The 142,954-nt window shown below is 42.7% G+C and overlaps 3 protein-coding genes across 9 annotated transcripts; all 3 read left to right on the forward strand.

Moving 5' to 3' along the window:
• The first annotated feature begins 899 nt into the window (after positions 1 to 899).
• SLC33A1 (solute carrier family 33 member 1) lies at positions 900 to 13,744 on the forward strand. Of its 6 annotated transcripts, XR_012043476.1 has the most exons (8): positions 900 to 1,799; positions 5,491 to 5,681; positions 6,357 to 6,541; positions 7,492 to 7,609; positions 8,474 to 8,689; positions 10,387 to 12,342; positions 12,987 to 13,066; positions 13,476 to 13,744. XR_012043476.1 is itself a non-coding variant. In XM_072868168.1 (7 exons), exons 1-6 carry the CDS (start codon positions 1,046 to 1,048, stop codon positions 10,552 to 10,554), a joined length of 1,632 nt encoding a protein of 543 aa, XP_072724269.1. In that variant the 5' UTR covers positions 900 to 1,045; the 3' UTR covers positions 10,555 to 10,584; positions 10,928 to 13,744. The 6 variants fall into 6 exon arrangements, 2 of the variants coding, with proteins under 2 accessions (XP_072724269.1, XP_072724268.1); XR_012043475.1 differs by having other exon boundaries at positions 10,387 to 13,066; XR_012043474.1 differs by having other exon boundaries at positions 12,987 to 13,744.
• A 1,168-nt stretch (positions 13,745 to 14,912) lies between these two features.
• C7H3orf33 (chromosome 7 C3orf33 homolog) lies at positions 14,913 to 20,537 on the forward strand. 2 transcript variants are annotated; one of them, XM_072868169.1, is made up of 5 exons: positions 14,913 to 15,067; positions 15,150 to 15,209; positions 17,057 to 17,210; positions 17,943 to 18,103; positions 18,597 to 20,537. In XM_072868169.1, exons 1-5 carry the CDS (start codon positions 14,987 to 14,989, stop codon positions 18,861 to 18,863), a joined length of 723 nt encoding a protein of 240 aa, XP_072724270.1. In that variant the 5' UTR covers positions 14,913 to 14,986; the 3' UTR covers positions 18,864 to 20,537. The 2 variants fall into 2 exon arrangements, with proteins under 2 accessions (XP_072724270.1, XP_072724271.1); XM_072868170.1 differs by having other exon boundaries at positions 14,967 to 15,063.
• Positions 20,538 to 23,322: 2,785 nt separating this feature from the next.
• PLCH1 (phospholipase C eta 1) lies at positions 23,323 to 108,184 on the forward strand. Its single transcript, XM_072867068.1, has 24 exons — positions 23,323 to 23,433; positions 37,429 to 37,546; positions 62,417 to 62,563; positions 63,659 to 63,902; positions 66,320 to 66,449; positions 69,278 to 69,448; positions 76,097 to 76,190; positions 78,942 to 79,145; positions 80,736 to 80,856; positions 82,406 to 82,577; positions 85,433 to 85,540; positions 87,782 to 87,943; positions 90,709 to 90,780; positions 93,615 to 93,709; positions 94,412 to 94,512; positions 95,969 to 96,148; positions 96,231 to 96,338; positions 97,363 to 97,487; positions 97,946 to 98,030; positions 98,823 to 98,969; positions 99,358 to 99,437; positions 101,161 to 101,220; positions 101,698 to 102,058; positions 104,896 to 108,184. The coding sequence occupies exons 2-24, from the start codon at positions 37,468 to 37,470 to the stop codon at positions 106,998 to 107,000; spliced, it is 5,151 nt and encodes a 1,716-aa protein (XP_072723169.1). The 5' UTR covers positions 23,323 to 23,433; positions 37,429 to 37,467; the 3' UTR covers positions 107,001 to 108,184.
• Positions 108,185 to 142,954: the final 34,770 nt, after the last annotated feature.

A 142,954-nucleotide genomic window follows, 5' to 3' on the forward strand; every position in this document is an offset into this window, starting at 1 on the left:
CATAAACCGAGACTTAACGAGAAGCGTTTTTCTGTGTCGGTGTTGTACGGTATAAAGCGCACCTGCTACGTCTGCTCGGGTGGGATTCCTTAAAAGACACCGAGGAAGGTGACTGCGTCAATTAAAATCTCCCGGTAACGTTCCCGAAATATTTTGGAAACCCTTCTCTGCGCTTTTAGAATCATTAGTCTCCTCACGCAAAGAGGGAAATGAGGAAGGGTGCGGCTGTAAGAATCCAAGTTACACACGGAATTACAGACCGGTACCTGGTTCCACCCTCAGATCCCGAGCAATTTTGTCGTAAGGTTGATAATATGCGTGCAATTTTTGTTCTAAATGTTTTAATTGCATTATGGCGGTGATGGGCCTTTCAAAAATTAAAAGAAAAAAGGCAAGAATACTTCAAGCATTAAAAACGGAGGAAAAGTGAGGCGCACAAAATGTGTTTCTGGTGGCCTAATTACCACGTAACTGTATAAATAGCTCTTCCCGGCAGAGCCCGGCCGGAGCGGGGCGGCTCCCCTCCCCACCCCCAGGCCGCTGCTTCGCCGCCCCACCGCCAGCGTGCTCCCTGCTCACCGGCGAGCCCTAACACCGCCTCCCGCAGCACCCCGGACGGCCCCGCCGCGGGCCCGGCCCGGCTCTGGGGGTCCTGCCGCCCCCCGGGGGACCCAGCGCCCAGCGCGGGCTACCCGGCTGGGGCCCCGCTCGCCGCCGCGGTGACCCGGCCGCTCCCGCCCGGGGCCGGCCTCAGCGGGCAGCGCGGCCGGAGCGGCACCGCCTCAGCGGCGGGGCGGGGCCGGTCAGTCAGGGCTGAGCGGCACGGGGCGGGGCGGCCGCCTGACGTCGCTCTGCGGCGCACCAATGAGGCGCAGCCACGCCTGCCGCCGGCTCCCGCGTGCCCGGAAGGGGCGGGGCGGCTGCGCTTGGCGGCGGCCGGGCCGGTGCGCGGCGTCTCCTCAGCGGCGGGCGGCGGTGTCCGGTCCCGCCTCGCCTCGGCCCCGGGGGCGCAGCACGGCCCCGGGCTGCCGCCGCCGGCGGAGACATGTCGCCCACCATCGCGGTCAAGGAGGGCGGCCGGCAGCGCCGGGCCGGGAGCCACCACCACTGCCTGGACGTGAGGAGCGAGGCGCCGCCCGCCCTGGCGCTCTGTGAGGACGGGCTGCCGGGCGGCGAGGCCGAGGCGCTGCTGCCGCCGGCGCCGGACTCGCGGGGGGCGCGGGGGTGCCGGGCGGAGCTGGGGAGCATCCTGCTGCTGCTGGTGCTGTACGTGCTGCAGGGCATCCCGCTGGGGCTGGCGGGCAGCGTCCCCCTCATCCTGCAGAGCAAGAGCGCCAGCTACACCGACCAGGCCTTCTTCAGCTTCGTCTTCTGGCCCTTCAGCCTCAAGCTGCTCTGGGCCCCCTTGGTGGACGCTGTCTACCTGCGGGGCTTTGGCCGCCGCAAGTCCTGGCTGGTGCCCACGCAGTACATCCTGGGGCTCTTCATGATCTACATGTCCACCCAGGTGGACATGCTGCTGGGCGACAGGGAGGGCCGGGGCCCCGACGTGGTGGCCCTCACTGTGACTTTCTTCCTCTTCGAGTTCCTGGCGGCGACACAGGACATTGCGGTGGATGGCTGGGCCCTGACCATGTTGTCCAGGGAGAACGTGGGCTACGCCTCCACCTGCAACTCTGTGGGCCAGACGGCCGGCTACTTCCTGGGCAACGTCCTCTTCCTGGCCCTCGAGTCGGCCTCCTTCTGCAACAAGTACCTGCGGTTCCAGCCCCAGCCCCAAGGGATTGTTACCCTCTCAGGTACTGCCTGGGTACCGCCAGCCTGTGCGTGCTGATGCTAGGATGCGGATGCTTCTTCCCTGAGCCCGGACCAAAGCTCCATTGAGAGCGAGCGGTGGTTTGGCACTGTGAACCAAGCAGGCTTGGTTTGTCCCCTGCCCATGAGCAAGCACAGCCTGCCGGGAGGCTGGCAGAGTCCACTGCTTCTCTGGGCTTAAGAGTGTGGAAAACCTGCCTTGTCATTATCTTGGCTGAACCTGAGCACTTTGGAGACAATTTTTTTTTTCCCCCCCCTTAGTTTAATGACCGTCGAATAGATTCTTGTTTAAAAAAACCCAAACAAACCAAAAGCTCTGCCTTTTTTTAAGGAAGCCTTATAAGAACATCTCCTTCTGGGAGGAAGGAAAGGGGAAATTAAAAAAAAAATTGACTCTTCCCAGATGGTATTGTTCACAGAAGTAGAAATGACGAGTGTTCAGGGTTGACTGTGTAGCCAATTTCTGAAGGAAGGGTTTATTGTAGTAAATTAAGGGGGATTTTGTTTTCTCTTTGGTGAATTAAATGGAGTCTGGTAATCCAGCGCTAACTAGGTGTTAGTGTAGGGATGTCTTCTGTTTGGTGGGTTTTGGGTTGTTTGGTTTTGTGGAGTTGTTTTTTCAGAAAGGTTATATGCGGTGGTTGATGTTAGGCATATTACCTTGAAGATGCTTAAAATGCACAAGTTTTGGTTGCAAGGTTGAGTTTAGCTAGCTCAGCTTATGGGAGGACAGGAAAAACTGGCACCGCTTCTCGCTGCAGTCTCAAAGTGACCGTGGCTAGCAATAAAGAGTACATTCTCATAGTTTGTTTCTTTTCCCTCTCTTACAATGATTGCTCTGCTTGCATCATGTAAGAGAAAAGGTATGCCAAAACTGAGTTGAATTGTTGTTTAAAGGCTAGTTTTCAATTTCCGTCCTGTACCGATCTTATTGATAAATCAGGATATCAGTTTCCAAGACTGCTGTACTTATTTTATCTATGCAGCTATCACTATTGCCGACTAGTCTTCCTCTTTCCTTCCCATTGACAACCCTGGTCTATATGCCAACAAGCTTAGCGTAGTCCTCAAAGTAACCCTGCTGGTTTATTGCTTTCCTTTGTTTTCCCTTACTGTATAGTTCATCAGTGCTGGCGTGTCTCTTCCCTCTTGCTCCAGCGGCAGACTGACGTCTTTTACTGCTGATGCAACTTGCAAATCACTAGTGTAGTTAAGAGAGCTTGGTTTCCCTGTACTTACCTCCACTGTCCAGGTTTTTTTGTCTGGCTTTTTTCTCAGTACTGCTTGTATAAATGGGTTTGTTGCCATTACAAGAGTGCTGTCTTTGGGGAAAAAAAACCACCAAACTATCCCAAACCCAAAAAACACCAACGCAACCTGTTTAACTTGTCCTGGAGTACTAACCTGGGTGGAGTAAGAAAAGTAAATAGTTCTGACACTGTAGTTGCAGGATACGGGTTTTTTTGGGTGGTAAAAACAGCTGCAAGAAACTTCTCTTCCCTTGTTCATGTGACTGTATGCCACAATTTGCTGTGTCCATGTTTCTTCTGAAGCAGCTGTAGAGTAGTACTGTAAACCTGCTCACTGAAATGAGGAGAGTGGCTCTCTGGTCCTAGCGCTCATTGTAACGGGGCTCGTGGTGAGCCGGTTTGGACAGTTAAAGCAGCAGAAAACTTTACAGTTTGAAAAGGTGAATAGTTTTCTGCCAGTTCAGGTCTTTGAACACTTTTGTCATAGGCTGAGTGCCGATGCTAGGGAAAAAACAAGTCAACGCTTCATGATGCCAAGTCAACTTCAGGTTGTTTAGAAGCAACAGCATTAGCTGTTTGCCGTGCAGTTGCATGTATGCCTGTCCCAGCGTGAAGGAAGAGAGATAAAGCGCGAGGGCAGGAAGAATGCGCCCCTTCAAGGCAGCCCAGACTTATCTGGGCCAGTGTCTGTGGAGCCCTTTTTCCTGGGAAGAGATGTGTAGCTTTAGAATTACTTAAAGCTGTTGCAATGAAACACCTGCGCTCCCCGCACACCTTGTTGATGGTTATTTTCCAGCCTGGTCTGTCCCTGATCTAGTTCAAAAGTTTGCTTTGCCCCAACACAGTGGTTTATTTTGCTAGGAAAAATATAGAGGCAGAGACAAAATAGGGATGGGGCCAGGCAGCATGGGTGGCACCAGAAACTTTATGCTAGAAATTCCCTGGGTAAACTATAATTTTAAAGTTATTTTGCTTGTAGCCTGTTAGTGGACTGTATGGCTGCTTTCCCCCCACCCAGTCCAGCCATTGCTGTATTGCAGCTGGCAGGGCTGACCTGATCGGGAGTATTCATGCGATGATGCTCAAAGCTATTTCTATTCCCGTCCTTGCACTGTAGGTCTCACTGCAGTGATAATGCTTAGTGCTATTATTAGAGTACTGCTCCTTCATGTCTTTTGTAGACAGTAGCTGTGATTAGCATGAAAACTCATCTTTTATTTAAAAATGTATGTTCAGGGTACCTTTTTTTAACAGAGGAGAGAGCAATCTGACAGCATGGGTTATGAGATCTTCTTTTCTTTAGAAAAGGGAAAAGTAACTGATGTGGAAGCAGCAGAAAATGGTTTGAAATGCCTTTTTTCTTTTACACTGAGAATGCTAGGATATAGCTAAAGTAGTCTTTCCATGTTTTCTTCCATGCTTGTTGTGCTTGTTCTCTTCCTGTGCATAAGAAGCAGCTAATAATTGCCTAAACCTTTGCACTGTCTTTGCCCTTTCACCAGCCCTTGCTGCATACTTTCAAGTCACCGTGAGGCTTCTGGAGTTGCTCGTGACCAGGAAGATAAAAGGCTACTTCTGTCTTACCCTCTGCACGTTACTGAGTTCTTTCTTGCCTCTTTCATAAAGGTAGAGGATAGGATTGTCTTGGATTAATTTGTTCACGAACTCAAAAAGTACTTTCATAAAACATTGGTGTGTTTTTACTGTTGCTGCCTTCAAAGCCACAATTTAGCAAATATTCTATCTGCTTAAAATAGAGCACTTAAGAGTTAGCAAGTATAATAGCCACTTAAACCAGACATATTTGAGTGACTCTTTACTTGACAACTGCGTGAGAACTTTCATCAGGACATCTTTACACTCGTAAGTCTAAATCTTTGTTTCCTTCAGATGGTAGATAGATATTATATAGGGAGTATAGAATTGAGGCACAGAAAAGTTACATGACTACACAGTAAATCAACTGGCGAGTTGTGAATGACTTCTTCCTCTGCAGTTTTTTCCCCATCTTGTAACTATTAAATGTGGGTTTTTTTCCTCCTTGATCAGCTTTTGGTGATTGTATGTGTAATCCTTCCACGCTTTTATTTCCGTTTCTCCTCCAACGTGCTCATTGTGGTAATAATACACAGAACACCAGGGAAGCGGCCTGGTTTGCTGCTGCTCTTCTGTCTCAGATCTCAAGCAAACGTGGTTGTAGAGTGAGGGGCAGGGAAGAGCTATGTCAGCTGCTGTGTTTGTGGTTTGCTTTTGTTGCTTGTTTTTAAGAGGGTCAATAAGTGATGTCTTTATTCCATTTTTGATTATTAGGTTTATATTGTTGCAAAATAACTGCATTTTAGATACCCAGTGAGTTGTTAATGAAGTGTTGATGGTGGCTGCTAGAAAGATTTTTTTTTTAATTTTAATTTTTTTTCCCCTCCAGATTTCCTGTTTTTCTGGGGAGCTGTCTTTTTAATTACCACTACACTGGTTGCCCTTTTGAAAAAGGAAAACAAGGAATTAACACCGACAAAAGAAGAAACAAAAGGCATTACTGATACATACAGGCTGCTATTCTCAATAATCAAGATGCCAGCAGTTCTTACTTTCTGCCTCTTGATTCTCACAGCAAAAGTAAGTAAATACATGTATGAATTGTTAGATGCTGATGGTACAAGTGTCTGAAAGGTTGCTGAGTCCCTGTGGTGTAATTTATTTCTTCGTTTTGCTAGCGGTTGTCATCAGAGTTCCAAATTTTCACATGAAATTTGAAAGAAAATTGCTTATATCCTTCTGCTAAGTAAGGTTGTACAAGACAAGACATTTGTTTGAGCTTCTGTAAGTGTTTACACAAGCGTTAAAGAGAAGTTTGATTGCAATCTAGTATTAAAGTAATTTGTTTTTAAACATTTTTAAACAGGCTGTTTGTGTAGTCTGCAGATAAAAGTACAGAAAATGTTTCTTTTAACCTAAATGCTATTCCCAGAATCGGCAACTCTGTACAAACCAGGTTTCCACGGCTGCTTCTTGGCCATCGTGGATACCGACGGCAATTAAGGCACAGGCATGAATGTCATTGCTGTGTTTAATGTTCTTGGTATAGTTTTGGCACTGATGACAAAAGAGTGTGCAAGTGTAGAACATGTTTCAGAATGGATTAGGAAATCAAATGAGACACGAGAGTGAATTGTACTCTATCATGTTTCTCAATTTACTTAATACTGAGTAAACTGAATTTCTGAGTAAACTGAATTTCTAGCCAAGCTGTCACTGCTTTCCCCAGTTTATTTTGTCTGACTTATGTTGCAGGTTGGATTTTCAGCAGCAGATGCTGTAACAGGACTCAAATTGGTGGAAGAGGGCGTCCCAAAAGAGCACTTAGCTCTGCTAGCAGTTCCAATGGTTCCTTTACAGATAATATTGCCTCTGATTATCAGCAAATACACAGCAGGCCCCCAGCCATTGAACACATTTTACAAAGCTATGCCTTTTAGGTAAAAACAAACAAATCTTGTTTGACAGAAATGTAGTAATTTGCATGTTCAGATCAAGTATAGGATTTCTTGTGTAACTCTTAAACTTCCAGATACAAGAAGGTATGTCAGAATTCTCACTGTGAGTTGAACTGTGTCTTGTGCTGCGAAGACGATTCATGCAGTAACACATGTAAGAAAGCGGAACGTGAGGTGTTTTTAAGATGCGTATACAACAGCATTAGAGCAGTACTTCCCTGCTCCAGCGTTGAATCATTCTGACTAGATCCAGGACTGTATCCGTAAAATTACACGTGCTTCCCAATGTAAGAGAGGCAGAACGCATTGACAAGTCATTTGGGGCATCTGCTGGATATATGCTTTACTGAGGTAACTGAGAGGAAAAGAAGCTGAATTCTTTTGATACAGACAAGGAGACATTTCATTTCTGTGTTGGGTGTTTTATATAGGAGTTTGCTTATGGAATTCTAAAACCAGTGAATCCAGCAAATTACCTAATGCTGTCAGTCAGTAAATCGTGTAACATGTCTGTCAGAGGTAGCAGTTCCTTTAACGTGTTCTTATGCAACTATGTATGTTTTTGCCAAAAGAAAAGAAGAGAAAAGAGTAGATCTTGCTCCGGCTGAATTGGGTTAAATATCTTGTGTGTTGCTGTCTACAAAAAATAAATTCCCGTGTGAATGGGCAGGGGAGAAAGCTAGTATAGGAGATCTGGTAGTGAATTATGTTTATAAGGAAGACAGAATTGTTTAGGTATAAAATGTTCACAATTTCAGTGCTTGTCAAATATTTAATATCTAATTCTATCTCAGGTATCTAAATAGTTAAAACTATTTCTATAAACTATTTTAATGTATTCTGTATGTTTAAATGTTTGATAGTTGCTTTGTATCAAGGAAACACTTGGGGAGAATTACTTGAATTACAAATTATTTTTCTTATTCCTCCAGATTACTGCTTGGTCTGGAATTTGCTTTTTTGGTATGGTGGACTCCTAAAGTAAAACACGAAGGAGGATTTCCTGTCTACTACTATGTTGTAGTATTGTTGAGTTATGCTTTACATCAGGTAACATACACTGTGCGTGGGAAGGGGAGGGGGACAGGAGGGTATTTCATACCGATCCACGAGAGGACTATAAATGCCGTTATCTGCTTCTGTCCTTGGTTACACTAGAATTCCTCAAAGTCTGACCGTTTGTGCTGTATGGCTATATTTACTTTTGATACTCTTGCCAATGTGATTTATCCCTCTTCCATGTGCTCCATTGAACATCTTCTATGAAGTTACTTTTAGTTGACCAGATCTGCTTTTGGTTCCCAGTTGTGGGTTTGGTTTTTTTTCCCCCTAAAACCAGAAGCTCAAAAGCATGGTGGAGTGGGAGAAATCCCAGCATTCTGACTGAGCGTCATAGACATGATGATTTTCGTGTCTGTTGTGCAGATCCATAAAGTTATGTGATCCTAGAAAAAATACTTTATTGGTTTTGGAGGAACATCGTAATGGATCTGATCCAAAGACCTGGAAAGCAAATGCCTGATACAAACTGAGCTTTGGATCAGAACTAAAATGTGTGTCAGGGCAATGCCTTGAGAGTTGATTTTAAATGCAAAAGTGTTATTTTTATATACCTCTTTATCTGGCCTTATACTTCAGTTTGATAACCTGAGTTATTCCAGCGCATGTGAGGCTGGGTCCGTTTCAGTGTGACTTGAGACAAGCGGCAAGGCTACTTCTTGGCAATAGTAGAGAGACAGACTGCAGAAGTGATTTTGCTCTTGTGCGATTTTAACCTGTTGGGATTATTTTTCAGTCGATGTTGCTAACTTAAAGTAATCTCTTGGAACAGTTTTTATGTTAGGGTTTTTAGTTGTCATTGTCTGTAACTGGGGAGACCTTACTGTCCCGTGGGTTTTCTTACCTCTTCTATAGATCACGCTGTACAGCATGTATGTTGCAATAATGGCTTTCAACGCCAAAGTCAGCGATCCGCTGATTGGAGGAACCTACATGACGCTCCTAAATACCGTGTCGAATCTGGGCGGGAACTGGCCTTCCACCGTTGCGCTCTGGCTGGTGGACCCACTCACGGTGAAAGAGTGTGCAGGGGCCCAGGAACAGACCTGTGGAACTGCAGTTGCTGCAGAAGTAAGTTTTGGAGGCTGTGAAGGTCTCTGTTCAATTATTTATTGATTAAATGGCTTCTCTTAGTATTTTTTTTTCCCCTGTTGAAAACCTTCATAGTGCATAGCTTATGCTTAAAATTTCCCACTAATTGAGCTAATTTTCCTGTCTGATAAGATTAAGTCCATTTTTACGTTAGCAACTAACATCTTTACCAAAGATTTGCAGTTGCAGAGTAGTTGTCCGTTTCTTTCTAGGCTGGGATGAAAAGCTGGTGGTAGAAGCACTAGATTGGTGCCACGTTCTCTGCGGTGTAAGGAGTCTGTAGTTGCATTTTTGAGAGTAAACCTTGCTAAGCTCAGAGTTGTGTAATCAGGCGCTCTGTTCTTGGCAGGCTGTCTGTTCCCCAGGTCCCGTAGGTTTTGTGGTAGGTTTTTGTTCCTTCTGTCTTTCTGGAGGCTTCCTGTCTGGATACCTTGATTCCTTCTCCCGTGATGTTACTTTGCTCTCTGTCTTTTATCTTCGCTTTCCACGTGAAATTGAGTGGTGTGACTGGCTGCCTTCCCGGTTCTGGGGAGCCCTGTGGAAGAGAACAAAGAACATGCTGTGCTACTATACACAGATCAAACAGGACGCAGAACTGCCTGGAAAGCAAGGTTTCAAATTCACCTCCTCATGAGCAAATGAGAAATTTTAACATGACTGTTTGGAAGGGTGGAAACGTTTTGGGGGGGTTTTATTGGGGGTTTTTTTCCATACTCATGGCTGAGACTTGTTTCACTTCTTGAATGCCAGGACTCTTTGGGATGTGGAAGTTCTCTAAATAGACAAAGCATTCTAGGAGTCAGACATGACTTGTTTGAACTGGAGTTGCAGTTTTTACTAGTTGCAGAGGGGAAACTGTTTCCGCAGCGTCTGCTTTTTCAGGCTGTCTCTCGTTGGCTTGCCACTAATTAGGTTCCCTGTGCCTGGGCCTCTACTGAACTTAAGTCCTTCCTCCTTCACCTCACTCCTCTGATCTTTTTTCACATCCCCCCAGCTGGTAATGTTCCACCGCCACCACCACTCCCTTCTTATTCCTAATCTGATCTTGACATGTCTCAGAATAATGAAAATGCTGGCAGAACCACAACTCAGAGGATTGATTTATCTTGGGATAATAGCAGTATTGAAAGCTGAACAAGAGCAGAAATGATCGTGTGCTATACGCTTACCCTTTAAATGCTGGAGTTCTTGTCTTCCAGTTCTGCAATTAAAAAACATCCTGGGCATGTTTTTCCCAGAAATACGCAGCATTTTGTACTGTCCATTTGCAGATTCAGTGTGGTGAGATGCAAGGATATAATTTCTAAAGAAGCAGTTTGGATCGCTAGGAAAAAAAAAAAAAAAATTTTTCTTCATGGGATTAAGAGCAGTGATTGCACCTCCAGGCCAGCATGAGACAGCTGGACAGTTTCTGTTTCTAGAGTTAGCCCCTTGGGCCAATATGCTCCGTTTCCCAAACGTTTTATAACAGTTTTGTTACTTTTCATACTGATGGTAAGCTCGAAAGCCTCTCCTACTAACTGCGTAAGAAACAAGGAAGAGTAAACAAATATATTTAGTCATAACCAAGAGCAAGTAAAAAACCAGTGGATATCTAATGCCTACTTCCTAAAAGTCTGTGTTTCTGTATCTCCCAGAGAATACTTAATGCATCAACTTCCGCTTCTCTGTTTCAGCTCTGCACAAAAGCTGGTGGTTCCTGTGTTACTACCTTGGACGGTTACTATGTGGAATCCATCATCTGTGTGATGCTGGGGTTTGGCTGGTGGTTCCTACTTGGGCCAAAACTTAAAAAGCTGCAGGACGAAGGACAGTCTTCGTGGAAGTGCAAGAGGACCAACTGATGCAGTTTAAATATTGGATGGACTAGCAAGGTCATTTTAGTTTTATTACAAAGACATATCCCATAATCAATAAACAGGAATATAGGTATTTTTAAATGCCACATCACTGAAAAAATGGGTGGCCAAGTCGGTGGTATGTTTGTATGTGATACCACTTGCCCTCCCAATATGAAAATGTAAGTCCAGAAAGTAATTGTTAAAAAGTGGCACCGAGGTACTGCAGACATAACTCCGAGCTCTGGCTTCAGAGTGATGGCTGCTAGTATAACCGACGCCCCAATTTCCATATAGTAGCTATGGCAAAGCTAACTGTGCCGTGTCTATCTAAACAGCAGCATTGCCAGCTAAGTTCCAACTCTTTCTTTTCAAACAGAAATGATCTGACCTGGGGAGCTGAGCCGGGGAAGGCTGTCAAAGGCATTTTGACTTGTAGGTTAAGCATGTGGTACTTCGGCATTCCTTGTGGGAAGATACACGTAAAGTGTCGGTGAGCTCTGTATCTTCTCACTTTCTGAACTGTAACCACACCTCAAAGGATGAAACGTTTCAGAGGTTCTTTTAAATGTATTTTCTGGCTTTTATAAGCTTTAAAGATTTATAAGAAAATATTTTTATAAACAAATTACATTTGTTTAATTTATTTCCGCTGTTTCAAAGCATTTTGATTTACATTCAGAGTACTTTCTTGACAAAAAATTGCTGTAAGGTAGGACTTAAGAGTAACGCACAATACTCTAAGCCTTGACTCCTGAAGATGTAAACTGGACAGTGCAGCAGCTAGCACACAGAGACAGGTTTCAGAAGGAGAGGGCATGCAGGCCTTCAGAAAGCGGTTGTTATTTTGAGGGAATGAATTCATAGTGTTGGTTCCTCTAAGTCACTAAAATTTGAACATTCAATTTCAAAATCAGCGGAAAAAATGTGACTATTCCCAGCTAGGGGTAAGAAAAGATGATCAGTGCCTTTGAAAGTGATTTGGTGATGATGAACTTGCCAAATTGCCAGTGAGTTGGTGTACGACTTGCTGTCACATGAATCGAACAAGGTAAATCCTGTGGTAGAGCTGCTACAGAGATGTATTACTGATGCTGTGTAGTGGAAACATTCCCGCTGCATTTCTAAAAAATTACTTCCCTCCGGAGTGGCTTAGTGATGTACAGCAAGCGTACTGTACGCTGAGAGAGAGGGCCCTTGGCCATTGTTGGATGTATATGCTACATCATTATTGAAAAAGAAAACTATTAAAATACCTTTGAAAGGTACATGATTTTCTTTTCCATTCTGTGTTTCTTGCCTTGTCAATATTGGAAGTATTGCATCCCGAGCTTTGTGTTCCAGGCTGCCGGAAGGGGCCGTGGATCTTTTGTTACTGTATGTTTCAGGAAAAAAGTAAATCAATACCAACTGTTGACTGACTGGAGGGGACATACGGGTGTGTACGAAGTGTCTGCATGACATAAGGAGTAAGAAGGTGTCCAGAAGAGGACAGTGTGACCAAGTGCTTCCTTGGGCACCGAAGCCAGTTCCTCTGTCTCTTCCCCTCTCCCTTCTCAGAGCAAAACCCCTGACGGTCGGTGGTGGAAAGCCAAACCCCAAGCTGTAGATTTCCCCGGCTGTGATCTGCTGTCCAGCAACAGCACGTACTCACCGTTTGTTTCAAGTACAACAAAATCAGTCAAGCCAAATCAAATCGCATTGGTTTTACTCCCCAAACTAAAAGTCTTCCAATTTCACCTCTTCATAAGCACAAAAAGAATACCAGAATAGATCAGAGATTTGTAGTCAAAGGTGAGTACATCTTTCAGTCCCAGCCAGATCATCTCTGCTGGATTACCTGTCTATGAGGCGCTTCAGTTCTGGTTCTTTACTGGAACAATGGGCCGCTTACTTTAATTGCATCTTGTCCATACCAGGAGATTTTTTTTTTTAAACTTTTCTGACTTTGAGGAAAAACTTCTGAAGTGCAGAATATGGGACATGGCATTCATAGACCTTTTAGAGTTGGCTTTGCAATTTTGTTTCACTATTTCTGAAGGTGTCAGTGAAACTCGTTATTAATGAAGATGGGTTGAGGATTGCTTATCAGTACACTAGATGATGTTGACAACATAAAAATTAAATATAAACTCCAAATCAGTAGTAACATATACGAAATGTGACCTAAAGTAAATAACTGTCTCCTCTTTCAAACTGGAGAAACGGCTGATGGGTCCGGTTTTTTAATCTTTGTTGCTCTTTTGTAACACAAGCCAGCAATGTTACTGCTCTACCAGCTGGTTAGCAGGGTGCTGAAAAGAACCAGTGAACTTTTGGTCTTGCTACTTTTTTTCTCCCAACCCTATTTTAAGGTGAAATAATTTATTTTTTTTAAATATTAGAATTATTGTAGACTTAAACATCTTTAACATAACCCCCCCCCCCTTTTTTAAAAGACAAGAAGAAAGGAGCAACCCAACCTCTCTGCTGAGAGTCTGTTACTAAAATGGGGACTGGAGAAGGTGAAGGGTACCAGGTACGGCTGCAGATCCCTTAGTTACTGCAGGGCCTGTGTGGTCTTGTGTGGCCTGAGCGGGCCCGGGAGGAGTCGGATGTGTGTTATCTCTAGCAAAAGGGAAATGGCAGAAACTGGATTTTTGTAGGTGAAGGGTTTGTCCTGGTTTAAATTCCTGAGCAGGGTCACTGTGAAGTGAGACAGGTCCCCGGGGAGAGCGTGGAGTGAAGGGTCGGTGCAGCAGGACACGGGGGGAAGGTAGAGAGCAGCTCTCCCCTTCGGTGCCCCTTAGACACGGCTGTGTCGTTACGGGTACTTACCACGCAGGAAAGTCATCGTCGCCTGCGCTCGCGAGTGTAACTTGTTGTTGTTTCCCCAAATCCTTAAGAGGCGAATACGAGTGCTCCAAAATCCAGTTCTGTAATTCCAGTGCCCAGAAAGAGCGTGTGTAAGGCAAAGGTGAAGGTCTGACAAGCTGTGTAAAACGGGATTGCGCACCCGCTGCTGCTGCCGCCCTGCGAGGAAACGGCTGAGGATCGAAGGTGCCAGCGAGCTTTGGTGCTGCCGGCACGCCATCCATCGCAACAACCAACAGTTCTTATTTTAAAATACCAGCTCTGCGTTTTGCCTTTGTTACCGACGCTGGTGCCGATTGTCAACAGTTCTTCATTTTCTGTAAAGCTGGTTCGTTTCATTGTCTTCTGGGTGTCCTCAGCGTAGTTTCACACGATAAATGCTGTTCTAAACTGGCTGATAAGAGAGGCTGCTCAGATTATTTTTGATCTGATTAAAAGGGAAAGAGAGTTCTGTCCCCGAGTAAGCACTGCCGAGTCCGCGGTGGGAAAGCAGAGCATCTCCCCACAGCGGGGAACAGAGCAACTGAGATCTTGCAGGCAGCAATATTGTCTGACTCTCTTGACCCCCCCACGAGGCAATGCCATTTATTTTGTGATTTATTGATGACACAAGTCGTAGCAGTCAGCAGTATGCTTCCAAATTGTTGTTTGGATACAAGTTATGTTTCTCCTGAAAACAAGAGTTTGCACTATTTCTATATTTACAACTTAATCTTAAGATGTTCACACTCAGTAAATAAAGTAAAATTAGCAACTATACTGCTTTCTTTGAAAAAAATTTACTTGTCCAACTTACAGTAATTTAAGAATGGTTTTAGTTTAGAATGTTTTGATTCAAGTATGGGTTTTGCTGCCTTGGATTATAAATTCCCAACTAAATCTGTGCTGTTCCTGAAACCCTGAGTTGTGACCATTATCGGTATCGTCTCAGGTGCTGCCTGTTTGTGTAGAAACCCAGAACTGGGTTGAAATGGAAGACTTGTGTAAGCATAAATCCAGTTTTAGATCGTTGTCAGATTATTTTCCTCCAAAGCATGTGTATCTTTAAAGACCATATAGGTGCGTTGCACAGGTGGGCGTTTGATTCAGCAGAGGGAAACGGTTGGCTTGAGCCGTTCGGTAATGAATTACAAATACGTGTTAGTTTTGAACTAAGGGAAAGGAATGAACCACCACGATGAATACGGGAAGGAATTTTCTCTGAAGTAGCACCCCGAGGTGCAACAAGGGAGCCGCACGGCAGCACAGTGCGCAGGATCGGGCGTGCATCCCAGGTTTGCAGGGTTGCGGTCATCGCCGGTTCTGTTTCAATGCAAACCCGGCCGAGGCCGGCACTGGGAACGTCTGCGTCCTCGGAGGCGGTGAAGCTGCCCGAGCGTGGGGGCTTTACCGCGCCCGGCTTCGAGCGCCCGTAGCAGCCCGCTGCGGGGCCCGGCCCTCAAATCCGCTCCCCGAGGCCCGGCTGTCCCTCCCCGGCGGGCCCGTCCCCTCCGGGCCCGTCCCCGCCCCGGCTCCCCTCCGGGCCCGCCCCGGCTCCAGGCCGGCGGGCGGCGCTGCGGGCCCGGCGGGGAAGCAGCGGGCGGCCATGGCGGAGCGGCGGAGCGGGGCGGCGGAGGGCCTGGCCCGCCTCTCCGAGTGGGCGGACGCGCACCTCAGCCTCCTGCGGGTAACGGGGGCCGGCGGGGCGGGTGAGGGGCCGGGGGCTGCGCGGCGCGGCCCGGCTGAGCCCCGCTCTCCTCTGCCCGCAGAGCCTGAGCACCGGGATGGCGGTGGCCGGGGTGCTGGTGCTGGCCCGGAGCGTCCGCCTGGTGAGTGCGGCGGGGCCGGCGGCTCCGCGGGGCTCCCTCCCGGGCCGGCGGCGGGGAGCCCTGGGGAGCCCAGCGCAGCCTGCGGCGGGCCGGGCCCTGCGGCGGGGCCGCTCTGGGCCGGCGGGAGGGGAAGGGAAGGGGAAGGGGAAGGGGCAGCGGCCGGCGCGGGCCCGCGGCAGGGCGGGGACGCCGGCTTCGGGCGCGTCTCCTCTCAAGCGGCGTCTCCGCGGCCAGGGCCGAGAGGCCTTCTCGCCGTTCCGGTTTCTCTAACCCACGGTCTTGTTTTCCTCGGTGCTGCAGCTGCCTGCAGTCCTGCGCACAGATAACGGGCCCTCCGTCCCTCTGCTGTACGGCCCAAACTGTCCCGTACCTCTAGTCCAAGTCAAGCTGCAATAGAGGTGGTTTCCTCGCATCCCTTCTCCGTACTGCCGTGAACAGAACTGCTTTTTGAATATTTTTAAATATGACGCTAAATCTTCCTTCACTTCTTGAAGCGATCGGTTCACGGCACGTACTAATGCTACACCGTTAGCTCCAGCCCAGGCCGCGTCTTCCCAGGTAGGGAGCGACCCGTTCTCCCGGGTTCTTCCAGCGGTTTGAAAAAGAATAGTCACTCTGATCTTCCCTCTGCGCAATTGCAAATGCACTTTGCTATGGGAGAACATCTGTATAAAGTTTTTACTTTAAAGTCTTACCAGAAAGCCTACATTTGAACCACAAATGTTGCCAGAATTCCTTTTTTTGTTGTTTTTTGTTTTAAACCAAGGCTTTGTACATGTGTTAACCAGGCTGTTGGAGCTTCCAGTGCAAATGAGATCAGGCTTGAACAACTCCTGTTCATAAAAACCTTCAGGCTTGCTGCCCGCGAGGTCCTGAATTTCTGTATTCCTAGTGGGAGACCTTACGGACCACGAAGGGGAAGGTTTACTGAATAAATAACATACAGGAGAAGGAGCTTAGGGTTTAGTTGTGGTGTTTGGGGTTTTTTATTTCCCCCAGGGCCGGTGTGTCACAGCAGCTGTACACGAGCCGGTTGGTATTGTCACAGCTGTATAGGAGTAGGTCAGTGTTCTACAAAAGGCTTCTTACAGGGAGACCTCCAGACCTTAGTGTCTTAAATTCTGGGTGCTACCCCATCCCCGGTGCCTACCCTTCTCCCTCCACCCCCTAATCCAGGTGCTGCTTCACTCCTGCGCTGCTGCTGCTGGCCAAATCTTTGCTGCGGCTAAGCTTAGTTTTCCTGTGTGATCATGTAACTGTCCCTTTGAATCCTCCCATTAATCAACGGCTATGGTATCAAATTTAATCTTCTTGTGATCTTTCAAAGGTGTACGCCTGCTTTTGTCCTCTCCTCTTTTACTCCTGTACCAGAGCCGCTGCTGTTTCTGTCCTCCCTGCTCTGCCTTTGTTTTCAGCCTGTCTGTTCTTTGCTAGCGTCTTTAAACGCGTCTTGGCTTCCTTTCACCCCTGTTCTAGCTCCGCTCAGGCCACTTCTAAAACACTCTAAAACACGGTGAATTAAGTGAACTTCAGTATGCATTGCTCAACAAATGGCAGTTTCTGTTCTTTCTCTAAACCTTGCTTTCATGCCCACCCATAATATTGCAAGTCCTGTGAAACAGGGAACATCCCTAAGTGTCTGGAAGGGCTGGCAGGTAATGGCTTCTGCAGCTGATTCCTCTTAAAATATATATATATATATATAGACACACACTTGTCCATGCTGTCTAATAACAGATCTGTGATTTGCCAAACTACTTTAAGAAGAAGTTGGATTCAATGTGATTGTAACTGCTCTACTTTTTTTTTTTTTTTAAACTTTGTCTTGCTCTTCTTTCCATCAATAGACAGCAAAGTTTACAAGTGCTATGGATATACCTGCGAAGTTTGTAGAAAAGAATGTGAAATTGCGGGGAAAATTACATCACATAACTGAGAAAGGCCTGGAAGTTGAACACATTCCCATTAGCATTCCTTTCATTACAGCGATACAGAGAAAATGTAAGTGAAAGTATGTGAAGAACAAGGGTAGGAATGAAATGTTGCTGTTCTTGACGTGTCTACACAGAGAGCGAGCATAGAGGGGGGGGTAAGGCACAATTCTGGCTCTGCCTTTTGGTCTTTCCATACTTTACAGGTGTGAAACTGGAGAAGAAAAGACTGTGAGGAGACCTGTTATATCTCTATTAATTAGCATCATTATTGTAATATTTTTCTGGCAGCAAAAGCTAGCGCACGGGCAGTTCCTTGGCGTGCAGAGCTCATCTCCTTCCTGGCAAAAAGGCTCTGTTGGGATTGCGCTTTTACGTACAGGTGAAGACCTGACGGCCGCTATACAAACCCGTTCTTGGGGCGGAAGCTGTCCGTATGTCTGTGAGTCACACGCTTGCTTTGCAGGTACCTGCAGGCGCTGATGCTTCTTGCCTGTTGCTTCTGCCCCTTCAGATAAAATAATAGTGACTGATAATGAAAGCAGTTCTTTCTATCTGTATGCAAAATAAACCAAACTAGCTAAAACCACTTATGCAATCTTGAATTAATTTTTTTACTGAAGGAGAGATGAGACCAGATTCTTATTTGTGAATAAGCAGTGCTTTGGGGAACTAAAATGGATTCTTTTTCTTTTTTTTTAAGTCCATGGGAATAAATTCATTCCCAACAGCTGCGGGTCTGTGCAGAGCATGAAATTTCCTTCGCTGCATTCAGTAACAAAGCTCGCTCTTCCTTAATCAGGGCAATCAAAAGGTCTGCTGCTGGTAAGACTTGCTGGAGTGGAGCTGGCTCCGAGCGGCATGGCCTGGTTACAGCGAGAGTTAAAACCCAAACAAATGATATGGTTCCAACTTCTCGGAAGGGAGGATGTGGCACTCGAGTGCCTTGTTTGGGTAAATAAGGTAAATGTCGTGACAAAAATTGACTTTTATCTGCAGTTTTGAGTTTGGCTGTAGTTACACCGTTCAGTTATCTCAGTACATTTAAGGAATGTTGTTGTTTGTGATTTATCTATCTTGATATTAATTTTAAACATTGTATTTGTAAATCCAATTTTAAGACCAGTATTTTTGCAGACTGATTCATGATACAGGTGTATTTCTCTGTCAGACAGTGCTAGGCTGTATTGTGTAGTTCTGATTACCCTGATGTTTAGTCCACCAAATGTTCTCTCACAAATGCCTTGCATTAGTGTCATGTTTTAACAGTCAGCTGGATTCCTCTTAACTCTTTCTGCCAGAGAATAGATTTAGCCGGAAGTAAAGCTTGTATCTCAGAGGGAGTTAATACAAAAAAACAAACCAAAAAAAAAAACCAAAACCACCCAAAAAAACACCTCTCCCCCCTCTGTTTTAAAGGTGAAGTGAATATCATATTTATTGTGCCTTTCTATAGGGTCGATTTCTCAGCGTGTGCTTAAATGAAGAGATCTTGAGACAGGGGCTTGGCAGAACAGCACGTATTGAAGGACTACATCATGATTCCCGCCTGTACTGGAAACTTCACAAAAGACTGCTTCAAGCAGAGTTAAAGGCCTTGAAGAAAAATAAAGGAATATGGAAAGAAGAAAGCCACTCTGAAAGAATTAGAGACCGTATAAGCAACAATAAATTTGTACAGACATTGAAACAATTTGCGAGCTGGTTCAGAAGCTCTGTTTAAAGGTAAAAAGGGAGACTTGCTTGGAGGAATAGCAGTTACCTATGTTAGGGGCTTTATGTAAAGTAGAAGTTTATGATAAAAAACAGTGCCATAATTTTGAGGGTCCCTATCTTGAACAGAAAACCCATGAAGTTACCTCATGCCGTACTATAAACCACGTGGGGTTGAACTTTAGTAGCAGTAGGCAGGCCACAAATTAAAATCTTCTGAAGCCAAACTTTTCCACAATAACATCCTCAATTAGTTGTCCAGTTTTCCACCTGCTAAGTGCCTACACGGCTGTGTTAACCAGCTAGCGAAAGCAGTCAACAGTCCAGTTTTTAAGAGGTGCGGAGCGTTAGTTCACAATGTATGGCCTTAAATGCTTCTCCGTTACATGCCATTGCTACGTAGCCCACGTTGGTTAGAAAACTCCATTTCAGACCTTTACAAAGCTTGTGGTATGTGTTTACACACGGGCATTTTGTTTGAATTCTATTCTGATACTACTTTTGTGTGTAATTTGTGTTTTAAAAATCTTTCATCTTGAATAATGGGTTGCATTGTTACCAATACAAAAGGTAATTTGTTATGGCTGATCTTAAAAAGCTGATAAGGTCATAACAACTAGAGTTTCTTGGGAAAAAAAAATCACTTGGTATATCAAAGAATATTAATTAGTATGTCAGTAATCCAAATTTTTAGAAGACAACATTCAGTTGAAGAGGAAAAACTTACGCTGTTTTTTCTGATGGGTCTATACATTTCTGAAATTAGATGAAAATAAAACTTTAACATGAAATTTGAAAAGGTGGACCATACTGTGCTAAGAACTTAAATTCTTGTTCGTTTCATTTTTGAAATACATTAAGTATATGAGAGTGTATTATTATTTATTTTGTAAATATTCTCAGAATAGATTGAATTTCTTATGTTCATTGTTACATGTTTTATATACCAAGCACTTGACCTTTGTTTAACCTCTCACAGTCCCAATATTTATTTAAAGTGAAGTGTTTTACAGATTTTCTTTCTTTCTGTGTGATTCCTTGCTAATGAAATACTAGGGCGAAGAGTGTGGTACAAAAAAGTCTTAATAGCTGAGCACTGCTTGTCTGACAATTAGTTGCTATGTCATCACTTTCTCTGCTGACTTCAGGGCAAAACTGTGGATCCTGAGATCCTAAAAAAAAGCAGCTTTTCCTCGGGTAAGAACAGATGTTAGTGCTTCTTTACTACTTTTGTTCCTGGGTCCTCTCAGGGGTGAGGCTGGTGTTTGCAAAGCACAGTGAGCAGCTAGCCATGAAGTACCTGCAGCGCAGATCTTGGCATTGGAAACCGATGTGGGGGACGGGAAGCAGCTCTGTGGGCAGAGGCAGACCTCGACGGGAGCTGGAAACCGGGTGTCTGTGCCTGTTTAAAAAAAAAAAATTAAAAAAAAAGTGAGGCATCTGGTTCTATGCATTACACAGTGAAGGGCTAGGCCAACCACTGCTGTGGTACTTGGACATAAAAGTCATACAGATGGTCGGGGATTCGGAATTGGCTGTAGCATCCTCCAAAGCAAAACTCAAAGTTGACTTTTAACCCCAAACTACAGATTCAGTCTCAGCAATAATCCACTCCTCATGGGGGTTTATAAGTGTTCCTGTTCCTACATCTGGTCAGTAGAAAGAGCTTTTCCAAACTGGGCATAATTATACAGTTATGATTTTTTTTTTCTGTAATAATTAAATATAATGCTACCTGGACTTTGCACTTCTGTTTTGTAAATGAGTCATAGGAGGATTTATCACAAAAATCCACTGTAAAGCTAAGAAAAAAATCTCAGGAAACCACATGCTACATTTCTAGCAAGCAGCAGTGAGGCGTGGGTGAATATGAACCAAGTTTGTTCCCTCACAGTCTTGTCTCTCAGCCCTTTTTACCCTTGATGAAGTTCAGAAAAGCCCTAGAGATTTTTCTAAATTACAGCAAATTGTTGTATCCTTTCCATTAGGTCGTAGCTTGTGAAGGATTTTTAAAAGGTGGCAAACCAGCTGCTTTATCACTTATTTAGCCTCCTGTAAGTTTGAATGAAATCTTGGAAGTTTCCTTCCCCATATTTGTGGCCATGAGGTAGTCTAACATAATTTCAGAAGGAACTACAGAGGGGGATATCTAAAATCTTTGAATTCAGGCCCCTGATCTCTTTTCACGTTTGTTGCACAGGACAAGAAGTTTTGGTGATGTGCTCTTACTATAGGTCAGAATACAAACCCAGGGAAGCAGCTTAGCATCAGGGATCAGTGCTGTAAGGGACAACACTAGTCGCACAGAGAGTAACCAAGTGGTGCAGGATTTAAGAGTGCAGTGACAACTGATTTCATGAGAGTCAACTCCTATAATTGTTGGTTAATGCTGTTTTCCTTATCATCCAGGCCTTATGTCTTTAAAAAAAAAAACACCACCACACTCTCCCCCCTCAAAAAAGCACGGTTCAAAGCTGTGCTTTCCATCTGTGCAAGGCTTGAGAGGTTGCAGATCTTGTCTCCGTGGGAGGCCTGTCTATTGAAAAACCAGTAACAGGAGTAGAAACAAATAGCTCTGCAGAACCGAGTTGAGGAACTGACAGGGAGTTCAGGGGGAGAAAAAGCCCTTTTCTCCATTATATACAAACACCCCCCCCGAGGAGCGCCATCCCATTCCTTCAGCCACAGCAGCGATGCACACAAGAGTATTTCCAAGCAGCGGATGCAGTTCTTGTGTGATTAGGAATACGGACAAGAATTAAACTGTTTAGCTCTTGTGCCTTTGCCCCTGCAGCTCTGAATACTCTGTGAGCAATACAACATCTTAAAAAGATCATAGGGGGTGAAAGGAGAGGCCTCCAAATGGCCCTCTAAGAAAAATATCTTCAGCGTCGCCCAGGCTTTTTATTGCTGGTGTGGCATGTAAGGCAAATGGTTGTCATAAACATTACCAGCCTTCCTCGGAGCCCACCCGACAGCGGTGGGCACGGTGCTGTTAGCGCGCTTTCCCGACAGACGAACAAAGCGGCTTGGCCCTGCGCATGGAGCGAGGCCTCGCCGCCGCAGAGCGATGGGCGCCTGGGGGGCTTCCCCCTGCCAAGGTCCCCGGGACAGGAGGGACGGCAGTCACCTTCCTCAGGTTACGTCCCTCGGTCATTGCAGTATCCCCGCTCTTTTCCCGGTCTGTCAGAGCTCACACCTGCTGGTTCCCTATAAAACGCTCCTCCGTCAGCCACGGGACTATCAGATATAAAAAGTTCTGATTTCAAAAGCAGAGTTTTAGACTTAACCTCCTCCAGCAGACAGGCGCGTTCCCTCACGCCAGGACTTTCGGTGGCCGCCGGTACCCCGTATGTCAGGGAAGTCAGAGCTCTGTAAGCACCGGTTATCGCTTCCCTGCCGTTAGGTGCCGTTAGCCAAGGCAGGTGAACAGCCCTTGAAGTTCACCGTAGATTTTTAAAGGAAAAAAAAAGAAAAAAAGTCAGTCAAACACGATGATTTCCCTCCCCTCCCCGGGGGATCCCGGCCTGTTCCAGGGACGGTCCCTGAACGCTCTCTCCGGCCCGCGCGGACGGGCCGGGGGCGGCGGATCCCTCCGCGGCGTCCCGCCGGCGGGGGCTGTGAGGAAGGGCGGTGCCGCCCCGCGGCAGGTGCGGCGGTTGCCGCCGTCCCGCGCGTCTCCATGGCACCCGCCGCCAGCGGGGCGAAGGTGAGCCTGAGGGGCCGCCCCGAGGGGCCGCCCCGCGCCCTCAGTCCCCGCCGGACCGCGGCGCGCCTCAGCCGGGACCGCGTCCCCGCCTCGGGTCGGGGAACTCTGTGAGTCCCGCCGTGAGGAGCGGCCGCTGTGGGGAGACTCTGCCGGGACGGTGAGGGAAAGGGGCCCCTCTCCCCGCGGCCGCCGTGAGGCGGGGCGGCGCTGAGGGGCGGCGCGGCGCCCCGCCGGCTCGGAGCGGACACACAATGGAGCAGGTTGAATGGGAGCGGGCGCGGGGCCGCCGCAACACCGGGGCTGGATCGCCGGCCTCAGCCGCCGCCGCCGCTCCGTTGGCGGGCGGGAGAGCGCTCCGCTCCGGGCACGGCGTCGCTCCGGGTTTCCCCTGCGCCCCGCGCCGGAGGGCGGGCCGGGCCGGGGCGGGGCGGGCGGCAGCGCCGTGCGTTTGAACGGGAGAGCAGGTTGTGGCGGCGGCGGTGCGGGACGGGACGGGACCGGACCGGACCGAGCCCAGCCCAGCCCAGCCCAGCCCAGCGCCCCGCGGTGAGTGCGGGCGGGACGCTGCCGTGTCGGGGCAGCTCCGAGCCCCCTGCCCCTGAGGCGCGGCTGTGGTGCGGCCCCCGCGGGGCTCCCTGCGGCGGGGCTCCCTGCGGCGGGGCTCCCTGCGGCGGGGCTCCCTGCGGCGGGGCTCCCTGCGGCGGGGCTCCCTGCGGCGGGGCTCCCTGCGGCGGGGCTGGGGGCGGACGGCGGCGGGCGCGGACCTGTCCCCGGGCGGGCGCGGGCTGCCCGCCCCTCTGGGAACCTCCGCTGGGCTTTCGTTTTGGGAGTTAATGCTGGGTTTTCCCGGTGTTTGCAGCCGAAAGTTAAGGTGAGGGTTTACAAGGTGTAACTTCTTGTTGTTGTCTTTTTGGGGGATAAAGTGCTGTTCTGGTCGGTGAGACGCTGCGTATCTCACGGGACGCTGGTGTGCTCGCTTCATAAAGAAGCCGCGGCCTCTCTCCTTCCCCGGGGGCTGCGGAGGCGCAGCCGCCCCGCGGCGGGCCCAGCCCGGGGCATCCTCGGGGGCACCGTGGGGTCCCCGAGGGAAAAGGCAGCGCCCGCCAAGAAAACCGGCTTTTCCGTGGTGCTCCGAGGTGTATCTGGTGTCGGCCGGAGTCACAAGGGGCTGCTCCAGCGGTTGCGTTGGCCGTATTTGTTCTGTTGGTTAAATAATGAATCATGCCGGATAAACTCCCAGCCGTCTCTTGGGCTCTTCGCCCCCTCTCCTGGGGGTAAAACCTACTTTTGCCATGTGCTGTGGGAGGTTCTGCTTTAGGGTTGTGTCGGAACAGTTGCAGCGCCCGGTTCGGTGATGAGCTAAAACCAGAGAAAACTGGAGCCGCTTGGTATGCCTTAGGCTTAGGCCAGACCGCGTTAAATGAGGCTTAACGTAAAATCCTGACCCCACTGAGAGGAGTGGAGGACATAACCCAACGAGTGTTGCAGGACGGAGCACGCTTGGTTCAGACCCGGTGCTGAAGAGGTGGGAGTTTGTCAAGCCTTCCTTGCTTAGTCCTTCCTAAAAATACCTTGTTTGAGGGCTGATAATGTACTCTATAAACCATTTTTCAAGAAGAAAGAAAGTATAATGAGCTGGGAATTATACTCCACGCACCTTTTGTGGTAATTAAGCAACTGTGTAATTCAGGGAACTTCAACTCTAGTTGACTGAAAAGTGTTTTTAGAAGAAATGCTGTTAAATTCCAGGGAGAAAGATATAAGCCTTATCTGATGAACTAGTCATAGGCTCTTTGTTTAAAGTGTGCTTTAACACCTGAGTTATAAAGCACCGTGTTTGCCTGTTTTCAGAGGACTCTCCTGATTTACTTGTCCTTGAGACTCCTGGCCCGTATGTTACGAAACTTAGAGGAAGAAACTTAGAAGCGAAAGAAAACTTCGGGTGTCTGTTGTTTGGAAATGTGAAAGAATACCTGCACATGATGTTACTGAAAAGACAGACAGGATTCAACCCTGCAATGAGACACCCAAGTTAAAGATAACGTGATATGTGGAAAGAAAATGCAGACTTTTTGGGAGGTGAGAGACAGCAGAGTGCATGTACACTTTTAAAAATCTCCCTGTCTCTTTAAAACGTTAGCTCCCTAGAATAAGTTTGAGAACACTACTTTTTTTTTTTTAACTCTGAAGGATGCTTTTTCTAGGTTTAAAAATGCCAGTAAGCTGTTACAAAAAAAAAAAAAGTTAAGTCTTATCAGTTGAAGATGCATGATTTGTGAAAAATGATCTCACTGGTTGCAGACGCTTTCTGGTTTTATGCTACCTATTGTCTATAAAAATGGGGATCAGCTGGTGGTTTTGGATCAAGTGGTGCACAACTCATTATTTTAACAATACTGGCTCAGCTTGGGAGGTTGCCTAGGGAATTGATTTAATGCTTCTGTCCTTTCACCCTTTGAGGCGGGTGTCCCATGATGACTTTGATCAAAATCACCAGTATTTGTAAAGGAGAATAAAATTTTCACTCCATAAAAGCAAAGGAGAGGCCACCCGCTATTAACAGATCCCAGTTTTGCATGAGTGGATCTGTAATTTAAAACACCGTCAAGAAATACCTGTAGCAGTGAAACAGTTTTGAGTATCAAAACACAGAACAAAAATTAGTCCTCTATTCAATATTTAGCTTCCCCTTATTTCTGGGAAAGGCTTTAGCGGTGAAGCTGTGTATTGCTGTTGGCTCTACAAAGTAATCTTCCTATAAATAGAATGGTTTTCCTTTAAAGAAATCTGAATAAGGATTTTCCTTTTTTAAGATGTCACCCAAGATCCCATTCAATTTAAATTGATAACAAAGCCCGGGCCACAGCTACACAGGGTGGTCTGGTGGTGGTGGATTTTTTTTTGGTTTGTGGGGGTTTTTTTTTTTGTTTGTTTGCTTGGGTTTTTCAATAACTTTAAAGAAGTTTGGCTATTAAAAAAAATATCACAAACACTCCAAATTATGGAAGCAGAGATCTGTTTCCAGGTCTGTTAGAGATCTCCTGTATTATCTTCAGTAGGACAGTTTTTTCTGCCTGTGTCTTCAGAGGAGGTGAGACTGCCATGCATAATTGCCTTGAATTTCTTACAGAAACTTCTTTGATTAGTGCTTCAAATCTGCTTGAATGTGTTTAAATGAAGGTGCTTTAGAAACACAGTTATTACGGCATTTTCCTCTTGGTATAGTAGGAGGCAGAGCACCTTCTGAGCCATCATCACGGCTGTTGTACTGGAAGGGTGTTAAAGCCACTACCCAGCAAAGCGTGGTTCCCCCGGGCAATGGAGCAGGGCTGAGCAACGTGCCAGAGATTAATTGGTTTGAACCACTGGGTCTGGACTGTGCTAGGGATAAATCTGTCTTTGCTTCCAAGTCCTTAAGCAGAAGGTGTTTCCACTGGAGTGCTGCTGAGGTTGGCCAACGTTAGTGCAGACTGATCTAATTGCCAGGAGGGGGGGGTGTGTACTCTTTCTTTTTTTCTTTCTTTCTTGTTTATTTTAGAAAACTGGAATTGTTTTCTGTAACAAAGGTGATTTCCTTGTTCCTGTCTCCATGGCCACTGAGGGCATTATCATTACTTCAGAGATCTGAGCTTGCCCTCTGCTTTCCTGACTTACGGAGCCTTTTGCTGGTCGTCTGGCATTACAGAAGCACTATCTAGTTGTACCTGGGTAGCTGAGAGTGATGTGGAGCATATATTTGAGAGATAGAAAATGCAGGTTGAGAGATTCAGAAGGTGAGGAAATATCCGCTACTGTGTATAGGCACTCATTAAGGTTCCCACAAGAGCAGTGGGAGTACAGAGGAGCAGAAGGAAGAGGTGGGCAGAGCTGCTGACAGTGGTTTGGAAGTGGATGCCTGTTGCAAGGCTAGCAAAAGCCAGGGACACGATGCTGGGGATGCAACACGTGCCCCTGCAGAGGCTCAGGGCTGCAGGTGAACAATGCAAAACTGCTTCAAGGGCATCTGGCCATGTGCGTTAAAGCAGTGTGTTCTCAGCAAGAGATGTCCATGTGAGTCTCTTCAACTTGAAATAACTCAAGGTTGCTTGCAAGACACTTCAAGTGGAGACAAGCTGTTGTGTAAAACAGTCCATGCTCTTTTACAGGCTTGATTTATTGGAACTGACACAAAGTTCATGTACCCATGCACACCGAGCATGACCAAGCGTGTCGCTGAGATAGAGTTCGGGATGTGTCGACTCTAACTGCATGGGCCTAAAATGGGCATTGCTGAGCCTTGTATCAACGTGTTTCCCATATTCTTTGCTTGGTCTTAGTTCCAGCTGCAGGTGATTGACACATTGGTTGGCAGCGAACTTGGTAGCGTCCCCACAAGAAAAAATGGAAGCATATTGGCAATTACCAACTGTGTCAACTGATGACATACACAAAGGGTCTTGTTGTATGAAATGTCTGCTCTTTGGGGGACTGCATATCAATCAACAAGTAGCCAAACATCATACAAGATGCAGATCATCCATGCACATGTCTGGCTGTGTCAGCACGAGTCCTTTCCAGGCATCTTATTTTTATCTTCGTATTTTATCCCATTTTTTGAATTATTCTATGCTACAGCTGAGCAACATCCAGGGTTTCATAGGTTATAGCAATAGCTGTAAGTTCAGCAATAGCTGTTTCAGCTCCTGAAAATGGCAGTTGCCCATTACAAGGAATAGGGTCTCATTTATTAACAGTGTGTCTGAAAATGACTTGTCCAAATTATTAAATATTTACTCCTAGTGAGAGATGGATACTCTCAGGTGTGATCTGGTGTGCTGCATACCACCTGCTTTTTACAGGGTAAGTTTCTGCTGATCTGTTGAGGAAGAAAAGGTCCTTCTTAAGGCTGTGAAATGACCTATGGGAGAGAAACGTTTATTTTAACTTCTAGAAACAAAGCTATTATTATCTAAAATAATGATAGGTAAGAACAAAGTAAGCTTACACTTCACATTCATTATCACGACTTCACGTCTTTAAAGCATTGTTTTGCTCTTAGGAAAAGGTCTTCAAGTCTGTGCCAGGTATTTTCAGAAGCTCTTAAAGTTGTTATTAACAGCTGTTCAGTAAATTTCTTGATGTGTTGAATCTCTGTGAGAAGATCTACTCCCTTCACTTGCCTTTTAGGTTTCACACTCCAGGCAGAGATGCATGTGGCAAAGCGGTGCTAACTGGAGCTTCAGCTAAAAGCAGTGCTGAAGTTCTTGGGAGACCATCAGTCTCCTTTTGCTGACACTTTGAATAGTTCACCCTAGTTAGCATCAATACCACTGGACTGAATGGTGTGAATGGGAGTTTCTTTTCTTGACCGTGTGCAGCAGTGTAATTCATTGGAGTCCGTAGAAATATATCGTCTCCGGCATGGGAGGTAAAGTTGGATATTTTTTTTTTCCCCCTTGTCCCAGTTTTTACCTGGAGAATTGAGGCATGAGCTAGGACTCTCTTGGGAGTTCATGAACTGCCTCTGAGATTAATCAATTCCCCTGACTTTGGGACTGTTCATATTGGGGTGGATGACTCTTGGAGCTGACAGTTCTGGGCTTGCTGTGCATTCCTCTGCCTACTTTGAAGAGAGTGGTGGTGTTTATAGAAGAAATTGGAGAAAATATAAAAGAATCTCAAAGAGTATAATAGAATCTGAAGAAGTGTTGTTGATGATGCATAAAAAAAATAGCATTGCCAATGTGGTGAAGTGAGTTCTGTCTCTGTAGGTTAAAATCTCCAGTGTAGAAAGACTCCTGCATTCAACTTCTAGAGTTGTTTGAAAACCTTTGTGCAGCAAAACAAAAAATGATTTGGATTAGTGACTTGGTGTACAGAGAGCTGGCAAAAGCAGCAAAAAGGTGTGCAGAGTACTGGAAAGCTGTGTAAGGAAAACGTTCATGTATACTTATTCATATTCATCAGTTCCATGTCTGGTGGGATGACTGTTATGCTGAACATGGGGTGTGCAAGGTAGGTGTCTTTCGAAGCGGTGCCCGCTGAGGGATGGAGGCAGTAGCATGCTGCCCTCCTGGAAATAATTCCTTAAATAGGAGAAAAACAAATTCCATTTAGGCTTCTTGAGGAATGGGGAGCAAATGCTAATTCCCTTTCAGGGTCTGTTGCCATGGGGAGTCAGTTCAAATCCTTTCTAATGCCTTCCTCAGCAGCAAGTTGTGCTGACACATGCTTTTCATGACTTCCCAGAAAGAGCAGAGAAATGACTTGAAACAAAAGCTCCATCAGAATTAAGAGCCACAGGAAGACTAAGGTTTGCTGTTTGTTAGCTGTGGGTAGGACAGATAAATTTGTCCATTAAACAGGCTAACACAGCTTGACTGGCCTCCTGCCTGCACTGGGTGGGCTACACGGGGGGAGGAATGGGTGCCAGGTGACTTGTCGGCCAGACACTGCGTATGGTGCTGTGTGGTGAAGTCTACCTGCTCTTCTGGAAAGTGAAAGGGTAGTTTATGGAGCAAATTGTGGGCGTCAGTCCTCTAGCATGATGCAGGTTAGATGCTATTGGGGTTAGGCTGAAGCTCACAGATTGCTGGTGCCCTTAGGAGGGAGATGTGCAGCCACAGCTGCCTGCTTTCTGTACCTGCAGCGCTGGCCAAGTGAAGCTGGGTACAGTTTCCTGAGCGTCCCCGGCAGAGCGTTGGTACTGGGACAAAGGACCGAACTAGTAGGGGACAATGAAGAGAGCTGTGATCTGACGTGGCAGTAGCAATGTCGGTGATGATAATGCTAGTTCTGGCTTGCTGTGATGTAGACTGTTAGTTGCTGTAAAATGAACAAATTTTAGAAGCAGCTTTCTCAAACACTTTCTCAAGCAATCTGACATCAGAGTCTGTCTTCATCTGGTGAATGAAGTATGGCTAAGATTAGTGTTTAATGCTCTAATGGGGGAATAGCCAAAATACCAGGTTAAAAAAAAAATAATCTGCGTTTTCAGGAAACCTCATCTGTCTAAAGAGCATGTAAGTGCAACATCTGTATCCCAAATCCAAACTCCCTTGTGACCTTTTCCCTTTGAATAGTCAACTCTGACTTTGAAGAGTTTCCAACTGCTCCCAGTGAAACCCACAGGAAATTTTTCTTTGCTACCGTGCTGGCTTGCCCACTCTGACACCTTTACAGCCAGCGTTGTGCCAGCACAGCTGTTCTCATGGCCTCATGGCGCATTAGATCAGGGAACTGAGCTGGCAGAAAAATAAACCAAACAAAAACCTCTTATTTTATTCCTCCAGGCCAATTCCTAGAGAAATAAGAAAAGGATCAGATACTGGATGTTTTTCTTTTCTATTACCAAGTATTACTAATAACTTTTTTTCATGCTGGTGATATTTATGGATAAATACTTGCTGTTGAAAAGGGAGTGTAACTTTGGGAGTACTTTTAAAGATTTTTGTTTATATAAGAAGATACTTTAAATTCTAGAAAGTATCCATACACTTATGAAACAGTTTACACGGTAGGTAGGTGAAACTTTGTTTTTTAAGTTATGAGTGACACAACTTCCCAGGCAAAAATGTCTTTTTGTATCAGCAGTACGGATCTTTCATCCAATGCAGCTAACGTGCCTTGCCTATTCTGCATGGCTCCTATATGTGTAACTTTAGCAACGTTTATGCAAGTTATTTTGAGTGCATGTAGATATTTGATGCTGATTAAAGTGGAGATTTGCACAGATGATGTTTGGAACCCGTAGAGCCTGGGTTTATATGACAGTTAAATCTAAATCTGCATGAATTCAGACCAGCTTAAATGCTTAGCAATATTTGGGCGACTGTTAGGGGCTTAGTGAAATAAGAAGCCCAAGACTGCAGATGGGTGGATGCCCATGAAATATTGTCATATTAGGATTTTATAATCTCTTCAGATTTGGTTTTCAGGTCTAACTATGGCTAAGCTTTTCATCTGATGGCTACTTTGTTTTGTGGATACTGTTTAAAAAAAAAAAATACAGCCCATGTTGTGCAGCAGCTGGTCTCTGAAAGCTTGAAGGTTGTTCCACCAGAGGATTTGTTGATACTTTCTTTAGAAAGTAAAAACATCAACTGGAAACAGCAGCTCTTTTTCTACTGTATAAAGCCTGGAAAGAAGTTCCTGTTGATGGCTGCTACTAACCTAGGAGACATCCTGCAGCATATTTTAACATGCTCCAGGAAGAGAAAGTTGGTGAGAGCATAAACTTTCCCGGTTGCATATTGTGGTGTAAACAGAATCGCAAATGACTTCACTCCCTCTCTTCAGTATCTGTTATTTCATAATATTAGTACAACAAAGGACGGAGCCCTTGGACTATTGAGAGTGGGTTCTAGGATAAGTGTCTCGTCGTCTTTGATTTCCACTGCAATGTGTTTGCCAAGCTGCTGAGTGCTGCTGTTGCCTTTAGAAATGATGTAGAGCTTGATCTGGAACACATCTTTAATAGGAATATGAGGTTGTACAGAAAGACCCACGATCCTGTCTGGGCAGCCCTCATTCTGTTCCTGAGGGGTGAAAGTGAATCTTTTGCTTACTCTCAAACTTAAGGTAAATCAGTTAACCTATCTCTGTTCTAATAATACATTTAGATCTGTTGTGAAGCAAAATTGCTTAGCTTTTGAATACTACCTCAGTATTCTCCAAGGAAAGTTCAAAGTACTATACGTACTGTGATTTGGTGTTTATTTTTTCCGTTTGCATTAACTGGAAGCTAACTGGATGCACGTAGTGGCAGTCAGCAGAGATTCTGGGTGCCCCCACCATGATCACAGCTGCCAGATTAAAGACCAGGGTTTCTCTCTGGACAGTATATTCCTGCTATTTAGTGCCAGCCAGATGGTCTTTCTGCCCTCCTGTACAGATGTCTCTAATGCTTATAAGAGTGCTCTCTGGCCATATCTGGAGCTAATACAGTATTATTTCCAATCACACACTTAGTGTGTCCTTTCCTTGACTCTGTATTGCTCTTCTCATTTCTAACCTATTTATTTTTTTTCTTTATTATGCTTTTCCTTTGTCACTTGTAGCATCTGGGATCTCTGAACTATTTTTCACTGTAAAATTTATCATTAACAGGTATCTGAAATAGGTGCAAGCTTCCAAAATCTAGAGCCCTCTGAAAATTCAGTGTTTTCTGGACTTTGTTTTCTGTTGAAGGCAGAATTGCCAGGCACATGCACTTTTTTAAACTTTGGTAGAACTTTTTACAAAATATTTGTTTTTACCATACACCGTTTGCTAAGGTGCTAAGGAATACATTTTTTTAATAAAACATACTTTCAAAATGTGTTCACTGGGTAGATACTGGAACAGCAAGCTCTGAAACAGGAGATGTGGTTTTGTCAGAGGGAGGTACTGGTGAACTGCACCATCTGTCCTGTTAGTAGGAACTATTCATACTATCTGATTGACTTAATAATGTTATCTGTTGAAGTGCTTCAGAAACAAGAAGGGGAGAGGGCAGCTGAGAAAAGGTGAGATTAGCAATCTCTCCACCCTGTTACCGCTCACTTAACTACCAATTAATCTGTCTGAGCGCTCTCAAGAGAGCTGTGCACAGGACTCCAACCGAGTTCCTGTCCAGTGCTAAATGGACATGTGCTTAATACCCTCTTCACATGCAGGACCTGCACAGTGTCCAGGTTAAATATTGCAGATAAATATTTAGATTATGCTGCTACTTTCTGAAATAGTTTACTGCTAACCATAACAGTCAGCCTGAGCTGAGAACATGTTTTGCTCAAGTGCTGCTCACCCTCCAGCTGCTGGTATAATGCATTGTGGTTCCCTGGAAGGAGCGTCCTACTTCTCTGCACAGCTCGCTAAAGCATGGGGTTTTTCTGTGCAAGAGGGGAAACTGCACGATACTGTGAGACCAGGGGGTGTCGGGTGTTGTGTTCTTGGTGTTAAGTCTCTTGTAATAAAAAGCATCTGTCACAACCTAGGCAGAGCATATGCATCCTCTGCTAAGTTCAGAATTATCTTAGACATTCACCTCTACAACTTTTATAATCAAATAATTTCATAAAGCATGCATATAACAAAACTTTCCTTGTGAGGAGTTCACCCACTATCTTGAGAACAAAAAAAGTCATGTTTGTTCATCTCATCCATCTATATCTACACAGACATGTATATGCATGCACACACACATGCGTACATAAGTAACTTTTTTTTGTATCAAGTTTCTTTGAGCAAAATCAGTTTACTTCCATTAACAACTCTTTTGTGAAGTACAGTTCAGTAGAACTAATCATAGCTCTTCTCTTCTCTTTGGAAGGACACCTCTTATGGAACACTACTCAAAGTACTAAAATAAACGTAGCTGACACATGTTTAATGGAAATTAATCAGCTAAAATAGAAGATACAGTTCCTTCAAGTTCCCATGTTTCTGCAGACCATATAATGGACTCCCTTGCTCAACTTAATGTTAATACACTTTATCCAGATATAAAGTAGATGGATTCTCAACATGCTGGAGTAACATCTTTTCAGGTAGTGAAGCACTGATTGCTTTACCTCTTGGAATGAATGTGCCACACTCAGAGCTGAACCTGCAGGAATTTTACTTGTCATGAGAGGGTGATACCCCTTAGTTGAGAAACCTGCAGAGCGGAGAAGTTAGGAGGGTTTTCAACTCTTTCTGAACTGGTTGCGTTATCAAGTAACCACACAAACTAGTTTTGAACTCAGATTTATATCAGTTCAGGATTTTGGTAACTTTTTGCCAAAATAGTTTTGGTGGTACAGTCTTCTCCTATTTAAACATAATTATATCCTTAAGGGGAATTTTTACTTGTGTAGCTTATTCTACACATATAAACAGGTATAGCCTGTATAACATTCTGGTCTATGACATAAATGGGATGTTCTTTTTCTACTATGTCACCGTTGTTGAAATGGTGCAAATTTGTGTACAGTTCAGTTCCTAAGTGCACGTTCATTTGAAATGATGGTATTTGGCCCAAAGTGTGTGGTTGGTTGCTGTTTTGTTTGCTTTTTTTTGGTACAATACAGCAAGGCATGATCCTGGCTGGGCTCTCCCAGAGCTCTGTAACAGAGAAAGCAAATACCTTTGAGGGCCATCCAAGTAACTGCTGGTGTTTCTTAGGGAGGTTTTCTTGCAGGACGCTTGTGTCAGCTGATGCAGCCGCTTTGGGATTCTGCCTTCATCCCTGACGTGCCAGGGAGAACTTTTGTTCCAAGGGGCCACCGTGGCAGTGCGGGAGAACCCTGTGTGCAAGAACAAAGGAGTATTGTATCGGTATGAGCCGTCAAAGGGAGGGGAGGGGGCTGAAGGGTTTCTTTCAGAGGCACTGCATGTATGTATCAATAGCAACATTTTTCCCCATAAATCTCACGCTGTGACACGAGTTCTGTGTGGGAGCTGAGCAGGAGATAAGATACCTTTTTATTTTGTGTAAGTTCTTAGTGATGAATATTTGATACGATTTTCTTAATTAAAACATGGTGCCACTTGTGTTTTTTATAGCCTAAAGCAAAAAGCCTGGCAATAGGCTGGACCATGATGGTAGAATTATTCCTACACATTTAAAGCAACTCACAGCTTGCGCCTTACTAATTAACACTAGAGGAGTGGCCACAGTTATGGCAAGCTATAATGAAAGCTCATGGCTGGCAAGGGCAAAAGTCCAAGAAATGTAGAAGATGAAGTCTGGCAGAGGTAATGGGTATTACTGCTTAGCGTTCCAAATTTTAGTAAAATATGCCTTTAGTGTAAACAATACATGAGCCATACCCAAAACACATACTGTAATGGAGACTGTGATAGTTTTAAGAGAGAGCAAAACAGAAACAGGCATTTTTGGCTCACGCCTGCAGTGGATCGTTCAGACCATCTCGCCTCCCCACAGAGGCAACAATGGAGAGGCAAATCCCACACCTGCAACTGAACAGCCTCCTCGCAAACCTGCAACAGAAACATCATAGATACCAGATTAGTATTTGCCTATCCGTCCCTAATACTTGCACTGATACATAACCATCACTTTACACTTTTTCACCAAGCTGTTGGCTTCAGCCCCATGCTAGCTGCTTCTCTTGCAGAAGAAAACCTTACCACCTCCTAGACTGGAGCAGCCCTGGCTGGGGTGTCTGCGAGAGCCCATCTGATCCAACAGCTTGCTGGCAGGAGAGGAGGAAGCCGGCTCTCTTCTACCTTGCCTCCAGGCTGCAGGATACTGCTACCCTTCACAGTGCCAACATTGTTGAACCTTCTCTGAGCTCACTCAGCTTGCTAGCCCTCTAGGAACAGCCTACTCTTTTTCCTGGGTCTGTGAATCAATTGAGAGGTACCTGGTGACTGACAGAAGTGGCAGGGGGAGAGGAAGTCTGCTCAGCCATTGCAGGGGATCGCAATAGAGATGGGACTGGGGTTGTTTCCAGGTCGGCCAGAAACAGCAGATATTTCTGGGCTCTTCACGATCAGCTGCTTCACCTTCACCACTGCAGGAGATGGTGTTCATTGCACCAATGCATGGGGAAGGGGAGAAGTCCTCCAGGTTCTTCTTTTCCCTTATAGCTGAGTACAGCCATTGGGTCCCAGAAAATGATTGTAGCTAAATTGGTCGTTAAGGATAATACGAGTCCTGTTGGCTATGATTTCAGGTTATTGTTTTCCTTTTTGTTTTGAAATCACTTGGGCAAAATAGATCAGCATTCCTCAGCAGAGCTGCGGTCTGGGCATTTACAGCATGCTGTGGTATTTCATCTGGGGGGAGTCATTACTAGGCCTCCCCTGGAAGCAGTTTTATGAGGAGGCTTGAACGGCAGTGTCCTTACATCCTGCTAGGGGTTTGCTTGGATAAAGACTGTTGGCATTGTTTGTGCCAAGCGTAGGCGAGAAAGCAGCTGGGTTGACCAGAGTGAAGGTGGGAGTGAGATAAAATGGGAGACCAAAGCAGGCTTGTAACAGGAAGGGGTATCTGGATTGCCGCGATGGGAGTCTTGAACTTGATAAAATAGCAAAGGCAGAAGAAGGTTCCAGTGAAAGGCTTTGGTGTCGGAACAGGAGATCAAGGAGTCCATGGGGGTTTTGTTTTTTGTTTTGTTTTTTCCCAGCAGCAAATATCAAGGAAATATGAAATGCTGGTTTGTTTGGCTGTAACCATAACCGTGCATACTAAGTCCTGCTGGGTGGGATGGATTTTTGTAAGGTCCAACTTGCAAAACAAAAGGCTGAAATTCTTCGACTGGAAGTTCAATGAAATGACTCAAACAAATACAGCCTTGTCTTGAGTTATAACCACCAGCTTATTAATGAGTTAACTTCTACTGTTTAGGTCCCTGAAAATAATTGTTCCGATTGTTCCCATTGTCCCAGATCGTGGCAGTGGAACAGCGGAGTGGCTGTGATGGAAACGCTCCCAGGGCTGAAGGGGGGTTGTTTCTCACCTCATTGTCAGCGATTGGCTTCAGCCACTCGTGTTCCCCTCACTTGGCTGGTCTTTGTTTTGCACTGGCTTGCTGTGCGTTTCCATTTTAACTGGTTTATAAATATTATTGGCTGGATCCAAGAAAAATTGGCGGTCAGGGGCTTGGCCTAGCAGAGCTCTGAGGCCTGTGTCCAAAAGCACTGCACTCCACTCCCAGCACTTATTGGTGATAGCATCTGTAGCGAATTACCCGTGAGTACTTCGATGGCTTGTGTCTCATGCTGCTGGCGCTAGAGGCAAAACTCATCTTGTGGCAGTGCTGGGAGCCTCAGCCCTGGCAGGCGAGCAGGGAAGGCAGGGGCTAGTGTGGAGCCGTGCAGGGAAGGGTTGCTGCCCGGCTGCTGTGTTCTTCTGGGAAGTTCTCTGCAGTCTGCCTCTGAAAGGAGTGCAGTGGTTCAGAGGTGAATCCCTGTCTTCCTCCTGTGCAGCAATGTGGGCTTCTGCCTGCTGATAAAGACGCTTGGTTCAGGCAGTCATCGAGGCTCCCAGGTGCTCTGGGGTGTCCTCAGCTGGTGGCATTTCCCAGGGAGGGTATTGCTCCCACTTGTTCTGTTTGGTCCCATTGGTGATTAGCTGTGTAATGGGGGTGCAATGGAGGCAGGGGAAGCAGAAAAGATGGTACAGCAGATTGACAGTTTATCCTATGCTTCCGCCCAGGGTAGCGTTGACGCTCTGAGTTGAGAGCATCTCTTCCCTGTGCAAAGCTGGGATCCCTTGGGGCTGGAGGACACAAATTTTGCATGGTTGACATAACTGCACCGCCTCAAAGGTGCTGCTCAAACTGCCTGTCCCCGGGAGAGTTCATCTTGAGCTCCCATGGGTGAATGTCTGCCAAGGGCAGGGGTGTGCTGGTACAGGGGGAGTGCTGAGGGGGCTCTGCATCCACAAAATGCTACTCTGTGGTCTCAGAATCAGGAGGTAATTACCTTTGATTCACTTTTTTTTTTTTTTTGGTAGCCTTCACTGGGGAGAATGTATAGTTTTGTGGTGTTGTCTGATGTGTCTGTAGTTTGTTAAATATGGGACAGCATCATTAAATGGATTAAATTGATCTCTCCATGGTCCCACAGTAGCCTGCAGGGGCTGTGGGGGTTGACTGTAACAACAGGCGGCCGTCACGGGTGCAGCAACTGCCGGGTGGGGTGGGCTCACTTCAGCAGCCTTGCTCGTTGTAAGCATCGCTGACGGTCCGTCTCTACCTCGGTCCAAGTGATCTACCAGCACCCTTTGCCTGTACATCCTTGGAGAGCGAAGGACTATATCTGTTGTAATGCTTTGTATGAAGCTAATGAACTATTTTGCATAAAGGACACAAAGAAATACTCTTACAGTGCTTGCAGTAGTTGTGCATTTCTTGTACATTAACTCATAATCATCCATGCTGTGTTTACTTTGTAGGGTCGCTGCCTTTGATGGTGAGCAGAAAGTCATCTTACAATGAGTTACTGGAGTCTGGATAAGAAAAGCTGTCTGCAGTACTGCAGGCACTTCTTAGTGGACAACGGTGTATTTCACGGTAAGTTACAAGTTGTCCGATATTTTTGTCTCCTTGTGTTTCGGGCTGTCAGATGCAACTGAAATTTCCGAGCGGGGTGCGTGCGTCTTGCTGGTGACTCCCCTCTCGGGGCCCATCACCGCTCGGTCCTGCACAGCCTCGCTTGGGCCCTGCCTTTACCCCCTGCCTTCACCGTGCGGCGCCTCAAAGCGGGTGCAAAGGCCGGGCTGGCAGCGGCGGCTGCTCTTCGGCTGGGGGCCCGGGGCTGCCGCCGCCCCGTTACTGCGGTGGTGGCGGGGGGGGAGCACGGACGCGGGCTGGCTGCCGGCGGCGCCGCGCGGGCGCGCCAGGGGGCGCTCCGGGACCGCCGCCCCCGGTGCTGCCGGTGCTGCCGGTGCTGCCGGTGCTGCCGGTGCTGCCGGTGCTGCCGGTGCTGCCGGTGCTGCCGGTGCTCGGCCCCGGGGGTCTGCGCAGAGAGCCCTTCCCCTCCTCCCCGCCGGCTGGTTTCGGGGTGCGTTTCCCCCCCTTCCCCGTGGGGCGAGGCCGCCGAGGCGCTGGTGCTCCTGGCAGGGCAAGAGCTGAAGCGCTAAGTAAAGCAGTAAAGCCTGGAGAAGAGCAGAGCAGCAGCTGGAGCATAGGCTGTGGGCAGAGTTGCTTTGGGTGTAGGTGGTGATTGTATTTTGGGGAGAAATGGATTAGTTGTGTTCACATGGTCTGGCACTGCTTCACACTTAAACATTTCCTCCTAAGGCATTCCTAGAACTGCTCCAGTGAAATCTGCAGGTATGCATCCTTTGTGCACCTAGGGAGGAGGAATTGAAAGTGTCAGGAAGAGCTTGCCTTCCAAGAATTGATCGGACGTTTGTGCAAAATAGATGCCTAACAGTGGTCCCTAATTATCCCTAATTATCAACCCCTCACATCTTAGTCTCTTGCCGTTACGGATTACATGCTATGATCGTTCAGTTGTTGAAGTATCCTTCCAATAGCAAAGTCAGGAAATACTCTGAAGACATCTTGATATAAAATACTTTCTTTTCAGGACCTCTTTTTGTACGCTTAAAACTTGCTATATTAACTTAACTAGAGAGCGCACGCATTCCCCACACAGGTTTCTCTCCCTTTGCTGGGTAGCTTTACCCTTGGGTGTGGGGTAAGGAGCAGTGCTCCTGCAGTGGGTGAGGGACCACCAAGATTCAGGAGCCGTCCCTGCCTGGAACAGAGTCCTGCAGGTCTAGCCTAATAAGACAGCTGGACCCCTACCTGTCCTGCTGGGGGAGTGGCTTCCTAATGCTGTTCCTGAGAGGCCTAAATTTTGTATTCCTTATTCCCTTTGGGGTCAGAGATTAAAAACTGTCACTTTAGGGCAGATTTATGGCACTATTAATAACAGCAGCATGGAATGCTTATAAATTAAAAATAGAAATACTAATCTTTTTCAAAAGCAAAGGTAATTTTTTCCCTAAAGAACCTACATCTCCATTTTCACTCTATTTGTCAGGAAGCTGGGGAAGTCTGTAGCTCACAGAACTATGATTTGGTTTACTATGATGTAAAACAAACTGTATCTGCATTTTTGCCACTGTGGTTATGTCATCATTGATAAAGCTAATGGTTTAGTGGGAGAATTAATAATTTGTCAATTTGTGCATCTTCGTAACAAAAGCCGATTCAGAGAGAACACTATTTTCCCCTGTACTGCTTTCTTCTTGCCCATAGGCACTGCTAGTTCTATTTGGGACACCAGAAGAATGTTAACTTTTCTGTAAGTCAGTGTGACAGCAGCATTGTCATATTAATTAATCTGTGCGCTACATTTGGGACATACATTACAGGGAAGATGGTTCACAAGTCTGTCATTGGTGAACCTGTCATCTCCGGGCACAACTGTTCTGCTTCTCAAATGAAACTGAGATTCATTCCTGGGATTTATCAGGCCACTCATGTGGTCCTGCTGATTTTGGTGGGATCATGTTCCTTCTGAGTTCTCTCTGACATTGTGGAAGGAAAGAGTTGTCTCCCAGATGTCTTCACCCAGGTCCCCCTTTGCTGAGTCTGAGCACTCTTGCAGTGTTTTGGTAAATGCCCATTAATCACACTTCTCTCCAGGCAACAGTCTGCTCTCTAGCATGGGTGTGTAACTGGAGCAGCTACGTTTTGGATGCATATTTGCGGTTTTGCTATTCCAGATCAAATGAAAGAAAAGTCTGTTCCATACTCTGTGACTTGAGGTGGTATTTTATCATAGAGAAGCACAATGTCTTTATCCTGCTAATGGCGTGAAGGCTGGATAATGATCCATTAGCACAAAGTCCAGTAATCAATGAACAGCTATTGAGTGATGAGTTTGCAAAGTGATAATTGTCTAAAGTAGAAGACATAATTAGCAGGAATCCTAGACCAGAAAGATTCTATGGCTTAATTTATTTGTCTGTCTTTCATGACCAGACAGGATTAATTATTTTTCCCTGGCAGAATCTTTCAGGGCTTCCTATTTGTCTCTTCAACCTAAGCAAGACACTGCAGTGACAGTTACTTTCACTCTGAATATATGGAGGGAGCTGAAGTCCCCGCTGGACAGTGACAGAGGTGGCAGTTCCCAACAGCGTGACGTAAGGAGATGTGCACATGTCCCCAGGAATTAACATGTTGCTCCTGACACTTCAGGGAAGTTGGTTTCCTATGGGACTGTGCTGATATAGATACAAGGATTGATGGAGCTTTTTAAGGATTTGCTTTTTGTCAGTGAGCCTTCTGATCCTGTAGGTCCTGACAAAGGGCAGTGCGATGGGTGGGGGTGAGCAGGCTGGGTGCTCGCCCCCTGTTCCTGATGGCAGCCTTGGCGTTAAGATTGACCCATCCTCCTTGCCTCTCTGAGAGACAAATGGGACTGAGCTTTGGGCTGAACTTTGGGCTTTGCATGACTAAGCGAATGCCAAACAACTAAATTGGGACTTACGTGTGTCTGAGACCATATTTTCTCCAGCAGCCATAAGGAAATTGTACCTGTTTAAAACTTTTTTACACCATTGGGAAATTGGGAAAGAAAATCTAATGTGAACTCTACGTGGGAAGGCTACTATCTGTTAGCAGGGAAGGTACTGTGATCCAACCCCTTGTGATTTGCTGACATTTCAGTGTTTGGGTTGTATGTGTCCAGCTCTAGTGTCTATTAATTCTAATTTACACAGTGTTTTCATGATTTTTTTTTGTAGTTATTATTATAGTTTCATATTCTGACACTGAGAGCATGGCTCTTCAGGGAACAAGCACACAGAGCAGTTGATTAGTTTATTTTTCTTCATTTATGAATGCTAATATTCTGTAATGGTTAAACAGAAAGAAGCTGCACCATGTTTAGCAAATAGCTGATTTTGTCTCAGCGGTTCTGAAAGTAGCTGTTCATACTTATCTTATTAGAGTCAGTTACTTGTGCTAATTATCTTTTCTTCTTAAGTTCTCTCAGAATTACAAACCTTTTGTTTAAATTGCATTGTAATTAATTCTCTTTCTTAGTTTCTAATTTTATCTTCTGGCCTCTCCACCTCTTTCCAGACCTGTGTCAATAGGGACTTGACCACTATTGGTAGGATGTCATAATTCAGTCTTGCTCGTATTATCTAAACTGCACTCTTTCATTCAGAGCAATAGACTAATTCAGTTTTATCAGGCTTATCTGGAAGGTCACGTTACAGCGGCATGGTTAGTATCTGTAATTGAACCTGTAATCTGGAAGAACTGTTGCACCTCAGGTGCAAGCCAGCCAGATAAAAATATCCCACTGTGTCAGCTGGTGTTCTTAAAAAGCAAAGGAACGTCTTTCTCCGTAGAGACTTCAGGACCGGAAGTGTCTGCAGAGGCACACAGTATGAACTTTGCTGCTCAACTGTGTTCATCTCCTGGTGTTTTCTTCATACCCTTCTGGGACCTGCATTGCTTTAAGAACCTGAATAGATGGTATTCTATTTGTTCACCTCCAGCTGAGGTGTTTAAATGCAAGAAACTCTTGTGGACTGCATAAATAAGAATGCTGAAGCTCTGTGTTTATTGGGAGTAGTTTAAACATCTTGTTTTGTGTAAGAAAGAAAAAACCCCCAAAAAACCCCGAAACCAACCAACAAAAAACCCCCCAAAACAAACCAGAAACAATCCCCCAAAACCCCAACTTAGAGCAGAAACTCCCAAATGAGACTGTAGCACTGCAGGTATAACCTGTTGGAGAGCACGGTGCCTCTGCGTGAATGTCAAAGAACCTCACTTGGAAGACAAGCAGTGAATGCTTCTGCTCCAATGTGGGAGACCATCAGTTGCAAGCAAGGAGGTGGTGGAGGACAAAGCATACGAGATATAGCAACAGGAGGACAGTACCTTGCTTGTGTGATGCATTAGTTGAAGGCAGATGCAATTTTGAGTGTCTTGGAGTAAGATGAAGGTGTTAGTGCTGTGAGGCCCAGTCTAATGCAGTTCTGGTCAGCAGTATTTGAGCAAGGGGAGCTCAGGAACAGGCAGAGAAAAGGGCTACAGAAGTGGAGATGAGATGGGTCTGGTTTGTTTAGCTTGGAAAATCAAAGATTGAGAGGGGATGTGACTGCTGACTATAAATGCATTGCGAAGGGAAAGCTCAGGGAAGAAAAGGCTTATTTGAACTGATGGGGAAAGTTGGCACAAAAGCAAATTGAAAATTGTCCATGAGTATATAAATAGACACAGGAAAAACTAACGTACTTTGAGGTGGAGATTGGCGAGTTTTGGAAAAAATTGTTAAAGCATCCTATCTGTGCTCTTGCTCTGAAGTTGTAAATGTAATTAGTAGCGAGCAATATATTGACTAATGTGGATATAAGGCTGGAGAACTATTTAAGTGGTCCCAATTCAATTTCTGTGTACAGTGAACAGCAAATACAAACAGCAGTGTTCCCATTCCATTCTGGAAAATGCTGCCGTACACAGATCAGCCTGGTCTCTACCACATTGTAATGATGCTTTGAGACGCTTGCATGTTGCTAGGCAAGAAAAAGTATTGATACACAACTGTGTGCCTTTCCACAGGGCTTTAATGGGTTGTCTTTGAGTAATGACTGAACGTCATTGCTCAACATTCATACGTGTAATGCTGAAGGACTATATGCATCAAAATTGCCTAAGGATTTCTCATAATTTTATAATTTTATTAGGAAAAGCTGCTAATAGCTGCATTTGCAGGATATTAAAATTCTTATCTGTTTATGTCTGAAATTTTTGGTTACAGAAGTGGAGGTTGCTGCTGCGTCTTGTGGTCTAGGGAGTCTTATCTGCCTAGAAGCAAAAATGTCAGTTTTCTTCAGTAACAGCGAGATACAGCACAGTGTGTGCACACAGAGAATAACAAACGGAAGACAGATCTGGGTTTAAGCTATTTTAGCAGTTTCTGTAGAATAGAGCAGATAAGCAATTATAATGTTTGGAATAGCCTTGAGGACTTGATGAACCCACTTTCTTTTCCATCCTGTTGCAAACAGTGCCAAAATACAAAGTACATTATGCCTCTAGGCTTGGAAAAGGATTTTTTTTTTTTATTTTCTCAGGGTTTTCAAGCTGTAAATGTGGATCATATTTTGTTTGTTTGCTGGCAATAACAATGTAGGAATGGCTGTGTTGTCAGACCAAACATCCATCTACTTTGCTAGCACATGTTTGGGGCTAAAAGTATAAAGAGGGAAAAAAGCCCAGTGTGTACATAATAACCCTTCCTGTGGCACGCGCTCCCAGCGCCTGCCGGTCAGCAACCAAGTACTTCCCCAGCCAGAAGCTGCATCTAGATACTTACATTTATTAACTTTACATCTGATACGGGGTTTTTTTCTGAAGTTTTTTGGAATTCACTCATGCTTGTGACCATCTGTGGGAATTAACTCCAAAATTTATGCTGGTTGGCATAAACTTTCTGCTTGAAGGGAAACAGTAATTTCACACAACCTTGCCACGTTCAGGTTGTAATGGACGGAGCAGGTTTGGTTACTTGATTACTTCACCTTTGAAAGACCGTTGGCTGGATGTACTGAACCAAGGGCCAATCCTCTAAGGTAGATAGGTCTTAAGTTGTGTTAGGCATTTTGGTAGCTTTGAATGTCTGCCTTCTAATGTCTTACTGAGGAAATGGATGGAGAACATTGTGGTGATAATGCTTTCTTCTGCCCCTGGGAAAGGGAACGCGGCAAGAATGGGAACTTCGTTCTAGACTTCAATATTGAGATCCTGAGCCACTGCAGCGCAGCTTTGGTACAGTGCTGCCGTGGATATGAGTACTTCCACTTACTTCAAATGGCACTTTGAGATAGGCCACTCAAACATTTGTCTCACGCTGGCACTAAGCAAACAGTATTTTCAGTAATTATTTTGCCATCTGACAATATGCGGTGAGCTGTCTGTCCCAGCCACCGGCGAACTTGCAGGGGAAATTGCTGACCACTGATCTGGATTCCTGTGTGTGTTGTTAGTCTCTTGTTTCAGGAGTATCTAGCTCATCCTTCAGAAGGTTCTTCCAAATTGCCTACTTATATACACCCCAAGTTGAGGGGGGGAGAGAGAGAGAGAGACTTAGTTCAAGGCAATTGCTTATTTTGAGAGATCATCTCAAAGATTTCCCAAATGTAATGGATGCAATTGTGCACCACCTTTATTAGATGAACACCTACTGCTGTTACACAACCAGTTTTGGACAGCTTCACAAGAGATTGCTTACAGCAGGCGTTACTGCAGTGTTTTTCCATTCATTTCAGTCTGAGAAGCTGAGCTTTTGTGCAAGTTCTTGTAGGATGTTTTTTGCTTCAGTGATCTTGAACTTTTGTGCCCAATGAATGGGAATATAAAATGCATTATGTTTTACTCTGTATACAGTAAAATGATCTATTTTGGTTATTGGAGCACAAGAGTTTTGGGGGAACAATATTAAATCTTTACAGAATTGCATGTATACGTTAGGCTTGACGTTTGCTGATGGGCAATGCTTTATAATTAGCTCTGCTGAAGCCTCATGCAAGCCCTACGCTTGAGGCTACTGTGCTAAAGATGCCAGATGTAGACTGCAGAATTCAGGCTTATATCTTAATAGTCAGCTTCAATTTAGGTTTTATAAAGATGCTTGGGAAAGCAGGACAAGTTAATAGTGCAGTAATTTATATTTTGGTTTATATTCTGATTTATGTAGTGAAATATCCACAATTCATTCCTTGAGACAACCAGACGTAACTGAAAATGTATATGTGAGAAGGGCACTAAAGAATTTATTTATTAAAGTTTGCATCGATTAAAAAAGTGCCTAAAATGCCTGAAGAAACTGCCTCTTGGTGCTTTGGTGAATGTGCTTTTGGTGAACCTTTAAGAACCCTGTGTCTCTCACGAGATGCATCCTTTGGTGAAAGGAGGAGTTCATGCGTGGGATCTGTCTCGAGCCGGTGTACCAGGCGGTTGAGTTCTAACACCAAGTGTTTTTCCCCTTCCATCTTTGTATATTTGTCAGTTTTCCAAAGAACTGTGTCTTCATTTAATGACAAATGAATAGAGTTGAGAAAAGCTTTAATCTGATAAAAATGACAATTTTTTTTGCAGCTAATATAAAGTTTTATTCATTGCTAGCTGACTTTTCACGAGGAGGTTGTATTACAGTTTAGGTCTAAGATTAAATTTGGATGATGAATGTGAAGATGTTGTTATCTTCTTATTTCATTATCTATTTACTGTGAGAGGTAGAAGTTCTCTAATCAGCTTTTCTTGCTCTTTAGCAGAATTAGTCTCTGTACGAGTTTCCAGCTATTTTGACAGTGAAAAAGGAAAAACTGATGAGCCAGAAAATGAATATTATTCTGATGCTGTAATTTCAAAGCTATTAGTTAAATCATATTCTCATTTATTGAAAAATTAATATTTTGCAGTAGAACTTGCACTGTCATGTCTCTGGTAATCTAAGCCTTGTGAGGTATGGTTTTTAGTGTTCAAAAATTGGGCTTCCATTTTTGGCAATTTGGCAAAGGCTGACGCTTTTGGTAACAAATTTTCTTTAATTGTGAATGGGGATGCAGCAGCTGCCCAGTGTCACGGGCAGGTTCAGGTGCTGCCAGGCTGTGGGGAGGGAAGGCAATCTCCCGTGTCCGAGAGCACAGGCAAGGCTGCACCGCAGCCGCTTCTCCAGCAGATAGCTTGGACCACGGCCACTCAGCCCTGCCAGGCGCGGGGCTGTCGGCTCGCGAAGGGGACATCTGCGTGAGCTTGTGTGGGTACAGCCCTGCGTGGCCTCTCCGCATCCCATCCAACCTATAGCAGCAAGCAGGAGGCAGCATTTTTACCCTGGAATTACCGGTTCAGGTTTACGTGGCGTACGTGTATCTTCCGTGCTTTTCAAGGGAGTTTTTAGCTGGTTTTGTAGCCCAACAGACTTGAGCTGCCTGGGGAGGAGAGGCCTGAGCATAGCGATTCCTGCAGCTGGCTGGATGTCCTGTTGTCATCCATTTTGCTGTGGGAACATCTGCTGGTTGTCCCGTGGGCTATTCCCTTGCACGGATGAGCTGGGAGTGCCTCGGTGGCAGGTTTAATGCATCTTTTCTTCCAGGGAGCTAAAAATATTGGCATTAGTGCTGGCCTGTCTTGGGGTATAGTTGCCAAACCGTTTTGTCCCTCTGGCATTGCTTTTGGCACAAAACAGGCCACATTTCCCTCATCTCAGCCAGAAGCTGTGAGCTGAACTACAGTGTATTTTAAATGAAAACGTATCTGTAACTGTGTGCATAGAAGAGAAGAATTACAGTTTGCAGATATTACAAGAAAGCTTTAAATCCCCTTTTTTAATGAAATGACAGGGGTAGTGTTTTGACACTGTCTGCTTTGTACCTGGAGGTACTTGCTGTCTTATCTCAAAATAATTCCAGTGGTTTAATGACAGAACTTTTTTTTTGAACAGCAAATTAAGAAGACTGGAAAACAATATTCGCCTGGGGGAGATGGATTTTGAGTGAATGAACATATTTTTAATAAATTTTAGTGCTTTTGTAGCTAGGATTGTCAAAAGCTATTGGTGAGATGAGGCTTGGAGGATGGTTCATGTGTTTTCTGAAATCAGCTTAAAAAGTTGAAAAAACTAGGCTTTTAAGCATGCAAGGCATTGGCAAAGGTCTCCCAAGGAAGGGCTTATGTGGCAGAAAACATAAGTAGGAAAAACAGGTATACAAGTGAGTCTGTTACCTTTCCTGCCTAACCTTATCTTGGGATTGTGCAATAACTATGCAACAGTAGTGGCTGTTGGAAATATGTACTGTTGTCTTACAGTGATCATTGATGTTAATCAAATACAGGTAACAATAACAATTTTATATTCGGAAAGCTTGCTTGTCACTATCAGCTCTGAGACTTGGATAGAACTTTGCGTGCTGTGGCTCTGCAGAGCAGTCCCAGCAGGAGCGTTGTGATCCCCTGGGAACAGAGGATGTATGTGAAAGCAAAGCAAAGTGGAAAGATGTGAGGGTTACTCGGCCACCGCTTAAATAAGATGTAGGTGCAGTGACAGATGGTATAAAGCGAACTAGTTGCCTTTTGACTTTTCCCTTTGCAGATAGTCAAACTGTAATGTAGTGTGTCTTCAAGGCCACACCAGTTTCAGATTTGACTCTGACAGGGCTAGGGATCGGATGCAAAACCTGTCTTGTCAGTGAAGAGTTGTCATGGTGATTTTTTTTTTTTGGAAGTTGAATAAACCTACAAGTACTCTCATACCATTTGGCATATGTCTCCTGAATTACATAGAAGTCTTCATTTGTTTGCTGTAATGGTCTTGCTCATCCATATAGCATGCTCCTAATTTCTAAAGCCATATAGCATTTAAGCACTTCTGTTTTTAAAATGAACTTTATTTTGAAGACAAGACAATAAGGAATGTATTAATGACTGGGCAAGGTTTCTTACAGAGCAGCTTTGGTGTTAAAGATGCTTGTGTATAGCTCCTCTCATAATTAATAGAATGATAGTGTGGAGTAATTTGCACTTAACACATTATCAAGTGCAATCTGATATCAGTAATTAAACTATAGAGTGGTGACAGTTTATTTTTTGTTGTTGAATGCAACTATAACACATCAATTCATTTGAATGTAAATGTATTGATAACCATCTAGAGGCTTCAGGGTGATGACTTCATCCATTAATCTTGTGAACTGAGGTGTGAACCAGTGGTAGGGTAATGGCGTAGCTGTTCCATTTCCCTTGTCCTAACTGAGAACGAGTGACGCTTCTCTCTGCAGAGCATGACATCTGCCTCGTCCTGCCATCATCCGCTGAAGAAGTGTGATTAGAAGCACAAACTTTGAGTGCAGCCGAGAACAATCCTACAGTGGGCTTGGGGGGTTGTTTCATTTTATAGGTTGCTAGATATAGTCAACATTTATCTTGCAGTGTGCTGCGATCTATTGTGACATGTGGTGACTGTAGGAAGTCTTACCACTTGTGTTAGCAACAGCTAAGAAATAATGATTTCTCAGTAAGTAACATGTCAACTCCACTTGTATCTTGTCTCCCATCTCACTCAAGTTCTGCAGGCGTGTAGAACTATGAGTTTGTTTTTTTCTCCTCTCAGTCACGCTGTCTATCGTGTAACTTTTCCCTAGCATGCGCTAGACAAGTTCTGTCCTCTTTTATTGCTGTCACAATCTTTGAGAATACAGCTGGGGGTTCCTTTGGTGTGCTGATGTAAATGTCACTGTGTAAAAGCCAGCTGAAGAGTGAAACAATTAGAAAATACAGTAAATCAAAAATGCGAAGCATTATATATGGAGCCTACTTTATTCCTGCCGTGCTTTCCAGCACCGTGTCCCCTTGGGCTCTGTCATAAGTAAATGCAATTTATGCAAGTCCGAATGTTTCTGCTCATTGTTCTACACTGACTATAAACCTACTGATGTCAGTAGCATTGAGTTGGCTTAAACAAGCACAGTATTTAGCCAGTAGGATGGTAATTTTTTATAGCTACTGGGAGAGTTAGCGCTCAGCATCTCGCAGGAGACTACTTGTTCTTACGAAATCAAATGCTCAGTGATGCACAGACTAAAGCATTTGCATGCTTTGTGCTCGAACTGGCCCGATTCTGCAGAACGGCTGTTGCCCTTCAAGTTAGGGACAGAGACAGGAGGGGGCACAGAACCTGGGGAAAAGGAGTGCGGTCCACAGAGGTTCTCTCCTTCCACCTTGCAGAATCCCGCAGCTGCAGACGCTGGGAGTTACTTTGGAGCGAGGATGGTTTTTCTCTTCTGCATTCAGCCTGCGTCACTCTCCCGTTTTTTAACTGAAGTATGGTAATCCGTTCCTGACCGGCCTCCCTAGGTGCCAGCAGGATTTCCTTGCGCTTGCCTATAGAGCTGCTCTTCCCAGGCGTTATGCTCGCTTAATGCCTGGAGCATCTTAATTGCTGTGCTATGCATGCATGTCTCATACCAAAAGTAGTCGCTGCTCCTGCGTTCCCACAGCAGCAGCAGCAGCACAGAGCAGATGCTTCCAGCTTCCCTCGCAGGCTGTGCTTTTCGGTTTTGAAGAAAGTTGCCTAGTATTGCCTCTGGATTTGTGCTTTCCTGTCTCTGTGCTATGGATCACGAAGATTTCGTCGTTCCTTGTAAAGAGCAATGCTGGCAATGTTCTCCTGTACTTCTAAGGATTGCTTTCCAAATGTTTTAGCTCTGGAGACAATGAAGATTAAATTGAGGCTTTCCTGCAGTGAGAATTTCCATTCTACTTGCCAATAATGCATGAGTTACAAATTTAATGGCAGACCTTGAAGTATATAAAAATTTAAGTCCGGAAAAAGGTAAGGATGTTTGAGTTTGGAATTACTGTAGGAAGAGCTCATAACATTTCTGGAAGTGCTTATAGAAAAATCAGGTAACCTTATGATTGGTAAGTTACATACAATATTTATGTGGACGTTATTAGTACGAAAAATGTGTGTATATATTTTCCTGAATAATTTAAGAGGAAAACTTGGTATTCTTGTATTGACTTGAAAGTACTTTTCTCCATGAAAACAATTGGATTGTATGTGAGATACTGCTCCTATGATATGGACAAACTGCACTTGTGTGTTATCTTAAAGGCAAATATGTTTGTAATAATTTAAAAAAAGCATTCTTGACCTTTTCATCTATTGGCCATTTTGCTGTGGCATAGCTTTCTATGGAAAAGAGTTTGTGTTTTTTTTTTTTCTAGTAGCACTTATAAATAGTGTAACACATGCAAATGTTGTGTAAAATTCTGATTGAACAGCATTGGATGAGGAAGATGTGTCTTTTCAAGAATTGTAGGAGGATGATACAAAAAAGGAAGACATCTTGAATAACTTTCTTCAGTAACTTGTAGTTTATAATGTCTGATTTTGTTTGATTTAAGTCAATGCTGCATGGAAAGTGGTAATTAGTTTAAGCCTCTAAGTGGATATAGAGTAAATGCTGTAGAGAGAAGGAGAAATCATGGTAGATGAAGTTCACTTTTGTATTTTGTTCATCATGAATAATGTTGGGTTATGTGCTTTTAAAGAAAAGTTTACAAAATCCATTTAGCAAAGAGCTGGCTTATCAAAACTGGGTAGTTCAGACATTTTCTAACAAGATTATTCTAACAAGATTATTCTATTTATAATTTAAAAATGAACTAACTAATCTAAAATAAAGCCACCAAAAGTCATGGATCCTACTTTGAAATATCATTTTGCCCACTATGAAGCATGTTAAAAAATTTAAAGGCAGTGTTGGGGGTTGAGATATACTGATTTCTTTTTTTTTTTTCTTTGTATTTAGCATGGATAATTTTATTGATAAATATTTTTTAACTAGGGAAAGTTACTGGAAATGGACACCAGCTATTGTATAAGAAGTTGAGACTATTTTAAGAAAAAGTCAGTTATTTGTATATCCTCTGAGGGAAGGGCCTCCTGTGTTGGAGTTGGTGTGCTACATTCCAAATGCCGTATTTTTATTTTGGAGGTTTCAGTTACACAAACCTCTACATTAAGCTTTGATGCATATGATTAGGTAAAGGAGACCAGGTGTTACTCCATCTGCTTTCTGAGACGCAGAAGGTAATGGATATGTCCCCATTTAATAATTTACAAGAGCTAGCTTATTTGAAGGGTTTTTTTGGAACAATCCTAGAAGAAAAGCAGCAGGTTTAATTTTTGAAGCTCATGTAAATGTGTGTGTATGTATAGATAAACCCATTTTATACCGAAGTACTCAGTTGATGGTGAAATTCTGTTTGAGGTAATTTTGTATTCCTTTTTCCTTAGCCAGATATTAACAGAAATTTGGCAGTTGCTCTTTTTCAGTTAGTAGCGCTGCCATTTCTCTGTCTGGTGGAGGCGGTTAAAGGACGCAGAAGCAACGAGTACAACGCAGCGTCCCTTGCATTCAGGTTTGGCTGCTTTGGTGGCATTGCAGCAGTGCGTGTGGGGTCACGGCTGGGCTCCCGGGGTGCCCCCCACACGCAGGAGGGGTGACACGGCACTGCGCAGGCGCGGACTTTGGATGTCGTGTTTTGTAGGTGTGAATATATTCACATGCTCGGATTCTGGAAGAAGGCTGAGTGCCTGATCTCCCCCTTATTCAGGCTGGATCACACCCCTCGCAGAATTTATGCACACAAGAGTGCTCGTATGATAGCGCCTGGATAAAGGGATAACTGAACAGGCGGGTACCGTGTGTGCTGTCGCTGGCCGACCGTCTGACTTGGCTCCGCAATGAGAGCTTGCAGGAAGCAGCAGCTCCGTGCCTGCCAGCGGTTTGGCCGTAAGTTCGTACGCAATTGCTAACCACCGTGAGCGGGAAATGCGCTTGTGCTCAAAGAGTTATCAGCAGTGGGACGTGAATGGGCATGGCACAGGAGGAGCGGTACAGGCTTCCCTTGGATATGGGTCTGGGTCTTTGGCTGAGGGGTCGTGGTACTTTGTAGTTACCTTGTTGTTACTGCTTCAGCAGAACATGAGGGTTGCAGTCAGTACAGCTAAGCAGAGAACTACATCGTGGTTCTACCTACGGTCCAATCTATGGTTGGACTCGATGATCTTACAGTTGGACTCGATGATCTTAAAGGTCTTTTTCCAACCTATATGATTCTGTGATTCTGTGTTTTGTTCGCAGGGACTATTGCAGCAGCCTTTTTTAAGGTCATTATTAGTGCTTCTTTGGGACTTTTGTATCTCTACATCTACCCAAGCACCTGTAAAACAAGTATTAAGTATAGACTTTAGAATAGTAAGTGATACAAAAAGGAATTGGCTCAGAATGGCATAATGTTCTGAGTGGATATTGAAGGCATCAACCTCTTCCTGCGAAGAACTTGGTCTTCCACAGGTTTAATTCCAAGAATAGCTTAAATCTATCGCAGCAGTATACGCACTCGCAATAAACGAGTATATGCACATAGTTTTGAAAGGTTCAAAGCCCCTGGGTGGTTTGGTATGTTCTGAGGACATTACCCTGCGTGAGGTGAAACACCTCGCCTGCCAGCCTGAAAGGAGTGTTGCTGCGGTGTGGCACTGTGGAGTGCTGGGTCCCTTCTGTGGCACCGGTGAGGTTTCGGAGGATGCTGGAGCGGGATGCTGAAGGCTGATGGCTCCATGAGAGGTATCTAATTTGCTTCTGCAGAGCCAAGGGTGCGGTAGACCAACTAGTAACTAGGTTATACGCTTGTTAACTACTTTGTATTCTTTTTTTTTTTTGTGCTTATGAATTAAATATACACTTGTTTCAATAACTCTACAGAACACCATCATGGTGTGAAACTGAAAAGGACCTTGGAGTTTGCTGAGGAACAGTGCCTTTCTGATACTATGTGGCATAAACTTAAAACTGTTAAAGTAACTCTTTCACTGCTTTGATGAAGACTAAAATGTCCAAATGCTGTATTGGAATCAAGGTTAACAGAATCAGTGTTGTGGCATGCAGTAGCTTGGTGAAACCAGGGCTGGTGAAGGGAGCTTGCTGCAAGAAAAGTTCACAGCTTTTTCCAGCACTGAGCTTACTTGCAAGAGGAAATGCATGTGCTTATTCTTCCTCTTTACCATACGTTTTGAAGTAGTCACTTCAGAAGCTCATGTCTTAGAGGACAGCCTGTTAGTATGCAGGCAGCATTTTGTGCTGGTGTGTGTGCTTCTTGGATGACTGAAATTGAAGTTATGGGAAACCATAAGCTGGCTTTTTTTAATACAGGTGACAGGAAACCCAGCTGCAAGTGAGGAAGTTTGTGCCTGTTCTAGGTCAGGTTACTGGTGTCCTCAGCAGTATAACCAATAACTGATTTGGAGACATTTTCACATGTTACCAAGAGAAACATTGATCAGCATGAAACTCAGATGCACAAAACATCATTATTTTCGGTAATAAAATTACTTTGAGACTGTCAATTCATTGTTTGTCCACAGATGACTCACTGTTGGTGAGTTGCACCAGGGTAATTTGAGAATAGAATAAACATGTTTCTTTAGCAAAATGGCTGTTTCTGAGGAGTGTGAATAAATTAGTTTATCATCACTTGCACTGTAGTCTTCATTCACTACTTTTAAAGGTTAATTAACTTCAACTTCAGTTCTACTCTGATTTTTCCCCTCCTACTCTCTAATCGAGCCCCAGATGTGGATTTATTTGGCAGCCTGAAGGGGAAGCAATGCTCCCTCCAGTCCCAGCCGCTGTCACAGCCCAGTGTGACGAGTGCGCTCCAGGTCCTGGGGACTGGATCCCTCTTCCACCCACTTCATCCTGCAGCTGCAGCTGCTCTTGTGCCCTGTGATTTATTGCCCTCACCAGGCTGTGATGCCGTACAGGTGCCAAGATTGCTGTGACATATTGCTGTTTGCTGATAAATTTGCAGACATCAGAATTCACTGTTTGCGCTGAAGCTGGGACAGTTTATCCTCTGCATGTCTCCTGTGTGGGGACAGGAGCAAGCTTTATGAAGTGTATTCTGGTGGGGTTTTTCTACTTTTGTTTTGTTGGAGAATTTAAGGTGGGGGTAAGATATAAAGGAATGGCATATTTGGGGGATGGAGGTGAAGGGATCTGACGCAGCTCAATATGTCGTGGTGGAAATTGTATTTCACTGAAGTCCTGAGTAGTTCATAAAGGATCGAGGAACAGGGATGACATTTAATGCTGTACAACAGAGGCAGGCTTAAAACAAGACATGCTTGGTTCTCAGGCGTATGATCCTTCTTTATGTACTTATTGATTTTTTTATTTTTTTTTTTAGAGGGCAGACATGGGATTCTGGAAGAGAATCCCTCCTCTGAGTGAGTTATTGCTATCCTTTCTGGTACCTGAGCAAAAGCTTGCCTAGCAAACAGGAGGCCCTAGGGTTTCCTTTGGAGACATGGCCACAGACCCACAGAACGATGTCTCGTACGCCTTGCGAATGGTTATGGCAGTGTGAGGATGCTGCCCAAGAAGCCAAATGCCTCTCTGCCCTTCGCTTGTCCTGAAACCTGCTACTGAGGCTGTCACAGCAGCACGTACAGACCTGTCCACTCATCCTCCTTGTTGGCAAGTGCAGTGGAAACTATCCTCCTCCGTTTCTTCCTCTCTGCTGCTGCTTCCGCTTGCTCTATAGAGTCATAATCAATTGCTGTGCCCTCCCTGCTGAGGGATCCTCATGCAGTAATGAGGATTAGGATGCACAAACTTGTTAACTGTGTTTGCTTAATAAATCTGTGTTTCCTGTTCACTCTAATGTTGTGACAATGTGTTTTGGCAGTTGGCCATGCCTGTGGTTAAATGATTGTGCTTTTCAGTGCTGATAAAGAACTAATTCTGTAGTCTTAATGGAAAACTTATAGTCCTCAGTCATGCTGGGTTGCAATGGCACTAGAGCTCTCAAAATGAGCAGCTTTGCAATCTGTTTCTGAAGGAAGAAGAGATCTCAGAGTTATTTATTGTATTTCAGGAACCGGTAGCAATAACGTTCCCCGGTAAGCTGTCGCACAGTCGGTCTCTTGGCTCTGTGTCGTCAGGCAGTGGCCTGTCGAAGGTGGTGCTTTATGGACCTAGAGCTGGGGTCCCAAGGCCTTGTGACCACTCAGGCCCTCAGGATGCTTCAGCAGGACTGCAGAGAAGCTGTACCTGCTGAACAATCTGTTTATCAGCTGCTTTCCAAAGTGCTGCTTGAATGAAACCGGGGCTAATTTCTTGCAGATAATAATTAGAAGTCTGCTGAGCTAGCAGAAGGAAGGTATCCTTGAGCAGAGGTGGAAAACATGCATTATTCATTGTATCTGGGGGCTGCGCTCTCGGATTTCAGTTGCTATCCTGAAGTGTAGATCTCAAAAAGGGGATCGTAGGCCCTGTAAATAAGGCAGTGTCCTAGCAAGTCATTTTCTGCTTTGCACAGTACTCTGTAGAAGGTAGTCTCACTGTAGGAACACTTAATGAATAAGGGTGATTAAAACTCTTTTGGGATTATATTGTAGTGCCAGGTCTTTGTTTTGATGCTTCTGGTTCCTTTCTGATCTCTAAGTGCAGAAGAGGAGGGGGCCTCAGTCTGGGAGGGGACTCTGGGTGCTCCCATGGCAAGAATCACTCATTATTATCAAGGATCAGCTGTGGAGAAGGCATACAGCAAAAACTTTTCACTTGTAATATGAAAATGACTTAAATTGATCATCCTAGAAGCATTAAGATAAAAATCTCAATATGGTAGGCTGAAACAGCAGTTGCTGTGAAATACGTATTGCTCATAAACATAACTTCTGGGAGTTACTGCTCCCAAGTTGGGGGTTTTTTTGTTGGTTGTTTTTTGTTGTGGTTGGTTGGTTGTGATTTGTTTGTTTGTTTGTTTTTTTTTTTAATAAGGCAAGACAACACCAGCCTGTTCCCAGACCTACAGAGAGTTAAAACTATGCTGATAGATTCCACACCCCACACCCTTCTGGGTAGTATATTGTTTTGTTCTTAAGCTTCACCCCTTTTTATGGTTGCATATTATTTAGTGAATTTACAAGCATAAGTTGTTTTTCAGATTTAATGATTTTCTTTGATTGTGGGCTACTCAGAATTGTTTTCAGTAGTCACAGTTTTTGTTTTGCTGGTTGCTAGTTTTGATTCTCTGCCTTCTGGAGGGCTGAAAGGAAATACCTGCGCTGTTTTCAGCTGGGCCTTGCAAGGACTGGCGGCACTAGCCTTCGGTGTTTCTGCTGGTGTGGGTGACTTCCTTGAGGATTTCTTGAGATTTGCAGAAGTGCGAGAGATTGTCTATCTCAAGTCCGTGAACTTCACAGAGATTATGATTAAATCGACTGCCAAAAGCTTAATGTAAAATTCCGTGAGGGGTTGGAAGAGTTGCTGCAAAGTGAATTAAAAACTGGCATAAAATACAAGACGTGGCTATTAAAAACAGTCAGTTCCCCCAGACCTGTCTCTGCTCTCCTGGGCTTTTTGGCTGTTATGTAACAAAAGAGCAACCAACAGTTTGATTACATTAGTGGTAAGCTGTGTGGTGTGCTGGATATTAGTGCTGTTCTATGGGATTTAGATAAAATGTGCTCTCTGGGGGATGGGGTAGGGAGTAAATGGCTTTTAATGGCATTAGTGTAAAGGCAAACTTACAGCATACTCACGATGAATAAATGGCTGCCAAGTAGGATGATGAGAAGAGTTCAGACAACTGAGAATAGAATGGTTTTTTGTGATCGCATCTAGAGTATCTTCGCTATTTGGATGGTGATAGTTTAATTGCATACTGTTGTCTAGTTCAGGGGTGTGCGTGCCTTTTTCTTTGCACATTTCTTCAATGCCTGCTTCTGGGAATGTGCATCTACGTCAGTGAAAAATGGACTCCAAGCTGGATCCAGATACACGATTCCAGTGATGGGAGCATGCTGTGACTCCTCTGTCGCCCACCAACCATCTACTTCTTGTATAACAACCTCACTCAGAGTTTGGTTTCTGGAATGTTGGGGTTTTTAAATCTGAAAACTTGAGAGAATTACTACAGTGGCATTTGGGGTTTAAATAAAGCAAGATAAACCATGCTTTCTGTAGTGAAGAGCAGTTACCCTAAGGTGAGGTGTTGGATCCTGTTCTGGTTCTTGGGATACCGCAGCAGAGTGAATCCCAGGAGGTGGCTGCAGGAGCGCTGGCAGTGCAAGTGGGTGCAAACAGCACATGGTGGTCGTAGTGGGGGGTCTTTTGGCTTTTTCCTCTCTGAAGAGAGAAACAAACAACATACCTGCAAAGCATATAGTAAAACCAAAACCACCTAATGTAGGGGAGAAGAGCTGATGTTGCAATTGAAAAAGTAACTTCTGTGTTTTATGGGTCTCTTTTATCTCCTCAAGCTTAACGTTGGCTTAATGCAGCTTGCTGCATATAATTTAGAAACGCAGTTTATATCCTCTTTCATAATTATACTTCTCATTGTTTGGTAATACTCTTTATACCTTAGTTAATCTTTTTGGTTTTGCAAATGGCCATTAAGTCCATAAAAGCAAGACATGAGACTAAACCTTTTTTTCTTTTGGTTGCACTTAGACATATTAATTTCTTAACATATAGTAATGTAATGGAGAAAAAGAAAACTGTTTTTGCAGACAGCAGTAAATTTTTTTTTTTTAAAGACAATCTGTCTCACAACTTGAGTGGTATAATCTTTATACTCAGTTGTAGGACACTCTTCCTAAAACTATTAAATAGTCATATCCTATTAAGGGCCTACTGTATTAACTTACTAGGGGTTTGCTGTGAACACTTGAGCTGTTTGCATGTAGCAGTTGCACACACTGCCCTTTGCCAAGATAGGTTTTACTGGCTGTCCTGAAACTGAATTAATGACTCATTATTTAAAGACCTATGTTCCTTGTCTAATGACTTTCTTGTGCTGTCTCACAGAAGCTGAAGGAAATGGGGGTGAGATTCTGCTCAGGGTGAGCCGAGTAGCACTGTGGCAGTAGGCTGCCATGAGAAAACTTAGGACAAGCATGGAATTTATTTAGTTGAAACTTTGTGTGTGTGTGTAACTTACTGCACAGGACCCCCAGAGTAAAACCTATGGGACCTTGAGCTTTGTTGTTGTTGTTCAAATAGTTAACATCATCTCTTTGCAAGTAATGGTTCTTTGAAGGCAATGGGGAAAAGGTAAGGTTTTTTTGAAGTGAAATCCCACTGAAACTGGCTAAAGTGAAATAAACCCGTGGTCACCCAAAACCTGCGTTCCATCAAGGTTTTGCTGTAGGGTCTTGATAATAGAGAGTTTTGCCACTAAGGGTTACGTAATAGTATTATCTTGAGTAACTAAAACCCAAAATATAGCAGCAAAAAATCTCAAACCTGTTCCTGCTGTTGCTCACTTTTAGGGTTACATGACTGAAATGAAGGGTTGGGGAAGCTAATCAGGGCTGAGGGCACAGCAAGACCAAGTGTTCAGGAGTTGGGGTAACCTGGAAAACTTTGGTGCAGTGTTGGCTGTCGCGTGCGGGCGGCGGGGTAGCTGGTGCACAGCGAGCATCCCAGCCGGCGTCCTTCGGGTACGGAGCACGTCCAGGTATGGGTGCACCTATACAGGTATGTCCTCCTGCACGGTGCTTGCCTGTTGGCTCCAGTTGTGAAGTGACCAGCATATTTATTTAATTTGGGATGAACATGTTTTATGGGGAGGGGATGTTTGTTTCACTCCTGTGAAGTGCCCTGTAGATCAGTGTACTTCTATTTTACTGAAAGTGCTGCCAGGGGTAATGGTTTTTTAATTCCCTAAATATTTTCCTTCTAGTAACAACTAAAGGGTCCAGCATGCATTAAAGGCTTTGTAGTAAAGCACAACAGCAGGCAGATGTGCATGTCATGACTATCACTGTTGAGAATTAAGCCAAATTAATTGCAAACTATTGAAAAACAGGACTCGTACAGGGAACGGCTGTTAAACCTGTGAACAGAGCTGTAACTCTTTGTGAGAGATTCTCGCAGGGTGCAGTGCTAAGCTATTGCCTTGTTATTAAAGACCTGATTGCACATGGGGATAGATTAGAGCAGTTGGACGGAAGGTAGCGTTGGCTGATTTGGGGCGGATTAGAGTGCTTTTTGAACGTAAGGCCGCGTATGGTTAGTGGTCAGAGTTCCAGCTTAGTGTTCCCAGGCAGCAGCTTGATTTATTCAGCAGCGAGGAGCAGTGTTGTCAGGTAGAATAAATAGCGTCTGCCTAACGTGCAAGATTTCAAGTAACATCTGGACTTACCCGGGGCTCGGATGGCTTTCCTCCTGGCTTCAGAGGTCTACCATGTGCTGGGGAGTGTGGCCACTTCAGAAAAAGTCCAGCTGGCACAGATGGGTTTGTATCTGGTTTACCATTCGATAGAGGTGCCGCTCCTTTGGGAAGGGAGATGTGTGTACTACTAAGAATTATTATCATCGCTTGAACTGAAAAATTAAAAAAATGCTCTTAGATTTCAGGTCTGTTTTGCTTTAAATGGTTATTTTAGGAGGAAAAAATACACTGGTATTTCAATATTATTAAAGCCCGATAAACTACTGGATGTCTGTTAGGATGATAGACTGTCAAGAATAAGTTAGCATAACTCTGGAAACAGAAGTGACTTTGTAGCTTTCAGATTTTTTTCATTTGAAAGTAAAGCTTTAAATAGATAATGCATAAGCATAAGATTGTATTTGAATTTCCAGATTAATTAACTTTCTTTGTTCTTGTAACATATAAACTACATTGTATTCTAGCTTAACTTAATTCATTTTCAGACTTTGGGCAAAAAATGCACAGCTAGTCCTTGTGTTAGAAAAATACCATCTAATGGAAACCACGTCTTGCTTTTTCAAATTTTAATATATGTCTGCAATGAGGAGGTGCTTCATTTACTCAGTATTCGTGGTTTATCTAGAGGATTAAATTTTTCTGGAACCAGTTTTCCTATTCCTTAGTGAAAGCATTCTTGAATTGCTCTTCTGGAGCTTTGTTCTGAACTGCCTCTGTTCAATAACTTCACCTTATTCAGATGCTAATGTGCGGTGTCTCTCTTGTGAATGTCTGGCTAGAGACTGACATTAGCATATTAGGAACAGATTTGAAAAAGACTGTTCTTTGTGTGCTTATATTTTATAAATAGCTTAAAGGAGAGGATGGTGTATTTTGTAAATGGCTTGCAGAGTTGAAATCCAATGGGCCTATGAATGGTGTGGCATTTCTATTACCGTAGTCCACTTTAAAGTGGATTCTTTCTGTTATTAACACCTACGCAGTAGGGATGATGCAATGAACTCTTACATATTCACTATTCTTCTTTAAATGTTTGCATTCTGATGGTATTTTCTTGGAACTGGAAAAGTGCAAGCAGAAAAGATGGTGCTTACTTGGGCACTAGACTTACTGCAGATGGCATCTGAGAAATGGAGAATGTTGAGATATTTGGCAGGAACTGGTTTTCTTCCACTCTATTTGTGAAAAAAGTGTTTTAAAAACTATTCCTCATAGCTTTGATTCTGAAGTCTGTCTGAAAATGTGTATGTGAAATGCATCTGTAACAACTACAAATGTGATGTAGAAATGTTTAGGCAATTGAAACAGTGAAGAAAAAGCTGGATCACATTTTATGATAGCCCCCACCTCCCCATGGTTTTGTTAGCTGTAGTTATCGGAGTGTGGCCCATTTTCTGCTTTGCTTACATTAAAGAAATATAGTCCTCTTTCTTCTGCCTTTTGCTACAAGTCCTCAACAACATGTTAGTGAAAGCAGGTTTTTTTCTATGACAACTGAGCTGATGATAATAGAAAGACTTATGTGAGAATTAGTTAGTTTTGTAAGACTTTTATTAGTAACTGATAGGCTTAGGTGCAAAGAAGCAGATTTTCTGTGTTGAGTAGCTTGTTGCTAAATCTCCTGAGCTAAAACCCTGTTGCAATCGATCACTCTAATAGCGAAATAAAAACCTGCATGCAGTTTGTATGCCAGCCTAACGTAGCAGTTCAAATTTGTGTATCCACACACACTGGTACAAGCTTTCCTTATGGAGAGCCTTAGTTCTGTGCTGGAGAACAATTCTTGTTTGTTAGCTATGAATCCAAGGCAGACTTGATCTAAACTCAGTTCCAAAGTGAAAGGCTCAGTCTCCCAAGAGAAGGTGTGTGTGTGTATATGTGTGTGTGTGTGTGTGTAAATATATATATATGTAGTAAGTTTTAGAGACTTATTTTTGTTTCAGTTAATCTTTCTTCTTTAAGGTTCTGAGTTTTCAGTCCCTCGTGGTGTAAAGGCTTCTTTTCCTGGTGCTTTGTGCATCTTCAGACAGGTGCAAGTTAAAACTGCCACAGTCAACGTGTGGCTACTATATAACATCTATTTCTGGCTTGATTTATGTCACTTTTCTGGCACTTTTTAAAGCACTTCCAAACCCACCCATGCATTTGGTATGTGTGATGATTCAGAGAAGGCCATATATTTATGGACATAATAAAGGACAAATTTATTACGCTCTTGCACAACTGTGATGCTTTCAGAAGAGTTTGGTTCTGTTCAGCTCAACCCGAGTCCTCTCATTCCTCCAAGAAAGACGACAACTCAGCAAAAGCACCGCTTGTGATGCAGTTATTTGATGTGGAGTTTGGCTTGCCAACAAAAAGGGGTTTGTGCGAGGGAGCCAGGGAAAGGTGATCCAGCGACAACGGCTGTTTGCACTGTGTTTCACTGATGTTTAGGATGCTGCTCTGACTGCGTCTGACCCAGAGGAGCTTTGGAAGGAGCAGCAGCCTTGTTCTCCTTCATTGATGAGCTCAGGGTTGCGTGGGTCTCTGCTGGAAGACGTGTTCTGGCCACACTTCTGCTCTGGAGACAAACTGAGCAGGGCCACCACAACGTGCTTTGGCATATGGGAGCACTGTGGGGTTTCAGCTGGTGCTGAGTCCGCTGCTGCTTGTGCCGCTTGCTGTGGGAGTTAAGGAGGTGTCAGGAGCTGAGAAAATAAATCCTAGCTCTGGCCGAGAGGAGTGGGAGGGTGTATTAGTTTTTGTTGTGATACCAAGAGGAGTACTGAAGAGAGAAGTGGTGAAGAGAAGAAGTGTGATAAGAAGAAATAAAGACAGACCCAGATAGTAGTTGGGAGCCAGCCAGAGTGTAAACAAATAATCTGGGAGGTGAATTTGGAGTGATATCAAGTGAGGAGAGATTGTGCATGGATAAAAACAGAAGGTAATTTAAGAGCATGGATATATACTGAGATCAAGAGGAAATGTTATCTTGGTCCTAGTGTTTGGAAAACTGTAGGAGGGAAGATTTGAGATGAAATGGAAGAGATGGGTGTGTGTGAGTCAAAACAGAGAAACAAAACCTTACCATCCCGGATGGGATGGGTGGATAAAAGGAAGTCTCCGCAGGATGTGATTGAAATTTGGTAGCAGGATGGAGAGGGTGTAAATGTGTGTAGTAGGGAGGAGGGATTGTGTATTTATAATTCTGTTAACAGTTCTAACAGTGTCAAAAGCACAAGATATAAGCTAAAGGATTACCGAGCCCAAAGGAATGTGGAGTTTGAATGATAGTCTCACTGTTCAAAATTTGCAGAGTGCTGGTTTAAAATTACAGGACTGTGTATAACAATATAAAAATATTTAAAGGAAGCAAGCATGGAACAACTATAAAATATTTTCCTTCAATATATGGTAAAGTTTTCTTTGCCTCCTTTGTCGTGAAGGTGTTTTGACAGATGATTTTTTTATTTTACTGTGTGGAGAAGCTAGTTGTGAAGAAGAAGAAATAATATGTCTCTTACACAGCAATGACTAGTTGCTGTCATTAAAGGTGCAAATCAAAAAATTTATATGCTTGGCAGATGTTGGAAAGCCAATAGCTCATTTTATTAGTGGAATTAGATGGCCATTTAGTTGAATTTATCCTGTTCTGCTTTGCAGTTGAAAGATGCATGAGTGTTATGCAGTCTGGGACTCAGATGGTTAAGCTGAAGAGCGGAACCAAAGGGCTAGTTCGGCTCTTCTACCTGGATGAGCACAGGACCTGCATCCGATGGAGACCGTCCAGAAAAAGCGAAAAGGCAAAAAGTAAACTTTTAATATTTCTTTTAATTTCTTGGGCAGTTCAGTATTAGAATGTGAATTACAGAGGAAAAACTGAACAATATTTTTTGGATCAATTAAATGCTTTTTGATGCTTATTTTAAATGTGATGTGATACTTACATGAAGGTTTTCAAGAGTGTGAGTAGAGTTTAACCACCTACTAAAAGTGCAGGATTATGAAAGGAAGGGGAGTGTGGTTCAGTCAGATGTCAACATTTTCCATAGGTTTATATGAATTATGAGCAAACTGAAGAGTGACTTGATAGGAAATTATGCTGAAGTCTTTTCAATGTATACACCACAAATTTAAATACAGAACCTAGAAAAGTTTGGACTGAGGTTTCTTTATCTTAACTGTGATAACTTTCTTTGGGCATTATTACATCTTGAAGTTATTGTGTAGCATTATTTCTCTTTGAAACTGTTCCTGCTGCACTGTTTTAAATTGGAAATTCAAATTAGTGGTTTATTGAATAAAATAAGGACTAGAAATTCACAGAACTGTCACAGAGGCTTGAGATTAAAAACGAGCAGTTGGGAAGGCTACAGATAGTGACAGTTGATGTTTTTGGGCCAGTGTGTAGTGGCTAAGAGCTGCTGTATTGAACAGCGTAGCTGTTTGCAGCCATGGCACTGGGAGCCATGTTACCTAGCACAGCAATGGGCATCCCTGTCTTCCTGTTGTAGAATGCACAGCTGTGGTGGGTGCAGTCCCTTTGGAGCTACGCAGTGTTTCACTGATTGATGGAAGACACTTGGCATCCGTCTCCTTGTGCTCCCCTTTGAGTAGCCTACAGTCCTCTGATGTAGCAGGAAGCACTCAAAGAGCTTTGCTGTGAGCTGCCTGTACCTGCACTGGCCTGCCTTCGAGGCAGCTGTACTGTGCACATGGCATGGCCGGAGCAAGGATAAGCCTTGAAATCAAAAAGCCCTTTTGGATGTGAAGATGTAATATTAAAAAATGTTTAATGACTTTTAGCCTGAATAGCCTCCTTTTAGCCAGAATTGCTCAAAAGCAGAAAGACATTGGGTGGCTGTCTCCAAGCATGTCAATTTTTGTTTTCCCTTTTCCCCACAGTTGTCATCGATTCCATTTACAAAGTCACCGAAGGCCGGCAGTCTGAAATCTTCCACCGCCATGCAGAGGGGAACTTCGACCCAAGCTGTTGCTTTACCATTTACCATGGCAACCACATGGAGTCACTGGATCTGATTACATCTAACCCAGAGGAAGCTCGCACCTGGATCACAGGACTGAAATATTTGATGGCTGGAATAAGTGATGAGGACTCGCTTGCTAAGCGACAGAGAACACACGATCAGTATCCTTTTATGAGCCTGAGCTCCAGCTTCTGATTCAGTATTTCTGGCTTGGTTTTTAGTGACTTCAGCATAGGGTGTCCTTTCACCTCCTGTAAGTGACCAAAAGCCTTGCCACTGACTGTAGTGGAAACTTGAGTTACGCGTTTGACATGGACGCTTACCTGTGCAGTAAAACATCAGCTGTGCCTTAAGGACTGGATTAAACTCCATTGAAGTCAGGGGATGGTCTTGCATTTTGTTAGTGAAATTCTTATTGAAGGGTCAAAACAGTCATTTCTAGTTATCTCAGTAAATGCTAACCCCAGCATGATTTCAGGATTTCTGTCATGTTTGCCCAACTGTGCTTTTATCCTTCTGCTGCAAATTGCAAAGTTCATTAGAAGACACTTGTCATTAGAAAACAATATCTTGTTTTCAAGATATTACTAATTGAAAACTTGAATTTGTTAGCCTCTGCACAGGTGAAACCCTAATGTTTTGGGAGTCTTTCAGTAAACTGACTAGTAACTCCTGGCCATCACTGTTTCTCTTGGTGTATGTCAGATATCTGTGTGTACTTCTCAGCCTCTATTGATTGTCAGGAGCACAAATCTTTAAAGCTCCTTAAATGCTTGTTGTAGCCTAGTAACCAAAATTAACTTCTTGTAGAGATCATGCCCATTGAATATTTTCTTGATGTGCTTTCTTTCACAACAGTGCTAACGAGTATGTTAAATACAAAGAAACAAACAAAAAAAACCCCAACAAACCCATCTTTATTACAGTTGTAACCTGTTTCTTCTGCCATGCAGAAATCTACAGTGGTCATGTGTACATAATCCTTCTGGAGAATATATGCACTTCACATAGTTTTAATATATATTTTCAGTGTTTAATTCTGATACAAGATAGGCACAGATCCATTTGGGGGATATATTGCATGCTCTGTTGCACACATACTCAGCTTGCTATATTTATCCATGACTTTTCCAAGCTGCTGTACATTCTCTACTAGTTAAACATCACTTCAAGTCTTGTTTGTCTTATCAAATGTGGCAGCTGGGAGACTGCAGACAAAATGACCCTGTACCAGTTCCAATTAGTGTAAGAACCTAGCAAAAGCTGCAAAGGGGTATATGTGCAAAGAGGGGGTGAAAGGTACTGGTTAGAAAGTGGACAAGTTCAAGCAGAATGAAGGGAGAAGTGGGAGAAGATATTGGAGCAAGCCCAGCAGTATTTGCAAACTTAAAGTACATTCTCAGAAGAGAAGCTAGTATCAGAAATGAGAGCACAACGGGGTATTGTGAACCTAGCTGTAAGTAATTGTCATTAAACCAGTACCGGTTTTAAGCATTTGAATGAAACTGTAAGCAAGGGCAGGGGGATAAAACTGGTTCAGTGTCACCTCAAACCCATGTAAACCTGCAGAACATCCCAAAAAAGGTTATGTTAGAGATGAGCCATATGCTGTGTGAAGAATCACCTCTTGTTTTCCGAATTAGCTTTATTTGATGCTATTTTGCCCTTGAGAGGAGAAACAGCAAATGTATGAGTGCTATCCATTTTCTCTGTGCAACTTACGATTCTATGGAGTTGTTGCTGCCCTGGGGAAGGTGTGGCACAAGGTGAGGGCTGAGATATTGGAGAGAAAGTGGTGGACAAAGAAGTTTGTCCAGAGATGGAAGAGTTACAAACATATGGATGAAAGAACTGTGTGACAGTCTTGGAGGAGAGAGCATGGAAAAACAAGAATGGTTAATAACCATTAACCATTAACCAATAACCATTAACAAGCATGGAATAACAAATGGTTAATTTTCAATGAGGTTCTTATGGAAACCACAAGCTGATAATAACATATCCAGGCTGATTTCACAGAGTCTTCCTTATTCCATCCTCTTGCATTAGATTAACATCATCCCTGATATAGATGGCTATTGAGCTTGATTCTTTTGAGTCGAGTCACGAAACCAGTAGCCCTCGGATATAACTCCATGGAGGTCAACAGTCTTGGTTGCACCAGGTAGGAGGTACAATAGCAAATTGTACCAGCAGGCATACAGTAGTAAAAATGCTTTGGTTTGGCATCAGCGTGGGGAGAACCATGTAGATAGCACCAGATCTTTGCCAGCAATGACTTTATTTCATGGTGTACACCAATAGCTCTAGTGCAGGCTGTGGGAAGTCTTAATTCCAAGTGTTTTGCCCAGAGACGCTGACTTGAAAAGAGATGTTTGGGAAGGCAGGATTGAATAATGCGTAGTTCTTCTCCCTGGAAGATGTTAAGGTCCTCTGCTAAGGAGAATTATCCCCCTGCCCAGAAGAGCTGGGGCAGGGTCTTGTTCTCCTGAGTCTTGTGCCTTACCTGCCCAAGTGCTCTACCTCCCTCCTCTGTGAGGAAATCACCTTCTTGTACCTTTCCTTGACACGCTTGCAGCTGGGTCAAACAGACCTTTGAGGAGGCTGACAAGAATGGAGACGGCCTGCTGAATATTGAAGAGATCCACCAGCTGATGCATAAACTAAATGTTAATCTGCCCCGCAGGAAGGTCCGGCAGATGTTCCAGGTTGGTGGCCTCTAACACACAGCGTTGTTGTGGTAAGATAGTGCCAGTTACGGTCTATTTCTGGACAGATCCAGAATAGGATCTGCAGGTTGGGACTTAAACTCTGTCCCTTCCAACAGCTCACAGACCTTTTCCAAGTTTACCTTTTTGTAGACAGATGCATCAGAACATTGTTTTAACGACATGAACCACATAGAAGACAATTTATTAATATTACTTTTTCAGATGCATTATTGTTTTCGTCTCTGTGAATGGAATTGTTCTGTGCTGGCATTGATGGACAATGAAGTTACTCTGTTTCTATTGAAATCCTTTTTCATTTCCTTTATGGAAAATTGTGTAATAGAAACTAGCTTTATGAAAGTAATTAGTTTTTTTTTTTTTAACAACTTCCTCTTACTTAGCCAGAATCAATTTTTTACTTCTGTTGTCTGAAAACAGTTACCATTTTCCACCAGCCCTAGTGTTTACTGTAGGAAAGGAAAGATAAGCTAAGGACATAATGGAGAGCAAAATAAAATTTTCTTAACTCTTCAAAAACAGTACCAGCCAAAAGCTGGTTTGCTATAAAACATGGGGAAGTTGAAGAATCTTCTGTGCTCAAAAGTGCTTTGTTTGTCTGGCATAAAATCTGCATTAGAGGTATATCTATGGAGTATAAGTTACTCCCCAAAGACTTAAGAAGTGTGGAAATTGGTGGGGTTGTGTTGCAGAGGTGAATTTGGGTTGTACTTGTTCCCACAAATTAGAAATGTCACTTAAGATATGTAGTAGGTATAAAATGATTTAAAATCCCATTTGACACCACATAGCTGGGAATTATTTTCTTCCCAGCTTACTTGCCGTGATCCGAGTTTATAGCTCCGATGACAGTAGCACTAACAAGGTGTAATGAGATGCAGCTCCCTGAGATCCTTGGGTTTTTCTGATATTGTTGACTGCTGCAGGAGAGGCAGACAGTTGTGAAGCCATGTACTGAGAGGAAGGAAATCTAGTTCACTCTGTGCTTTTAAAGTGTCTAGTAACGAAGAGTAATGCACTCTAGCAACCATCAGCCTTTGTATAATCAGAGGCAACTTCTGGTTAAAAATAAACTGGTTTACTTATTTTTGTGTTGCTGCAGTTGCTGCCAGCCTATACTCGAGTTAACATCCTAGACCTCCCAGGCATGGTTAAAGTTATTAAGGTCGAATATAAAAGGAGTGCTGAAGGTCTGTTTACTGTTAGTCACTCAGGGCTTAATCCTAAAGGCCTTACCCCGTGAGCAATGCTTTGTGCTAGCAGTCCTATGGACTTCCAGGTCTTAATGCAGGATCAGGGGAATGGCAAAGTAACTCTGGGACAAGTCCTCGCCCCTACATCTAGCTACTCGGCACTGTTCTTGCACTTGATCTGCTCAGGTGGTACTGTTTGTGTGACTTGGGGTTACAGCTTCGGACATGGCACAAACAGCCCCCAGCCTGGGGGGGCACCTGTGGCTCCAGGGGGGTGGCCAGGCTTATGGAGCAGTCCAGGTCCTGCGTCTGGGAATAGAGGATGGGGCTGCTACTTCGGTTGTGTGTACGTACTAGGAGTCACTGGTGTAAAGATCGGTTCCTGTTCTAAGAGGTGCTTCAAAGTTAAGTGGAGTGCTTTATGTGAAAGGGAAAGTAAAACTGGATCCTTGGAAAGCAAAGCAGGCCAGAGATGTGTTCCTTGCATCTGCTGTTACTCAAGCTCCTCTTCTACAGAAGTGAGGGTGGGCACCAACTGGAAGAGCTTTCTTGAGGAGGAGGAAGGGATAGCAGATGAGGATACAACTTCTTCTCCAGATGGAGGGTATTTGGTGTACCAGTGTAGGGAGGAGCCAACAGGTTCAAAGCCGAGTCAGCGTTCAAAGGACTCTGCGCAGAAGGTGTTCTGAGCTGAACAGAAGGAAGCACCATTTTTAACAGAACATGACTTGGGAATGGCAAGGGGGTTTGTAACTATGGAGAAAAAACATGATCTACAGCTATGAACAAAGGACGTTATTCATGGGAACAATAGCACATTTCTAAACATTTATTTCACTTTGCCTCCATTATCTGCTTACAGCCTTAAACTTAGCAAGAGTTGTAGCTTCCCTGAAGTTCGTTTTTTGTGGAGACCTACGTAATGTTTGACAGCAGTTCTCCAGAATATATTCTTTGTTTTAAAAATCCAAAGCAATCCTCTTAGGCAGATGTTCGCAGTAAAAAGCTTGTATTAACATGCGTTAAGTACTGTTTTCTTCTCTTCCTACCTCTGAGGATCAAAAAAACCTGCCACCAAGACTGGGGCTATTAGGCATATATTTTGGTGTGGAGTCTTATTGCTGCTGCAGACTTATCCCCCCACAGAGTGCTGACAGGGGGCTGAGAGTGTTGCGGTTTGAATTTAAGACTGTGATATTGTCCTGAATGTTTTAAAATGTCAGACTCTGTTAGAGGAAGCCATGGGGTGAAATTATTATGTTCCTTGCTATGTTTTAATCCAGGATAACTGCAGGGCATACAGGAGAGTAACAGATATCAGAATAAAGCCCAGGGTGAGCCTCTTTACATGGGAAACAAATTCAAAACTAAAGATGGAATTGAGACTTTCATAGGGAGCCTGTGGCTTTAGTGTAGTAACTGTTTTCACCAAAAGATCCAATAGATGGTATTATAATTTTGCAGTTATTTTAGCCTACTAGGATTTGAGTCTGAACAGAAACTTGCAGACTAGAATTTATTAAATTTCCATTTGTGTACATAAATCCTCTTCTGCTTTGTTCCCTGAATTCGCCTGTGTTTAGCATGCTTACCTGAGTGTATTTTATCTCTTAGGAAGCAGACACAGATGAGAACCAAGGAACCCTAAATTTTGAAGAATTTTCAGTGTTTTACAAGATGATGTCCTTACGTCGAGATCTCTACTTACTGCTCTTAAGCTACAGTGACAAGAAGGATCACCTCACTGTGGAAGAACTTGCTCAGTTTCTAAAGGTGGAACAAAAGGTATGGGAATCCTATGCACCCATATACACGTACATATAAATAGATTCAAGTACAGGGAAAGAATTTTATGGAAAAGTTTAGCTTGGGGGAGGGGGGAAAACAGATGTAACAAAAAAGAAATCTAAATGGTTTATTGCTTTTTTAAAATGCTTCTAGAAAAAGTTTGAACTTTTTTGCACTCTGGTAGAGGAAAGGCAAGTGTAGGGCAATATGGTTAATATTTGTTAGTTCATAATGGCATTCAGGTAACATTCACACTTCTTAGTTGCAGCTGATTATCTTGCTTAGCATGGTTGCTTTCTCTTGCTTAGCTTGTCTGGATTGTTTATTGGTGTTGGGGTGGGGCATTGATATTTCCAGGAGATGCTTTTGATAAGTAAAGGTCTTGGCAGATATCATGTATCATCCTAATTCAGGGTATATGTTTTAAAACTAGAAACACATGACAAAATAAGAAGAGCAAACTATATAACACAAAGTGGGATATTGCACCAACCTGGCCGAGGGTGAGGTGTCCTGGATTCTATTTCCCCCCCCCCGCCTTCTTTCTTCTTCTTCTGCCTTCCTCCTCTTCTTCTGCCTTATTTCCCAGTTTTTCTTCAGGAAAGTTTGTTTTCCAGGCATAATTCCTCACAGATGTGTGGGACTTGCATAAAGAAAATTTCACATCTGGAGGCTGCACTTCTAGGTTCAGGGAACCACAGGAACAGGCACACTGATAAGGAATTTAAAAAAAAAAAAAGCAGCATAAGTAACTTAAGAAGCAAAGTTGGGTCAAGATTGGAGATTTTCCCCCAATGTGCTTATGAACAAACTTACTGAACAAAAAAATCTCTAGCCATTCCTAAATGGCTCCAGTGGAGATTTTCATGTCCATGTTGAAAAAGACTGAATTACTACAAAAGTTGGCTGTGGAACCCACAGAGCGAACTTGTACACTGGGCAGTGAGGAGCACAGAAGGAACCTTGTGATCTCTAGGACTCTTGTTTGCTTCTGGCAATTGGTCCTGGGTTGTTCACTTACCCTGTGCGTGCTTGCAGAGTATTGTTCTGAAACAACGTCACAAAAATAAATGCTAACTTCTAAACCTACTTGAGCTTCCTGGGTATAGATGCTGTGTTTTGCCTGCAATCATTGGATAATCTCCTGTGCCATTCTGGGATCCTGCCTGCAATGACTGCTTTTTCTGAGTTATACCTAGCATAAAATACCAACAGTCTGTGCTGCTTTGTTGCTGAATTTCCCCCTCTTGGCCATTGTGGCAATTCCCTGGTGTGTATGACTCCCTGGTTCTTCCTTCCTTCCCCCTTGAAACATGGAGCACTATCACGTCACGGATCTCGCTGTGATAGCCTCAACACACAGATTCTTGCAAGCAATCTGGTCCTGGCAGTTCTTCTAATTACAACTTTAAAGCACGGAATGTTTTTATCTTTTTTCCCTTTATGCTAATGCCCTAAGTCTTCTGAGCTAGCTGTTTCTTCCTTTGTTTCCTTTTTATTCACTGCTGCCTTCTTGGGTGTCCTTCAGTGGAGCACCCTTGGCAGCAGCAGCAGCGGGGTTGACACTGATGAGAAAGCAAAGAAATGCTCCAGGGAGGACATAGTCATGGAGATGCTGAAGTGCCCAGAACAGCTGAAGAGCAGTGGCGTGAGAGGGCACTCAGGGACCTGGAGCAGGAAGAAAAACATGTGAAAGAGGCAGAAGAGCTGTCTTTGTGGGTGCACAAGGACATTATGAAACTACTGATGCAGCAGAAGAAACAAGTTGACTGTCAAATCTGGCATACTGCATCCTCTTCTCTGTCTACACGCTACTCAAAATGCTGAATTTTGAACAGGGATATTGGCTATAAATACTCTGCTCAACATTATTCCAAAAACAAACAACAAAAAGAGTAAAAGCATGATCTCCTGTCGATGAACCTCTCGGCAGTTTAGTTTAGAAGCACCTTGCACTTTCTTTGCCTCTTCCCTTTGGTCTTTCCACTTCCCAGTATTAACAGTGTTAGAGATTTACCCCTTAATGTTTTCAGAACACAGATGTAATAACAATGTCCTTGGGTAAGGTAAGATTGCCTTCAAAAGCTAATAATGGTTCAAATCATAACGCAGCTCTCAAGTGCCTTCAACCACACAGCATTTTGTTTTTGCTCTTGTCTGGCTGCTTGGAAATCTGTGGACAGTCTGTCCAACTCCATCTGCTACTCTTTTGGCAAGACTTTTAAGTATTCTGCAGCCTGAGGATGGAACAAAAGGAGTTTGGGTTTTTTGTTCACTTGCTAAGCTGGCTTCTTTTTTTAGGAGAGCTCCTTGTTGCCTTCACCCCAGAGCTTGTGAATCAGATTATTTCCATGTAGGTGCAGTTAAACTCAGCTCATTGCTATTGAAATTGCAATTATATGGCTTCAAATGTCAGAAGAGCAGAAATTAGACTGGTTTCCTGGAATGACTCCTGGTCCTGCAGTCCTCTTAGCCCAAGTGGCTGTGAGGGAAGAACATCCCTGGATGTCTGGTCATGTCTGTCTGCCTGAGGGTTGTCCCTATGGGAGTGCCCTCTCCTAATAAACCAGTATCAGTGTCCGAGTTGGTCCTCCCCAGAAACTGATCTCCTGCCAAATGACAGATTGCTTCCACAGCAGGATCTCCAGGCTCTTTTGACTGGCAGAGCTTGTCTCATACTTGTCTTTGGGTAGTGGGGCATGGGTGAAGGTGGCTGTACAAACATAGTCTTCTGTGCTGAGGAGGAACTTTGTAGTTGCTGGCCATTCTGGACCTGCATCATGAAGTGAATGGCCGCCTCCTGCCCCTGTCTTGGGAGCCCCGTAGTGATGCTGCCCTGTGTTCAGGGGTCAGCCAGCCTGTAGCTCTTGTCTGATTGCTGTCTGTCCTTCCCTCCTCCCTTCTGCTGTGTCCATATCCCATCAAGTGCTTTTATTTCAGTCATAGCAGAGACCTTTTCAGCACTTGTGCTGATGGTTTTATGCAGTTACAAGGCTGCTTTGCTGCTACAAACCTGAAATGTTTAGTTTTGGTTTTCTGAGGGCGAGGTTTCCCATGTGCCTGCTTGCCACCTGCTGCCTTACCATGGATCAGTTACTTTGCAATACAGTTTTCATCTGTCCTGAGAAAAAGGACAGCCCGCTGAGAGCTTGCCTCCAGCAGCGTTCTCTGCATGCTCCAGGAAAGTGCTGCATATTGTATGATATGCCCTGTTGTGCTCCTGAGTGACAGGAACGAGATGGAAATGTTAATACCACGCCATCGGATCAGTACCAAACCAGTATCTTCTAAAATGGCTGCTGCCGTACGCAGCCCAAATGAAACTGGTGGCAAAAATTAATGCCCCCGCTCATTTTAATTGAACTGGAGAGAAAGTAATTTTGTAACAATTACACCCTTGGAACATGCACATATAATTACGTAAAGCTTTTCCTTAATTATTCAATATGGGCTAGTGCATTTTGAGTTAAGCCTGCTTGAGAGAATAAGTTTACTTTTATTACTTGTCTACACTAATTATACAGTATCACAGGAATAACTAGTGATGTGGTGAATAGTGAAAATATGACAAAAAGTGGTAAGAAGTGGGGATTAAGTACACTTTTAGAAAATTAATGTTTTGAAACTACTGATTGCCCTCTCTGAAGACATTTTAAAGGGATACAATGAGACAGTATATGCCAGGGCATGTCAGTATATGTTAGGCTGTGATCTGAAACTGTGGATACTGAAGGATATCAGGAACCAGTATCCCAAAGGGAATAGGAAATTATAAGAATATCAGTGTTGGTACATGGACTTTGAAACGAGGAGAGACCGTGGAGCTTGTTAATATCAGACGAGGAAGACAGTACCAGATCATCATGCCTGATCAATCCTTGCTACTTTCCACAAAAAGCCCTTATTGCAGCAACACAGACTCTCAACTGGAAAGCAAGCTGATGCCTGCCTCCCTTTCTCATGCTTACCCAAAAGGATAATCGGTATAACTGATTTATGTGGTGACTGGATATGTCATGACATCTTACATCGACATCTTGCACTGAAATTGGAAGAATATCTTTGCTTTTATTATTTATATTTTGATTTTTCTTATAGAATGATTAACTATGAACAACTAAAGCCTAAACCATTAGGGCACTGTTGACACGCTGTGGGTTGGCGTCCTGTCTAGGAACGCCTGTTATTAGCATTGCACTGCTTTTTGAACTTCTCCTTCCTGTTTTTTCTAACTTCTCTTCTACTTTACATTCCTTTCTCTTATCTCCTTTCTCATGAGAATGGGAAATGAGAACGATTCCCATTCTTAGCTTGTGGGCCTCTGACAGAAGAGGGCTCTCCCAGTGCCTGGCACTGCAGTGCGCTGCAGCTTCAGATGGCATTAGATTTTTGGCAATAGGTTGCCAATCTGACCTGCTTCCAGTGAGACTGGTGAAATCAAAAGTGATTTCCCTCTTCTTATACTTCTACACTGAAGATTAGGGATAATGTTGCTTTTTTGTAGTTTTGTATGATCTTATTTTAGGAAAATTAATTGGTAGTTCACTTACTTAAAAACCAAGGTCTTATTGGTTATTCAAAGGCTGATACTCTTTTAAAGAGCATATCTGCATCCATATTAAAGCTTTTAATCAGGAATATAAAAAGTAGCCATGTATCCAAGAGATTTTGGAAGCTCCCAGTATTGACCATCTTCAATAATCCATGTATCCAAGTATTCAGTCATCAATAATGATCATTATTATTTGATATTATTTTTAGTGTAATACTTTAAAACGTAATGAAAACCAATTTAAATGAGTAGCCTAAGTCATTGTCTCTCAAGCTGCAATTAAGAAGCACAAATCGGTGGACTTTTCCCTACCAGATGCAGCTTTGGACTAGATTAGACATTTTTGTTCCTAGAGCACACAAGTACCCTGCCACTCAGCCATCAAGGAGCCATGTGGGATAATGAAAAACTTAATTCTAGCCAGCTTGTGCTGAAGAGGGGCCTGCTTTGAATAGTGTTTGCAATCAAACAGCAACATCTACTTCAGCTAGGATAATCAGTTATTTTCTCTACTGAATTGTTCTCATTCCTATTATCCTGTGTAATTCCTGCAGGCACCTCATATTGTTGGCTTAGCTAGGAGATATGAATAAAATGTTTGGAGAAGGAAATGGGCTGAGCCATGCTTTCCCTGTGTAAGAGAGAAAACAGAGGGAAGGATGAAGGAGAGAAAGGCTGGAAAATATCTCCAAGTTTTTCAGCTTGAGTCACCATATGACTTGAACTGCTCACTTGCCTTCTGTTACTACACTTCTAACATTGACACGTCTAGTTTTTCCCCTCCTCTGGTAATTTTTCGTACTTAGGCTGTAGCCTTTTAGGTGTTACGAGATATGGTCAGTCATGGCACCCACGTTTCTTAGGAGGAACTTGGCACTTGGCAAGATCAGGCCCTTAGAGAAGACCAGATTGAGGGTCAACTTACTTTTAGAAGATTTCCATATAGCTGAATGCCAATGCTGGGAATACTGAGCTACGGGAAATAATGGAAAGCGCAAATTCATTGTAGGCTACAGGCAGAGCAGAGTCAATGGAATTGGTTTTGCCATCTGAAAGAGAATTCCATTAGTAAGAGAACAGTTCACAGAGTGACCGTTTTTGGATTTAAACAATAAATAGCGTAATCTGCAGGATGACTAGCCTCACTCCTGCCTTGCCTGAAGCAGTGATGTTAACAGAGATGACATGCTATTTAAGAGCGGGGACTGCATGTTCCTTTACTTCCAGACTGCTCCACATGCCAGGGTGTTTGAGCTGCTTTGGCAAAGGATGCAGAGTACAAACAGTAAACAGGATAATGGTACAAATAAGCTGCCAAAGGTTTTAGTGTCATCATTGCCATCCTGTGATATTATTAGTGGAGGAAATTAAATACACCCAATCTTAGTTTTCACTTTGGTTCTCTATAACTTAAGGGGGGCAGCGGTGAGAAAAGATGAGTGACAGAAGCTACTTCTTTCCTTTAATTTTAGAGAAATATAAGTGCATGGTGATACTCTGGCCCCACTAGTCAGTTAGGACTTCAGTTGTGGGCTAGTTGAAGCTGATGACAAAACTCTTGTTTGTTTCAGAAGAACTGCTGTTTTTCATTTCAGAACCTAATTATTTATCTCATGGCCTGTATATTGTAGTGAACTCTCTTGGAAGTAATGAAATCACAGAAGTGGAAAATGCATGAAAATGAAATCAAACCCTGCCAAATCTTTTTGCATGTCTAAGTAGATTATATTAAAGAATATAACTTCATAGTTCTCATTTCAGCACTATTGCCCAGTACAACTATTATTAAGTGTGCTTAACAGCTAATTTTAATCTTTAAACTAAAATGACACAGCTTTTAAGTGAGCACTACCTCTCACTCCTGTTTTTCTCCTCAAAGGTAAGAGCTGTGAGGCTTGTGCAGCACTGACAAAAATCAAATCAAAATCTTAGTCCTCTTACAGTGGTGTTACTGACTGGTCTGTTCATTTTTGACTGAACTTGATGTTTGATCATAAGGTTTTTCAACTGGACCCAGAAGCCTGAAGTTGATTTTGACGTGCTGGTGACACGGTATTAAAAATAAGTGTACCGACACTGTTGTTTTTGTGCAGATGAATAATGTGACACCGGAATATTGTCTTGACATCATACAGAAGTTTGAAGTATCAGAAGAAAACAAGAAGCAAAATGTTCTTGGGATAGAAGGTAATTTTTTTTTTTAAATTAGTTTTGTCTTGATATACTGTAGTGGAATAGAAAGCTTTAACAGCATTTTGGTGTAGTTTATAATATTTGACTGCGATAGAAAGTTACATAGATGATCAGCAGCCAGTAATGTAGGTGCATTTTTGTGAGACATGGGAGAGATGAGAGTAGGTGGGGCAAATTAGCAGCTAGTGTTATACAGCGATACATCATAGCCGTCATACACTAATGTGAATGCCTTAGGCTTGCATGAGTTTATTGCTAACTGTGTATTTGTAAAACACAAGCATAAAACATTCTATACTATATTTTATACTGTAGCCTGTTCTAACTGAAGTAATAAAAGCAAAGTTTTCATTCTGCTCTGTCTCTGTAGATCTGGAATTGCTCCTGTACAATCCATTGATTTATACTTATGTGAAATAAATTATATAAGATATAATTATATACTCTATATATATATAGTATATATATACTAAATATATAAGAAAATATATTTTCTTTGGGTTTTAAAACCTTATTCACCTTGTTTGCTGAAGCAATTGTAAATGGTATATTTATTCAGAATCCAACTTAGTATCAAATCAAAATCTGAATTGGAATGAAATAGATTAAATGCTGTAGCGTGTTAATTTGCCCAGAAGATAGCTTTCATGAAGCAACATCATTTACATGGTGATTTGGGGGGGAAGGAGAAATCTTCCTCCGCATGGTACTTAAAGCCTGGGTATGGCCTCCAAGATCTTAAACAAGCTTGTGGTGTGACCCAGGGCACTGCACTTAAACTGAAATAAGGAAAGCAAAATGAACAAGCTGTGACATTTTAAAAAAAAATTTCTGAAAGCATTTCTGTTCCTTTTAGTCTTACTGCTGCTGCTTTTATGTTTGAGTTGCTTTCAGGGTTGGTATTGTTTGCACTATCCCTTGGAAATATTTTACATTTCTCATTCTCAAAGGAGGTATTTTTAAAACAGATGGTGATCTGATTTACAGGGTTATAAACCAAGTACCATCTTCTCGCACAAACTTGCAGCATAGAGAAAGCTGTAAACTAGAGTGAGATTGGCTAGATTAGTGAATTGGCTAGCACGAGCCCCCTGCTCTCTGTGCTGCAGTGCAGCCCTTTGGGTGGCTGCTACCTTGTCTACATGGTATCTTCAGTGGCAGTACTGCTTATTTACAGCAAAGGAGCAGCATAGGGACAGAGCCTGAGTGTCAGCAATAAACTCAAAAAAAGCATTTGCTTCCAAGTCAGGATGTCAGTTTGGCTCCTGTTTCTGTCCTGTGCTCTGTATAAATTGACAGATCTTTCTTTAACTTGGGTAGGAGCGTGTTCTTTTCTTTTGTTCTTGATGCTGTTGCTACCTTCTGAAGATTGCTTCTCAACTTGGGAGCCATGGGGCGTCAACAGCAGCATGAAGTCCTGGCAGATCTGCAGAATACCAAACCTATACTCCTGCAGGTGTCATATCCTACATCTCTTCTGCTTCCCGGTATTTGAGGGATTTCCTCTGCTTCCTCTTATTCACAAGATGTCACGCTTGTGATGGAGCAGAACAGGATAGCTCTTACCTGTTACCATGACAAGGGTCCGTTGAGGGAAACATGGTGCGCATCTCAAATCCTTTGCATCTTGCTGAACGTGAGGCTGAGGTTCCCTCCCTTCCACCTACCCAGCTATATTCCTCTAAGCAGGTCACTCACCCTCCAAGGCACAATTCAGCGTCCCAGGAAATGTGGACTGATGCTGCCTAAGTATTTGACCCAATTTCTTTCTTACACTGATGCTTTAACAAGAATCAAGAGGGGGTAGGGGATACCAGTTTAAGAAGGAGGAGGAAAAGAAAGTTTTTCTAACAGTGATGACTTGTGGTTTAGCTGCCTACTGTCTGTTTGCAGGAGCATCTAGAAGAGATCATTCTTACCTCACTGAATAATTGTGAGGGAGGACACTTTCTTCCACCAATTCTAACAAAACCAATAACACCTTCTGTTCCGCCTATTAGCGGAGTGGTCTTGTCTGAACTGCAGAAAGCGGTTTGAGCACACTTGTCTTAGTCTGTGCACTGGATTTGGCGTAGGGAGCTTCTCCAGGGTTTTGGAGAATTTTTACATGTGCATTTTTGTCATCTGCCCCTTTTGAGGGTCTGAATGAAACATCAGATCTGAAAATAGGTTGGGCAGTGGCTGTATTGATCTGTGGGGTTTTTCAGACTTCTCATATAGCTACTATTCATTGCTTTTATGCTTCTCTTAGAATCCTACTTTCTTTTTTTACTATTGGTTGCTACTTAATTTCTGAAGAAGCTTAGCTCAATGTCATGTTTTGTGAATGCTTGTTGACTTTTTTTTTTGGCAGTCATAAAAGTGTCTTTCTAGATTATATTTCCTTTTCTAGTTCAAAGCTGTTTGAAAACTGCCTGGGGACAAGGGTTGGATCTTGGGAAGGTATTCTTCTCAAAGGTGTCAGAACTTCCATAGGCTTCAAAAAGAAATACCTGTGTATGTGCCAGCAGTGGACTGAGTCTGTGCAGCCTCTTCAATTTGCAGAGAACCAGGCAAGCCACAGATAGCAGTTAATATGCTGGAAACATGGGGTACCGGCAGATTAATTCCTACTATGTGATTCAGTGGTTTTGGAGACACGAGTTAGCACTGACAAGCATAAACGGAGGAAAGTGTTAGAGTGCAAATCATTCGCTTGGTAAGATATACCGCATCCATGGTAAAACTGTTTCTCTTTGTTCAAAGGCTTCACCAACTTCATGCGCAGTCCTGCTTGTGATATATTTAATCCACTGCATTGTGAAGTGCATCAGGATATGGATCAACCCCTTTGTAACTACTTTATTGCTTCATCTCACAATACATACCTGACAGGAGACCAACTGCTGTCCCAGTCCAGAGTGGAGATGTATGCGCGAGTGCTGCAAGATGGTTGTCGATGTATTGAAGGTATGTTTGTAGTGTCACTCGCTAGTTGTGAGAAGTACGTTGGGTATTTCTTTTAAGCGCAAAGTCAGTGGCAAACTCGAAGCATTAATGCTTCACTGTCTGATTAACTTCATTGGTAAACTCCTGTTTTCTAGCAGTCTAAACAGGAATTTTTCTATTGGGAATGACCTTCCCAGACCAACTTCATAGACACCACTGTTTTTTCCTGCCTGCTGCTCTGTTGTTATGCTTTTCTCACTCAGTGCAAGTTTTCTGTGGTCTCATGTTTATGTGAAGCATTTTTTTGTTGCACAAGCCCCAGTAAGGCCATGGGCAGGCATCTGTTTAGGGCCCTGCAGTTCCAGCAGAGCAGCCCTGGTTGTTCTGCTCTGCAGTTCCCCTGTGCTGGAGGTTACTGCTTCACAGGAGTGCTTCCTAATCCACACTGGTCAGAATGAGCTGAGCCAGCAAAGACCTTTTCCTTTTATAAGCGGAATGGGAAAGCAGGCGTTTGCATATGCAGTTCCTCCTCCGGATGCAAAGGGAAGATGAAAAGTGCCCGTAGGAGGAGGACAGGTGAGCAAATAGTGCCTTCTGTCAGCGCAGCTGTGCAATGAATTCTGTCACCATCTTAGAGCTGAGAAACTAGGGCTTGGTCTGCCACAAAAGGGAGGTAGGATGCCGTTTTGTTGGCTGGATGCCGGTGGAAGAAAACAAGATGCTTTTTATCTGATAGCCTGGAGATCGCATTGGATTCCTGTTTAAGTTCTGCATGATTTAAATAATAACAAAACATTAGTATTTTTCTCTTCAAGATTTGGGGTGGAATAAAGTCTTTTGTCAAATTTAAACTCAATATTAATTTTTTTATGACTAGAATTACAAAACTCATCTCTGGAAGAACAATTTGTTAATCTGAATTTAAAAATTAATTAGAGAAAGTGAACCTGAGAAAATTGGGTGGTCTATCACTGTACTTGCCCTTCTGTAGGAAAGTTCTCTAAAATGCATGGTAGCATGTTATTTTGCTTGACATCAAAACTATTGCAGATGCTGTACAGCCTAGGTAATAGCTCTGTAGCTTTCTCTTTGTGACGTTTTTAACTTTTTGTAGAGGCAACAGTAGTGACAAGTTTGGTCTAAATCCAGGGTACAGTAATTCATTAGAAAAAGTATTACTGTCCTAGTCCATTCTACATGTGATGGATTTGATGCTACTCTTACTATAGTCAGTTATGCAAGTTTAATTGGGAGTGGAAAAAGACTAAGTTGCTTTTAAATAGTTTGTCAGAAGCAGAACCTGCTTTCCCAAGAGATAGCTGTAAACATTACTTGGCCTATTACACTTTTGTAATTTCATATATATGACAAAAAAACCTCAGTTGAATATAAGGGGGAAAAACAATTTTAGGTTGTAGATTTCTCATTTGATATAAGAAAAGACCATCTTGTTCGTCTTAACTCAATTGGTAGGTCATAATAGATTGGAAGAAACTTGTTGACACCTGCATGGTTGAGTAGTGTACATGAGTCCTGCTGGCAAGCAAGATCAGCAGAAATGTATAAGATCATGGGCATCTCTTAATGCATAGCTTTTTTTTGTCTTAATAGTGGATTGCTGGGATGGTCCCGATGGAGACCCGGTAGTGCACCATGGCTATACTCTTACTTCTAAAATACTCTTCCGTGATGTGGCAGAAACTATCAATAAATACGCCTTCATCAAAAATGAGTAAGTGTAGAGTCAGTTTTGAAACTACACCTGTCTGTTTTGTGTAGTTAATCCCATGTCAAAATTGACAATCAGCGTGAGGAAGTACGTATATTCCTGTAAATGCATTGTCATTTCTCAAAGTTGATTCTGTTCCCCTGTTTATTACCTGTGTCATATTTATTGTTCAGCTGCACGAGCTCTTTCTATCAATCAAGTTAGAAAGTTCAGCCTAAGTTAGAAAGACTTTTCATGCATTGTAAACTCAGTTGGATTTTGAACAGTCTGAGACTGTTGAATATCTACAGATTTTGTTCCTTTGTTTGAACAGAACTTCACACTCATATCCACAGGGAAATGCTGCTTAAAAATCAATACTGTAATATTCTCTACCTAAGGAAAAGACTTTATTTCAGTAGGAAAATTGAAAAGCTGTCTCATGTGGTATGAGGAAATACTGAGATGTGGGGTAATGTTAAGATTCTATTTTGTTTGCCATGGTACTATATAACAGTTTGTTATGAAAATCATGCAGTTTAACTATATATATACAACAGTCTCAAATCATGAGTGGGTGTATAGAATTTTGAGTAGTTTAGAGAGAATAAAGGGAAAATGCTTACTTCTCTCTATTTAAAAAAGAAAAAAAAAAAAGACCTGACAATGGGTGTGGGGGGGGGGTGGGGGGGTGGGAAACAACAAACCACCCCCAAAAAACCTGAGCCCAAGAGTTTGGTGTTATTGATTAGAAATAAGAGCTGGTGAATTCAAAACTGAAAGATGGGGTGGTTCTTCATTTGGTGTGTAGTTGGGCTCTGGGGTTCCTTGCCAGAATCCCCAGGATTCTGGGGCTGCCAAGAGTTTAGAAAACAACTGGGCAAATTTGTGGGAGAAATAGGCTGTTATATACAGAAACAATGCCTTTAGCTCAAGAAAACCGAGCTGCAAATTCGTGGAGCCTGAGAGAGTATTCTGGAAAGTATTGCTAAATAGTTCTCCTTCTCCAGAGTCTGGGCATCTTCAGAGATTTGGTCTGACTCGCTGCAGCTGCACTTATTAAGACAAAGGCAAATTGTTCATGCAGCTATCAATCTTCGGAAGATGAACAGAGAGGAGTTAGCAATTCCTTTGAATCTGTTGATTTCAAAACACTTTTCTCCAGGAGCAGCTTCCTGATCACTTACAGCTTATGAAGACTTTGTACGTGGCTTGCAAAGGAATAGTGTAACTTCTGCTCAGCTACGTAGAACAAAAAGGCTTTGCGTTGCTGATGAGCTTTATTGCAAGTTTCTGTGCCTCGCACTCAGCGATCATCGGTTGCAAACTTTGTCGCCCTGTGCGCTAGTGGGTAGGGTTGGAGGGAGAAGGCAGAATCGCCTGCAGGGACTATCTAGGGATTCTGACAGGGCAGGGATTTGGGAGCTCATGTGCAGACTCCTCCCAAAGTGAGTTTGTTTCCAGACTACTGACAATGCAAAAGCAAACTGCTTAAATCAGTTTATGTGGTAAGCTGTGCAGGTCTTCGCTCTTAAAACACAGTTATGAAAATGTCTGGGGGTTTTGTTTCTAGGTTTCCAGTGATACTTTCTATTGAAAACCATTGCAGTATTCAACAGCAAAAGAAGATCGCTCAGTACTTGAAGGAGATATTTGGTGACAAACTCGACTTGTCATCTGTAATCACTGGAGATTCCAGACAGCTTCCTAGCCCTCAAAATTTGAAAGGGAAAATCCTAGTGAAGGTAACTTGCTACTGGCGGCGTGTTCAAAATGCAACAAAAGTCAGCATGTGATATTTATCATAGAATTTCTTTGGCTTTGGAGAACCAGTTTAGCAGTACCATGTGGAATAGTACAGATGCACTGAGTGAGTTAAAATTCTGAGTTTTTCGGGGACATTGAAACAGAGTTTACCTTGGAGTGTCCCAGAGTACTTCTGTAAGAGTTTCAACAGGGAGCTGATATCAACAGCAGTGGAAAGAAAATTCTTTCTGTTTCTTAAGCATCTTATCTGAGAGTCTTAAAGACAAAGGTGCTTATTTTTAAATCTTAGCACTGAGTCAGGAGAGCAGAAAAATGATATAAAATGCATTGTTATGAATAGAAGGAACTGTGACACAGTTACCTGAACCTGCTATTTTCTTTTTTTTTTTGAAATTTGTCTAATTTGTTATTAGTGGATATTGTTCTGTATGGTTCATATCCCTATAGTATCTAAACATTATCCTACAGTCCCTCCTTGGACACAGTATATTGGAGTAATATAGAAGTGTCTGAAAATTTCTTGCATTTCCCCCTCACCCTGCTATGAGCAGTAGTTCATGAAATGAAACTGTTTTCATGGTTCATCAGCTGTGTTTATGAAAGAAGAGCACTTCAGAAGGCGGCTATAAGGAGCAGCGAGAGAGGAGGCCCTTGAGCGCTGTAGTTAGCGTTGTATGCAAGATTAATTGTTTAAGCCTCTCAGTATAAATGGATTTGCTCTAAAAGGAATTTCAAAGACCAAGATGGATATAATAAGAAAGAAATGCAAGGCAGACCTTTGAGAGGATGATTAATAGAGTTGTGGCTTATTAGATTGTCTAATTTACTTTGGCACATGGGGACAGTTACTTCACTGTGAGCTCTTGAGATACTGGTTTTTTTCCCCCCTCTATCCTCTGTATCAAGCTGGCTACAAGCATTCAGAATTTTGGTTTAATGTTGGTTTGAACATATTTCCATGTATTGGACAGAGCTGACTCTGAATTAGAAAACGTTTGAGTGCTCAGCTGTGATTTTGAATTTCACTGAATCAGTTTTCTTGTGTAACTGCTAGTTAATGAACTATGCAAGCGTGTAGTGTTGGTGTTTTAGGGAGTCAAACAAAATAGTATGTAATGTCAGTCATGCGGCAAACCTGGCTTGAAATACTATGTCAGTGCGCAAAAGGCAAGAGAGCTTTGGTGCTGTGCTGTTCTTACATAAACTTTTAAGCTGCTCTTCCTAGCACATTGGAGTTTGTAACTTTAATTCGATTCTTCAGCTAACAGTGCTGAAACCCTGTGAGTAGTTACAGAATGGTGTGGAGCTGAGCTAACGTTTTCAGAATGAGGAATACAATTTTAAGCATCACAGTATGTTTTCACAAAGCCCTGTCTCCCATCCTCCTGCTCAATGTAGGCAGCCCTGTTGGAAAAGGTAAAATCATATTTAGGAATCAGCATCTTGTTGAGAAGTAAGCCAGTTTCTCATCTTTTTGCTGCTATTTTGCTCTGTTTTATCCATTTTCCTTTGAAATACAGTATTGATTCATTAGCCAAACAATTTCAAGTCATGGCATAATTTTCATTTTGCTAGTGTATATGAAGAGTAATTCTAATAATGCTCATGAGTTTAAGCCAGTATAAAGGTGCCAGTGTGAAGTGAATTTGACCCACTCATTAGCAGGGCAGCATTATTAACTTCAAAATGCAGTCTATAAATCAATCCTCTTCATTTCTGCAGAAATCAGAGTGCAATTCTTATCTACCTCTGTCACCGGTGAAACAGGTAGACTGCAAACATTTCTGCAGTCAGTGAGGAAGACACAGATGTAATAACACAAAAGTTGAATAGGTGATTTATTAAGTAGCAGATGGTAAAGCAAGAGGCAATGGCCATAAGTTACAGCTTGGGAGGTGCAGACTGGATGGCAGGAAAAGCTTTTCTAGCTGTGGGCACTGCAGCATTGGAAGAGGTTGCCCAGAGGGCTGGGGGAGTCTCCACCCTTGAAAGTTTGCAAGACTCGTCAAAGCAAAGCTCATCTAGAGCTGGTGACGATCCTCCTTTAGTGGCAGATTGGACCAGAGACCTTCAGAGGTCCCATAGCCAACATTTCTAAGGTTCTGTCATTGGGCGATCATATAAGCGATCATACAGGAGAATTCAAGACAAATGTTCTAAGAAGGATAATTGATCTGTTGGAGCCTTTTTTTTTTTTAACCAGAAGTAGCCAATAACCTCTGATGCTCACCACTCTAATCAGATGTTGGAAACTAGACATGGAATTAAAGTAGTTCCTTTCTAATGTAGGTATATGACATTTACAGTACTGGATTAGCGACTACTTTTGGATTGCTGACTACACCCTTGCATGAGCATGCAATATTAAAATAGGCTTTGCTGCTTCCTTCATGTTGATGGCTGCTTGCAGTGAGTTCTTTTGTGTCTGCATTTTCCATTCTGATGAAGAGGCTATAATAAAATCTCAGCTTCTGATTTTTTGAGTTTTAAGTATACAACAGTCTGCTCGCTAGGGGTAAGCCTGAAATATCAGGGAGTCAACTCAAAAAAAAATCTTTTGGACACTTGCTGGCTTGCTCCAGAGATGGGAGATGGTATGCTTTTTTTGAAAGAGCTTGCAAAGCTTTTTCAGTAACAAACTCTTCCAGAAATACTAAAATTATCACCTGTGATAATCTGGAGCTAGTTTGCATGAGACTCTCTGAAAACCAATTCTAAACTCTGGTCACAATTTACATAAGGAATAGTTGAGGAATGGGCTATTTTGGTCTTTGCACTAAATAACACTGACCATGTGTGCATTTATTGTGAATATTTTTTTTCCTCATTTTAGGGTAAAAAGTTGCCACACAGTCTTGGAGCAGATGCTGAGGAAGGAGAAGTTTCAGATGAGGATAGCGCTGATGAAATTGAAGATGACTGCAAATTAAAGCCCTGCTATGTATGTGCATATACACAGTTCCCAGAACTGTTACCTCTCTACATTTCTTACGTGCACACTCCATAATCCTACTTACAGTTGTTAGCAGATTAGAGTTTTTAACTTTGATTTCTAAGTCAGGCCTTTAAGATACAGAAGTTAAATAATTCCACATTTAGATATGGAATGACGTTGTTTGGAAATGCTCACTTTGTCATTTAAATCATATAAATAACAGATGTAAGTACTTTAGGTACACCAGACTGAAAACATTGATGCCAGCACTATAAGCATGCTAGCCTTTTTTCAGATACAAATGTGTAGTACTCAAAGCAATGGCATGATGGAATTGCTACACAATTTCTAGATGAAAATTATGAAAGGAGACATACAAATGAAAAAAAAATGTGTGAAACATTATTTTCAGTGCTCCTGTTTCTTATTTTTGGACACTGAAGATTGCTTTCTGTTCCCTTGATTTCTTAACTCCCCATTTGTTTTTCTGCTGTTAATTTTATTAACTCTTTTTTTGCTAAAAACTGAAACTGGTGTGCAATGCTAATACACGTTATCCAGCAGGTGCTTTTTTCTAGTTGGGAGGCAGCCTTGCTTCACCAGTTAAAACTTTTGAATAAGATAAATACTATCTAGGGAGACACAGAAAGAATAGATTGAATTCAAATGAATATTTAGCAAGTATAACGTTTATCTCCACTTTTGAATGTAGCCCAGTGAGTTTGCCTTGGTGCCACATGGAAACACACCTATCTGTAGTTCTCATGAACTGGTTTTGGTTTACATATTGAGCTTTTAATTTCTCTGTACCATTTATGCCTGCTATTAGCAACTGAAGATTTTTCAGAATAGCTTGGGATTTGCTTTACAGGTAACGGAAGTCCCCATCTGAACTGGTTCAGAGGAAGCGTGTGTTTATGCCGGTTCTTCCCCTACCCTGATGCTGCTAAAATGCTGATGTCAGCAACATCTTTTTGGAGATTCAAGTACACCACACAGAAGGGCTGATTTGACACACACACCCCCCCTTAGATAAACAAACCCCCTTTATGCTACTGGACAAAATAATGATTAATTCATTTCTTAATTATTTAGAGGTTAGATTGCACTTGGATTTCATTCAACCCCTATGTTCCACAAGACAGTCTCATACAGAAGTACAGCCTTGCAGGAAATGCTTGAAGCTTAGGATAAAATCAGCTTGCTCAATGACTCAGAATGTTATATTTCTGTTAGTATTTACTACGGAATTGGAAATATTTGGCATTAACGAATTTATAAGGAAGCTTGAAGACTCCCAATCCCATAAATCTTTAGGAATATGATTGTTTTAAGTGCAGGTACAAAATTCCACAGGTATAAGTTCAGGGGAGAAAGTATATATTGAATGAACATAACTCTAATTATGGGTATAGTAAGATGAGATAACATTGCTCAACCAGTTCTGAACCAAGATAACGCCTGATTCATTGTTACGTGCTGTTCAACAGGAGCAGTCTGTCATCCACACATGCTTTACTAACATGGCTTGAGCGCTGCTGATGAGATGATGCTTTCTTCAACAGAAGGACCTAAGACAAAATTTGGCAATCCTTAAAGCCAGTGCAAAACACAGTATGTCTTTGGGGCTAGAAAGGGAACATGCTAGGACAGAACAGTTGTGTTCCTCTCCTGTCTCGGGAGAGATCTCACACCCCACGGACAGAGGAATGCTAGGTGCACGCTGTTGTTTTATAAGATCCATTTTTATTTTAAGTACCTTATGTAAGAGACTAGCTTGTGTCTGTGTAGTCCAAACAACTGTTGTTAGCAGTAATTGCTTCCTTTGTCTTGCTGTTTGGAGCAGGAATCTAATGATGCTTAGGTTGTCTGATATTTTGGAGGAAGGGTGTAAGTGCATTAGCTGAGAATTCATGCCATCTTCTGAAAGAAAAGGTCAGACTTGTGATTGTTTTGAAAAAAAGAGCTAACACCAGGGCCAGGTTCAAGGGTGGACTGTGCTTTGGTGAGGCAGGCTAAATTATGCCTGGGAGGACTAAAGAGAAAAAAGGAAAACAGAAATAGCAGTAAAAGCCACCAATAGAAAAGGCAAAATCAGGCAGGATTAGCAAGAAGCTTTTTCTTGCACAGAGAAAGGAAATATTGGGAGTGCTGCATGGCCTGAAGCGTGTGTAATGCTCCCTCAGGCTGTCCCGGAAGTGATGGATGTAATAATCTACTTTAACTGGATTTCTTAATGTCTTTCAGAGTAATGGCGCAACTGAGCACCAGGTGGAATCTTTTATAAGAACAAAACTGGAATCTCTGATAAAAGAATCCCAAATCAGGGACAAAGAAGATCCTGACAGCTTCACTGTGAGAGCACTGCTAAAGGCAACTCATGAGGGTTTAAATGTTAACCTGAAACAGGTATGTGGGCTTTTCCCCTTCGCACGCTCTGTCGAATGTTAGACAATGCAATGTGTATTGCACATTTCTCAGATGACAAAGCTGATAACTTATGAACAACTTCTGAAAATTTGTTTTATCCAAAATGAAAACTTGGAACTATTTCAGGAAAATATCTAATGAGATAATTTGAATGGTCAAATGTGAAGGGTATGTTGTTTCAATATGTTCTAATCTGGTTTATTCCTTCTAAAACTTGGAAGCAGCTAATTCAGTAAGTACCAATATTGCAAGCATGTGTCAAGCAATTTTGTTTGTGTCTAGGTTGTTGGGGAAAGGTCCTTTTTCTATCGCCTTAGTCCTATCGAGACTGGCCGTGGGAACTGAAAGCGTTGTCTGCCTGTAATGCTGATGGCTGTTTTGTATAGCACTAAAACACAGGATTGTGCTTTTACTGCCCTAAGCAAGGTTCTGTTTTTTCATGCCCAGACTGTTTCATATCAAGAATGGTATGTTTCTTTTCCTTTTTGACATCAAACTATTTTTGTAAAACAGTAAAATGTGTCGGAATTTCAGGTACATCGATAGACAGTTAGTACCTTGAATCCACGGTTACCATACTTTCACCTCAACTGGATGCAAACCCCAGTTGTGTTAAATTAGAGAGTGACTTGTTCTGTGGGGGATGTGCCTACTCTGTAACCTACTCTGTAACTCTTAAAGGTCAAGTACCTGTAGCTCTGCCTTCTGCACATCTTCCCACTCTGTAGGGTTTATGTAGTTCTTATCAACCTCTTTCTCCGAGGCTGGACCTATTGAGAGTTTTTCCTGAAGCCAGGCTTGACTATGGGAAACGTACTCTGCTTGTGCTGATGCTTGAGACCTCTGGTCAGAGCTGCATGGTGGTGGGAAGCGGCTGTAAGAATGCAAAGGACGGAGCCATCTGACCCGACAGAGAAGGGTTGCTTTCAGACTGTGGCTTTGCAGTGTGAGAACAGTCAGCTTGCCTGTTCCCTTTGGCCTTCTTGAGGTCGGAAAAGTGGGATTTCAGAGAGCAAACTCCCCATGTTAGTAAATATGGTCAGATATGAGCCATTTCAATTTTTTTTTTGAGTTAGAATAATTACATTTGGTATGTTCTCTGGCATCTGGAAGAATGCTTGGCTGCTAGCTAGTGTCTGAGGGGGCAGGGAGTTTTGTTTAAAGAATGCAAATTTCCAAGGTGTTTGTGTTGGATATGATGCCTGAGATGACCCATTACATGTCATTCACATGACCAGAATACTGAAAATACTTCAGTGATGCAACTGTGTTATTCAAACATCTGTCAATTAGAAAATTCTATCACTTTATGTTATTAATAATGTAAAATAAGTCAATTGAGGGACATTTAGAGACCTCTTCCCTTGCTGCAACAGTCCTGTGTGAAGACTGATTGTAGGTGACTGTTGTTTTCAAGGGTCTTAAAGTAATACAGAGCTGAACAATTAGTAATCATAAGTTAAAACAACTGGAAAATTAATTTTTATCAACTGTTGACCTAGATAGGAGAAAACTAAATGGTTAAACATTGTGTTTTGGTAATTCTGTAACTCATTAACTAGCTTTGTTTGGTGGTGTTGTAAAGCTCTCTTCTAGTAGTGACTCTGTAATTTATGTACCAGAAACGGATCTATTGGGAAATTTTTCTACTTTTTTGCTGGTCCAATCTCACTTTCCTTTGTCACTGATGTGCCTTTCATTTTCCCAAAGACTTGCTATTATTTTAAAAAAAAAAAAAAGGCACTCGCAATGCAAGCTTACATCCTAATCTCCAGTAATTATCAAGTGGGGTTTTTTGCGGGGAGGGAGGAGGGCAGTGTATGGTACTGTCAGTCAGGCCTGATACTAGTTTGGATTTGCTATTGAAACTGTCAGCTCTCACTCTTGTCTGAGGGAGACAAGTACTTTATCTCCTAAGGTTTCCTTCTACATTTTACAGAGACTTTCAGCCTGAGCTAGGAACAAATCTTTTAACATAGATACAGAGGTTATTGACTTTCTTGGACCTGAAGAAACCATCTAGTGCCCTTAGCGTTATGATAGCCAGAAGTGAATTCCAACTCAGCACTAAACAGGGAATAACTTGAGTTCATAAGACGTGCTGAAACATTGCGGGAATATTCTTCAGCACTTTTACATATTTGTTTTGTTCTTTAGAAGATGAAGGGATGTGCTTTTCTGACAGAAAAAGCTAGATGCTGCCAGGTATTATCAAACTGATGTCTGGGGGCATGGTTATAAATGTGAAACTCAGACTTCAGGCTGCATATGAAAAGTCCAGATTTATCTGTTTGGGGAGACTTTTTTTTTTCCCCGCCTTTTCCTTTTGTGGCTGTTTTCAAGTACACTTTCCAATGTTGTTGTGTTTTGTTGTTGCTTGCCTGGTTTTGCTAGACTGTTTTTTCTACATGGTTGTTTGTTGTCTTGAGTGTTAATGTTAATATTTTCCCCTACTGTTAGAGGATTGCTAAGCTATCAAGTATATAAAGAAATTTTAAAAGTCCTGTAATGAGACTTTGGATTTCAGTTTGTGTTCACAGATCAGTATATTGTGTTTAGACTTTAATTCACTTTTATTCTCATGTGCAATCACTATACTCTTGTAATAGTGAATCAGGGTGACGTACTTATAAGTTTCAACTTATATTAGATTGGAACTATGTCTTTTAGAGACTGTAGCAGACTCCTTAAAGATACTTTTGAAGGTGTCTAGTCACAATTTTTATTGCACTCTCTCTGCACAGAGCCTGGACACAAAAGAAGGTGGAAAAAAGTCTCATAGTCGATCATTAATGAGCAACTTCGGTAAACACAAAGTAAGTAAAATGAGAGACTGTTTGATGTTCTAGATCTGACAGCATTCTAGAGACACTGGGTATGTTTTATTGCTTGAGACAAGCATGGTGTGTATGGGGGCAGTGAGGATAGACTACGTGATTATACTTGGTATATTTATTGCTGTTCAGAATATTGCTAGCAGTATGGAGAACCCTTTAAAGATGATCACTCAAACTCAGAAACAAATCTTGCCTGACCAGAAAGAGCATCTTTACTAGCGATGTGGAATTGCTGGTTTTCTGATCAAACTTGCAGCAGCAGAAGAGCAAGGTAGACAAATGCCTTGGTGTATTCTTGTTTTCCAGACCTTTGCCCGCACAGCTGATAACGTTCATTTCATTCACAGTCCAGTTTTACCGTGTTTCATAGCCTGAGCAGTGCCAGGCAGAGTGTGCTTTTACTGTCTTTCCACTTGCTTTAAGGGACTGCTGTGACTGAGTACTGGCTCTGGGCTCCTGCTTTGTAAAAATGTGTTCTTTTCTGACCTCTTCATGGGTTTGCATATGTTATTTATATGTTTGTGTAGCTGCTAGGTCAAATTGTCTGCTTCGCTGGGTCTTCACTGTGGCAGCTCTATTGAACGAAGCAAGAGCTAATATAATTCAAATGAGCGTGAGGTTTCATTTTACAGCTGGACAGATAGCAGCCACCAAAAGGGACAGTGCGCCCATGTTTCCTCCCATTCCCATATCCTGACGAATGTGTGCCTGTCATCCGCCTCCCCTATTCCCACACTCCCACGGTGCCTCGAGGCTTGGATTTATTGAACATGTAGCCTCAGCATGAGCTCATTCAACTGAAAGCTTCCTTCTTCCCAGAGTCAATTAGCAAATACCAAGTAAGTAAATCAGCAGATAGGCTTGTCGTGACAGAGGCATGTGGCAGGTCTGCAGCCGAGTCCCTGTGCCACCAGCGGCTTCCTCTGCCCCCAGCCTGCTAGACGCCTGTATTCTTCTTCAGCATTCTCCATGGTGAAAGCTGCAGCTGAGCAGGTAGCACGCTCTGTAATTGATAATCTGGGCAGTTTAGGAAAAACAGCGATTATGAAATACTTCATAGAACTTAATCAGCCACCAGCTCATCTGCCCTGAAGCCAGCTAGGAGCCATCAGAAATTCCAGGCAGACAATACCAGACTCATATTTACACTTCAATTATAAGCTTACATCAGTTTAAAGTGGTAATATTTCTTTCAGCAGCTTTAGCTAAGTGCACGTTATCCACTTGGTATGTGTTGAGATCTGCAAGTACCTGTTGTGCGTGATAGTGGCCACTTCACATTGTAATCTGTGCTCACTGATTGGGAAAACAAATGCTGTGGAATGAGATGTCACAGACAAGTCAGCCACTAAAAACTGCTGGTTACACTGAGGGCTGGAAAGTATGTCAATAATGTAATTACTTCAACTAGTTATCCTAATGGATATAGCAGGTTAGAAAGCCCATTCATTTCATCTCTGATAAAAAAATAAAGAGTATATATAGATTTTTTTTTTAATAATGATTGTATTGTAGACTGAGGCAACAGGGCTGTCCAGTAACTTCCCCTGTATGCCTTTCCAGCTAGAGGGATGCTTGGGAAGGATTGTTACTATTGATATCTTTGCAGGTACAGAATTATCCACCCAGGGATATTGACTTGTGATGTCTTCAGCCAGCTCTTCTGCCAAATGTATCCACGTATAAACTCTTTAAAAACCGCCAGTGGAGGGACAAAGACGCTAAGGCTGGCAATTCCTGCAAGTTAACTGCAGGAGCCAACCACAGTGCAGACCTGCAGATTCCAAAACTGAACCATGCAAATCATTGCCAATATAGTCAACTCTATTTCAGCACTAACCACAGCAAACTAAATTATGTACATTATTGGTGTATCACAGCAGGAGAAAAGAAATCTGTGCTCGATTAGCATCTGGCCATATGAGCAAAAGGATAAGGAGCTCTCAGTTATATTGTTAATTACCTCTTGGTGAGAAAGGAATTAAAGAAACTCTCACTTGAAGCTATAGCTAGTGTTACAAAAAATGTAACGTTGAAATGGGAAACTGTGTTAAATAATAGGTGCTTATGAAAAAAAGGTGCTTTTGAGATTTTAATCTTTTTATCATAGCTATTTTCTTTACTGTATACTGTAATAAATTGGAATAATTTGAATGCTTGTGTGGCTCAAAAGACAGCAGAAAGATGATGTTTGAAAATGCAGAAAGAAAGTGTTTGCCCAGACTCTGTTCTCAACTCCATGAATGAATTTGTTAAATTTTCTACATTGAGGGGGTCGAGCATAGGTAGGCAGAAGCAATGCACTGTACATTTAGATTCTACTGTGTGTTGCTGTTTGTTAAATACGATATGATCCACTGGAATATCAGCAGGACCAGTGCCAGTGTACTGGAGAGAGTGGAGCAATGTTGTCTGCTCACGTCAGGAGGGAGCAGGGGAGGGAAGCTGCAGAATATGCAGTGGCCTGCAATGACTGGCCAGTTTGCAGAAATAAATTCTCTTATATTTGTCTGCTAGCCAGCAGATAAACCTACTCCATGGCTGCAGGCTTGGATCCTTGGAGTCAGATGGAGTGAGATCAGGGCACGGATGCTTTGTGTTGGCTTTCCTTCTCCACGTGTATGGGAATGCTTGACGTACCACCCAGGGTTTTCTGCTGTCAACCCCCCAGGGGTCATTCTGCATCCTTGTAGGACACTGGTCCTGTGCTGTGAACCTGCTGCAGCTCACCCACCCACCTGATGGTTCATTACAGTAATGTGAATTTATAGAACCACCCCATGACGCAGCTGTGCTTGATTCTTCCCCAACAGAAAGCTGTGAAGGCAGCATCCAAATACCATAGTCCATCAGATGATGAAGAAAGCCAGCAAAACCCTTCTGGGAAGGAAACGGGGCAGCTCCACAGGTGAGCTGTGAATCACCATAGTTTTACAGCTCAGTTAAAGCTAGAGGAATGTTACTACTACCAATATTTATATGTCACTGCCTCAGGGAAGTCTGTTCTTAAGAGCAGGTCATTTATGACACTGCTATTGGGGTATATTTTGCTGTGACTGCTGTAGCCCAGTATTTTGATTGTGTAGGTTTTCATAGGTTGCAAACAGCAATTACCCTTAAACTGAAAAGAAGTGTGATAGTAATACTCTTCTAATGGAAAAATGCCAATCTACAGTTTGCATGCTGTAAATAGTGCTCAAAGAAAACTGTTTAGGCTAAATAAGAGTACATCACAGCCCAGCCAACTTTATTATATCTGAAAACGTAAAGAAAAAGCAATCAAAAAAAGTGCCATTGAGAATACATTTGTTGTCACTGAAATGCTCCATTTTCAGATACAGCTCAAAGCTGTCTGCCTTGTTTTTGTTGAGAAGAGCCATGGTGCAGCTATTTCATTATGTTTTAAATGAAAAATGTTGTTTGTGTAGTGTGACTGTAGAGGTACAAGGGGAACAGTCAGCTCAGAGCCCTCCCTAAGGAGATTTGCCACATATGGTCCCCTGTTCAGTTGTTTATTTCCTTATTGATGAAAAGAACAGAAAGGGGGATTGAAATGTGCTTTAAATATTGAAAAATTCCTGATTTGTTTTATGTATTAAATATAATTCAGCAGACTGGCTCGTCGAAGAAAAACAGTGAAGCTGTGCCGAGCTCTGTCTGACCTAGTGGTGTACACGAACTCTGTGGCAGCCCAGGATATAGTAGATGACGGTAAGGCTGTTGGCACGAGACTTACACATGCCTTTTTCACTTTTCTGTTTGAATAGGAAACATGTCTGTGTTCTCAAGGTTTCCCTTGTTTTTCAAAGATGTTTTAAAAGCAGAGTAGTTAGTTACCTGTCCCATGTACTTAAATATGGAGAAAGAGTAAATTTTCACCTTTTCCTTCCCTAAGAAATATCCTTTCTCTTGGTTTCTTATGACATCCATGTTTTAGTTTTTTTTAAAAAATTAAGGTTTTTCAGGAGAACCCTTTCCTGGTTTTGCAGTTTTATGGAATTTGTCATCATGTTTTAACGTAATTAGCATTTAGTAACATGAGAGATTTGAACTGTGATAAATAGATGTGTTACCTGTTCAGAAAGTGTGCAGTTGTTTCACTAAAAAAGTCAGAGGCAAAATGGAAATTGAGAAAGTTGCAGAGAGATTTGTGGAAAAGGTCATCAAACGTACGTGAACAAACAGTGTGTGAAATTCTGTAATTACTATAAAATTAATTCCTAATTTAATAGAATTTAATGGGAGAAATTAAGGAGTGTGAAAGCAGTGTGGAGAAACAGACTCCAAGAAATCCTACAAGAACAGAGTCTTGTAGAGTTTTGGTCTCGTCGTTCTGAGCTGAGACAGCTTTTTCCGCAGGTCCACGTGCAGTTAGGTGGTACTGCTGAACCCATCTGATGGCTCCTGGCCCTCTGGAAAGGAGGGCCTGCTCACCAGAGCACAGTACTGCAGCTGCCTTTCATCTAGATCTTGTGCTTTCCTGATCCGAACTGTAGAGATGGTACAGTTGAGTTGGTCTAACTGCTCCCTCGAAGGTGGGCACTCTTGCCTAGGAAACTCCTCTGGTCAGCCTTTTTCCCAGAGGGCAGAGATGATCAAAGGGGATCTGCCTACAGGGACAAAATGCTCAGAGGGAAGGCTTATGAATTGGAAAAGATTGCTTGGATTATTTAGAGAAAGGATGAGTTTGCAGAAACCTCTGTGAGAGAAAAATGGGTTGAGTGCAGCTATGAATGTGTTACAAGGGCAAGAGCAAAATCAGAGCCCTGCTGGGCCCGTCTTTCCCTAGCTGTAAGTTCTTCATAAGATAGTTTTGATCATGCTGCCATTAGTAGATTTCTCTATAGATTCTTCATAGCAATCGTGTCTGGGGTTCTGCAGGAGAAAAGGCCCTAGCAATTAGCGTAAGCTCTTGCTTGGCTTTCCTTGTAAGTCTGGAAACTGGAAGGTAGAACAAAAGACCCTCCTGGAAGGGGAAACTGGTCCCCTTCAGTTACACAATGTACATGATTGGCATGTGACAAGACAATCTATCGTTGTAACTTTGGACTAAATCTAATGTTCCCCTTGAGTAATACCAGTGCAACTGAGGTCTGAGTTCAGACCTGGGATTGCTGTCTCCTGGGATTGCTTTGTAACTTGTTTGTTGATTTAACAACACACACAGGATCAACAGGGAATGTGCTGTCATTCAGTGAAACAAGAGCCCACCAAGCAGTGCAGCAGAAGGCTGAACAATTTATGCTTTACAACCAGAAACAGCTTACAAGGGTCTATCCGTCAGCCTATCGGATTGACTCCAGCAATTTCAATCCTTTACCTTACTGGAATGTTGGTTGCCAGTTAGGTAGGTGTTGCATGAATAACTTAACTTCCCGCTTCTTGTGTATGTGTTAAGTATCTTACACTTGAACCTTCTCTTTCAACAGTGGCACTAAACTACCAATCTGAGGGACGCGTGATGCAATTAAATGATGCAAAATTTAGGGTAAATGGCAACTGTGGTTATGTCCTCAAGCCTCAGCAGATGTGCAAAGGTAATGTCCCACTATACATTTATTACTGTAAGTGTCAAGCCTGTTCAGAAAATGTCTTCATGGTGAAGTTGCCAACACACAAGAAAGAAAAATAAGAACATGTGTAAAATCTTTCATATTTCCATAAATTCATAAGCTTATTTTACTTCAGAATTAATATGGTTTTTGTCCTCAAAAAATGGTGTCTAACTCTCAGACTGTGTAAGTACAAGTATACAATCTCTTGCTGTTATTATAGATATATTTTGAGGGCTCCATCTTAATATATGTTTAAAAAAAGGAAAGGGTGTCCTAGGATAGCCAACTGCAAGCAAGAAGAACAAGGTATGCAGTGGCCCGGGACCAAGTATCCAGGACTTGGTCCAGCTCTCAAGCAAGTCAGTGGAATTTTATTCTCTTTAAAAGGAATTGGTTCAGTCCGCAAAACGCTGTTAGAACACAAGCCAGTGGTTTTCAGTGTTCTGCAATGACAATCCTTCCACATTCTGAGGACTTGGGATCTGATTGTGCTTCTATATCTCTAAGTAATTTTCTTAATGTGGCCATAAGAAGTAGTGGCATTGACTGAAAGGTACTTGAGAAATGGTAGAGGGAGTTCGGGTACTCGAAGCAGGCACTGCTGCTGCAGGAAGCGGCTTACTGAACCCTAGTTGCTTGTTCTTGTTAACATCTGGGCAGCTGAGCAAGAAACATGATCAGAGTGCTGATCTGGGTTATAACTATTGGGTTTTTTGAAGCTACTACTTTACAGAAGAAAAAATTTTTTTCAAAGGAGTCTTAATCTTGCAAAACCCTACTATTAGAGGGGTCCTTTCTGTCTTGTAATCATGTAAACAAGGGCTGCTCAGCTCAGTAAAGGTTGTAAGAAAGTGGAATGGAATTTTAAAATTCATTAACAGCTGCTCCATACTCTGTAAGTTACTTGCTTGTGACTGAATTTTTGGCTATATGTATGCATCTTGGGGGGTGATATTTATTCTGTGTCTGTTTTTCCTTACACTTCTCATTCCTTGCCATCTTCTAGGCACATTCAACCCCTACTCTGCTGATCCACTTCCTGCAAGTCCCAAAAAGCAGTTTATTCTGAAAATCATCAGTGGACAGCAGCTACCTAAGCCTCCTGACTCAATGTTAGGAGACAGAGGAGAGGTAAGATGCTCTGATACCAACAAATGCTTCCATGAGAGGTCCTGGAGTGACATGGCAGCGTGTGACTCAAAGAAGCTTCCTCCTTATTTAAATACACCAATAACTTCAGATATTGCCAAGCTTTTGGTCACTAAATACTAACACTTTCCCACAGAGTCTGTATCCTACACATGATGTTTAAGAACTAATTTGTTTTGTATTTTGAGGGTGACTTCACTTTGAAAATTAGTCATAGCTGGCCATAGCTCTTGAGAGTACAAACCATACATGAACTTACACTTCATGAAGCCATTTCCCATGGTTGTGCTGCTTGAAAATTCATGTGAATCAAAGGTTTTTGAATTCTCATGTGCATTTAAATTAACTCTCTGCATGAATTTCCTTAAAAATTGACCTTCACTTGTATCATTGGCTTGCTTTTAAAATGCTTTTCTTTTTTTTTTTTTTTTTTTAAATAGATAATAGATCCCTTTGTTGAGGTGGAAATTATTGGGTTACCTGTTGACTGCTGTAAAGATCAAACCAGGGTGGTTGACGACAATGGTAAGATAATCTAGATCATTTTCTCTTCGATTTCCTCTTCTATTTCCTCTTCTTAGAGTAAAATATTAAGTAATTATAAATGATTCAGTATCTGTTATTACTTTCTAAATTGCAAAGCTTCTTACCTTATGAAATCAAATGATTGTATTTTAACAAATTAATTCTGCTTTCTAGATAGAATTTCTGGTACAGGGAGACAGACAAGCAAGAGGTGAAGGACAAGAACTGTTCAACACAATAGCTTTCTCCTGGATTGTTCTTAAATCTCCTTTATGTAGAAGTTCCAAATATTTTTTTTTATTTATATAAAATACATATATAACTTCAAATGAAATGAAAACAAATCATGTCCTAGGCAGTTTAACTGCCACCTCAGCCTTCATGGGAAGGAGATGAATAACAGAGTGGGATAGTCTGTCGCAGCAGTAGAAGTGGCCATCGGTTCTCATTGGCAGTTGCAAAACCGTGGGGAAAAAAGGGAGTAGTTCCTGTTTGTTTTGGTCTATCTTTAGCCTACCATAGTTCTGCAAAACAACAGCTTGCCTTGGTATCCCTGCCAGCTGCCCTACCAGAACCATTTTGTTTGTAAAAGCAGTCCAAGAGACAGATCTCTCACTTTTAATTACTTACATAATGGAGATTGCGAGCATCTAGATCTAGATGAGCAATAAGTAATGAGTATTCATTTGTGTATTTGGTCTGCTTGTTTCTTATGCCTCTTGCTATGCATCATGAAAATTGAGGCTAGAGCTTGCTATGGACTTGTTTCTAAAATTTCTGTTTGTTTTACAGGGTTTAATCCTGTTTGGGAGGAAACACTCACTTTTACCATCCACATGCCTGAAATGGCTTTGGTGCGATTTCTTGTTTGGGACCACGACCCTATTGGGCGAGACTTTGTTGGACAAAGAACTCTGGCCTTTAGCAGTCTTGTGCCTGGTTAGTCCCACTGTTTTCCTTGACTTAGAGATCTAACTGAAGAACAAGCACCTTTGAACTTAAATTTGAAGATGAGGTTATCAACATAGGATATATGCCTGTATCTCTGAGACTTCATGTATGAGCTCGGACAATTCTCCTGGTATCTTAGGGTGGTATATTCACCGCTACTTGAAGGAGCTTGGGTGTCTGTGCTTTTGGGAAATTGCTACTGGTGTCTTATTTATAACTTGCGCTGGGGGGCTTGGAAAGCCTGTGAGAACATAAGTTTTACTAAAGGCATAAGGTGGCTTACTGTATGTATTTCACTTCTATAGACAGTCATTGCCAGTCATGCAAAAAATGCAAACTCTTGATGATTTGTGGTGCAATATTTCTGTTTTACTAGGTTATCGTCATGTGTATTTAGAAGGACTGACAGAAGCATCCATATTTGTTCATATAACCATTAATGAGATCTATGGAAAGGTAGGTATACCTGGAAATTTACATCTCATGACTTTTTTTGTTTTAATTCTTCTGATAAAAATGGATTTAAATGTACCACAGAACCTCACAGGATTTGTGTGGTTTCTAAATGATTCTTACAGCTTAGGTTCATGGCATTTTGTACACTGGATTAGCAGTACCTAGCTCTCTCTGGCACTGGTCAGTAATAAAGTTTAACAAATTATTCAGATCATACAGCAATGAAAAAGCACAATGTCTGATTCTCTATTGCCCTCAACTTGATGTCTTCATTTATACTAATATCTGCGTAGGTACCTACATACTCTGCTAAGCATCAGCATGCTGAAGGAAGTAAACTGCAATTCCTTATAGTGTTTTCTCTGAGGAGCACTGAGCCAGGGCACCCATTCACAGCACACCCATGTCCAGTAAAACACTTGGCTCTCTCCAGCTGAGATACCACAATAACAGCGCAGACACGCTTCTGTCGGAGTGCTCAGGAAGCAGAAGGATGTAGCTCATAGCATGGGGGGGGGTTCTTTGCAGGTGATCAGCAAGGAAAGTATAACATACTGTTAGCCTAGTCTTAGTACGTAGTCTTATGAATGTTCTTACTGTTAGCACCTAATAATTATCACATCTAGATACAGTAAGTATATTTCTTCAGTGTGTTTGAACTAATTTTATTTTAGTAGTAAATGTTGAAGAACTGTAACTGCACCAGAACATGGTATTTGACAAGCTATTTTTAGCAGCTAATTTAAGCTTTAAATCTTTTAGGTTTTAGTGCATACATTTTGCTTTTCTGCAAGATTGCCAAGGAAAGCTCAGTGGAACCCAAGGAAAGCTCGGTGGAACAGAGATAGAAAATAATGTAGACAAGGCCTAGGGGCCGAGATTTGGTATAGTCCAGATCCTCACTTAACTCCACTACCTTTATCCTCACTGATCCCATTATATCACTGAATGATCTAATGAAGGCTCTGTGAACTGCTTAGGTGTCTGTCTCGCTCTTGGCATCCTTGTCTCAGGACAGGGACCAGTGTTTCAATGTACTCATCTGCTCTTGCCTCCGCAAGTGTTCCTTCTGCCAGGGGGGACAGCAGTGAGGTGGTGAAGGGAACGGCACTGCCTGTGCCCAACTCATGCAAGTTCTGTGCACAAAGACAAGGCTTTAGTACTCAAGGTAGACTTCGTTACTCCTAAGTCAGTGTAAAAAGAAAAGCAGTAGTAAACATCTTGGAATGCATCTGCAATATATACCTAAATCTGTCTGCATCTGGGTACGTGTGTGAAATTGCACGCAGTTTTGGTGATAGTCTGTAGGGGAGCCTGCTTGGCTATTGCTCTTGGCTCATGTGCTCTTCAAAGAATAGTCAAGAAGAATAGTAGAGAGTAGCTTCATAGGGAAGACAAATGATGATAAAAGGAGGGGGGGGAAATAAAAGACCCATTGAGATTCGATCTCTGTATCACTTAGTCTAGTCATCTAATGCTTGCCTTAATGATGGGCTGTATTATTGTTTCTGATGTATAAACAAAGACTGAATGCCCATTTGTATCCTTATAAGTGAGGATATCTGGTCACGTTTCTGAGAGACTTGACATTAGACTAATAAATAGTTTTCAATTATTTGCTGTAGAGGGGTTCTATTTACAGCTGATGTACTATTACCTTATTTGCTTGTATCACAGTCTTGAAAACATTAGCCAAATGTATTTGCATTTTTTTGCCTTTCAGTGGAGCCCTTTAATCCTCAATCCCAGTTACACAATATTGCACTTTCTAGGAGCCACAAAGGTAGACTTCATTAGCATGCACTTTGCACTTGCTGGGCACAGATTTTTCGAATGGTTCCTAATCGCATGATCTGCAACTACCAAACTTACATCATTCTTCATTCAGACTCTGAAACATTTGAATATTGCTTTGATGAAGCCCATGCATAAAACTCCTTAATGCGTAGCCTGTCACTGCAGTACACTTCTTACAGTCTTGTCATCTCTGATTAGGAGACTTTGAGCAAACTTCGCTTGTAATTGTGGCAGGCTGCCATCCTAATGAGGAGAAATAGAGACATGCATGAATTCATGGAGACCTACGCTGATAGTTCCTTGGTCAGAGTAGATGTGAATCGCTTGGTGTGAATTTTTGCTTTGCTGCATTTTTAACTTTGTCTTCATCATTCATAAATACTCAGAAAGCAGCCCTTTTTGTTGTTCTCATTTTATAATAGTCTGAACTCACTCAAAACTGTGGTTATTCTTGTCCTTTCAGAATAAGCAGCTGATAGGACTCAGGGGGTTGTTTAACAAGAACCCTAAGCACAATTCTGCTGAAACCAGCGGGCACTATGTACGGAAGCGATCTATTGGTGATCGAATTCTCCGGCGCACAGCCAGTGCACCAGCAAAAGGTAGAAAGAAAAGTAAGATGGGTTTTCTGGAAGCTACTGAAATTAAAGACAGTGCATCTGAACCAATAGACTTGAAAGACAAAGAAGGAGTTGTAAGGCGTACAAGCCGGAGTTTGCAAGCCCGTCCTGCTTCTATGCCTGTGGACAAATATCTTCTGGTAGGACTGCCGTGCCCAGAAGATGAAACTGCCCAAGATGCCAAAGGAAAAGAAAATGCATCTGGTAAGATGCTTCCAAAATCACTTTTGAATGTAGTAGAGTCAAAATAGTCTATCAAAAGGCTTAGTTCTGCAGTCCCTATGCAAATAGTTTTATTCAACTGAAATAAGAGTTACTGGGCAAAATTACATATGCTTAAGTTTGCAGTGTTTTAACAGCTCCTTGAACTCTTTGATAGGTGACACCCTGGAAAGCTGTGTATGCTCCAAACTAGGCAAATGAATTACAATAATTTCTGGAAGTGCTCTTAGAAGGACACTTGCCAAATTTCTTTCTGTAATTTAAGAACCAACCTTCAATTACGCTTCATCAATTTCTGGTGTGCTACTGTCCATTTACTTATGAAAACAGAGCTGCTGGCATGGTGGGTTTTCTCTCCCCGTTTTCAAGGAGGAAGAACAGCATGCAGCATATGTTTTTGGAAATAGTGTGTGTAAAGACTAATGCAGACTTTCAAGTAGATGTAAAAGGGGTAAAAGTAGGTCAAACTTTGTATCCAACAGTCTTGATATTCTCCTCTTAACCTAGGTTACTTAATTTGATTGATTTATATGGAAAGCATGTGTTGAGGAGAAAACTTCCGTCTTACATTATTGATACACAATACAATTTAATTCTTAAAATAGCTTTTTTTCTAAGTGTATTCAGCAATAATAGTCCTGGTTTTGAAATCCATTTATTCCCATGACTACAGCAAAGTTAGTGCTTGACCTGCCTAATACTGGATTTACTGGAATATTTATATAAGTCAAGGAAGCTTTGAATACAACGGCTGTAATTCATTAGACCTGCTGTCGCCACTCTGAGCTTGTCCCTAGTCTAGGGCGTCTACACTGCTTTTTGGGGTTGTTTTTTGCTTGTTTGGGAAGAGTGTGTGCACTCATCCAGGCTGTCCCCACGAGGCTGCAGGGCTAGCCAGATCCTCAGCTTCTGGTCAGTTCTGACGGCGCAGCGTTTCTGCAGTTAGTCCCGCAGGGCTCTTCCTCAGCTGGCAGAGGACAGCCAGACGCACCGTCTGCCTTCCTTGGTAAGGTGCAGAGAGCACACAGAGAACCTCTCTTGGCTGGGAGGGTGATGGAAATGCTGCTCTGCTCTGGGTATTCTCAGCTGCGGAGCAGCAGCTTCCACCAACCACAGGAGCCACCCTAAAACAGGAGAAGTACCGGGCACAGATGAGAGTGTGTTGTTAAGCCACCTTTGTTCTTCTTGCCCATATTAGTGGCTTTGAAGGAACAGATAATCTGGATATCATCTTGTAAAAGTTACTTAGGAGAAACAGCAAGCAAAATCCAACCAATTATTTTTCTACCACCCTGAGAAGAAACTGTAGACAGGAAAAAGGACATTCCTAGTAAAGGAAGTTAATTCCGAAATGCTGGATTTTAAATTGAAAGCTAAGCCTGTGAAGATGATACAGCTCAGCCATTCGTTGCAACAAATTTAATCATTTCTTAGACATTTCTTCCGAAAGATGCTACAAAGACACAAAATTGTTTTAGAAGAAACTCCCACACTTTTTGGAGGTCACAGGTATTCACTTATAGCAAAATAACCTTTGCAGAAAGCACAGGCCCTGGTGAGATGACTTAAAAAGCTGTCACAGGGAATTAATCCTGCCTCTTCTCACTATGAGAGGACTAGATCCTGTCCGTCAGAGTTCTTCTGTAGGCCTTGCTCTGTAGCCCCTATGGAGGAGGACTAGCCACCTTAGACATAAAGAAATGAGACATGAAGATGACGAAATTCCAGATGGAGTCCTCTCCTGTCCCCGAGGGACCTTCTCCCTTCCCTGTGCTGCAGGGCCATCCGTGGCTTAGTGGTAGACATAAAGAAAAGTAACTCAGCCCCCCCGCCCCCCACCTTGGCTGGAATTATGCCAAGTGGACAGTGCGTGGTCCACTTTCTCCTCTGTGCTTTATAGAAAAAAAAATCTGTAAATCAAAGAAATGTACATCTCTTCCATCTTTATGTGGGAACGCTGGAAAGCTTGGGGAACTTTTCAGATTTTGGAGATCAGCCTTTAATGCCATCTTCATTAAAAATAGCTCTGACTGTACCAGGGGGGTTCAGTCACTGTTAATGAATGATCAGGGCTTCTCTTGTTTCTTCCTAGGGTACCTAATTTCTAGCAAATGTTAGAAACAGTATATATTATGCCAAGCTTACTTCTATAGTCCTTGCTTAATTAAAAGCTCTAAAGGAGTGAGTCATGGAGCTCGGATTTGGCATATAAAGACAAGTAAGAAGATTTGGTGGAGGAACTATCTAATGCATATTTTTCATGGAATTCAAAATCTTGCTCTCTTATGAATGCAGTACGCTGGTAGAAGATCAAAAATTAAATCCTTAAATTGTAACTTTTTACAGAAACTACATGTAAAAACACTGTCTGGAGTCCATCTACTTGATGCTTTTTACTCAGCTCTTTTAAGCATGCATCTTGTTTCACAGTATTATGGTTTTTAACAGAGCTGTTTTGTTCTGTCTTTATTGCCATGCTTCTTTATAGTACAAATCTGAATAGGAACACAGCTGAAGGTAATACCATGTGCAAGCTATGATATGGTACCTCATTAACATTATTTGCAACAAATATTACATCACATACTTGATGTAATAGACATTCAAAGGAAGTTTCAATGAAGTGCCTGCAGTTGTATTTTTCCATTTATTCATATCACACAGATAATTTGTACTAAACCTGCACAACCCCATAATTAAGTTCTGTCACAACTGTACCTAATTTTGCATTCTCCATTTGTCTGTCTAAGGACAAAATAGTTGTAAAAGAAACAGAACACAATATTGTGTGCAACTAATATGTTTCTTATTTAATTTAGCCAACAGTGATGACAATACAAATGAGAAGGAAACAAACTTGAAGGAATCTGTTTTTCCATGTTCTGAGAAAACAGCAAATACTTCAAATTTGGCATCTCAATTTAAGAAGGAGAATGACCAGAAGGAGACCACAATTGACTCTTTAGTACCACCTCTCCAGGAGCAACCTGAAAACTTAGTTTTTGCAAGTGTTGTAGCTGAAACAAATCACCTCATAGACTATCAGGATAACAATCTTTCTGATAAAACTGTCCCTCTAATGCAGGGCTCTGGTTTTGAGATTTCCACAGAAAAAACAAATGACAAAAACTGTGCAGACAATAAAAAGGAAGATGACACAAAGGGGTCTAAGGAGGAGAAAATAACTCTTGTGGGGACTTCCCTTTCTCAAAAAGTAGAGATGGAAAATCACAAATATGACATCATCAAGAAAAGCACAGCAGCACCTCTTTCTGTGACAGATACTTCTTCTACCATTTGCTCTGATGTTCCTGATTTGCACTCCACTTTAACCATGCAAGACAGTGACATTTCTCGCCTTATAGATGAAGTTTCTCTAGCAAATGAGAGCGAGATGGATAGCGCCGTCTCAGCTCTGATCGGACAGTTTGATGTCACAGATGACCAAACTGATCTTACCGCGGTCTCAAGCCTCCATGGTGCTAGCAGCCAGACCTTCAGTGTGATGGCTACACACCCACACGTGCTTACTGCAGATCTTAACAGTCCCTGTAAGCACAACTTTACTACCACAAAATCCATCAAGTCCCCTTTATTCTCAACTCCAGATACTACCATGTTCTCCAGTCCTGAGACTGCAGAGTATTCTGTGTACACAATTATCCATGAGGCAACTCTTACACCAGCTTCTGAATGTAAGACCCACAGTGAATTAGTTTGCAAGAAAAAGTTAAACAGTATAGAAAATAACTTGCCTAGCTGTCCCTGTCCTTCACCTCTCTCTTTGCTAAATGCAAATCCCAAAAGAAAATGTGGAACAAGCTGGGAAGCCCCTAAATCTGCCAGTTCTTTTGCTTCCAATAGCCTCATCTTTGAGGAGACACTTGTTGACCCTCCCACTGGTGAAAATTCAGAAAGCAGCAGTCTTGTAGAAGTAGATGGGGATTCTCAAGAGCTCTTGGTAACTGCATGTGAGTACAAAAGGGAAGACATGAGCCAGATGGCTTCCCCTTTGAAACTGAGGCAAAAGCAGGACACTGGGCATGGTGGTGGGAGGACCTCTGGGAATAGCGCAACTGTTGAGCTCTGTGCTCCTGCCCTGGACCGCTCGGATAACTTCAGGACTGCAGGGAGCCAGCTCCCTTTTCCAGCGTGTGAAAATGTCGGCTTTTTGTATCATCATCGTTCAGATAGGCAGGAAAATGTAATGTGTACCTCCGAGAGATCCCAGCTCAACATACACTCACCGGTGCTCAAAAATGCTTTGGCTTTCCCACCTCCTTCAGCCATCAAGCAGACTAGTCCTTGCAAATCTAAGAGTCTTGGTGACTTGACATCAGAGGATATTTCCTGCAATTTTGAAAGTAAGTATCAGTACATAAGTAGGAGCTTTATCTCATCAGGCATGAGAGACAAGAAACTTGCTGCTATGAAGAATATGAGACCACATTCTACGGACGCTCTGACGGAACAGCTGAGGAAGCTGGTGTCCCTGGACCAGGAGGACAGCTGTCAAATGCTCTACTCCAGGCAGATTGATGAAGACTGCCCAAAAGCGCTGGTCAGAAAACTCTCCTCCAGAAGCCAGAGCAGAGTGCGGAATATAGCCAGCCGTGCCAAGGAGAGGCAGGAGGCTGCCAGCAAGCAAAAATCTTCTAACGCAAGTAGCATAGCAGGGGTCGTCCTTCGGAACAAGCCCTCGGCATCTCCTCACGTTATCAACAGGCATTCAACAGGCTCGTACATAGCCAGGTACCTGAATGGCTTCCCTGGGGAGGACGTGGAGGGCCGAGGAATACCGGAGGGCGCGTGCGCTGCTTTGCACTATGGCTGTAGCGACCGGTTGTATACACACGATTCTGTTCTGCAGCTGGAAGCCAATAGTGATGACAAGCCTGAAATTTATTTCCTGCTGAGACTGTAGATTGTATAAATGTACATCTTCAATGTTTACAAACTCATTGAAATGAAGGATTTTTAGCAAGAAATTCTGTTTTGAGGGTTTAAATTATTTAGAAATGCAATTTCATGCTAGTGATTCAGTCATGATTTAACGTGCCCTTTCCTGTCAAAGCTTATGTAAATAGAAACCATGTTCCATCCTTATGTATGTATTACTTTGATTTAGAAATTATGAAGTGAAGTAGTCTGGGGACTATTTGCATGCAGTAAGCATTTGTAGCATTTTGTATTTGTAATGCATGTCATTTTTAAGTCGAGCACATCTGTGCTCAAAAGCCTAACGTTGCAACGAATACAATAGTATTCTGTTTTCCTGATGTCCTATCCTGCTGTTTGGAAAAACATTTTTAGTGATCACTTTTGGCCTTTCGTGCAAATTCTGCTACGCATAGTGCTTTGTTATTGATAACGTCCTTGGGGTTGGACTGCTGACTAGGACTCATTCTGCCCAACAGGCAGCAGTCTCAGAGTGGGACCCTTCATTAGCATCGCTGTTTTCACCCTGACTTGTACTTAATTGTTAATATTAATTTTATCATGTTTCCATGTATGAACTATGATTCTACAGCAAATGGTTTGTAGAATTAGGGTTAGTCCAAATTTGTGAGTACTATGAGTAATTTGTCTTCTGCCCGCTCTATGAAGTATAATAACGGTTGTCTTCCTTTTTGGTCACTGTGAGTGCTCGTTTCAGGACAGAGTGGAATGTGGGAGTAATTCTGCATTTATGAGTGGAAAACACTTAATTTCCGCATATTTTGTTACGTATTTTTGTTATTGGTTATGTGCGTAGCTTCAGTACAGTAGCAGATCTGTTTTCTGTATATTTGTAATTTTATTGCTAAATTGTTGACAGTCAGTGGATTACTTAAAGCTGACATGATAGAGTAACTATTTTGACTGTCCATCGTTGTCTTTTTCTACGAATGCTGAAAGTGAATTGAGTGAGTAATCTCCAACAGCTGAAGCTTCCCTGTAGGGAACAACATAGCTTTATTTTTGTTTTAAGATATTCTTTGCCTTCGCTGTAAGTTTTTTCTTATATGTAAAAGGCATACCTTTTACCTCTTTCTTTTGTAATGCAGAGTATTATTATTCTTGAAAACATCATTAAAATGGATTTTTAAGCACTTGGTTACATGTTTACTGAAACCGTAGCAAATACAATTATGCTTAAACTAACAGTAGTTAGTAATTGCAGACATCTGTCTTGTCATGAGCTTACAGTAAGGTTTCAGAAAGAAAAAAAAAATCCATCATTTCACATGGTGGTAATGGTTCTTAGCTAGAAATCTGCAGCTGAACTCTTTCTCTTTTCTCGATAGGAAGCCATGTTTATTAAGTACGTCTAACTGCCTGCATATTCCCATTTTGTTCCATTAAGGGTCTAACAGATGCAACTGGCTGTTGTTTCAATCACTTGGGAGAGAACAGTGTATTTTCTAAATAAAAAGCATTTTTCCATAGAGGAACAGAATCAGATATTGGATTAATCCCTTAAGCTTTGGACCTGAATTTCTACCCCAGTACTTGTGGTACGATTTGGAAGGTGTGATTGAAGCCATCTCTAACTTCAGGGAAGTTCAGAAGCTCTGTGCCTTGCAGTGTCACGTACTTTCTGAGGAAGAGATGGTTTCAACTTTCGACTTGCCTCTGTAGCTTGTCTGCTGTGGTAGTTCAGAGACTGTTTCCAAGTGAAGGAGTGGATGTGTGCAGGCTGTGGTCCGCTCAGTGGAATGCTGTGTGCCACGGATGCTCACACACTGTATCCAGATGCATTTATTTGTATTAGTAGAACCTATAAATTCTTTAGAAATAACTGCCATTGAAAGTGCCTTGTAATTAAGCAAATTATATGATCTCCATCGCAGGAGATGAAAAAACTAATCTTGACTTGAAGGTTGTTTCTAGCTTTAATTGGAATTAATTTAGAAAAACTGCACAGTGTGTGCAGGAGGTCAGAATAGATTATTACAGTGGTCTCTCATGATTTAATCTCTTATACTTTCCTCTTAATTTTAGCAGTTAATTCAGATGGGGACAGTTCTTCGTGTGAAAGTGAAATTTGAATAATGAAACACGGCAGGATTTCTACAGTGTAGACTCAAGCCAAAGGAAGATCTGTATTTTTTTCCTGTCTCACTGGGCTTAATGTTGTTTTTTCTGTCTCGCTGAGATTCAAATTATATTTTGTTTGCACAAGCTTCTTTGGTGGTGTAGCACTGGAGTGTGCCAAAACCTTCTAACTTCTCCATGTTGGAATACTCTGAGCCTGGAAGAACTTGAGTCAGAGCATTCAAGATGTTCAAAGGTCTTGTGATCTAGCACTGGTGAGAAGGCAAAGAGTACTTATGTCAACTGCCATTAATTTCTGTTCTTGAGTAATCTGTAGGGCAGTTTGTGAGCCTGGACATTGAAAACTGATTAAAAAATACTATTTTTATGTCTGTTTGCAAAAGTGATATTATAAGAGAAGTCTTCAGTCTGCAGAACTTTAATTTTGATAGGTTGTGTTCAGAAATGGATTTGGTCCTTAAATGTATGTATTCAGTGCGTGAAGAATGCATGACATCACAAGGGGTGAGTATAGGAGCATGAAGATGCCTGTGTTACCAGCTACATCTGCACAGAGAAGCTTGATGATGTGATGAAGTATTTTGAATATTGGAACCAAGCATTCTGTATAAAATGTTTGAATTGGAGAGGGGTCTAAGCCAGTCAGAGACATTATCTCTTGCTTTTACATTCATAATTATAAAAGAAAAAAAGATTAGTAGTAAACAAAGTACTAAAAAGTCAATGGTATTATTTTGCACATAAAATACATTTGGATTAAATTTAGTATTTTGTATTAAAGCAAGTGCACCAGGTGTCTTTACAAGATAACAATTTGACCATCTCTCTCTTAATTTACTAGAAATGGAGGGCTCTGGAAGGAAGAACTTGAGATCCAGAGGAGCAGAGTCCGTACTACCCTTGCAGAATAGGCAGGTGAAGAATACTCCCCAGGACTGACCTGCCTTCTGCTTTCCTGCCAGCTGGCGTAGGGTCCAGTCCAAGCGCAGTCCTGTTTCTCTTTGCATACCAGGTCAGAAAGTATCTCTAATCCCCAAAGCCACTGGGGCTATTCCTATGCTTACTGCTAAGTATCTGGTTAAGGTCTTCACAGAACTAGGAACTGTTCTATCAGCAGATGTCAAAGATGCTTGAAACCTCAAGTTAAATTTCTGTTTCTTTTCCAGCTGAGAGTGTGTGTAAACAACAATTTATCTGTTGCTAAAAACTATCCATATTGCTTCTGACTCTGGAACATACAAATCGGAGAAATGTAGGGCAAGGACAAAAGATGGAACAGAAAGTTTAAGATGTTGTTTATCTGATACACTCTAAGCTAGTACTTTTTTGTGTGCTAAGCGGGAGGTTGAGATGAATTGGAGGTGGGCAGATGTCACTCTCCAGTGAAGTCACTTGGTGTAAACCCATTATTTTATAGGAGATGTACTGCATTCTGCAGCAGGTTATATTCTCACTTCCAATGGATTTTATATCTGTTCAAGATTTCTATTATATCTTAAGGTTTTAGTTTAACTGAATGAGCTTCACTTTCTTTCATGGAATGGAAGGGATATAACAGGAGTACATTCCTGTGGTGATGAGAACTGTAATTAGTGTATAATACCGGTCTGTTGCAGGCAGTGTCTCATTTCTAAATACTGAGCCAAACACATTTCTGGTATAACTAAATCGTCTGATATGGGGGGCTATACTAGGGATAAATTTGCCTTATTAGATATAAACTTTTTGGCATGTTAAAGCAGTGTGTTTTGGTTAAATACCACCCACTTTTTCTGTGAAATTCTGATCCTTGGCATAAACTTAAAAATACAGCACACGTGGTCCACGCATGCCTCTGGGAACCGCCGATGCTGCTGCGTGTGCGCCAGAAGGCAGCTGTGTGAGAGAGGACGGGCTAACTGATGCTGAGGCCGGGCTCGCCGACTGCTGCACAACAGTCTGGGGATCAGTCTAATTCCATAGCTGCCGAATTTCCAGAAGGAAACAGGCAGCCTCTTTGGGATGCTTTTATGAGCCTGGAAGCATGCTGCCAATCCAGCTGCTCCAGTGGCGATGTTCCCATCATGAAGATGGCCTGGCAGATCCGAAAACTGCTGATCCTCCCATATCTGGAGGCTGATGCGATATCACTGGTGGGTATTAGTAGTACGAGTCCAGAACTGGTGTGATGTGACATAGTTGTGGTCTAATGTGGGGATACTCTCGGAATTATAGAAAGCAATTTGTCTCATTGTGAATTTGTGCTGCAGAAATGATTGCAGCGTCAGAGAAAATTAACCTGGAGGTAATGTGCTTTATGCGGTGATGCTAAAATGTGATGCTGAATAACAGCTGGAATGGGACAATTTTGGAAGACTAAGAATGCTTGCTTCAGTAGCCTTGTGTATTGGATAATCAAATGAAGGGACACTGTATCAAGAAATCTAAGCACTTTCTGATCTCATCTTGGTCTTTAAATCTCTGTGAGCATCTGGTACGTAGATTACAAGAAGCATTGTATAGAGACAGGATTTTTAGATATATGGATAGAACAGACCAGCCATCTGCAGTTCAGACATTCGTAAGGCCATTCATTTTTTAGTCCTTCCCTAAAATTAATTACACCATGTATGAACAAGGCTGTGGCTTTTTGGAAATCCATCTAGTGAAGGCTTTTTCAGTACAGAATCTGTTGCAAACTTCAACTTATTCCAATGCTGATTACTTTCAGTGCTTAAAAACAAATATTTCTGGTTGATGTTTGTGCTTTGATTTCCAGCATGAAATTGCTTTATGTCTGCTCAGTTGAAAGGGCTCTTGCCACACAAGTTTCTCTCTCATAAACATGAAGTCACAGCCTTCTCTTTGACATCCTACATGGATCAAACCCCTAAAGTATCTTATTTTAAAAAATTGTATTCATTCCTGGAGGTCTCCTGTGAAGGTTATAAAGTTTCCAGCACCATTCGAGAACTGCAGGCACCAGAACCAGTTGCAGCATGTCAGGGGCAGTTATGTCAGTGGAAAGCACGGAGATAACACGATTTGTACCAGATTGTGTTTATATTTATAATGTGAGGGCATTTAATCTGTTTTGGCTGCAATATTGCAGTTGAAGCATCTGTTCAGTGAGTATCTATCATGTCTCCCAACTATATTTTTTAATTCTTTAGAAGGTGGAGGTCTACTTTTGTAAATATAACTTGCGTTTTTCTCCTTCTGCGATTCATTGAGATGTGTATGTTCCTTGCTACCATCGTTCCTTGCTACCATCGTTCCTTGCTACCATCGTTCCTTGCTACCATCGTTCCTTGCTACCATCGTTCCTTGCTACCATCGTTCCTTGCTACCATCGTTCCTTGCTACCCAGCTCAGAAATGTGCTGTTTATTATTTTGCATTCCTCAAATTTTTGTGTCTTCTGCAAACCTTAATCATTACCAATTTAACACAGTGTTTTTTCAGGTCATTGATACAGCACACAGCCAATGTCTAAGTCTTACAGGACTCCAATACAAATGCTCTTCCTCACCACTGACGCACTGTCTGTAGCTCCATTTGGACATCGGGCTGTTAACCTGCTTTGTGCTCTTCAGCAAGTGTCATAATGATCATGTATCATTCAAGTCTCTTGATGAAAATATCATGAAGCATCTGATTAAATGCTTTATGGAAGACTAAACATCATCATTGTCACTCTTACCTGTATGGACTGAACTTTATAATTCATAAAAACCAAGATGTTCAGTAAATCTAGTTTCTTAATCCCATTTTGGTATTAATTACATTACCCTCCTTTAACTCTTTAGAAAGAAATATTTCCTAATTTTTTTAATTACTTTGCCCAATTTTTATATCAGTCTCTTAGGCAAGTGTTATCTCTCTTGTTGCATTTACTCTTTTAATATTGGTGCATATTTGTTTTATTTCAGCCCTGTGCAACTTTCTGAACAGTTGAAAATTCAAAAATTAACTATTGAGCCATCGCCCTCAGCCAATTATTTTTAAACTTTTGGATGCAAGTGACTGTTGATTTGAATATGTTTTCATTTGCTCTTTTTTCTGTCATTTTCCCTAATTCCGAACAGAATAATTGATTGCTGGGAACTCTTACAAATAATGACAAGCTTTTGTGTATGTCTATTCCTAAAGAATCAATCAAATGGCCAGGGCCAGATTTCTTTTGCACAGTGAAGGAGGGAGCTACAAATAAATTGCATGAACGGCTAAGTGCTGTTGGAAACTTTGTGTTAAGATTATGCATTTGCTGAAATGAAAGGGGTGTTATTTATCTCTCTTGCAAAAGAGTGAATGACCTTTATGAAAATGAAAAGCCAGTGCGCCAAGAACGATGCAAACGATAACTCTTGATTATTTCATGCTCTTATTTCAGAAGCTTGGTTGTGGAGTGGCAGAACACAAAACCGAACAAAGGCATTATTCAGTTCAAATTCTTTCTCTTGAAAGGAAAAAAAGCTTTTTAACAGATTCCTAACTTCTGTAGTATTTTGCTTCCTATACCTTGAATAGCAATTGAAAATGGATTATTTTCCTCTAAAACTTCCTTTTCAAGCTGTCTTCCATCCTAACTGCAAGTAGGTATAAATTAGCTGGAAGAAACAATTTGTTTTCTTCACTAAGGATCAGTATTATTCTAGTATGTCTTGCCCAGTACTTTTAAAAGCAGGAATATGTCATGAATGCTGAAGGTGTTTTTACCCTTTCTCATCTAATGCATACATTTATTGCCTAGCAGGAAAAATCAGAAGAGGGGAATAAGCAATTATTTTCACCTAGTAAAGGCTTGTGGTTCACATCCTGGGTTAGCAGGCCTAAATCACTTTTCTAGTTGATGAAAGAATGCATAAATGAATCTGTTCAAGAATCTGCAGAGAGCAGTTAATAGCAGCAAAAATGAGATTGGAGTATTACTTCTAAGAAATTATATTTCTTTTAATTCAAAAGCAAAAAGGGTCTCTAGTTACCTTCCTGTGATTGTTTACTGGAATATCTACTGCCCCTGCTTTTAAGAGCAGTACAAAATACTCCTAGTGTTAGGGATCCAATTTCACATTCTCCACTCCTGGCAGAGGAGCCTATGTTCTGATAGAAATGCCCTGCAAAGAGGTGAAAAGATCTGCTAGAAAGTTTTTGTTTCTTCTGTTCATCCTAACAGGCTGAGGGGGTGTTTATTGCCCAGTCAGATTCACCACTGATGTATCGAACAAGAAGTGAAGCAGTAGCCAGAGGAGTGATTGATGTGTGGGCAGCGGGACAGGGAAGGCATTCACTTTAGGCATTAGAATGCGTGAGAAGCAGAAGTAAATATATTGAACAATATTTTTGAAAGCATTTGTTTCGTTTTGGCCAGTCATGCTGTGTTTCAGCCGTGCTGAGGTGGTGTGATGTGACCAATACAGTTGATCAGATGAGGTGATAAATTACGCTCATCATTCAGGAGTAACATTTTAATTCTGTATTTTCAAGATCAGGCTTTGTGAAGTCTGCCTGTACAGCTCTGAGAGGACAGCAAAGGTGCCCAGTGCTCGAGGTGGGGTTATTGCTGTCCAGAGAAGCCTCAGCTTTTCTGAGATAGTTTAAAAAACAAAACAAAACACACACACAAAAAAACCCCCACAACAACAAAGCGCCAAACTGTAACCCAACAAATCCTCAGGTTCTTCTTCACTGCAGTTCTTGTATCAGCTGCTGGGAAGTTTCCGACTGTGAGGGGCAAGGATGAGGTGATGTGTGGGTGCTGCTCGGATGCTAATGAGCCCAAGGCTGGTTTTATCTCTCCCCTTGCAGAAGGGTGACCGGTCGTTAGCGTGCCTCTTCCTGCCCATGTCCATCACCGTGATTGCTGAGAGCTGGTGCCGCAGAGCACTGAGGCTTGCTGCGGCGCTTCTGGGCACCCGCTTCCCTGAGCGTGCCCCATGGCTCTGGGGCACGGCGTGGGCTATTTGGGGGGAAAGCAGGGCACGTGGGGGGCACACCAGCAGCTGAGGAGGTGTCCTTACATCCCAGGCTCTGCTGTGCACTGGAGCCCAGCTTGAGGCAGAGCAGGGGCTCAAATGGCAGGTCAGGTCCCTGGGCTTAGGTACCTACTTCATCCTTGAGTCCCTCTTTCTGATCCCACTCTGAACAGGCATCTATGCAAATTTTACTGCTTTAGAGGATCACAAATCCTTCTAGTAAGAAACATATTTTGTATCCTAAAATGTTTTGGTCGGAGAGCTTTCTTCATTAGTTTCCCATTCTCATCTTAAATAAGATTGTCGTAAAGGAATAAAACATTTCATTTTTTAAAAAGTGAAAGCCATAGAAAGAACAGCCAGAATTTCCCCCAGAAGCATGTTGGGTCAGTTTTATTCTTGGACTGATGCTCATTTGGATTTGTTTTGATAAGATTTTAATGCTGTTCCTATTTGCAACAGGGAAAACAATGTTCAGGACCCTCAGTCCACACGTATGAGACAGTGTGGCAAAGTGATTACACTGATTACAGGTCTGCTTAGACATGCAGAAGGAGAAATAAATTGAATTTCTATCAGAGATTATCTTTTAAAGTCCCGTGTTGATTGAGACAGAAATAAATGAAAATGGGCAGTGCCTGCGCTGGCCTAGTTGAGCATGGATTTTTTTTTTTTTTTAATGTAAAAAGCCATGGAAGTTGAAATGTGTTCTTTAGTATCTGAATTTAGTATCTGGTATAGCTGTGGACCAAACGGGAGAATTTGCAGTTCAGGTACAGCTCACAGCTGAATTACCTTGCCTTCTCTTGCTGTCTGTTCACCAATGCTTTTGTGTCAGATGTACGAGTATGTATTTGTATGTATAAGAATGGGTCATGGAAGGGAGGGCAGCTGTAGCTATTGCAGTGGCTTTATTAGTCCTTTGCTTAAGGAACAGTTGGCTTTTTAATATGTAAACTCTTTGCAGCAGAGACTTGCCTTTATATATGATTTAATCACTGCTGTAGCCCTAACAGTGTTCCTAGGGTCCAGACCCAGCCTGAGGAGTACGGTCAACCTCTTCCGCAAGTGGAGTTACGTTGACTGAATGCCTGCCTTTGCTGCTTGGGTTTAGGTATACGTGTGTACAGTGAAGACATAGGGGTGAGGAATGGTGAAAATGGTCTAAGGGAGTTTGAGATTCTGAATGGACTAAATTTGTACAAGTTGCTTTGCTGAGCACTTGCAAATAAAGATAAATCCTGGGTTTCCTGGTGGCTGCATTTAAAAGCAATGTGAACTTCCGTTTCAGACTTTATAATGACATGGGAATAGTTCCTTCATATTCAAAACAGTAAGATCTAATCGTGGCGCACAGGGAATGTGGCCGTGTACAAAATGACACCACGAGTGGGAACTCTGGTATCTAAAGGCCAAAACTTTGGGCCTAGGTCAGTGCAGGGGTCTGGAACATCTCTGTCCTCCGTGAGCGGTGTGACATGCTTCCTGGAGGCTGCACCCCTGACGGTCAAGGGCACCTCGCCGGTTCCCACTCCCGCTGTGCAGCGGTACAAGAGAGCAGAAGGTTTCAGGAGGAAAGCCCCCCAACTCGGACAAAACATTCACGCAGCATTGCATGGGACTTTGTGTTGTTTCCTGTTATGACCAGTGCTAGAGATAAAGCACTGAATTAGATCTGCTCCATTGCCTTTGTGTGACAGCTATTTCCCTGAAGCCCTGATTCATGCCGTGTTCTGTACTGGCATTAGTTGGATGGTTAATTTAAGTACATCTGGATATAGACTTAAATTTGTCAGTAAAGTCAGACAGTATTTATGTGATCCTGTTTTAAGGAATAATAGTCTTAAGGAAGTACATTTTTAAGGGAAACAGATGTCTTGAAGCAGATGATTAATTCATGCTTAGTTTTCAAGCATTCATTTGACTTACAGGCTTTTTAAAGTGGATTCTTTCTTTTAATTTAGTGCTTCACATCTTAAACATTTATAGTCAAAATCTTATTTCAGTTAAAGACGTATTAGTCTAAAGTGACACTTAAATTCAGTGGAGAAGCTCTGCTGAAAACACTGCTGAGAAAACAGAATATAGAGGGTTGCAGAGTGTCTGCAAGTCATGTTAATTTGCCTTTTTTATTTTCAGCAGTACTAATTTTTTTTTTCAGTAAAATGAAAATTTAGTTGCATCCAAGTGGATCCTCTTGCAGGGCAGAGTTCAGTGGAATGAGGAATACACTCAAGTGCTAAATTTGGCTTCTTTAAGTCAGCACGGCTCCAGGGTGTAACTACTGAAGTTGATGGAGTTTCCCCAGATGTATGCCAGGGTGGGAGTCTGTTTCTTGACTACTTACCCAGAGTCGGTCCATTTAAAGCTATTCAAAAGGCTAACACTAGAGATGGAAGTTTGATTCAAAACATGTCTCAGGTTTCTTGTACTTTTCCATATCTGATCTTCAAATAGAAGTGGTGCTGAGTAAGGAAGGTGGTAATTAATACTCTTGTATTTATTTTGCCTTGGGACTAAGATGTTAAATATTTAAAATACGTGCCTAGCCTTCTTAAGGGTGAGGGTGCATGTGCTGGTTTGAATTAATTTAAATAAATAGTAGCGATATTGACCTGCACTCCCACGTTTTTCCTATAGCTCAAGTGAGAACCTAGTTATGCTTAGCGTTTGCATAAAATCAGGCTTTCGTATTAATCAGCTGCATTCCTAATCCTGGAAGCTGATGGTTACGATTCTCTGTTTTGATCTGTGTAGTCAGCGGGTAAAGGTTCAGCCCACTTGGATGCGTATTGCCCTCTGGAGGAGACTTTCCCGTCTCTGGCTGTATGCGCAGGGTGCGTAAGGTGGCTGTTTTTAATTGGGTACTCATTAGCTTTCTAAAGCTGGAGTGCAGAGCTGGTAGGCGCAGTGCTGGCTCTCGTAGTCCTGTGCGCGCACACAAAGTGCACAGTGTTTGAGGGTATTTATGAAGCATGAGCAGAGAGAACCTGTTGTCATGTTATCTCACCAGATGAAGAAATGTAATGCCATCAGAAAGTGTCTGCTGTTTGCCAGAGATCTTGTCCTCAACTAGAAAGGTGGAAGCGACCACAGGGAATCTGCTGATGGAATAAAAAACCTAATCTGAGAGCAGTTTGGGATGAGGCTGCCAGCATCCTTCAAGGGGTAAACGGGACAAAGACAAATATGTCTCAGGGCCATGTAAGTAAAGCCAGGTGACCGAAAGTTAAAGCTGCTGCATCGATTTACCCCAGGTTTGAGTTGTGGGAACACTGGAGCCATGAGACCTTCGTTGCAGTGGGGTCCTTCCCCATCCACGGCAATGTGAGAGAAAGTTGCGGAGGAGTTAATCTTTCTGGATTTCCCTGAAGCCAATATGTGCTTTCATGAGATAAAACAAGATTTACTCATTAATATAGTTTTTAATTTGAAAGATAAATCCTCAGCAGTCTCCTTTGCCTCTGGTCTCCATGCTCAGTCTCTCTGCGCCAAGCATGTTACTGAGCCAGCTTTGCAGCAGGAATACTGCTAGACTTGACAGCAGGAGTGAAGGGAAAAGGCCTGATGCACACATGTCCAGAAAATTGTCCGTTTTATTTCCTTACCGAAAAGCACTTCTTTTTTTACTCAAAAGATGTGAAAGTGTGTTTCTCTTGCCAGTAATTCAAGTTCATACATTATCAGGCCAGTAGGATGCAAGCCCTTCTCTGCTGTAGGTCTTTGCTAGGAATTACACAGAGGGATTCAGGCCAGTGCCAAATGAAATGGTTTCTATCTCTTTGACGGTTTTGGCAGCACCTTCTGTTGCACTTAATAGAGATGCTAAATGCTTAGCAGGATGAATAAATACAGCAATGGCCGACTTCCGCTTCTGAATGCGAAGCTTTAAACAAGGAATAACTTTATGTATTTTGTTTGAGCTTTATGTATTTTGTTTGAGCTATACAACAGTATAAATTAGACCAAGATTCTTAGTTGTTGGTCATACACATCAAATTATTTTCATTTGTTTCAAAGTGAAAGTTGTGGAGAAAGTGCTGGTATAACTTGTAGAGAACAACGCTGTAAGCATGGCAATTCTGGGTTTCTGGTCTATTAAAGCCTTGCCAGGCTCAACAGTCCAGAGACTGTAGTTGCTGAATGGATATATGTTCTAGAAAGACTTATAGTTTGTGCCAAACAAAACCTTGCTGTATAATTCAGAGTAGTTCAGTATAGCTAAGGAGCTGCACGTATGGAAAATCCTTTGTCAAGGGGGTCAGTTTCATATCAGCCTGGCAGCCCCAGGCTCCATCAGCCTCCAAGGTTCCTCGTCGTATTCTGGTTAGGTGTCGGTGAGGTCTCCAACAATCTTTTCCTCCCTTATGACTGTAGAAGGGGGCAGCAGGAGGTGTTTGTTCTTGTCAGATGAATAAAATGAGACTAGCCTTTCATTTAGTAAAAGGAATGCATCCGATCACCTATGCAGCAGGAATAAGACCAGGGAAATCCTATCTTTTTGCCTTCCAGAGCCAAGGCACCAAAACAAGTGCAGTGGTATGTGGTCAGGATGTTGGTAATACAAACTAGTATCATATAATTCTGAACAGTATGAATTTCTGCTCCAGGTATTGCTAAAGGAGGAGAGGGAGGAGGATGCATGCTTGTTGCAAAACTCCAGCGAGTTTAGGGCTGGTCCTTATCAAAGCAGGCTATGCTGGAAGATAATGCCTGAAGAAGGGATTTCCAAAAAGTTTGTAGGTACTTATCCCTATAAAGTAAAGGAGAGGGATGCGATAGTGGCAAGAAAGCTGTTGCTGAGATGCTACAGACTCATTACCTCTCCAATGACTTGTAATTAAGCAGCATCTTTGGAAAAGTCTCTGCTTGCTGGGTGGTCTCTAGCCACCTTGGATGTAGGCACCCAAAAGGGATTTGTTCCCCTGTGCATGTGCCAAAATGCTCTGGAGGCAGAGTCAGACTAGTCAAGTAGAAATGACACAAGTACGAGAGAGCCGGGTTAGCTTCTGTGGGCAAAGGAGAAGGAACAACGGCTTTGAGGGAGGGGGGAAAGATTTCTCTGTTTCTGATAAGCATGGAGAGTGAGTTTATTAGAAGACATGGATGTCTTTTTCCAGGAGCTGGACCCCAGTGAGGGGGAGGCAGATCCTTCCAGCTCTGCCCACTAAAGCCACCTTGGCCCTGACTCACCCACGTTCACTGTGAGGCCCCTGAAACGCAGGCCCTATGTTTTGGAATTTTATCATTTCCAGAGATGGAGCAGTGTGGAAAGGCTTTGGGGAACTCCTCTGTATTTTCCTGTACTCTCAGGATGTTGACAGAGGGCAATTTGCTTCTTGCCTATACTTTTTAAGATGCACATTGGTTTAGAGCAACAGGTTTTTATCATTACAAGAGTACAAGAGACTGGTTCTTGGATGTAAAAAAAAAAAAAAAAATCCTAATAGGAAGCACACTTGATATTTTTATCACGTTACATTGAACTAAGCAGGACTACTCAGTGTGTAAGTCCGTTAAAGCCTTTATAGCTTCCTCTGAATGTGAACTGAATTTTTAAAGCTGGAGTTGAAACTCTAAGGGTGGAGTTTACCTGCTGCAGCACTTGTGCACAGAATGCCAAAGAACAGGTTACATCCTCATCTTCATTCTTTTGTGACAATATATTATCTCAATATTCCTCTAATACTCCGATGTCTCATTAAATTACAAAGAAAATTTCCTGTTTTGCAGCCACAGCTCTGCTGCATTCAGATAAGTGACTGTTCTTACACCTGCATTGTGTCTACGCGATGATGATGGCTTGAGTGGTGGGTCTAGAGGAAGGGAGAGGCTGGGGATATTCTTACACAGGTAATAACAGAGAAAGGATAGCAAGGTTCAGCCTAGACCTGGAACCACTAAAGAATCCAAAAGGATTTGTGTTCACTTATGCCATTCCAGTAGAAGACCAGGGAGAATATTCCAAAAAGCTTTAAAACTCCTTTTGGACTACCTTGCACATAATTCCTCTGAAAAACAGAGAAAGCACAAGTTGGGAGGAACACCTTCAACTGCGGTGTTTATCAGATTCCATGCCCTCTAAATCCCTCTGGTTTTGGACTTGGTATTGCTACTCTCTTTTAAATAGAGGTCTGGTCTCCTGTTGAAAACAAATGCATACTAAAACAGTTGATGCTTTGCTTCCTAAGAAAAGACAGTTAAGCTGGTTTTTCACTTCTAAGAGATTGTTTGGTCTTGTCATTTTGCTCTGAATCGCTTCTCTGTATGTATTTGATTCCAAATGCTGATCAATGACAGCTGAAATATTTAAAAAAAAAATACCAGCTAGACTACCTCTGGAAAGTCCTGTTGTTTCTTTTTTCTTTATTTCTTTAAGACGAAGAAAAAGCAGCTGCCAATACATTCAGCGACTGGCAAGCAAAGCACTGTCAGTAAGTCTGACTTGCTGTGAAATATTAGTAAACAAGCAGTTACGTTAATGGTAGCCAAGTTTAACAAGATCTCCACTTATTATCCTGTCATTTTTGTGGAAGAATATGCCATTGCTGTCAGATCCATCTGTTCAATTGCACAGCCTGTGCATACAAATCACCTAGTCTCACACATGGGGAAAGATTTTGGAGAAATCTGAAACTGAGAATGAAAGATGAATAGAAGATCTGTTAATAAATAGTTAGAACTCAGTTTAGATCATTGACCATCTGGCTGAGAGCAGCCAGGTTTTGTTATGGGGTGTGTAGTGGTGAAAAATCTGGCTATCTGGCCCAATGCAAACACGATTTGTTGTAGTCTGCATAGATCAAATGTGATCTGCAGCTTGGTTGATCACAAAATGATATGGAGAGGAGGCAGAAGAGAGAACATTGTGGGGAAAAGCCATGAAAGAAAAGCATGTAAGAAGGTATCAACTTAAACTTTTTTTTTTCCCTCCAAAAATACACAAATTAACCTGATCACTTGCCATAAAAATCATGGCTGGTGTAGTGGGAATATCTTTCTTGGAAGCACTGGTATGGAAAAAATTAACAAATGCTAGAGAAAATTCAAGGGATAAATATATATCCCTAATAATATTCTATGCTTGTTTATCCTGTTCCATCAAAGAGGTTGAACAAAAGTTGCTGGCCAAGAGAACAGTTGATTGAATGGTCTCTTCAACAAAACCAAAAGGTCGCCATCGGATTCTGCTGGGGTGTGTGAAAACAGAGCTGGTAAGAGGTGGTGTTCCTGCTCCTCCTGTGGAGGAGAGACCTGCTCTGGAAAAATAATTGGGAAATCCAAACTGGTTATCATGCTATTTCAGTCATCATCAACAAATAAATAAAGAATGGTTTGACTAATTCTAAAACCAATTCGGTAAAAAAATGAATCCTATTGCTGCTCTCTTCCATAGTGGTGAAGCCATCTCCCATCGCTGTCAAACCGGTCTGCTTGCTGCTTGGGTACAAATGAGCTTAACAGGTATTCAAAGGCCATGCTGAAAGGACCGGCAGTGGAATGGGATGAAGCGACAGCAGAAGCGTGGTAGGTTGACAGAAACTGTTTGTGGTTCTAACCTGGCTCCCTGAGCAACGCTAACACCTTTATGGAACTGGGCAGAATAACTAAATAGCTGCCAAAGAGACATTCATTAAAGTTTAATAAGTTGCCTGCTCGGACATTAAGGAGAGATTCAGCTTTGTGACTTTTGCACAGCAAATTTGTGTCAACTGTCAAATGTCTCTGCTGCCGACGCTGGCAGGGACTATCACGTGTTTGCAGAACAGGCTTCTGTCAGCAACTGTATTGTCCTTCTGGTGCCTTTTGCAGTTTGGGATTTTTAGTTGCCTGTCAGTGCAAGTCTGAATAATACTCTTAGCTACTCTCAACTGAAATGGATCCTTTCATTTCCATGGGACTGGTTCAAACCTCGGTGTATTTAATAGATCTATTTGGAGATACTTAGGGGTGTCAGGTTTGGAAGATTTAGTGAAGTCACATATTCTCTGGTGTCAGTTTGTTTAGAATTTCTCATCTGTCATCTATGTCATCATTCCTCTCCTTTTTGCTATTCCACACTATAGAGGAAAAGTTGTAGAAAGTGTTTTGTAATAGTTTTGTTGTGAAACAGCCTACTGAGCTTAAAAAAACCCCAAACAAACAAACAAAAAAAAACCCCAAAAAACCCCACAACAAAAACCAAAACCAACAGCTATTGAACTACTTCTGTTTGATTTTAGAAAAATAATACAGCAAGCTATTTTCCAGTCAGATTTCCCCTTCAGCCAGCAAAGCATCCTGCTGGAAAAGACTGCATCAGAGGACTATTTTTTCTTTTTTTTTTTTTTTGACACTGGCCTCTCCGTATGGCCTCTCCATGTGGCAGCCCTGGCATATGTGACTTTGCACTGGTGAATTTATTATGTTGTCAAGGCTCAATACACCTGTTCATCAGCAACTAGCGTTGCTAGTAGGAAAACAAAAATGATATGCCAAAGCATTCAGCTAGCATCTTTAAGAGCCAGAGACCAAATGTCCTCTACTTGGTGGTACATGTGAAGCTACCGGCTTCTGGCAGGAGACTTCTGGTGGCAATTCCCCCTCCACCCTGGGTGAGGCACATCTCTCTTGTTTGTCTTCACACCCCGGGGTGCAGACAGAAAGAGCCAAAGAGGGGTTGAACACACGACAGTACAGATGAGCCTTGTGTCAAAGCGGGTGTGCGTGTGTCCTCGGGAGTTAGGGTCAGTCCTTCCCGCGGTGGGAGTCCCTTCCCATCCGTGCTTCATCACAGCTCCCGCTGCTCCAGGACAGCTGAGAGAGCAGGCAGCTGTGGGGCACAACGGGTGTCTCTGAAATGGTTTGGGGTTTGGGGTTTTTGTTTGGTTTGGGGTTTTTGTGGGTGTGGTGGTTTTGGCTTTTGTGGGTTTTGGGGGTTGTTTTTTTTTTTTTTTAGTCCGAGTCGGAGACTTTGTTCTTTGCCCTTTTATAAATGAAAACAAAATTTCATCTGTATTGGAGCAAGCTGCAGGGTGGCTTTAGCTTTCCATGGCATGTGTTTTACCTTCTGTTTGATCAGCCTAATTAACAGATCACAGCCTCCAGTTCTGGTTTTGACAGGGGGCTTTATTGCAGCTTTGAAACTGGTCCCTTAGCTTACATCACTTTTTGCCCCTCAGAGAGGTGTGAATTGTCTGGGCTTTTTACTCCACCCAAGCACAGAAGAAGCTTGCGGGCTGTCCCGGGCTCGGGGGTGCCGGGGCGGTGTTGGGGGCTGGACAGAGATTGTTGGTTGGAGCAAGGACAGCAGGGAGCGCAGCGATGGCAGCAGTGCCGGGGCAGGATTCCTGCTGCCTATCGCTAGCTGATGGTGTTAGGGTAGGTGTGAAGTCGAAGCTGCCAGCTGCGTGGTTTCAGGCAGCTGAAGGAAGCGAATGACGTCTATTAAAACCTAATAAGATCGGCGCATGCATGGGAGTGTAATCTGCATCCTGGGCTGCAAGAGACGTGTCGAATCCTTGCGCTGCCCAGAGCAAGGTGGGGAGTGTCCAGCATCACCTAATCCAGAGAGGGATGGAGTCAGCCCACAGGAGCGGAAAGAAGCGGAGTCACGCTCCAGCGGGCTGTCAGACTGGGAGTTTCTGAGCATTTTTATTTTTTCATTCTGGATGGGAGCGTTTAAGGTAACACTTGATCATTATTTTTCAACTTTTTTGTAACTATGGAGACCAGGAGCTTCGTAAAGCAAAGCAGAAGCTCTCTAGGTGCAGTTAGAACTAGCTCAGACATTTCTGTCCCTTTTGGCCCCTTGTCAAATCTTTTAACTTTCCGGAAACTGGAAAAAAGCATCAGAGCGGCACATGCAGAATATTATACTTTAGATTAAAATTCAGTGGAATAAACATGAATGAATCTTCACTTGAAAACAAAGGCTAACTCTCAGAAGCCCCTCGCCCATAGCCCCTGCTCTGAATATGAAAGGTATGTGCCAATAAAATCAGCAGGTATGGCAGCTCTTGGGTCAGACAGGCGCCCAGTTCTTTTTAAAACAAAGGCAGGAGGGACCTGTACCTGGAAATGACAGTAACGGAGGAGGTGGAAAAAGATGGTGGAAAATGTCTTGTCTGTCATATATATTTGAATCCGTGAACAGTTGGATAGGGACAGAAAAGTCTAGATCATCTAATTTCCCATGATTACATACTACTATTGTGATAGGACTGCAGTGTGCCGAGCCCCGTTTGAAGGCAAGAGCTTTGATGGATAAATGCAGTGAAGGCTGACTTTGTTAAGGATTCATGCGTCTCGAGTTAAGAATTTTGCCAAACATATTACATACGGTCCTGCTTTAGTTTTGTTAGATGGTCAGCAACTGTGTTACAGTCCTTGGTTCCCTACATACACGCTCAAGTATTACTGAATCAGAGAGGATAACTTATTTCCTCAGCATTTGCTTTAGGGGGTTGTGGTGTGTTTAATCTTGGGATATGGCAGCAGAGAAAAATGTTTGGTGGTTTGTTGTTTTTTTTTTTAATTCGAACGAAAAGTTTCAGTTTCAATCACGTGTTTGTGAAACAGGCAAGGCAGCTGCTGATGAGTCCCCTCGAGAGCCGGGGATCTGCGCGGTCAGTAATTTTAGTCCCCGGGGTAAGTCCTTGAGGGAGCTGCGCTGCTCTGACCGGAGGCCGCAGCAGCAACGCTCCCCTCCAGCGGCCCTGGGCTGCCGTTCTGGAGGAGAGCTGCGGCAGGAGCCGGGCAGGCTGCTGAGCCGGCTGTGGCGAAAGCAGCCCGAAGAGAAAATGTTTCCTGGATGTGAAGCAAACAGTCTCTGTGAAACAGGCGTTGAATCTCTCCCATAAGGAGAGCCTGCAGGAGGATTCCTGCTCCTAGTCCTTAGCTTAATTTGTCCGGCAGCTGGCTCGCTCCTCAGACTGTGCTTCATTGGAAATGCGGCAGCACCTTTCCCCCGTGCCAGCCAGGAGATGAGTGATTATGTAGCAAAGCGTGTTTGACTGAATTTGTATAGTAAATGTATTTTTCCTTGAAAAGGTGATTTGATGGTGCGTAAAAAACCGAGAATATGCAAGTCTGACTCTCGTGTAGAAAGACCGTTTACAACGTCCTCTTTGTGGCAACAATCCCTAACTAGCTGGGAGGGGTAAGGGATCAATTCCTTGCTGTAGCGATGTACGCAGAGGTGCTCCAGAGATGCGCTGGGGGAAACGCAGTTGTGGCAATGAAAATCCATTAATCTGTGATGCAATGAGTTTTCACATATCAGGAGACACAAATAATGAATGTGATGAATATGGATGAATTTGAATGGGATTTTTAAAGTTATTTGGAAATGATCATCAGTACTGCTGCAGTGCTACAGTTCTGTACGATTTCAGCCTACACAATAATCATTTGGTTCTGAAAATGGTTACACACGAAGTTTTAGTAGCTATGGGAGAATTGTTTTATTTTCTCTATATTATACAGAATACTGAAATTTGTGACACCATAATAAATGTCAGGAATAAATAAATGACTAATTCATTGTAGCAGTAGTGCTAGTGCCATAAAACATAAGTTAATAAATGACAACTGTTTAGACAGACTTGAGCCATGCTTACTCTACAAGCATTTTAATTGCTTTTTTATAAAGCCAAGGAACCACTGGCAGTACTCTTGAAAATAAGGCAGGATACTGCGCTGGCTCACCCAGCAAAGTAGCCTGATTGTACAGTTTCAAGTATGGTTCGTTACAACTGAATAAAGACATGAGGCGCTACCACCCTCGTCTCGTCTCTGTGGGGAGCTCTCTGCTTCACCTCAGCAGTGTTTTCCCAGGTCAACTCTTCTGTTTAAGATAATGTTGATAGAGCTGCTAAAACCTTTCTTTTGCTACCTCGAGGTATTTTGTACTCTTTCCTGCCTGACATAACCTCGGTGTGGGAGTCGAGCATCCCGTCATTGCTGAGAAGACACAAACGGTGTGGAAGAACTCTTTTCGCCCTGTCCCGAGAAGTGGCCAGGCGTGGGCTGGTGCTGTCTCACTCCTGCCTGGGACAGGCATATCTCCTTTCTGAGCTGAGTAGCTAGCCAAAACTTGTGGAAACAGGTCTGGCAGTCTATTCCCTTAAAAAAATTAAAATCAGTGATGGTATTGGGTATATTGATGCATCTCTGGTGCAATGCCACTTCTCTGTTAACCAGAATACACAAAGTGGCAAACGGTTCTTACTCATCACTCTTTCATCCAGCCCTTCTCCTGTGGAGTCCTCTCCCGCCCGGCCAAGCACGGCTGCTCCTCCAACTGCTTCTTGTCTCTGCCTCTGCCCCTGGCCCCTGCTGAGCTTTGTCGTCCTTCCTTCCCCGGAGACTCCTTCCTGGCAGTATGTCCCCAACCCCGCTTTGATTCTGAGCAGCCTTGTCTTTCCTTCTGTTTTGGGCAGAAATGTACTTTCAGGTGGTTTCTGTAGCAGAGCAGCTCAGTCTCTGCATTCCCCTAAGATGTGAGACAGCAGTAACTCCCCTTACCTGCCCCTGACAGCGGGGCCCTGGGCTCGCCCGCTGGAGCTTTTGAGAGAAGACATGAAAATTAGCTGCAGTGATGCTGTCAGCTTGTATAAAACAGTATATGGTGTTCGATATCTTCTTACCTCATTAGATAATATGAGAAAATGTGGTACTTTCTGTAATACATTCCACTGCCTGCTGGAACCAGGAATGACAGCCTTCCAGGTTTCATATGCTTTCATTATTTTTTGAGATTAGATGATCAGCCTTGCAATGTATTGAAAAAAAAAAAAAACAGTGCTGTTTTTCTCCTTAAAAAAGCAATGCTGCAAATGTTGTAGGGGAGCAGTCACAGGAGCAGGACGTATCAAAATAAAAATGTGTGGAGGGATCATTCCAAAATAGACTATTAAGAATAATTCACAAGACAAGTTGGGAAAGAGATCTAATAAGAAAGGAAATTATCTGGCTTTGTTTTGTTTTTCTGGAGCAGCTACTGTTTATGAAATCAATACACACAACACTACAACACCACAAAGACAAAATGGTATAGTAAGGATAGTTCAGAAACAGTAGTTGCTTCTATTTTGTGTAACTCCTTATGCTGTAACATACTCTCACTTGTATTTGAGAGACTCTTTGTGTGAAGGAGTATGAATCGGACATATAAGACTTTCATTTTTTAAGTGGTCCAGCTGGATTTCTGTCCTTTGCAGTGTGATCTGCGAACATGACCTTTCTGATTTTATCCGTGCGCAATGAGACACTGTATTTTGTCCAAGGAGCCTGGCATGCGAAAGCTGGCTTGTGCCGAGTGGCTTATGCCCCATAGCATAATGCAGTGGAGTACGAAGAACACCCAGGGAACTGATCCTACGTCCGGCTGTTTACAGCATCAGTAGTTTTTAGGTGGCTCCTAAAGCAGTGAAACTAATCGATATGCATAGGAGAACATAAGTGTCAGCTACCATATACAGTTTTGGGATATATTGTTTGGTGAAAGACAGCCCCAGAATTTAAGATCTATATTTGTTTTAAGATCTATGTCGTTATGATGATATTTTCCCCAAAAGAGAAAAAATTAGAGAAGCGCCAATATGCTGATTGATTTCAATGACTAACATGACGACTTAGAGACTCCTTGATATATGTTAAAAGTGGCAGAGACTCTTTGTAGTTCTGGTATCTCCTTCAACGATCTTGGAATTAAGTGTTAACAGCAAATTATTTAACAGCACTAATTACGCTAGAAAAATAATAGAGGATTGATCTAGGCCAGGAAGTAGCTGAGCAGTGTAATAGCATAAGATAAACTAAATCTGTCCAAACAAGCAGCCCGCTAATACGGTTCACAGGCGACATTTACATCATGCGTTAAGAGAAGGATAAGACTGGAAATTAATGCATTTAGTGGGTTTCTTGAGGACTGGCCTTGAGTTGGCAGGGGAAATTAGCAGTCTGACTTTCTGCGTGCTTTTTGGTTCAAAGGAGATGTTGATAGAGAGTGAAAAGGCAACTGTGTTCCTCAGATTGCTGGAAGGAAGCCTGTTTTGCTCCAGAGATCGCTTCTCTTTTTTTAATGAACTTTGAGAACCGTACATCCGCCTGACAGTCACTTCAATGTCCTGCCTGGAGATGAGGTCGGTACCAGCAAGCCTTCGAGCCCATTGCGTGTAAGATCTTGCTCTGCATCCATTCTTTGCCTTTCTGCTCCTTCGTCACCTGAAACTCTTTTCATTGCGTGATCTGAGCTGAAGCTCTTCCACTTGGTGGGGAGAACAGGAGCTGCCAGGCTGCCGGTGCCGCCCTCCTCCTCCTCCTCCTGTATCTGTGCAGTCCCAGCCCTCGTTTGTCCCACAACTTGTCATAACAAACTGCACGTACGGATGTCGAAAAGTTGCAAAAGAACTGACAAAATACGCACCCAATATAAATTCATGAGCAAGGTAATGTAATAGGATCATTCCAACACAAGGGTTATTTTCTGCTTGCCTTTTTAATTTGAAATGTTCAGAACAGTTTGAGAGTTTTGACGTGTACTAAAATCCTGACCTGTTTTCCACCAAATTGCAATTGTACAGCCTTGGCTTAATAATATATTGCCATCTGGAATCAGGTCAAAGCAAATCCACGTACATTATATAACTTGAATTGGTTTATGCAAAAAGAAGGGGATATAATATCTTAAGCCTTTTAAATAAGGGATAAGTGCAATACTGGGAATTCGTTAATATTATCTCATGCTAAATTTTAAAATGCATTTCCAGGTGCACTATTTGAAGATGAAGCTGTTTATTTGATGGGATCATTTGCTTTCATGTGGCTGGGAGTTGTAATTGGTAGGGATGCCAATAGACTGTTATCCTGTGGTTGGATATTACTGTGGTCAGATGCTGCAGTGATGAGCTTGGTGGCTACACCCAGATGAACAGGGGGAGAGCTCTTCCTCCCAGCCAGAAAAGGAAGAAAATGAGTGATTTGCCAGAGTGAATAGAAACAGCTGTGGTTTAAAGCCTAGGCTCTCCTATACTGTTCATGAAAGTTAGGCAAGAACTCCAAAAATAGCTCCTTCTATCAGTATTATTTACTAGCCTGGAGAGAATTGTCCAAGCTTTTTTATTTTAACAGCAGAAAGTTCATTCATTGACATTTTAAAGCATATTGACTACTTTGAGGAGGTTAGAGGGAACTACGACATTGCCAGTGCAGTTCCAGGGCTCAGTTTCTTGAGTACTCTCCAGAAAGTTGCCCTTCAGCTCAGAGGTGATTTCACACTTTATTCTGCGATCTCAGTGCAGTGTAAGCCTCAGTTGCTGCCCCCCTAAGTTTTTTCCACTCTCTATGGAATGAGGCTGGGCTGTCTTACAAGTGTACAGGTACATAAATCATATCTTATACTGACATTTCAACAGCACTTCAAGAAGAGGAACTGGGCATTACTGGAGCCCTGCAGAGCCGCTCGCATGCAGTGCCGTCACACAGATGCCACCGGCAAGCTGACAACACCGTGGGCAGATGCCACTGGCAAGCTGGTGACGGTGTGGGCAGATGCCGCTGGCAAGCAGGTATCGCTGCGAGCAGATGCTGCCAGCAAGTCGGCGCTGGCATGGGCAGACGCTGCCGTCACGCAACAAACACGGATGCCATCACAGCTCGCATTGCAAGCACTCCAACTACCGAACCCTGGGTGCTAGCACGGCCAGCGTGACATTTTCTAGGATAATGTTTTTAGGTGTCTTAGTTGTGAAGGTTTTCTTATGTCATCGCTCCAATTTCAGAGTCCAGAGTCTCTTTATGCATAGCATAAAGAGATGAAAACTCTGATCTTTGACTTGTATATACATACATATATATATAATATATACATAACTTCATGCTTTTGGAGTAGTATCCCTGAAGTGACTGGGGTGCAAGGTGGCAGTACTGCCATGTGGAATGAAGTTCAGGGATTTTGCAGCAATAAGTGCAATACAGAAGTTAAATTAAAAATAGCTCAACTAAAAATACACCGTACGTCAACAAGTCTTGTGTACGAGCCTGAAACATGACACGTTGTCACTCATTAGCCCCCCAAATCAATCAAGAGGCCTCATGCCACAGTGGCCCTGACAATGAGTAAAAGGAATAGCGCTTCTCACCTGTTGCTGCCATAAATGCAGTCCAGCCAAATAATGACTGGAAATTGTTTCCGCATGATGACATGTGGCCAGTTTGAGATGAGCTGGTGTCACAAAAGCCCCCTCTCTTTATAGTTGGCATGCAGACAGCTATCAGGCACACGACAAAGGCCAAAGAATAGGCTTTTAAGACTATTTTACTCTATTTTAACCAGGTTTTTTATGCTGTCATTGCCATATGTATTGCCACACTTGAGGTCATGACATGATTTGGCTAAAATCTGAGTGTTATGGTTCGTGCTACCCTTGTTCTTTCCCCAAGGAGACAACTGCATCTGCAGCATATGGGCTTTTTGGACAGAATTGTTCTTTCCCAGGTGCTGCTGCTGCAGAGCTGTGTGAGCAAGGACAAGAGGGTGGCATGGTTTGTGACAGTTCTTAGCTCCTGGAAGGAGTCACGGAAGTGATCATCCAAAGATTAATTTAAGCTGTGTCTGAAGGACACTGTTTTAGTGGGAAGTCTCTGGGATCATATTTAATTCACCTGAGGTTATTTTAAAAGGATATAGAGCCATATTACCAAATCCTGCACTGACATGCAAACTCTTCCCACCCTACTTACTGCTGTACAATGCGATGTTATGGGATGTGGCCACCGGTCTTCATTAGATGCAGGAGGACCTGGTGCCATGAGGTCCACAATCAGTAGCTCAGGGGCAAAGGAGCTGCAGGGAGAGTGATCAAGGAAATGATCAGTATATTATAGATTGTTAATGTAATAACTTTACACAATTCAGAAATGTATGTTAATATATCAATACAGAAAGAAAAAGTATAACACGTGACACTGAATATTAATTGTGGCTGTTTGAATCTCACGTGATAGATAGATAACTTAAAGTCAATGTAATTACCTATGCTACTAATTTAATTAGCATTCATTTAGAAGAAAATATCCTTTGACATTTAGCAGCATTTAAACTTCAAGTTGCTTGTTCAGAAATAGCTGTGAGGAAAAAAAAAATCCAGTCCATTTAGTTTAATTTCAAAATATTTTTGAATTTTTCAGACACGTCCTATTTCCTCTGTTTCCTTCCCATGCATATGCTCATATAAAAATAAGCGTTGGGACTTTACAATTATCATTTTGCATGAATAACGTATTTGCAGGAAAGATGATAATATTAGTATTCACAGAACATACTTGAATCAATTATCAGCAGCATCAGTTCCTCTGGAGAGGAAAAGTAAGTGAATTTGTGCTTCTCTTGGTGGTTTAGTATGTTCTAAACTATTGCTGGCAGTTGGTGATGCTTCTAATTGTTCATGTAACACATTGACTATTTTGACTTCAACATGTTCGGTGATTTTGTAACCTAGAAAAATTTATGACCGATTCAGAGCATCTGCTGAACTAGCAAAGGCATTGGTGCTCAGACCAAAACACACTCACGAGTACACTCACAAAACATGAACTTCTTGTTGTCTGCCAATAGTATAATCGGTATAGATGATTATACCCCCAGCAGCGTTTTTACACACATCGAATACAGCCCATATGCAATCTCTCCATGGATTTTGCTTTGAATTTAAACTTCAAGATAACTTATTAAAAGCCTATTTTTGGAGATTATTCCCCTATAAAAATCTTCAACAATATCTTCTTTTCCTTTTTGTCCTAGCCTTTAGAACTATCTGTGTGCCCTTTTACTTGGAGCATAATTTTAAAGCACTTAAGCCATTACACAAGATAACATGCTCTTTATGAGGTTTAAAGATAGCTTATTTCATTTTAGTATAAATGAAACAAGAATAAACTGAATCTGAGGAAAGCCTTTTACTGAACTAAGAATTTCTGCCTTTTGCAGCAATTAGCTTAGACTAATTAAAGTGGTGAGTTTCTCTGTGTAAGTAAGGCCTTGCAAAAATGACCATTGGCCTTTTATATTTTGGATGAGGATTTTATAAACCATCTGCCTTCACTGGCAAGGTAAAGCCAAATTACTCTGCTTCTCTAGTCTACCACTTTCATTAGCATCATGAATATTTACTTGATTGTATATAAATGGTATAGAACAAAGCAAGAATAACCTATTAAAAACACATAATTTTTTTTTGGTGGGAGAAGCCTATTCAAATCTAGTTCCCTCACCAGATGCGTAGTCTTCTGCAGGACCTTGCTGCCCCTCGGGCTGGGATGTAGAACTGGAAAACAGAGAAGGGTGCTGGAGCAAAGGCTGCGGAAGGGCTGCCAGAGCAGCCGGGCGAGGGAGAGGAACTGCGGGTTGTTGCAGGCTGGGCTGGAGCTCAGAAAGCAGAACACGTGCGGTCCCCGCTCAACGCAGCGAGTGTCTTACGCCTCCATTGTCTGAGCGACTACTAATTGGTTGTTTTAGTAAAACTAAGTTCTTATCTCTGTGTTAATTTGCTCGTTAAAAGGTTGGCATTGCAACGAAAGTGTGCAAAATGCTATCGTTGTGTGTATCCCATATGTATGACCATATGCAGCATTTACTCTGAAAGTGCTAGTAGAAAGACATACGTAAATGGTAAAAATAGCAAAAAATAACACCAATTTTGGTGACGTTTTACTTGTGACATCCTTTGTCATTTGGGGTGTGTTGCAAAACGTGCTGATTCTTTGAGGAAAGACAGGTGAGTTCTGTCATTTATTCTTTGCTCCATAAAAACAAGGGAGGGGTTAAGAGGAGTGGTGTAAGAGAAATGTAGATCATGGAAACATTTTCCAGGGCAGGGCTGTTGCAGAAAGAGCTGTCTTCCAAATGTTGATTAAATTGGGATCTTTTCTCACGTGGTGATTATTTTAAACCATTTTCTGATGTCCGTGACTATGATATATCATTGAGAGAATGGAAAAGGAACCATTCCTCAAGTGTTTAAGAAGCAAAACCTTGCTAAGAGTGTATATCTGTGTGTATAGGTGGGTGAGAGAGGAAGGGAGAACTGGCTTTTTTATTTTTTTATTTTATTTTCCTTCTGTAGGCTCTGTATCCTAAGAGGTTTGTGTCCAAAAATCCAGGACAAAATATTTCTCCTCTGTAAATAACGTGATATAATTCATTATAGAAATACTTAATTCGTGGGGGTTTTTTTTATCATTGAGATCTATTTTTTTCCAAGCACTCTGCAGCTGAGGCACAGGGCTGGCCCGGCTGCCCAGGGACCGCAGGAAGGGGTTGCCATCTGCTGGCAGCCACCCACCCCAGCCCGCAGCAGGAGCGTGCAGGCTGCTGCAGGGAGGCTCGGGCAGGAGAGATTGGGTCGTGGAACCTGGCTCCTGAAATCCTGGAGAAGCTGGATGACTTACTGTGATCCCAACAGTTCGGTCTAACCTGAGCAGTAACACGTATCACGGATTTGGTGTACCATGGACAAAGTGAGGTGAGAAGACGTAGGCGGGCGTGTGGCTCCTGCTTAGGAAAGAGCCTGAACTTGTTGCAGTGGCCAGATTTAACTGGTGCGTATGATCCATGGCTGCTCTGGAAAAGAAGAGGCTAGCTGTTGACCCCCGTTTCTGTGATTCAATAACAGAACTGGCTTCTGAGGTGCAAAAAGTAAAAACCAGCGAATTCTGGGAGCTCAGTCTCGAGAAAAATATGTTCTCAGTAAAGAACCTACAGAAATGAGAAAGGCGGGGGAGGATTAATGTCAAATGAACACCAAAATCTGTGTTTCTGCCTGTAAATATTGCTCCCAGTTACCCAAGTGATGTGAGCAGTAGCCAAAATGCGAGTGCTCAATCACTTTTTAGCATCTCTTGGCTTGTCCACACAGGTACCGCAGGCTGGGGACAGCGAGGTTCAGGTGCCCTGTAACTGCAGTAGGATTCATTTGAACAGGGGCAAAGACACCCCAGAGTGAGGAAACACTCAGCTTTTTCAAAGCCCCAAAACACTGAATATATCTTTTTCTGAGAAAAGTTTTAAGTACAGTAGATTTAGTTTCTTAAAAAAACGAAAACCAACCCCACACCTCTTGCTGTGGAATAGGTCCGGCGCCTCAGGTGAATGATGCAGAAGAGCATCCTCTGGGTTCCCTGGAAATCTGAAGTTGCCCCGTCTGTCACAAGAGGGTACTGCAGCACAAGCGCAGGAGCTGCTGTTCTCCACACTACTTTTTCTTTAAGGATTTGTTGTTTACAGTACATATCTAGCTAGTAAAGCTGGCTATGCTCTTACAAATAAGATACTTTTTTTAATCTATACAGGGAAATGTCAATTTTTTAGAACTTTATTTCTGGTTGGATAAAACTTGGTAACATTTTAATGGCTTTTCAAGGCTTGCAAAGTGAATTAAGTGATTTGTTCTGGTAATTTTTAAAATGCATATCTTCCCCAGCACAGAGCATTCATTTAAAAAGGAAAATATAAGCTATAGAAAAGGAAAGGAAAAAAGATCCATCTCATGTTCTCCCACAAGTAGATGGACTGCAAAAGGAGGGGTCATCTCCACAGAGGTATAGAATCCGGGCAAACTTATGCCAGAGTCACCTGGAAAAGGAGGGAGGAAATGACTTGACCAGTTGTCTGCAAAACGCGGTGGAACGCTGAACCAGTCCCTCCAGGAGGACAGCGTCAAATCTGGTATCGAGGTCATGCAGATTCAGCTCTTGGCCAGAAGTGGTAAGCTTGCACTGGGCAGAGCTCTCTACCGCGCGTATAAACACTGTTTCCCTTCAGCTGAGTCCTAGCTGGTACAGTTTGGTGTCTCTCTGCTGCCCTTGGTATGTTTTTGCTTTATCAGAAGTTGTTTTCTTCTGGTCTTGAATTTTGTCCTCTTTCACTAACTGCCAACCTTGTTCAGGCTTGCTTTTTCCAGTTTTTAAGAAAAGGGAGTCCTCATATGCACAGATAAGAGCAAGGTATCTGTGGGTATTTCTGCTGAGGAAGGTGTAGTTTAGGGTGGGAGACTTTTGGGCACAAATTCCAGGGCTGGCTTACACTTAGCTGGGTTGTAGTTTTCTAATACATGGGAAAATGTAGAATAAAAGATTCTGAAGAAATCCTTCATTTTGTTCTAAAGAGGACACTGAAATCATCTTGCTCCATTTTTATCCAGTGTTTATGGTTAACTGGAATGATCAGATCAAGAAATAAATTATTTAAATCTTAGATAAACACAGCATTTTAGAAAGTCTTTCACAATTTATATTAATGAATATATCCTTTTTTCTTTAGCCAGTTTGTGTTTTGCCATTGTATTCCTTGCTGGCGTGATCTAATGTTCTTTCAGAAGACACAGTAAGATCAAATAAAAATGTTTTCAGCCTGTGCATGACTTTGCTCAGCACACAAGCTGAAATCATACAAGCCAGCATTTGGTTTTGAATGCAGTATCTTCACTCTACTAAGTTGTTTTCAACCAGGAAATTCAGGGCTGAACCAAGAACTGGAACACTCATCACAGCTGGGCAGTTCAGTTATGTGTTTTTCAGGAGTTAGAACAAGGGAACAACCAAAAGTGTAATTTAATATCCAGCTGTTTCCATCTCTGTGTCTGGATATGGCCAGGGCATCATGGTAAAACCCAAGCGCTTGAGAATAACAATCCCCTTAGGCATCCCTTGTTGGAGCGTCCCATGTTGCTCCTGGCCTCCTGTGCTGCTGCCTCCCCACCTCATCCACCCTCTGAAGGAAGCCTTTCCTGCCTATTTGAGTCTGAAATGGTGAAAATGTATCCTGAGCACTAAACTTCACACTTCACCTTCATGGAACAGATCCTCCTAGAAGCTATGCTAAGGCACATGGAGGACAGGGAGGTCATTCAAGACGGCCAGCATGGCTTCACCAAGGGCAAGTCCTGCCTGACCAACCTAATGGCCTTTATGATGGAGTGACTACATCAGCGGACAAGGGAAGAGCTACGGATGTCGTCTATCTGCACTTCCATAAGGCCTCGACACTGTCTCCCACAACATCCTTCTCTCTGAACTGGAGAGAGACAGATTTGATGGGTGGACTGTTCAGTGGATGAGGAATTGGTTGGATGGTCACATCCAGACAGTAGTGGTCAACAGCTCCATGTCCAGATGGAGATCGGTGACGAGTGGTGTCCCTCAGGGGTCCGCACTGGGACCAGTCGTGTTTAACATCTTCATCAATGACACAGACAGGGGGATCGAGTGCACCCTCAGCAAGTTTGCAGATGACACCAAGCTGAGTGGTGCAGCTGACACGCCAGAAGGACGGGATGCCATCCAGAGGGACCTGGACAAGCTGGAGAAGTGGGCCTGTGTGAACCTCATGGGGTTCAACAAGGCCAAGTGCAGGGTCCTGCACCTGGGTTGGGGCAATCCCTGGTATCAATACAGGCTGGGGGATGAAGGGATTGAGAGCAGCCCTGTGGAAAAGGACTTGGGGGTACTGGTGGATGAGAAGCTGGACATGAGCTGGCAACGTGCGCTCGCAGCCCAGAAGGCCAACCATATCCTGGGTGCACCAAAAGCAGCGTGGCCAGCAGGTCAAGGGAGGGGATTCTGCCCCTCTACTCTGCTCTGGCGAGACCCCACCTGCAGTACTGCATCCAGCACAGGAAAGACACGGACCTGTTGGAGCAGGTCCAGAGGAGGACCACAAAAATGGTCAGAGGGATGGAACACCTCTCCTATGGAGAAAGGCTGGGAGAGTTGGGGTTGTTCAGCCTGGAGAAGAGAAGGCTCCGGGGAGACCTTATTGCAGCCTTCCAGTACTTAAAGGGGCCTTATAAGAAAGATGGGGACAGACTTTTTAGCAGGGTGTGTTGTGATAGGACAAGGGGCAATGGTTTTAAACTACAAGAGGGTAGATTTAGACTAGAAAATTTTTTATGCTGAGGGTGGTGAAACCCTGGCCCAGATCGTCCAGAGATGTAGTAGATGCCCCATCCCTGGAAGCATTCAAGGTCAGGTTGGACAGGGCTCTGAGCAACCTGATCTAGTTGAAGATGTCCCTGCTCACTGCAGGGGGCTGGACTAGATGGCCTTGAAAGGTCGCTTCCAATCCAAAGCATTCTGTGATTCTAAGAATAGTCCCTTTACAAGTCAGGGAAAGAGGGGAGCTGGGCAAAAGGAGAAGAAATCAGTTGGGAAGCAGCTCAGGCAGTTGTTCATCCCGTTCACTTTCCTCCACCTCTGCCCTTGTGCCACAGGCAGTGCTGGGGGACGGGGGCAGCTCTTGTGCGTGCCCTGTTTTGCTGGCCTGAGCAGGGAGAGCATCGTGCGCTCAGGCTTCTCCAAGCAGGTCGGACATGGAGTTCCTCATTCCTGCTCTGTCCTTGCAACCATCAATTGATTGCTAGTCTTTAGGATGAGAATTGGAAAGAATTTTCCACAAATAGTGCAAATGGCATTGTGTGCCTTGTTCTCTTTTTGCCTGGTACCCTACCTCCAGCAGATCTGGAGCCAGAGGAAGCTTTTCAGGCCAGTGTTGGTGGAAGGCTGGAAGATGTAGGGTCTTGAACACAGTTGGCTGCTTGAAGATAGGTCACGGCCACAAGTACTGCAAAACGGTACGGGGTGTGCCCTTGTATTGGGGGTGCTTGGGGCTCCTCCCTGCTTTTTGCCAGAAGAATGGAGCAGTGGCAGAGGTTGTGACTGGCACCTGGCCACTGCCGAATGCGCCTCCCCGCGCCTGCACCGAGGCCTCTTCCTTAAGCTGTTTGCTGCATACAGGGTGCATTACAGGTTAACTTTTCTTATCCAAAGAAACAGAACAGAATAATTATTAACTTCATGTTTTTGTGATAGCAGAAAAATCGCATGGAAAATGCAGCATGGTAAGGCTGGAATTTTAACTTGCGCTTAGCAGCTCAGTCAAGAAGTTAAGATTCAGTGCAAATCCAAGCGACACATTAAATGCCTTTAAATTGTGAGGAAAATGCCAATTTTTCTTCAGCTGTCACAGTAAAAGCCACACCAACAGGTTACACTAATGTATAAATCATAAAATGCATCCTTCCAAAAGCTGACATTTCCTAAGTCATAAATCCCATGGTGATTTATGGTGTATGATGGGTTGGGTTTCCTTCCTGAATAATAATGACTGGAGAGGAAAATTCAGTGAAGTTTTAATATGAAATATCTGAAACTCGTCCTGTCGCTGACCCTGAGCTTGGGCATCTTTGTTGCTGAGCTATTCCTGGAAGGTGTTTAGTTTCCTGTGTGCCCTTCAGTTCAGCAGCAGGCGAAGGTGTGCAGCGCTTGGTCGCACAGGGCTCCAGAGCTGCTTTCTGTCTCCAAATATTTGTGGTTACATATGCCCGGCTCTTTGTTCGCATGCTGCCATCCCCGCCGCGGGGCGGGCAGTTGCCCACGGTCTCGGCAGGCTGTGCGGAACAGGCTGGAAACCCTGGTCAGGCTACGGTGCTCATTGAGACCTTGGCCACGAAGGTGTCAGCTTTGAAATCTGGCATTGCCTTGCATGCCGTGGTTTTGTAGCACAGCTCGCCTTCCAGTCGTCTAAAGTTCAGTACGAAGAAATCCAGCTGAGGCATTTTCTCATAAATTATGCGTCAGGCAGATTTATTCACAGCAATTATCCCTGTGCCAGGTAGAAAGGTATTTATCAATCACTCAGCAGCCATTGAAATGAAACTATACGAAGACAAAACCCGCGTCGTTATCGACATTATTTTTAGACACCAGTGGGGAACTAATCCAGAAATGACATTGCTCATATATATGTCTACACTGATAGTGCCATTTCTCCATTATATCTACAACTTTTTTATCAGATATCTCAGCATTCAGCTGAAGTGCTCTGCCAAGAGAAATGACGCGTATGCCCTGAGCCCTAGGAAATAGTGTGTGGAATTAAATATTTAGTAGCTTAGTAAATGGAATTTTTCAGGTCTTCAGTAGTTACCAAATAAATCAACAATCAGTCTTTATTTTCATGATGTAAATGTGAGTGGAATTAATCTCTAGCAATTTTTAGGGGAGCTTTCAAATGCTAAGATTGCTGTGACTAATAAAATGCATCTCATTAGGCAAGTTTTCCACACATGTACCTATTTTGTGAATGCAATAATCTGATACTTTCTCACATGTTAGTCTGCAGGTCACAAGAGTATGGCAAAGTAATAAAACAATTCAAGGCGTATAAACATGGCTTTTGATTTGCTAGTAAATCAGGGGTTTTTTTAAAGGAAAAAGCTCAATTGAAAGAAAGAAATGTGATTTTTAAAAAATTAGTACCAATATTACCAAGCTATAAAGATTTTATTACTTGGAGCATTCCTTTTGTGAAGATGAGTTGATATGTCCCTCTATTCTAATGTAAAGCAGTGTAGCCTACAGTTATTTATATGAATTATATAGGATTTGTAAAACTGAAAGCATTTCTTTGCCAGTCTACTGAATGCTGCATGTAGACTTTCAGATGTTAGAAGTACGGCTAACAAAAATATAAATTTGACATTCTAATGTTTGATATCTAGGTACTGGTGAATTATGAAGATTAGAATGTACTCTAAACATATTAGCTAGTTTAACAATAAATCTTGCCAATTTTCTTTGCAAAATGGATGGTATTTTAATGAGGTGTTCCAGCAGTTGGTTCCCAAACATCAGACATTAAATCACTCTGATTCAGCAGAAGCAGCACAGCAAACACATCCGTGCTGTTGTTACCAAGCAGTTGAGATTTGCTTTCTCTACTGTATTCCCTGCATTCCGCGGAGGGGACTGTGCTATGAAGAAATCCTGTCTCTGGTACAAAAGGGGAAGAGTTTGCCTCTTACTGAGGTGATACGTGGTTATGTACAGCTAAATCTTTCCCTAACATATTGTCTAAGAAAGCAGCCCCAAGTCAGGGAGAGGAAACCCGAAGCTCCCAAAGCTGAGATGTTTGTCTGCAGCTGTGATCTCTGAACAAACACAGCCTGTGTTCCTGCTTACCGCAGGAGCCCGTGTGCTCAAACACGGGACAGCGGGTGGGTTGAGAGATGCGGAGATGCTGTAGTTGCTGATGTTAGATCTGTGCCCATTATTGTTACAGGAAAACAAGTTACCAACATCGTGTTGTGGCAATGTATCTGTTGGCCTCGTGGCCCCGCTGTTAGGTTAGCCAGCTGGAAAGCTCCTGTGTAACCAGTCTACCTGTTGAAGACAGATACATTTCTGCTAGTGTTGGCTTGATTCTTCTTGTTTTCTTTTGGATTGGACTCTGGCTTTGGATGGGCTCTTACCCATTAACTTTTCATGAGCACTCAGCTGTCGGTCCCCTCCACGCTCGAGGGCAGATGCTGCGGGTCCTGTGTTTCGTGTGGCCAAGGCGCCCGCTGACGCAGCAGCACCGACAGCTCCCCAGGTCTTCCCTGGCAGTTTTGGTGCAGAACCAGTTAAATGGCTTGGACGAGGATGGCGTCAGGTCTTTCAAACCACGGCAGGCTCATACAACTCCTTTGCATGACTGAAGGAATAGCCAAAAGACAGCGATCAGCAGAATAATGCGCTTTGTATTTGTAATATGAGGTGGGGTACTATTGAACACAGCTAGGAACGTTCCTTCCAACCCTTCACCAAAGCTTTGGCACAAAAACAATCGAGCGGCCTGCAGAGGGTTCTCGCCACTCCCCATGGCCAGCGGCATGTGCGGCCACGCTGGGGAACAAGCAGGAGTTTCTGAACGGCAGCATTCATAACTTCCAGCCAGACAATGAATCCAACAGCAGCCTCTGCTTCCCCCCCACACCTCTTTTGGCAAAGTCTACATGGATCTGAAGAAGAGAGAATTTCATATTTTCTAAAACATCAGTACTGTTTTTCCCCTTAAAATTGCTTTCTCTTCCGGAAAGACTTACAGCCCTGCTGGTTTACTCAGTTCTTCCTCCTAATTTTGGCCCTAATTCACTTAAAGCACTGAAGGCATTTAAACCATTTAAAGTATATTCCTAGCTTTGAGCACTTAATGGGGCTGAAGTCAAGGAGGCTGCTCAAAAGACTGCTTTAAATAAGACACATCTGTTTGAGTCCCTCAGTGAACTGAAGGCTAAAAGAGATCTCATTTCTGACCACAACTAAGCATCCGAGTCTAACTCTGAATATTGAGTATTTCATCATCCCAGCACAAACACAGAGGAAAAAACATACGCAAATTGTAATGTAATTTGAAACACAAAAATGAGGGAATTTGCTTTTCTTGTGTATTGTTCTTCAGCAGGCAAAAAAGTAGATGCTTTTTGCCACGCATCATTGTCTTGAGTTTGTTCTTACGTGTTGTGTACTCTCCTTGGTTTTTATATTTTGAAACTGTCCCCCTGCTTTTTTTTGGCTGTCGGACTGAGAGCTGTTGTAGAATTTATGTCTGCAGTTCATTCCTCCATTTCAAACAGAAGATGTGTTGTTTAAAATAATGTCTATATGGTTACATTATTCTTTGCTGCAGTTACAGCTTTTATATCCTTAACCTCATGCTTTAGACTTGCAGAACAATACTAACTATGCTTGCAGCTAAATCAGGGTAGTAGTTAGCAAAACTGTTGTGAACAGCAATGACTCTCTGTCCTTGCTTAAGGCAAGTAGGCCTGGAAAGATCCCAATCTGTGAAGGTCAGATTGTCTTGTTAGGAATACATGGTTCCTGGTAGAAATTATTTCCATTAGATCAGATGCATGTATATAATTAGCATAACCAAGACAGATAGGATTCTTACGGGAACAGCTATGCAGCCAATGAAGTTATTGTTATCAGAGAAGTGTTTTTTTCAATAAATCTGTTACACAGAGAACAGAATCATATTTCTTTTTACAGCAAATTGGATATTATCCCAAAAAGTCTGCTCTATA

Source organism: Ciconia boyciana, chromosome 7 (genome assembly GCF_034638445.1).
Source record: "Ciconia boyciana chromosome 7, ASM3463844v1, whole genome shotgun sequence".
NCBI classification, from domain to species: Eukaryota; Metazoa; Chordata; class Aves; order Ciconiiformes; family Ciconiidae; genus Ciconia; species Ciconia boyciana.

Excerpts from the sequence above, each read along its gene's own strand:
- SLC33A1 (XM_072868167.1), top strand. The coding sequence starts at position 1,046 with ATGTCGCCCACCATCGCGGTCAAGGAGGGCGGCCGGCAGCGCCGGGCC. Across the intron at positions 5,682-6,356 it reads TCTTGATTCTCACAGCAAAA|GTTGGATTTTCAGCAGCAGA; the intron begins GTAAGTAAATAC and ends CTTATGTTGCAG. Across the intron at positions 7,610-8,473 it reads TGAGTTATGCTTTACATCAG|ATCACGCTGTACAGCATGTA; the intron begins GTAACATACACT and ends CCTCTTCTATAG.
- C7H3orf33 (XM_072868169.1), top strand. The coding sequence starts at position 14,987 with ATGGCGGAGCGGCGGAGCGGGGCGGCGGAGGGCCTGGCCCGCCTCTCC. Across the intron at positions 15,210-17,056 it reads TGGCCCGGAGCGTCCGCCTG|ACAGCAAAGTTTACAAGTGC; the intron begins GTGAGTGCGGCG and ends TTCCATCAATAG. Across the intron at positions 18,104-18,596 it reads GCCTTGTTTGGGTAAATAAG|GGTCGATTTCTCAGCGTGTG; the intron begins GTAAATGTCGTG and ends GCCTTTCTATAG.
- PLCH1 (XM_072867068.1), top strand. The coding sequence starts at position 37,468 with ATGAGTTACTGGAGTCTGGATAAGAAAAGCTGTCTGCAGTACTGCAGG. Across the intron at positions 96,149-96,230 it reads GAATGTTGGTTGCCAGTTAG|TGGCACTAAACTACCAATCT; the intron begins GTAGGTGTTGCA and ends CTCTTTCAACAG. Across the intron at positions 102,059-104,895 it reads AGGAAAAGAAAATGCATCTG|CCAACAGTGATGACAATACA; the intron begins GTAAGATGCTTC and ends TATTTAATTTAG.